The following is a 144179-nucleotide window of genomic DNA, read 5'->3' on the forward strand; positions in this document are numbered from 1 at the left end:
AAATCTGTACCACATAGACAAGAAAGTGGCCATAACATAGCACTGTTTGGTCTCTGCTTGTCCCTGTCCTTGTAGTGTGGGATACAGTCTCTGACTCAACATCTCCTCCTCAGTCTGCTCTGAGGTTTTTCATCAATCCAAGGATGGAGAGAGAATGCCAAACATTCATCTGTTTAGACCATTTCACATTTTCCCTGGTTTTTAAACAGTGTATATCCCCTTGATGTGATGTGTGTGACTGAAAATTGCGTCATACCAACTCACTGGATTCAACATCCGCTGAGAAATAAACTGCCATCTGGAAAATACTAAAAGAACACAGGATGTTGTGGGTTATAGTTCCATTAGAGCCCCATGTCCATTTGATACATAGTCAGACTCCAAGATCTAATGCAGTGTAATACATACAATATTTATTCAGAAACACAAAAGAATTAAGTTAATTGTCTGGTAATCCACAAAATTGTCGTGGTAGCGGTCTCATGGAAAACATCCAGGAACAGGTGAGTGTTCAGATTAACCGATGTGCAAAGCAAAACTAGAGTGTGATTATCAGATTAACAGATCGTAGAATAGAAAACGTTTGGATGGGGCCTTCCCTGAATTTATCAGTTCCTTTCAATTGCAATATTCATTCCATTGTACAAAATAAAAAAGATGATCAGGTGCCTAGACGAAACATTGTTGAGCCGAGAGTTCCTGAGACAGCATCACCAAATATGCTGTTTTTTTCTTATTTTTATTTTTTTTAAATCTATATTTTTTTTAATATATTTTCCCTGTTTATTATTTTCCCCTAATATGCTGATTTCCATCTTAAGCAACGACAACTATCTGTCTGCTACTTAGAGATGGTGCACAGCTGGAATATCAAGCAAGAAGTCTCACTCTGACAGAAACCTTTATCTCACTTTTCCTCTGAACACTAGTGGCTGAAAACAAAATCATACAAAAAACACTGAACCGTGATTGAAGTATAACATTCTTTAGCATTCAATGCAGACATAAGACATAAAGAGGAGCAGTTTGTAAAGTTGCTTATTAAACATAGTTGAATAGCTGGTGTTCCTTGATTGTGTGAGTGGAACAGTCAAAGTCATTACCCAATGTTTGAAAAAGCAGATCCAAGTTGGTTTCTAAGCACATTAGAATACTAGAACACATGATATTCACACACTTACACTGGTTAAAAAATAAAGAAGGATGATGTTATTTATGCAGTGCACCCCCAGTATCAAAGGCATCCAGTCCATTGGCATCACTCCAGAAAGACAAAGGAAAGATGATGACACTGTCATACACATCGGTGTGTACAACAAGAAGATCCTTCTTCGGCACTTGTCATACAAGTCCATCTTTGTCTCTGGTTTCAGATCAATAAAAAAAATGAAACATATGCCTAACTAAAATTGTCTGCAGATTTTACAATGTGGGGTCATGTGAATGTTCATCAGCTGTATGCTCATAATTCCTCCTTTCTGTCCTCAGTGCATGTCCACAACATCGCTTGGTTTTCTGCTTTCCCTTGCAGCCAATTCATTTCTCATTTTGTCAAAGAGGACTGCCCGATATTGGTTCCTCTTGTTATCGCGAGGCCCCTACAGTGCTCTCATCTCTCTGCCTCCATGGCGACACTGGCCTGTTCACTGGAGGCCTGCTGAGTGACAGCTTGGGGCCACCCACGGGGAGGCACCTGAGAGGGCAGCTGCCCAGAAGTCCACAGGCCCTGCTGGGTCTGACCTGGGGCAGAAGGGCCCATGGCCCAGTTGACCTGAGGAGGAGAGGTCGCCATGGAGGCTATGGGACTACTGCCATTGAAGCTCTCTGAGGCCTTGAGGCGGGAGAACATGGCCAGGGCATCTGGGAAGTTAGGAGGTGTTGCTGGTGTGTTGGCTGGAGTGTGCATCTGTGGAGAAAGGAGAGAACCATTAATAAGAGAACATCAATCTGTAAGCATTTATGATTGCATATTTCACTACTGACTTTTGTAATTACTGGAACATTGTCTCCAGTTCTAATTGACATGCTTGGTTTGATTTACCATCTTGACACTTATGTCCTCCCTCAACTGGTCCTAAGAAGTGCCTACATCATAATAGTTGTGGAAGTGAAAAAGGAAAAATATTTTCCATTCAAAGCCCAACTTCCTCAGACTGACCCTTTGTCTTTCCACCAAATTCCACATCCTGCCCTGAGTCTGCCCTCTCAGCTGACACTACAGAGAGCAGGCCTCAGGAGACTGCTCTGTGACTGCCAAACACAGGACCAATCAGCCAAAACAAACACCATTCCATGAGTAAGAACCTAAGAGGGTCCAAAGGAATCATGCCTTCCAGGACATAAAAGGTCAAAGCAACCAGTGTTAGGATTCACCCCAAACATCTGAAGGCTACCAGAATGTCTGTTTTCTCATTGTGTGGACAGGATATCCACCACATAATAGATTATGCAATATCTCAAACAGTCATGTGATTTGTAGTGGAACTAGAGGAAACAGATACACCCCCCCCCCCCCAAGGCACATACTTGCCTTCAGAATAAGTTTGGACTGCGGTAAACATATTTCTTTAGGAGGATTGTCAGACAATTTAACTACATTTTGTTAATGAGAGCTGAAATATGTACAAGAAGAAAAAGATCACCCCGGGCTAATAAAGAAATCCTTATTACTTGATAAGAACATTAGTGGAGTATCCCACCCACATGGATTTCTAAGGTTTCTATGGTGCAGTAAGAATGCAAGAGTGAATGAGTGAACAAACATTGGATTTCCCACAGGCATTAGCGTTGACCTGCTTCAATAGGAACGAGACATGCCTTTATTCAACGTAATCGTTTATGATGCACAGTGAAGCTAGTGTGTGCATTGCTCAGTTCAGGACAAGTATGTCTTTGTACAAAAAAACGGGTCAGCAGCAGCCATACTAGCATAAGGCTGGCTGCTTCAGAAATGTCATTTTGCAGATCACTGGTAGCCTACATTTGCTTCAGTCAATAACACTGCAATAAATTGCAGCAATAAATTGTAAGTGATCATAACAGACTTCCTGTCAATTGACACACATGGCGGCAACAAAACCGTGACCAAAGATTAGATTTTGAACTTTTTTTTTATACTGTATCGTTTACAAAACGGTTAAAACTGTTCAGCTGAAAAACAGGTATAATACAAAGGCCTTCCGTTATTTGATCACAATGACAAGACATCCTGGCCTGTGTGGGAGTTTCCACTGCTTTACATTGAAAGAGGTCAGCAGTGTATAGGGAGAAGGGTGTTGAAGGGGTTGGCTATGTGGACACACAGGGTATGGGCCTCGGTGTGTGGCAGCTGCTCAGTCAAATCAGCTGGCTCTGTACATATAAACACACAGGAGACCGACCGTGCATTTTCTCATCTGGAGCTGCAAAGTTGCTATAGAAACAGTCCTGTTTGATAGGGATGGATCCTGTAATAGCAGCTGCAGCCAGGGAAACAGTACATGAGAGCTTGTTTTAGAGAATGTGGTCTTTCTCATCCCTTTTCCTATTGTTTATTGTCAGTTTGCCATATTTGTGCCTCAGAATAAACAATGGCAAACTGTACCCTGTACTAAAGCCCTGCATCCTGCCAACCAGCATTGTCCATATTAAACACAATGTGCTATTGTACAACAGGCAGTCTACTCTGTCATTGTTCAAAGGGCTTGTAAACAGACACATTTTCCTTTCAAAATTATATCCCGCATCAGAGCACATCTAAATGTAGACACTAAACGTCTAATAGCCATCCCAAATAGTAATAACAAGGGTAGTAGTACAGTTTACAAAAGCTGTTTCTTTTGGACGATGTTATGAAGACTCTTTAACTGACTCGATTCATGACTGCCACAGTCCTCCTGGCATCCTAAACATTGACTGGGACATTGTGATAAGCCACACGTCTACAATATTGCCACCAGCCTATGCCTTATTAGCCTGCTGTGGTTAAAACCCCTATGTGCATTTAAATCATGAGGGATGTAATCATCTGTGGATGTAACATCCCATAAGCACGTTGAGTTTCAACACTGACCTCCATCGTGTGATCTACAAGATAAGATTGTTGAGGGCATCATGGGTAATCTGTCTTTTGTGAGGCTGCACCTTTTTCAGAGCTGTTTCACTAACTCACAGTCACCCTACACATTGTCTGTTTCCATGTATGTGGTCAACTGTCCAACGAGTCACGTGATACACAGCTTACATTACTGTTTTCTGTACCAACAAATCAATCTCACCAACCTTCAACACAAACAGGTCAATGAGCAACCATAGAGCGAGTCAATAATTAACCCAACGCAGTCCCTTGTTGTTATTATAAAGCCAGGGATAGATTAATATACAGATGCTGGTTTGTCATGTCAACTTGTTCAAGTGTCAGAAGTGTCATTTTAAACCAAAGTCACAGTGCTCTTCATAACAATACAACCCCTATTGAAAACAGCAACAATACCCTAAAGCACTTTCAAAAACATTACTTTTAATAGCCTTGGGTGTAACAGAGTTAGTTTCGTAACCTCACTCCCCAGCTTGAAATGTCTCCACATCATGTTACATGTGCATCGGGCCTCTCCTATGCTTGGCCTTTCTGCACTGGTCTATTTAAGGACACAGTGGGCACATACTGCACCATAGTTAACCTGTCAACCATTTGTCAATGAAAGGGGCTCAACTTAACCTTATGCCACACCTGACAGCCAACCCCTAATGTAAACAGACCACACCAGATGTATTGCCAATGTCACTTATCTAATCTAATGTCTGCCCACATCCTGTTTATTTTCATCAGTTTGAAAATGAAAATAGAAGCAGAATGAGATCACTGGGAAATGGCAGTGACAAGTTATGAGAGGTAAGGTTCTAGACCTAAATAAGATGATATATTATTGCTCATGAAGCCAGATGTTGTTTCGAAAGGAGGAAATCTATAGGCCAAATGGACAATCTATATGACAAATGGTCTAGATTAAACTGTGCTAATGTCCTGTTATACATGTGTCAAGATTTTAACACTGCCATTAAGTTTAGTAATAATTTGGAATTTAAAAGACAGTGTATATATGTTGTGTATAGTATGTACAGTATCATAAGTGCTGTAGCACTTACATTTTTTTTTTTTACTAAAACAATGTTTACTTTTGCGGCAACCACCCTCCCCCACAAGACACATTTTCAAGGCTTCAATTCAAGAAAAAGAATAGTAGCGGTACAGATCATCCATAACTCACATGACTTCATTTGACGACTATAAGTATTAGAAACATAGTAGCCTATCATGTCACCGTTCATGTGAAATAATACAGTAAGTAATATGATACAGTACATGACAAGGCACTATGAACAACGTGGCCAATGTGTGTTTATTTTTGTCAGGCGTGTGTTTCGGTACAACATGGCGGACACGGACGACAAAATGCATGAATATAAATATAATCATAGATGTTGCAATAATCATCATCATAATGTAATAATAATAATAATTATAATAATAATACATCAATCATTCATTGTTATCAATAATACTGTAGGTTTTCTATACTTACCATTTGATGATGGTGACTGTATGGAATATTGGTTTCTTGAAAAAAGGCACTTAATGCAGTCTATTGAAAGATAAAATATATGTGTCAGTAAGCACCAGTCCAGTGTGCATTGCACATATAATAGCCTATTGCAGACAGATACAACCTAAATCGATATTATACTATCTCCTGTGAAAATGTTACATTGTGCCATTAAGCTGCTGAATACCATAGTTAGCTACATTTTCATTGGCATAATAGCATTAGCCTACTGGGGTGTTGTAAAGATAACCAGATTATTTTAACAATTATTGGCATTACTGTATTAATTAGATGTATTTAATTAATGACTCCGAGAAACAGACAGATCTCTGTAACTGATCTATCTTCCATGCACCAAACTCAGACCATTGTCAAGAAAAGGTTCCCATACCTCGAACTGCCAATGTGCCGCTTGTAAAAGCTGTTTCGCTTGGTCTGCTGCGCATCCAGCAGTCAGGACGAACTGATTTATCATAACTTGGTGCTTCAGATCATCCATATTTGCAGAAGCGGGCTATTCTAAACCTTTCCCCTTGGGTTGGTGCTCAGTCCTTGAGGTTATTCTCCCTTGCATTAGCCTTTCCTCTCATCGACCATGGAGACAGCACAGTCCGCAGTGAAAACCCAAATATTTAAAAAAATATATGTCCTTAGCGACCCTTTGATCGGCAGCACAAGAGCGCAAATCAGAGCGATGGGGAGGGGCGATCAGTCGGTCGGTGACAGAGAGAACTACAAGTCCCTAACACCATGTAGTTTGACGTATCACACATCAGAGGCATTTGGCTAGAAACTTGTGTTTATTTTCTTTAGCGGACACCCTGTTATTCTTGGTTCTGTCGTTATTCTTGACAGGTACACAATTGGATATATAAGTGGCTGTGTAATACGGAAGAAAGTCTAAAACTTGTTACAAAACGGTCCCTTGGACGATAAATACACTAGCGTAGGGGCTAGCTAATTCTGTAGCTAATTAGATAGCTAGCAACAACAAGGAAAGATGGGATCGATTCTTAGCCGGAGAATCGCTGGCGTTGAGGATATTGATATCCAGGCGAATTCAGCATACAGATTTCCACCGAAATCGGGTAAATATAGCTATTAATTTGGATTGAAACGCTAAAACTCGAGCTATAGCTAACGTTATCGAAACTGATTTCATCAGCTCGCATCATTATAGGCCTAACGTTACATGTGAACGCTATAAATGGTTAATTGTATGATATTCAGTCGTGGTGAGATGTTTATTTGATGAGGCAGAGTTATGCATCGGTGCCCTGATCTTGTCCTGACTAAAGATGGGCCTTCCATCCTGATTTTATCCTGGTTCTAATCCAGTCACATACTTCTATTTTCTTTTAAGGGAATTACTTTGCCAGCCATTTTTTCATGGGAGGGGAGAAATTTGACACTCCCCATCCAGAGGGTTACCTATTTGGAGAAAACATGGATCTGAACTTCCTTGGAAATAGGCCTGTACAAGTAAGGACAAACAAGTTCGCTATACAATGGCAAAGGTTCTTAGCTATGCTGTTAGGTTTTTCATCTTGCAAGCTGCTGACAGTTAAGTAACATGTACAGCATATTAGTTGAAGTGGAAGTTCAGGAGTAGTCCTTGATTCACATCCCCCATGCTATTGATTAGGCTAAAGCATTTGAAGTTTATCTGCATAGGGCTGTGCTTTTCTTAGACTCGTTGTCGTGTCTCACCTTTGCTTAGTTTCCGTACGTGACCCCTGCACCCCATGAGCCTGTGAAGACCCTGAGAAGTCTGGTCAATATCAGAAAGGACTCCCTGCGCTTGGTCAGGTGAGGAAAAACACCGTCATATTCTACAGCAAGTAGTCTTCAGACTAACCTTTCCTCATTTATTTTTCTTAGTGGTTTTCATTGTCAAGAATCCTGGCTGATAGAGCTTAGCTTAACATCTATTCACGGTACTTGTTTAGGCCTACGTTTTGTTTGATAATGACATGCTTTCATAAAGTGTGGTGCATGAGTGATTTTTGTTGTTGTTGTTAACTTTGAAACTGAAGCTATGATTAAGTTATGTCATTTTGAAATTGGCCACTTGAAAAAGCTAGCTTAGCATTGTTTTGTCTGTCTGCTTGACTACTAGGTACAAAGATGACACTGACGCTCCAGTAGAGGAAGGAGGCAAGCCAAAGGTTCTGTATGGTGTGGAGTTCACATTTGACGCTGATGCTCGTGTGGCTATCACCCTGTATTGCCAAGCTTTTGAGGAATTCACCAATGGGATGGCAATGTATGTAAGAGCCTGATTCAGAAACCTTTTAATTTACATGATAGACTATGCTTAGCATCAATATGCTATTTAAGTCATTCATTAATTAGAAATATATATTTTCTTCCACTGTCTCTTGCTCCCAAATATCTAACTAAAGACAATCCAGCATTTTACATTTCTCATTTGAAATTAAATCCATGCCTTTTATCCGTTTCTGAAGATGTGCAGTGAAATTGATTTATTCACTTTAAAGACACATTGTATAAGAACATCTTATGATAGTGGCCAATATGGCCAATGTACAGCATAGAACGCCAGTCTCCAAAAAGCAGACTGGGAGAGATACAATGGGTCCTTAGCAACCACCTGTCTCCATGGATACGCATGTCATCTAAAGAGGGAATTAATATAATAGTTTATGCTGAGGTCATTATGTGAGTGGATGGATGTGTTTTCCAGCTTGTTTTTGCATGTTTTTTATTGAGATTTTCCATTGACAAATTTAAGAGGGAAATTTCGGAAATGGATTTTAGTTAGGCCTAATGCTGTTTTTCATTATTTGTGATCGAAGAAAGAGCTTTCAACAAGAGATCTGAAAAAGAACATCTTATATTTCCAGTATACTAAATTAACTTTGATAGTTTTGTATTGATAAGATATTGACATCACTGTTTCTGTCCTGTGTAGGTACAACCCAAAGGGCCCAGCCCTGGTTTCTGAGACTGTACACTATAAGAGGGGTGTGAGCCAACATTTCTCCCTGCCTTCTTTCAAAATCGATTTCACCGACTGGAAGGAGGAGGATGTGAGTATATCTGGGCAGCAGCACTCAATCCTGTGGAGTGATGTCACCAGCTGACAGTTGATAAACTAATCTGTTGTCACCATTTATTTTGTCTTTACAGCTGAACTTTGACCTGGACAGGGGTGTTTTCCCCGTGGTGATCCAAGCTGTGGTGGATGAAGGGGATGGTAGGTGGTCCAAACGGTTGACGCTGATGTTAATGTTCTTCACTCCATATATCACCTCAAGGCTGACCTAATAACAAACTTAGTTGGCAACTGTCTCTCCGCTGTACCACAATAGCAGTTGCTAGATTAGACATTCTGTATGCACAGAGTACAGTAATCTCTTATGAATTAGTGTTTGTCCTTTTCCAGATTGCTTGGGACATGCACATGTGCTGCTGGCAGCCTTTGAGAGAGTAAGTAACTCATTGTGATGATTCAGTAGAAGAGGACAGTGTTTGAATTTGACTCAAATTTGCATCCCGCGTCTGATGTCATGAAGTTCTGTTTTCACACATGATGAAATATGTGAAGTAAACACCATTTCTTCCTTTCAAGCATGTGGATGGCAGTTTCTCCGTCAAGCCTCTGAAGCAGAAGCAAATTGTAGGTTAACACAAGTTAATCCATGTCTTCTCTATTATATTAGTAGATTATTCAAAATACAAAATGCCTGAATAACAAAAACATGTTCATTTACCACGCTTACATTTGTTAGCGTGTATGCTTACTTCCTCCTCTTTGTCCCCTATGGGACATAAGGCTACAATGTGTTCCTCCCATCATCCTCTGTCCTTGGCCACGTGTTGTTACCATGTGTGCTCTCTGTTATAGGTGGATCGTGTCAGCTACCTGCTGCAGGAGATCTATGGAATTGAAAACAAAAACAACCAAGAGACCAAGGTTGTTATTCTAGAACTCACCAGGAACACCTTTTGTAGATGCATACAGTAGATGAATTTACAAAGGATGTTAGAAAGCAACACATTTTTTATATTATAGAGGTGTAACCACACCTGAATCTTTCAGAAATGTAAGCCAGAAATACGGCTCATTATGCTGTAGGTTTTCAGACCCTTGGTTAGTCTATTGTTTTCTACATGTTCATCACTCTAACAAATGTTTTTTGGTTCTCTGCAGCCGTCGGAGGATGAGAACAGTGACAACAGCAATGAGTGTGTTGTTTGTCTGTCAGACCTCCGAGACACCATCATCCTGCCCTGCAGACACCTGTGTCTCTGCAACTCCTGTGCTGACACCCTGCGTTACCAGGCCAACAACTGCCCTATCTGCAGACTGCGTAAGGAGCGACGCTAGTTTGTTTCCAATAGGCTTCCAACTGGGATGCCTTAGCTAATAGGAAATAGACCTGCCAGGCTGCCATGTTTCAGAGCTCAGCGAGAGAGACACCTAATAGACGTAGAGATGAATGCCCTGTGGGGACTGAGCCGATTTAAGGAAAATGCTGTAAAGTTGACATTTTAGTGAAGATGCAGTCACATTTGACAGTGTGTAGTGTAACCAGTGTTTGGTCTCTCTCTCTCCCCAGCCTTCCGAGCCTTGCTGCAGATCAGAGCTGTGAGAAAGAAGCCTGGGCCGCTGTCCCCTGTGTCTTTCAGCCCTGTATTGGCTCAGACCATGGACCATGATGAGCACTCGGTACGGCACACACGACCCAGGCATTTGTTGTTAATACACACATGGCACCATTTGTGTCAAGGATTGTTTCTTTTTCTACTTATATTTAACAAAACTGAACTCCATCACTATGCAATTACAAAGCCTTTAATAAATGACTGTGAAGGACTAGTGAAGATATGAGCAGTCTTTCTGTGTGTGCGTCTCTCCAGAGCTCAGACTCGGTTCCCCCAGGCTTTGAGCCCATCTCTCTGCTGGAGGCCCTGAACGGCCTGCACTCTGTGTCCCCCTCCATTCCCCCCGCACCCCTCTACGATGATATTAACTTCTCTGGGAGCCTGGTAGGGGAGGGTCGGCCGCTGGGCTCCCCAGAACACTCCGGGGACGGGGGCCTGCAGAAGGGCAAAGTCAGCAAGTCACCTGACAGGTAATCCTGGGACACAAGGGTAGTAATAAGCCCAGTTCCCTTTCTCCTCCATCTGAGATGGACCATCTCCCTGAAGTGTGCACTCGTACACTACCCTCCCGCTCATGGATTTAAAAGGAATGGACAGGTGTAAGGGAAAATGGTGGAACCTCCCTCCAGCGAATATTTAAACCAATCCAAAGTCTTGAAATCTTTTGAGGTAGGGTGAACCAGTGTACACTTTAGGAAGAAGGGGGAGAAACTGAAGTGGGCTAAAGTGTCCCAGTGCTGCTCTCTACAGTCCAGCTGCCTGCTACTGTAATTTTTCTCACCATTACATTATCATTTGATTTGAACAGTCTCTAACTTGGAGAATATGCAATTTTGAATGATTTAGTTTTAGTATTGAGTTAATTGCCCTGACAGATTAACTGCCCTGGATGGATTTGCTTGTTGACATTGGGTTTGACTCTGGATTGATTGCTCATCAGTTTGTGTAACAGCTGGCCCAGGGTCTGAATAAAGACTCTCCTTATGTTGTGGTGAGCTGCTGCTAGAGGTCTTCTCCTGTATCCAGCACCATGCTACAAACTGATTAGACGGCATGTCCTTGGCAATCCATCCAGTTGACATTGCTGAGCTTTGCCAACCTGCAGAAAATAAAATTACTACAGTTGAGTGCAGTCTGTTTATTATAAAGCTTCACGTCGTTTGTGTTTTTTTGTTTATCAGTGTCACCTCATTGTAAGTGTTTGACCCCCGCAGCACCCTGAGGTCGCCCTCATCACCCATCCAGGAGGAGGATGAGGAGAAGCTGTCTGAGATGTCGGACGCCCAGCCTCACACCCTGCTCTCCAGCAGCCCTGCACCCACCGAGGCCACTGCAGCCGAGGATGTACCAGAGTCCATCTCCCCAGATGATGGTGAGTTCTGTCATGCTCTGAATGCACGTAGTTGGGCAGTCCAGTCTACATCAAGTTCGGGTAGGTGACCCCTCCAAATAATCACTTGAAATACCTACCAGGGTACATTGCAAACCAGTGTAAGGACATTTAGGTCTTGTTGCATGTTGTGACCCTGTCTCTCCCTCCTGTCGTGGGTGGTACAGAGGACAGGCTGCACTCTGGAGGAGAGAGAGAGATCCTTCAGGACTACAGCAGTGAACACAGCAGCCTGACCAAAACAGAGAGTGACCCGCCAGGGGACCTGTCTCTGCGGGGTAAGCTAATAATAACACAAGGCCCAGGCCTGTGCGTATCTGTGTGCGTGTGCATGATTATGTATGTTTGTCTGGATATTAAAGATATTCTCTGGTTCTTTTGTATACTTTTTAGCCAGTAGTTCTGAAAGTAGCGCCCAGGACCCAAAAGTGGCTCCAGAAAAATTAGTACTACGTCACATATGTACAGATATGTGCACCATGTCTCTCTCTCGCTCTACTGTGTGAGTGTTGCTAGCTGTCACTCCCTTGGCAGGCTGAAGATTATTGGCTGAAACTTTAATTGCTAGGGGGCTGGCCCACGTGGGGGTAAATGTAGGGAAAATGGCACTGCACAGCTTCCAGAAAACAGGGATTTCTTGGCTAGTTCTGCTCATAGATTATGCATGAACTACACATTAACACATCAAAAACAGGAGGTTTCAAAAATACTTACTAGTTGCCAAAGTACCAGAGCATGTCTTTAATGCTCAAACCAATTGTAAACATACATTTTTGATTGCACGTATAACACCTGTTGGCTCTTTTTCTCTTTATTCTCCCAGGCTTTCAGTCCCCCAGCTTTGCATCTAACCTGTGTGCTGTTTGTTCTTCTCTGTTTCCTTACTACCTGCCCTGTCCCTTTACCTGGCCTTGCTATGGCCAGCTCTAGGTCCTGATGCCTGCTCTATTGGTATGGAGGAATAAATGTGGTATGTAGGACTTCTCTGTCCTGTCTTTACCTATCTGTTTTTCTGTCACGTTGCTTCAGAGAAACCGATCCTTCGCAATCTGTCAGATTCAGGACAGATGGTTAATAATCTGCTGCAGGTTGTAACTCTGTTTATCATGCAAATTGACAGCAAGGTTGTATTGATAAGTATGTAACTGTTTAGATTTATTTCACCGGAGTAAGAGATCCTCTTGTTTAATTGGATCATGCTCCTTGTGTCCACAGGGTCATCAGAGTCAACAGAGAGCCTAAAGAGTCAGAGTACCAACTGCTCCAGCCAGCCCCTCCTCTGTCCCCCCAGCAGCCTTCACATGGAGGATGAGCAACTTGACCCCTAACCTCTGGGCCCAACGGTTCTCCCTCTCTGGCTGAGTCCCAATTCACTTTCTTGCATGGATTTAACAATGGTGGAATCTCCCTCCAGTCAATAATTACACCAATCCAATGCTTTTAAATCCATGATGGGGAGTGTGAAAGTGCACATTTAGCCTGAAGGATGAAAAATTGGGACTTAGCCATGGTCTCCTCCCAAGCCCATCCCTCCTCCATGATCCAGTCCCCTTGGGCCTTGTAGAAGACCACTCTCCTACTTTGGTCACCGATTCATGCCATAGCTGGCATTGATTCAAAATTTGTTTGTGGTGGTCACTGCAAGGATTTACTAAAACCATACTATACCTTAACTAAAAAACAACAAGTCCTTAATTAGATTGCTTTACATACAGTTGAAGTCGGAAGTTTACATACACCTTAGCCAAATACATTTAAACTCAGTTTTTCACAATTCCTGACATTTAATCCTAGTAAAATTCCCTGTCTTAGGTCAGTTAGGATCATCACTTTATTTTAAGAATGTGAAATGTCAGAATAATAGTAGAGAGAATGATTTATTTCAGCTTTTATTTCTTTCATCACATTCCCAGTGGGTCAGAAGTTTACATGCACGCAATTAGTATTTGGTAGCATTGCCTTTAAATTGTTTAACTTGTTTAACACAAACGTTTCGGGTAGCCTTCCACAAGCTTCCCACAATAAGTTGGGTGAATTTTGGCCCATTCCTCCTGACAGAGCTGGTGTAACTGAGTCAGGTTGTAGGCCTCCTTGCTTGCACACGCTTTTTCAGTTCTGCCCACAGATTTTCTATAGGATTGAGGTCAGGGCACTGTGATGGCCATTCCAATACCTTGACTTTGTTTTCCTTAAGCCATTTTGCCACAACTGTGGAAGTATGCTTGGGGTCATTGTCCATTTGGAAGACCCATTTGCGACCAAGCTTTAACTTCCTGACTAATGTCTTGAGATGTTGCTTCAATATATCCTCATGATGCCATCTATTTTGCGAAGTGCACCAGTCCCTCTTGCAACAAAGCACCCCACAACATGATGCTGCCACCCCCGTGCTTCACGGTTGGGATGGTGTTCTTCGGCTTGCAAGCATCCCCCTTTTTCCTCCAAACATAACGATGGTCATTATGGCCAAACCAGAGGACATTTCTCCAAAAAGTATGATCTTTGTTCCCATGTGCAGTTGCAAACTGTAGTCTGGCTTTTTTATGGTGGTTTTGGAGCAGTGGCTTCTTCCTTGCTCAACGGCCTTTCAGGTTATGTCGATATAGGACTCGTTTTACTGTGGAAATAGATACTTCTGTAGCTGTTTCCTCCAGCATCTTCACAAGGTCCTTTGCTGTTGTTCTGGGATTGATTTGCACTTTTTGCACCAAAGTGCGTTCATCTCTAGGAGACAGAACGGGTCTCCTTTCTGAGCGGTATTACGGCTGGGTGGTCCCATGGTGTTTATTCTTGCGTAGTATTGTTTGTACAGATGAACATGGTACCTTCAGGCGTTTGGAAATTGCTCCCAAGGATGAACCAGACTTGTGGAGGTCTACAATTCTTTTTCTGAGGTCTTGGCTGATTTCTTTAGATTTTCCCATGATGTCAAGCAAAGAGGCACTGAGTTTGAAGGTAGGTCTTGAAATACATCCACATGTACACCTCCAATTGACTCAAATGATGTCAATTAGCCTATCAGAAGCTTCTAAAGCCATTACATCATTTTCTGGAATTTTCCAAGCTGTTTAAAGGCACAGTCAACTTAGTGTATGTACACTTCTGAGCCACTGGAATTGTGATACAGTGAATTATAAGTGAAATAATCTGTAAACAATTGTAGGAAAAATGACTTGTCATGCACAAGGTAGATGTCCTAACCGGCTTGCCAAAACTATAGTTTGTTAACAAGAAATTTGTGGAGTGGTTGAAAATCGAGTTTTAATGACCCCAACCTAAGTGTATGTAAACTTTTGACTTCAACTGTACATTTAGGAGTGTGTAATTGTTTGTCCATTCTGGATGGGGTTGTGGTGCAGTGGAGGACGTTGCATGATTCCTGTGGTTGAATATGATTACCATCATATGGTGGTACTAGAAGCACACTCACTTTCAGTTTACTCTACTCAAATTACTGCTTGACACTAATTGTTTTAGAGAGCATTAATACCATTCCTGTTGTATTCATCTAAACTAATAACTTTTTTAACATTTTATTTCTTGGTGCTTGTATGATATGAAACGTTTTGGAAAGCAAACTTCAAACATTTCGGTGGACATTTGACATGATTAAACATGACAATTTAATGGTGTCATGTTTAAAGGTTTTGAGGATTCATTCATTTTACCCTGTCATAGCAAGTCAAATTGAGGCATTTCATTTCAAGTTGTCTTCAACGGTAAATATCTACATTTGTTAGTTTTTATACTGAATTATGTGATATCTTATATATTGTACCTGTACTAGAAAATTCTGTCGATTTTTTTAATTTGCAAAATTGTATATTTGTGTATTGTTGAAGAAAATCTGGGGATTCAAAAAAGGAGATTAGTAGTTACAGCTACATGCACAATATCTCAAATTTAGCTGATCGATTATTAGTGAGTCCAGCTTTACACCTTAACAGCTGAACACAAAGAAAGTTAGAGCCTGCAACAAGCCAATACACTATGCTGACTGTATAGCACAAACTGTGTTATTTGTAGATGTGGCATATTTCTGTAGTTATATTGTGGCTTGTCATCCTGGCATAGTCATTGCCTTGCTCAAGTTCTATGACTTGCAGTGTCTGACCTCCCTGTAGATGTAGCACCATACATATAGATCTATGTGCCTTCAACTAAACAGATATGGCTGCTGCTTGTTGCATTTTTGGTGTTCTTGTGATGAAACTGTTTCAGGATATACAGCTGTATGAGCCTGTAGTCTAGGAGGTTTTTATTCCCATTGGCTGATATACAGAGCTGTAAATGTAAACAATGTAAACATTTCTTTGCATTCTCAATGGTTCGTTAAATATTTTTAAAGAAACCTAATTGTTATTAAACCATTATTAAAACCAACTGTTCAGCAATTACAATTATGTTAAATCCATATATTGATACATTTAATCTATAAAAAGTAAGTACATTATGATTACTTGGTTGTTATATGGTCTGTATTGTGTGTGTGTGTGTGTGTGTGTGTGTGTTGTTCTAATTTTTTCCCAGGAGGAATAAACAAAATGCTTCTTAACCATTTTACTTATGCAGTATCTTGAGACATTGCATCTTTAACATTAGGTTATCTTTCGCTTGTGAGTTTTGTTGTAGAGGGGTGTAAAACTATCCAAACTGCTTTGGATTAATACTGTTCATGTCATGTCTTTGACTAACGATGTGCCATGTTAACTCTGATGATACACTTGTGCCTTGTTCCTGTTTCTCACTAGTATTGACCTGGTATCTAGGACAACACCACATTTAGTGATTCATAACTCTATCAATATCTGTCTGTCCCTGTGTACAGATGTAGGATCTTCATTTGATCAATCTTCTGTTACTGAGAATATTCCTGCACAGCAGGAAATGCAAACTTGTAGTGTATTCAAGGTTTAAAAAGGCTTCTTAAGTTTGTAATTTCCACTTTAAAATATCAGACTAGATTTGCCCTAACGAAAAATGTATCAACCCCTACAAAAATGTCAATTTATTATAATCTGACACACAATTTAAATGTCCTGTTACTGCAGGATTATTTTCCTGCTGTAGCGAACTGGCTCAAATTAAGATCCTACATGTGTAGCCTACAGCCGCATGTGAATAACAATTAAATAAATGTAATGTTGAACACTTCTGTTTTTAACTGTATGTCTCATGCTTGACTTCCATTGATCTGTGATGACCATTTTAGAGTGAATTCGGAAAAAGTGGGACACTTTGCATTTCCATCTTCTGTAATCTAGTTCGACATCTATCCAACATATTAGCCCAACACATGATACATTTCTGAAATCCTCCAGATGTTTCCTAATCACACAAAAAAAACACTGTTGATTTCATATTCACAGGAGGCATGACCATATTTTCAGTTCGCATTTGGTTGACTATGACACCATTATAGTCCTAATTGTACTTACACGACGATTCAATTTTGTGTGATTAGGAAACATTTGAGGATTTCAGAAATGTATCATGTTGGGCCAATATGTTGTATAGATGTCTGAAGAGGTTACAGAAGACAAACGCAAAACGTGTCCCGCTTTCTGAATTCACTCTAATAACAGTACTACGAGACATAATTAACAGGATATAGTACTACAAGAACCAGAGCCTAACCTAAATACAGGTGGTCCCTAATGTAAACTGGTTATCTTTCCTCCATTAGAAAAGCCTACTCCATTCTGTCCTACTTTAGCTAGCTATGGTTGGTAATGCGGGACAACAACAAAAATGACAATTACAAAATTGAAAGATAATATTGGCAACTTTATGTATTTTGATGCACCAGTACATAGTGGGACATCAACATTTGGCACAGTGCATTATGTATGACAGTTTTATTACCTTAACAACAAAACAGAAAAGCTATGTCACTGATTTTACCGTGTGCTTCCCGGGGTGAGCTTCCTGATTTGAAGCTTTCTCTGCCCCTCACTGATGTCACCAATTAAGTGGTGATTTTGATCAGGCTTTTAGTAACAACAGTTTAGATGTTCTCTTGTCAGACCAAGAAATAAAGGCATCAGGATTAATCTGTCCCAATTTATATCATGTCCAACTCTTTCCCGAATTCACCCTATGCATAGTCCTACAGGTTGAAATGAAATGTACATATATTATATATACAGTACCAGTCAAAAGTTTGGACACACCTGCTCATTCAAGGGTTTTTATTTATTTCTACTATTTTCTACGTTGTAGAGACTATGAAATAACACACAGAATAATGTCGAAACCAAAAAAGTGTACAAAAAAAAATCTAAATTGGTTTTAGATTTTAGATTCTTCAAAGTAGCCACCCTTTGCCTTGATGACAGCTTTGCACACTTTTGGCATTCTCTCAACCAGCTTCACGAGGAATGCTTTTCCAACAGTCTTGAAGGAGTTCCCACATATGCTGAGCTCTTGTTGGCTGCTTTTTCTTCCCTCTGCGGTCCAACTCATCCCAAACCATCTCAATTGGGTTGAGGTCTGATGATTGTGGAGGCCAGGTCATCTAATGCAGTACTCCATCACTCTCCTTCTTGGTCAAATAGCCTTTACACAGCCTGCAGGTGTGTTAACTCATTGTCCTGTTTAAAAACAAAGGATAGTCCCACTAAGTGAAACCAGATGTGGTGGTGTATCGCTGCAGAATGCTGTGGTAGTCATGCTGGTTAAGTGTGCCTTGAATTCTAATGAAATCACTGACAGTATCACCGGCAAAGCACCATCACACCTCCTCCTCCATGCGGGAACCACACATGCGGAGATCATACGTTCACCTACTCCGCGATCTCACAAAGACACGACGGTTGGAACCAAAAATCTCAAATTTGAACTCATGAGACCAAAGGACAGATTTCCACCGGTCTAATGTCCATTGCTCGTGTTTCTTGGTCCAAGCAAGTCTCTTCTTCTTGTTGGTGTGCTTTAGTTTTGGCTTCTTTGCACTTTGCAGCAATTCGAACATGAAGGCCTGATTCACGCAGTCTCCTCTGGACAGTTGATGTTGAGATGTGTCTGTTACGTGAACTTCGTGTAGCGGCAGGTAGCCTAGTGGTTAGAGTGTTGGGCCAGTAACTAAAAGGTTGCTGGATCAAATCCCTGAGCTGACAAGGTAAAAATCTATTTTTCTGCTCCTGAACAAGGCAGTTAACCCACTGTTCCCATGTAGGCTGTAAATGTAAATAAGAATTTGTTATTTACTGACTTGCCTAGTTAATTATAAAAAACATTTATTTATGCTGCAGTTTATAAGGCTGGTAACTCTAACTTATCCTCTGCAGCAGTGGTACCTCTGGGTCTTCCTTTCCTGTGGCGGTCCTCATGAGAGCAAGTTCATCATAGCGCTTGATGGTTTTTGCGGCTGCACTTGAAGAAACTTTCAAAGTTCTTGACATTTTCCAGATTGACTGACCTTCATGTCTTAGAGTAATGATGGACTGTCATTTTTCTTTGCTTATTTGAGCTGTTCTTGCCTTAATATGGACTTGGTCTTTTACCAAATAGGGCTATATTCTGTATACCAACCCTATCTTGTCACAACAAAACTGATTGGCTCAAATGCATTAAAAAGGAAAGAAATTCCACAAATTGACTTTTAAGAAGGCACACCTGTTAATTGAAATGCATTCCAGGTGACTACCTCAGGAAGCTGGTTGAGAGAATACCAAGCGTTTGCAAAGCTGTCATCAAGGCAAAAGGTGGCTACTTTGAAGAATTTGAAATATAAAATATATTTTGATTTGTTTAACACTTTTTTGGTTACTACATGATTCCATATGTGTTATTTCTTAGTTTTTATGTCTTCACTAATATTCTAAATGTTTTTATATTTTTTATATTTCACCTTTATTTAACCAGGTAGGCAGGTTGAGAAGAAGTTCTCATTTACAACTGTGACCTGGCCAAGATAAAGCAAAGCAGTGCGACAAAAACAACCACACAGAGTTACACATGGGATAAACAAACGTACAGTCAATAACACATTAGAAAAAAAACAATAGAAACATCTATGAACAGTGTGTGCAAATGTAGTAAGATTAGGGAGGTAAGGCAATAAATAGGCCATAGTGGCGAAATAATTACAATTTAGCATTAACACTGGAGTGATTGATGTGCAAGTAGAGATACTGGGGTGCAAAAGAGCAAAAATAAATAGCAATTTGGGGAATGAGCTAGTTGAGTGGGCTATTTACAGATGGGCCGTGTACAGGTGCCGTGATCGGTAAGCTGCTCTGACAGCTGATGCTTAAAGTTGGTGAGGGAGGTATGTCTCCAGCTTCAGTGATTTTTGCAATTCGTTCCAGTCATTGGCAGTAGAGAACTGTAAGGAAAGGCGGCCAAAGGAAGTGTTGGCTTTGGGGATGACCAGTGAAATATACCTGCTTTAGCACGTGCTACAGGTGGGTGTTGCTATGGTGACCAGTGAGCTGAGATAGAGCTGGGGCTTTACCAAGCAAAGACTTATAGATGACCTGGAGCCAGTGGGTTTGGCGACGAATATGAAGCGAGGGCCAGCCAATGAGAGCATACAGGTCGCAGTGGTGGGTAGTATATGGGGCATTGGTGACAAACGGATGGCACTGTGATAGACTACATCCAATTTGCTTAGTAGAGTTTTGGTAGATATTTTGTTACTGACATCGCTGAAGTCAAGAATCTGTAGGATAGTCAGTTTTATGAGGGTATGTTTAGCAGCATGGGTGAAGGAGTCTTTGTTGTGAAAAAGGAAGCCGATTCTAGATTTCATTTTGGATTGGAGATGCTTAATGTGAGTCTGGAAGGAGAGTTTACAGTCTAACCAGACACCTAGGTATTTGTAGTTGTCCACATATTCTAAGTCAGAACCGTCCAGAGTAGTGATGCTAGGCGGGCGGGTGGGGGCAGCGATCGTTTGAAAAGCATGCATATAGTTTTACTAGCATTTTAGAGCAGTTGGAGGCCACGGAAGGAGTGTTGTATGGCATTGAAGCTTGTCTGGAGGGTAGTTAACACAGTGTCCAAAGAAGGGCCAGAAGTATACAGAATGGTGTTGTCTGTGTAGAGGTGGATCAGAGAATCACCAGCAGCAAGAGCGACATCATTGATGTATACAGAGAAAAGAGTTGGCCCGAGAAATAAACCCTGTGGCACCCCCATAGAGACTGCCAGAGGCCCGGACAACAGGCCCTCCGATTTGACATTTGACACACTGAACTCTATCTGAGAAGTAGTTGGTGAACCAGGCGAGGCAGTCATTTGAGAAACCAAGGCTGTTCGGTCTGCCGATAAGAATGCGGTGATTGACAGAGTCGAAAACCTTGGCCAGGTCGATGAAGACGGCTGCACAGTATTGTTTCTTATCGATGGCGGTTATGATATCGTTTAGGACCTTGAGCGTGGCTGAGGTGCACCCATGACCAGCTCAGAAACCAGATTGCATAGCGGAGAAGGTACCGTGGGATTCGAAATGGTCGATGATCTGTTTATTAACTTGGCTTTCGAAGACTTTAGAAAGGCAGGGCAGGATGGTTATAGGCCTATGTAGAATGTAGAAACTAGTAAAAATAAAGAAAAACCCTTGAATGAGTAGGTGTGTCCAAACTTTTGACTGGTACTGTATATACAAAAGTATCTGAACAACCCTTCAAATGAATGGATTTGGCTATTTCAGCCATACTCGTTGCTGACGGGTGTATAAAATCGAGCACACAGCCATGCAATCTCTATAGTAAACATTGGCAGTAGAATGGCCTTACTGAAGAGCTCAGTGACTTTAAATGTGGCACCGTCATAGGATTCCATCTTTCCAACAAGTCAGTTAGTCAAATATCTGCCCTGCTAGAGCTTCCCTGGTCAACTGTAAGTGTTGTTATTGTGAAGTGGAAACATCTAAGAGCAACAATGGCTCAGCCTTGAAGTGGTAGGCCACCCAAGCTCACAGAACGGGAATGCCAAGTGCTGAAGCGTGTAGCTCGTAAAAATTGTCTGTCCGAGGTTGCAACACTCACTACCGAGTTCCAAACAGCCTCTGGAAGCAACATCGGCACAAGAACTGTTCGTCCTGAGCAGCAGCCACACACAAGCCTAAGATCACCATGTGCAATGCCAAGCATCAGCTGGAGTGGTGTAAAGCTCGCTGGCATTGGACTCTGGAGCAGTGGAAACACGTTCTCTGGAGTGATGAATCACGCTTCACCATCTGGCAGTCTGACGCATGAATCTGGGTTTGGCGTATGCCGGGAGAACGCTACCTTCCCCAATGCATAGTGCCAACTGTAAAGTTTGGTGGAGGAGGAATAATGGTCTGGGCCTGTTTTTCATGGTTCGGGCTTGGCCACTTAGTTCCAGTGAAGTTAAATATTAATGCTACCGCATACAATGATATTCTAGACAATTCTATGCTTCCAACTTTGTGGCAACAGTTTGGGGAAGGCCCTTTCCTGTTTCAGAATGAAAATGCCCCTGTCCACAAAGCGAGGTCGATACAGAAATAGTTTGTTGAGATCGGTGTGTAAGAACTTGACTGGCCTGCACAGAGCCCTGACCTCAAACCCATCGAACACCTTTGGGATGAATTGGAACACCAACTGCGTGCCAGGCCTAATTTCCTAATATATGTGCCCGACCTCACTAATGCTCTTGTGGTTGAATGGAATCAAGTCCCGGCAGCAATGTTCCAACATCTAGTGGAAAGCCTTCCCAGATGAGTGGAGGCTGTTATATCAGCAAAGGGTGACCAACTCCATATTAATGCCCATGATTTTGGAATGAGATGTTTGACGAGCAGGCGTTCACATACTTTTGGTCATGTAGTGTATGTATGACTAAAACCATATAGAGACTGTAGAAACGATAATGGACCTACAGTACATTCATACAGTTTCTTGACTGTGTCCAATTCGTTAATAATCATCGAAATGAAAGATAGACAGTCAGGGAGCATATACAATTCAAAAAATGATGGATAGAGGACTATTATTGGGCAATTTTGATGGCGATGAAACATAACACATTTTAGTGCGTCCTCCGGACATCGTTGAAGACCGAATGCGGTCCGCGGGGCAAAATTAGTTTGACACCCTGAGTTAGAAAGACAGAGTTTGTGAGCCTGTGTCCCAGACTCCCAGGATCAGAGAAAGAGTGACTGTGATGGAGTTTTCTACAATGGTCATATTCATTTTAACGGAATCATAGTTTCCCTGTCAGCTGGGTATACCTACTGATTAACAAATGGGTATAGCAAATACGAGAACCTAACATCAACAATAACCAGTAGATGTCGCTAATACATCATGTCAAAGCCAGAATGACCCAATTTCATCCCAGAGCCAGTATGTTCGCAATGTCTACTACACACAATGTCATTAACTGTAACATTTATGTCTTCATTGTCTATAAAACGAGGAATTAATCAAAAGTAAATTCAAATATCGACCATGTGTAGGTAAAGTCACATCACAGTTGTAAAACATTTAACTCCAAAGGTAGCTGTTTTACAATTAACTAAGGTTGTATTCATTATCTGCAATTATTCCGGATACATTTGAAATATTATGTATCATTAACTGTCCAATAGCCTACAGAAGACCCTTAGTAACAAAACTGCACTTCCGTTTTTAAATCAAAACTCATCCTTCTTACAATTCATGAATGCACAACGTATTCATGACAGTCAGAAGCCAATTTATTTCTGATTAATTAGATAAAAAATATTACATAGAATAGTCAGTGTAATTACATTCTGTTTGTTTTCACTGATTTAACACATTTTTCCTATATATGCACTCATACAGTGAGCCGTAGAAACAAAGGTGAAACATGTAAATCACGGAGCCAATCAGCGACCTGCAATTTGTTTCGGGCTATTAAAACTCAAGGCGGTCTTTTCTGTCTTTTCTGTCTTTCCCTCAGTATGTTCTGATCTGTCTCTCCGCCGTTATGGGATTATTATCACACATCGACAGGATCTGAATGAATGTGGAAACATAAAGGCTACTTTTACAAATGAAGTCTTGGGTTTACATGTTTAGATAGCAGTTCCTCTCAAAACCATCTGTACAGACATCGCAATAACGTGTAAGAGGTTTGGGTACCATATGAGAACAGTGGAGCTGATCACTCAAACTGTACTGCGGAGTACACCGAGACCAAGGTAATTGTACTGCTTTTGCTAATACTTCTTTATGAATGAATGGCCACTGTTCTTTTATTTTTATGAGTTTATAATGCAGTTTTTCATATTGTACATTTAAAGTCAGCTGATTGAGATCACACCAGTATGTAAAGGATTCACAGGAATGACAGCCAGCTAGAAATGTAATACAGTCATCTTTTGTGGGGATTTATTAACAGGGACACTTTACAATGCCAGTACTACCAAGTCAGGAGATTGCCACCAGATTCAAGGAGAAATGGATGAAGCTTCACCCAGAAGACCAAGACAATGTGAATGGTTCAGTGCACCTGGATGACAGTCTCACCAGCCTCCAATGGCTCCAGGACTTCACTATAGTCAGTGCGAGTCTAGAAAGCCTACCGGGCTCCACTTGCCAGCCGTACCACCTGCCTCATCCCAGCCACCTGCACCCTCAGGGCTCCGACTCGCCCTCCAGTCCACCTGCTGGGGACACTGCAGCCTCCGGCATGCCTCAGAGTGCAGGCAGCCCCATCACCTCCAGTGCCTCAGCCAACAGGACCAGTTACTACTCACTTCACCCGACAGTGACCAACAACCACCAGATCCCTGTGCCAGCCAAGTCTCTGGAGGAGGTAGACTTCAAGACCAACCACGAGGTGAAGCCTCCCTACTCCTACGCCACACTGATCTGCATGGCCATGCAGGCCGGCAAGAAGAACAAGATCACACTGTCCGCTATCTATAACTGGATCACAGAGAACTTCTGCTACTACAGACGTGCTGAGACCAGCTGGCAGGTTAGTGACGCAGTCTGTCTTCTACATTATTGATCAAACCTGAGAGAGGTACACAACACGGGGGGAGAGAGATGTGTGGGCGATTGCATGCAAGTAATCCCTCAGAGATACAGTATTTATTTTGATGTTGTATGGAAAATAGGTTCTAGGCCTATCGTGGTTATATTTGTTCATCATTGATGTAATCATGGGTTATTTCTTGTTTGATTTTTGGGGTGGAAATAAGTAGAAGGTGCTCAACCAACGTGAGTAGAGGTGCAACCTAAAAATGAGTAGACATCATTGGACAGGAAAAGACGCAATGCTCGCTCACCATTAAGAATGTGTAGTTTTATTAGACAAGTTTAAATGATTGACGTTGTTTGATTTTCTTGGAATCTCTGTGATGGGGACTATATGATTCAGGAGTATAATGAACTTAAATTGTTATTACCTTGTCCTGACGATGCACATTTGACATGTTATAACCAATGATTTATATATGCACATCATTAGGTATAACATTATGACGATCCAGCAACAAATGACAGAGAATCTTTAGTAAGACTACTATCAGTTAGCTCATCTTTTCATGAACCCCATTCTATTCTCTCCTCAGAACTCTATCCGTCATAACCTGTCACTCAACAAGTGCTTCATGAAGGTTCCCAGGCAGAAGAATGAACCAGGAAAAGGGGGATTCTGGCAGATTGACCCTCAGTACGCAGACATGTTTGTCAATGGAGTCTTCAAGCGCAGGCGGATGCCAGCCATCCATTTCAACACCCAGAGACACAGAAAAACCCAAGGATCATCCCGTAACCGAAAAACCCAGGAGTACCACCAGCATTTCCCCCAGGCCCACTACACAGTGTCCCACAGAGGGGCAGGTGCTGGGAACAGACACAAACTTAGTGGCACAAAGTGGGAGACAGTCCACATGTCACCACTGTTGACACCGGATCTCATGGAACCAGAGGCACTGAAGGGTGAACTAGACTGGGCCATGGTGTTTGACGATGTTCTGAATGGGAGCAGCAATAACTTTGAGGATCTAGACATTAACCTAGCTCTGAACTCCCTGGGCTGTAAGGTGGAGCTCTCCCAGCAGGATCAAGGCCGGGGCTGGCACCTGGGGAAGTGGTGCAGCGGAGGGGCTGACCGGGACCACCAGCAGGGCTGCAGGTACATGGAGGTGACCACCATGGGCTGCTACAGCATGGAGGAGATCCAGCAGCACCTCAACCTGACTGGGCTGCAGCAGCCGCTCCCTTTGGCGGTCCACCCACAGCACTTTGAGGAGCTGACACTGTTCCCTGATGAGCAGCAGAGGCACCCTTGGGAAGAGCTGAAAGAGGAGGTGCAGGCAGTGCCTATCACCCTGGACCATAGTCTCAGCTTCTGTGAAGGCTTCTTCACTGAGATGCAGCCATGGAGGACAGCAGAGTCTTATATGTGACACCCAGCCCCAGCCCCAATACTGAACAAGCACTCCAGCAGGAGGCCAGAGGACCTATAGACTACTGTTTTGCTACATTAGCATTATGGATTCATTCAGAGAAACATACGTTCATAGATTTTTTTTTTTATCTGAGTCACATTTACTGTGTTTTTTATGTGCATTTTCTATTTGCTTTTTGATTGATTGTGTCTATGAACTAACATGCTGTTTTTATTGTAGTATTGAATGTCTGTTATAGAACAAAATAAATCTATCCTAATTAGCAACCACTTCATTCCAAAAATCTATACACTAAAATCTATACACCGGTCAAAAGTTTTAGAACACCTACTCATTCAAAGGTTTTTCTTTATTTTTTACTATTTTCTACACTGTAGAATAATAGTAAAGACATCAAAACTATGAAATAACACATATGGAATCATGTAGTGACCAAAAAAGTGTTAAACAAATAAAAATATATTTTACATTTTAAATCATTCAAATAGCCACCCTTTGCCTTGTTGACAGATTTGCACACTCTTGGCATTCTCTCAACCAGCTTCATGAGGTAGTCACCTGGAATGCATTTCAATTAACCTCTTACATCTAGACGTTCCGCTAGCGGAACACCTGCTCCAATATCCAATGACGGGCGTGGCGCGAATTACAAATTCCTCAAAAATCCCCAAACTTCAATTTTTCAAACATATGACTATTTTACTCCATTTTAAAGACAAGACTCTCCTTTATCTAACCACACTGTCCGATTTCAAAAAGGCTTTACAGCGAAAGCAAAACATTAGATTATGTCAGCAGAGTACCCAGCCAGAAATAATCAGACACCCATTTTTCAAGCTAGCATATAATGTCACAAAAAACAAAACCACAGCTAAATGCAGCACTAACCTTTGATGATCTTCATCAGATGACACGCCTAGGACATTATGTTATACAATACATGCATGTTTTGTTCAATCAAGTTCATATTTATATCAAAAACCAGCTTTTTACATTAGCATGTGACGTTCAGAACTAGCATTCCCACCGAACACTTCCGGTGAATTTACTAAATTACTCACGATAAACGTTCACAAAAAACATAACAATTATTTTAAGAATTATAGATACAGAACTCCTTTATGCACTCGCTATGTCCGATTTTAAAATAGCTTTTCGGTGAAAGCACATTTTGCAATATTCTGAGTAGATAGCCCAGCCATCACGGCTAGCTATTTTGACACCCACCAAGTTTGACCCTCATCAAACTCCGATTTACTATTAGAAAAGTTTGATTACCTTTCCTGTTCTTCGTCAGAATGCACTCCCAGGACTGCTACTTCAATAACAAATGTTGGTTTGGTTCAAAATAATCCATAGTTATATCCAAATAGCGGCGTTTTGTTCGTGCGTTCAAGACACTATCCAAGGGTGACGAAGGGTTACACGCCCGACGCGTTTCATGACAAAAAAATTCTAAATATTCCATTACCGTACTTCGAAGCATGTCAACCGCTGTTTAAAATCAATTTTTATGCTATTTTTCTCGTAAAAAAGCGATAATATTCCGACCGGGAGTCGTTGTTTACGTTCAAAGACGAAAGAATAAAAACATGGGGTCGCCTCGTGCACGCGCGCCAGTCTCTGTACTCTGATCGACCACTATCAAAATGCGCTACTGTTTTTCAGCCAGGGCCTGCAAAGCCACGATTCAGCTTTTTGCCGCCTTCTGAGAGCCTATGGGAGCCGTAGGAAGTGTCACGTAACAGCAGAGATCCCTTGTTTTGGATAGAGATGATCAAGAAGGCCAAGAAATGGTCAGACAGGGTACTTCCTGTACAGAATCTTCTCAGGTTTTGGCCTGCCAAATGAGTTCTGTTATACTCACAGACACCATTCAAACAGTTTTAGAAACTTTGGAGTGTTTTCTATCCAAAGCTAATAATTATATGCATATTCTAGTTTCTGGGCAGGAGTAATAATCAGATTAAATCGGGTCCGTTTTTTATCCGGCCGTGAAAATACTGCCCCCTATCCATAACAGGTTAACAGGTGTGCCTTCTTAAAAGTCAATTTGAGGAATTTCTTTCCTTTTTAATGCGTTTTAGCCATATCAGTTGTGTTGTGACAAGGTAGGGGTTGTATACAGAATATAGCCCTATTTGGTAAAAGACCAAGTCCATATTATGGCAAGAACAGCTCAAATAAGCAAAGACAAACGACAGTCCATCATTACTTTAACCTGTTGGGGCTAGGGGGCAGTATTTTCACGGCCGGATGAAAAACGTACCCAATTTAAACAGGTTACTACTCTGGCCCAGAAAATAGAATATGCATATTATTAGTAGATTTGGACAGAAAACACTCTGACGTTTCTAAAACTGTTTGAATGGTGTCTGTGAGTATAACAGAACTCATATGGCAGGCAAAAAACCTGAGAAAAATTGAATCAGGAAGTGGGAGAAATTAGAAATTTAGTTTTTCTTTTGAATCCCTTGAAAAACTACAGTGACATGGGATTTACGTTGCACCTCCTAACTCTTCCATTGGCTGTCAACAATCTTTAGGAACTGGTTTCATCCGTCACCAGGTACCGGGCAGAGAAATTGTGGCTCAGTCAATCACTGGCCAGTCTGAGGACAGGTGTCTTATGACGCGCGTGCACGTGACTTCGTTGTTTTTTATTTTTCTTCTGGGATGAATACCTATTGCCCGGTTGTAAAACTATCGCAATTTTACGTAAAAAAATACCCTAAAGGATTGATTGTAAACATCGTTTGACGTGTTTCTACAAACGGTAATGGAACTTTGAACATTTCGTCTATGGATTTGCGTCCACGCCACATGGCATTGTAAAGTGTTCTGGATGGGTCAACAAAACGGACGTATTTGGACATAAATGATGGACTTTGCAGAACAAATGAACATTTCTTGTGGAAGTGGGTGCCCATCCGAGTGCATTCCGCCGAAGATCAGCAAAGGTAAGTAAATATTTCGAACATATTTTTAGAGATTTGTCGACGTCGTGGTTGTAGGCTAACTGTATAGCTTAGCATTGAAGGCTAAGTTCTGTACTCAGAATATTGAACAATGTGCTTTTTCCGTAAAGTTATTTTGAAATCTGACAAAGTGGTTGCATAAAGGAGTAGATTATCTCTAATTCTTTAAATAATTGTTGTAAATTTTGTCAACGTTTATGAGTTCTTCTGTAAATTAAATGTGCCTATTCACCGTGAGTTATGGGGAGAAAACATTTTCTGAACATCACACGCCAATGTAAAAATTGGGTTTTTGGATATAAATATAAACTTGATCGAACAAAAAATGCATGTATTGTCTAACATGATGTCCTAGGAGTGTCATCTGATGAAGATTGTCAAATGTTAGTGCTTAATTTTAGCTGTATATCTGGTTTTGTGATGGCTATCCGTGCTTGGAAAATGGCTTCATTTTTTTTGTTGCTAAGGTGCTATGCTAAAATAATCTAATGTTTTGCTTTCACCGTAAAGCCTTTTTGAAATCAGACAATGTGATTGGATTAACGAGTAGAGTATCTTTAAAATGCCATATAATACTTGAATTTTAATTTTGAGATGATTTCTTTTTAAATTTCTCACTGGTTGTTGTCCAACCAATCCCGTTAACGGGATTTTATCTCGAAGGGGTCCCAAGACATGAAGATCAGTCAATCTGGAAAATGTCAAGAACTTTGAAAGTTACTTCAAGTGCAGTCGCAAAAACCATCAAGCGCTATGATGAAACTGGCTCGCATGAGGACCGCCACAGGAATGGAAGACCTAGAGTTACCTCTGCTGCAGAGGATAAGTTCATTAGAGTTACCAGCCTCAGAAATTGCAGCCCAAATAAATGCTTCACAGAGTTCAAGTAACACATCTCAACATCAACTGTTCAGAAGAGACTGTGTGAATTTTTATTTATTTTATTTATTTCACCTTTATTTAACCAGGTAGGCAAGTTGAGAACAAGTTCTCATTTACAATTGCGACCTGGCCAAGAAAAAGCAAGCAGTTTGACACATACAACAACAGAGAGTTACACATGGAGTAAAACAAACATACAATCAATAATATAGTAGAAAAATAAGTCTATATACAAAGTGAGCAAATGAGGTGAGATAAGGGAGGTAAAGGCAAAAAAGGCCATGGTGGCGAAGTAAATACAATATAGCAAGTAAAACACTGGAATGGTAGATTTGCAGTGGAAGATAGTGCAAAGAAGAAATATAAATAATGGGGTGCAAAGGAGCAAAATAAATAAATAAATACAGTAGGGGAAGCGGTAGTTGTTTGGGCTAAATTATTGATGGGCTATGTACAGGTGCAGTAATCTGTGAGCTGCTCTGACAGCTGGTGCTTAAAGCTAGTGAGGGAGATAAGTGTTTCCAGTTTTAGAGATTTTTGTAGTTCGTTCCAGTCATTGGCAGCAGAGAACTGGAAGGAGAGGCGGCCGAAGGAGGAATTGGCTTTGGGGGTGACCAGAGAGATATACCTGCTGGAGCGCGTGCTACAGGTGGGTGCTGCTATGGTGACCAGCGAACTGAGATAAGGGGGAACTTTACCTAGCAGGGTCTTGTAGATGACCTGGAGCCAGTGGGTATGGCGACGAGTATGAAGCGAGGGCCAGCCAACGAGAGCTTACAGGTCGCAGTGGTGGGTAGTATATGGGGGCTTTGGTGACAAAACGGATGGCACTGTGATAGACTGCATCCAATTTATTGAGTAGGGTATTGGAGGCTATTTTGTAAATGACTTCGCCGAAGTCGAGGATGGTTAGTTTTACGAGGGTATGTTTGGCAGCATGAGTGAAAGATGCTTTGTTGCGAAATATGAATCCGATTCTAGATTTAACTTTGGATTGGAGATGTTTGATCTGAGTCTGGAAGGAGAGTTTACTGTCTAACCAGACACCTAGGTATTTGTAGTTGTCCACATATTCTAAGTCAGAACCGTCCAGAGTAGTGATGCTGGACGGGCGGGCAGGTGCAGGCAGCGATCGGTTGAAGAGCATGCATTTAGTTTTACTTGTATTTAAGAGCAGTTGTAGGCCACGGAAGGAGAGTTGTATGGCATTGAAGCTCGTCTGGAGGGTAGTTAACACAGTGTCCAAAGAAGGGCCAGAAGTATACAGAATGGTGTCGTCTGCGTAGAGGTGGATCAGAAACTCACCAGCAGCAAGAGCAACATCATTGATGTATACAGAGAAAAGAGTCAGCTCAAGAATTGAACCCTGTGGCACCCCCATAGAGACTGCCAGAGGCCCGGACAACAGGCCCTCCGATTTGACACACTGAACTGTATCTGAGAAGTAGTTGGTGAACCAGGCGAGGTAATCATTTGAGACACCAAGGCTGTTGAGTCTGTCGATGAGGATGTGGTGATTGACAGAGTCGAATGCCTTGGCCAGGTCAATGAATACGGCTGCACAGTATTGTTTCTTATCGATGGCGGTTAAGATATCGTTTAGGACCTTGAGCGTGGCTGAGGTGCACCCATGACCAGCTCTGAAACCAGATTACATAGCGGAGAAGGTGCGGTGGATTCGAAATGGTCGGTAATCTGTTTGTTGACTTGGCTTTCGAAGACTAGAGAAGCAGGGTAGGATAGATATAGGTCTGTAGCAGTTTGGGTCAAGAGTGTCCACCCCTTTGAAGAAGGGGATGACCGCAGCTGCTTTCCAATTTTTGGGAATCTCAGACGACATGAAAGAGAGGTTGAACAGGCTAGTAATAGGGGTTGCAACAATTTTGGCAGATCATTTTAGAAAGAAAGGGTCCAGATTGTCTAGCCCGGCTGATTTGTAGGGGTCCAGATTTTGCAGCTTTTTCAGAACATCAGCTCACTGGATTTGGGAGAAGGAGAAATGGGGAAGAGTTGCTGTGGGGGGTGCAGTGCTGTTGACTGGGGTAGGGGTGGCCAGGTGGAAAGCATGGCCAGCCGTAGAAAAATGCTTATTGAAATTCTCAATTATAGTGAATTTATCGGTGGTGACAGAGATTCCTATCCTCAGTGCAGTGGGCAGCTGGGAGGAGGTGCTCTTATTCTCCAAGGACTTTACAGTGTCCCAGAACTTTTTTGAGTTTGTGTTGCAGGAAGCAAATTTCTGCTTGAAAAAGCTAGCCTTGGCTTTTCTAACTGCCTGTGTATATTGGTTTCTAACTTCCCTGAAAAGTTGCATATCATGGGGGCTGTTCGATGCTAATGCAGAACGCCACAGGATATTTTTGTGTTGGTTAAGGGCAGTCAGGTCTGGAGAGAACCAAGGGCTATATCTGTTCCTGGTTCTACATTTCTTGAATGGGGCATGCTTATTTAAGATGGTGAGGAAGGCATTTAAAAAAATAACCAGGCATCCTCTACTGAAGGGATGAGGTCAATATTCTTCCAGGATACCTGGGCCAGGTTGATTAGAAAGGCCTGCTCGCTGAAGTGTTTCAGGGAGCGTTTGTCAGTGATGAGTGGAGGTCGTTTGACCGCTGACCCATTACGGATGCAGACAATGAGGCAGTGATCGCTGAGATCTTGGTTGAAAACAGCAGAGGTGTATTTAGAGGGCAAGTTGGTTAGGATGATATCTATGAGGGTGCCCGTGTTTACGGCTTTGGGGTGGTACCTGGAAGGTTCATTGATAATTTGTGTGAGATTGAGGGCATCAAGCTTAGATTGTGGGATGGCTGGGGTGTTAAGCATGTCCCAGTTTAGGTCACCTAGCAGCACGAGCTCTGAAGATAGACGGGGGCAATCAGTTCACATATGGTGTCCAGAGCACAGCTGGGGGCAGAGGGTGGTCTATAGCAGGCGGCAACGGTGAGAGACTTGTTTTTAGAGAGGTGGATTTTTAAAAGAAGAAGTTCAAATTGTTTGGGTACAGACCTGGATAGTAGGACAGAACTCTGCAGGCTCTCTCTGCAGTAGATTGCAACACCGCTCCCTTTGGCCGTTCTATCTTGTCTGAAAATGTTGTAGTTAGGGATGGAGATTTTAGAGTTTTTGGTGGTCTTCCTAAGCCAGGATTCAGACACGGCTAGGACATCCGGGTTGGCAGAGTGTGCTAAAGCAGTGAATAAAACAAACTTAGGGAGGAGGCTTCGAATGTTAACATGCATGAAACCAAGGCTATTACGGTTACAGAAGTCATCAAAAGAGAGCGCCTGGGGAATAGGAGTGGAGCTTGGCACTGCAGGGCCTGGATTCACCTCTACATTGCCAGAGGAACAGAGGAGGAGTAGGATAAGGGTACGGCTAAAAGCTATGAGAATTGGTCGTCTAGGACGTCCGGAACAGAGAGTAAAAGGAGCAGGTTTCGGGGCGTTAAAATAGCTTCAAGGTATAATGTACAGACAAAGGTATATTAGGATGTGAATACAGTGGAGGTAAACCTAGGCATTGAGTGATGATGAGAGAGATATTGTCTCTAGAAACATCATTGACACCAGGTGATGTCATCGCATGTGTGGGTGGTGGAACTGAGAGGTTGGATAAGGTATAGTGAGCAGGGCTAGAGGCTCTACAGTGAAATAAGCCAATAAACACTAACCAGAACAGCAATGGACAAGGCATATTGACATTAAGGAGAGGCATGCTTAGCCAAGTGATCAAAAGGGTCCAGTGAGAAGTGAGGTCGGTTGCGGTCACGGCGATTCAGACAGCTAGGCAAGTCAGGCCTTCATGCACGAATTGCTGCAAAGAAACCACTACTAAAGGACACCAATAAGAACCAACTTGCTTGGGCCAAGAAACATGAGCAATGGACATTAGACAAGTGGAAATGTGATATTTTACACACACATGAAGGATAAGCAATAATTTCAGATGAAAAAACAAATGTGAAAAATGTGTGTATATAGCGTTTTGGAACTCTTCACATATTAATCTAATATAATTTCATAATCAGTATTGTGTGGGCAATCAGATCAGACATAATGCAAGAGAGAGTTGTGCCGTGACAGTTTTCTGGCTGTCCAGCCGGCTGCATTATGCTCTGACAGTCTTCAACTGTAAAACTTTATGATGATTTTTTTATATTCTTTCCATTAGTAGATATTCTAAAAAGGCACAGGATTACCTAACATTAGTGTAGCCATGGTTGTAAGGGTATGTTATGTACATGATGTTTTATGTATGATTCAAGTAATACAGTTAAAATATGAAAATACTGAATAACTTTTTCAGCATAGATGGACATTTCTTTGGCAGTAAGTTTATCTAAATGTACATGTGATGAATGGGGTGATGAATTATTGAATTATTAATTAAAAGGCTGTAAATAATGCATTAATTAAATAAATACAGTGGACTTAAAAATAAATGCTTTCGTGATGTAGTTTCTATGATCTTCCTAAGGATAGGAAAAAGATGGAACAGAGTTAATAGGTGTTAACTTGTGGAATAGACGCCGGCTGGAATAGGTTTTAACCAATCAGCATTCAGGATTAGACCCACCCATTGTATAAATCTCATTATAAACTGGGTGGTTCGAGCCCTGAATGCTGATTGGCTGACAGCGCTGGTATATCACAGGTAGGACAAAACTAATATTTTTATTGCTCTAATTATGTTGGTTACCAGTTTATAATAGCAATAAGGCACCTCGGGGGTTTGTGGTATATGGCCAATATAGCACGGCTAAGGGCTTTATCCAGGCACTCCACGTTGTGTCACACATAAGAACAGCCCTTAGCCGTGGTATATTGGCCATATACCACACCCCCTCGTGCCTTATTGCTTAACTATACTGTATTACCTATTGTTAATGTATGTAGACAGATAGGACAAGTACATTTACAACTCTTCTACTCTACCAGGAATGAACTGTCCTATCTCTATCCCCTACCTACACCCTCTCACCATACACCACTGAACCTTCGTCTTATGAGGACCAGCCTGCCTAAGCCCAGGTCACTCAGTGCATTCTGAAATGGATGGTACAAAACAAAACACTTCACTCAGCAGGGCAGATGAACACACTTCCATCTCTGCAAGATGAAATGTTGCTTTCAGTTCCCTCAAGGAGTTGTTTTTTTATCAGCCTTTCCCAACAAATCCAAATTCCATTTCCAGAGGATCCATTAGCAATAGAGCGTGACGAGGTATTGTAGCAGTGCTCATTCAATTCCACTCATGGTGGAGAAGTTCTTCCAGGATAAAAATAATCATTTGGTGTGTGTGTGTGTGTGTGTGTGTGTGTGTGTGTGTGTGTGTGTGTGTGTGTGTGTGTGTGTGTGTGTGTGTGTGTGTGTGTGTGTGTGTGTGTGTGTGTGTGTGTGTGTGTGTGTGTGTGTGTGTGTGTGTGTGTGTGTGTGTGTGTGTGTGTGTGTGTGACCCGTTCTGAACACTTCCCTCCTTCTCTTGCCCCATGTTATAATGAAGATAACCTCTTTATCTTTAATAACAGAAAAAAAGTACATATTTCCCTCAGGCAAGTCTGAGCTTGTTGAATCTTTATAAGATGGCCAGACCCACTGGACTAATAACCATGGTGCAACTTGGTCTGTCTGTGTAAGTCTAATGTTTATGTAATCGTCACCTTGAACATGAGCAGCCCAGAGGCAGGTGTTAAGGAAGAGTGTCAGGTCAGGTGGAGGTAGAGGAGCAGGTCTGGGCATGCAGGTGCCATTGTGTTATTATGCAATTCTGAGTAAACATAAACCAGTTGGATGTGTAGGTAGATTAGGTCATTGTGAGGTCCATGGCCAATCTGCACATCACTTAAACTCAAACTGAACCACAGCACAGCTTGTGGGCCTTAGGACAGTTCACTTTCTAGACAATCTAATGGAAGGTACAGCTGGGTGGTGAGCTCAAATCTAACATTCCCCTTGGACAAACTTCTTGTCTGGTGTTGAAGCCAACCCTCCTGAGCTGCCCTGATAGACTTATCTCCCAGCAGGCAGAACCATGGGGCTCTATTCAAACAAGGGGCTGTGGCACACTGTCGGCCCAACATGCAGGTCTGTCAGGGTGAACAAGCAGGGCGGTCAATGCACCCTGACCCTGGCTGCTTTATGTCCTCCTGGTACTGCTGATTACAGGAACTGACTGCTGGGAGGCACAGGACAGCCAAGGAGGAGCTGAAACAAAGGGTAAACTGATACTGATGGGTTCACTCACGTATACAATACATGAACAAAACAAATCAGTTAGGTTTTTATTAGTCTTTCCAGTGATATACAGTAGAAAGCACAGCACAGAGTGGGGACGGCCTGAAAGCTCTATGGATTCTGTGTGTATGTTTCTATTACATCTGTGCAAACAGTCCCGACCTGACAAACATATTATTAAACACGTGGTCCCCAATCCCCAGAGTCCATTCACTCTGAGAATGACTGCTTCTCATTGTTCCCTGCATCTTCATCCAAACCAAGTGGAAGTCTTTGTGTGGTGGAGAGACGTCTGGGGATCCATCTCCTTCAGATGTGTGTGAAGCCAGAGCAGAGAAGGGGACGAAGAGCTGCATCCGATAGCGCCTTGCATTAGTCAAGTAAACCTCTGTCCTAATGCACAGCTCTGCTGAGTTTAAAACATCCTTCTGAATATATTTCTATACTCTTGAGCATGGTTATAGATATGTCTTCAATTATCACTGTTGTAGACATTATGATAGGAAAAACCTGACATGTTTCAACATTTACATTCTCGGCTATACTTCAAAATCTTTTGGGAGACCAAATGTCACGGTTGATATTCAGACACACAAAAGAGATTCGTTTTCATCAAGTGGGGTGACTGTTTCGTATCTGTCACATTAGGGGTTAATACAGACTTATCTCATTTTCTCACATGGTCATTTCATTTCCACGGTCCATTCCCAATTCTGACTTGGGCTGACTGATCAATGACATCCTCCAGAAAGAAAGACAATCTAAACGTAGAAGAAAATTGTATCGTTTTTACCATGCTATTTGAACGACCAGGTTGCAGACCAAGTTGCCTACTGTTTGTGACTGGAATCTTCACAGGAACTTAAGACATTTTTATTTTTCTCTCAAAGATAAAGCATGGGGGAATAATGGTTTAATATCCAATGGTCTTTCATTAACTTCCTCTATGAAGGTATGTGGTCTCCCACATGAATAAATACTGTAGTATAGATGGTGTTAGGAGGTCAACGTAGACCGTGAGGGATAGAAGGAAGCTGGATTGGGGCAAATTAAACACATTTTATTTTTTTTAAAGTGGATATTCATCAAATCCGTCATGATTGATGCATTGTAAGAGACCCAGAAGCATTTCGCTACACTCGCAATAACATCTGCCAAATATATGTATGTGACCAATACAATTTCATTTAATGTGGTTACTAAAGTCCAATTTGGATACATTTGGCTGTTTTCACTGTATAACATTTAGAAGTTGTCCCTGTTCAGGTTTAGAAGAAGTGACTGCTAAATGCTAACTCCCATAAATGTAAGCTGGTATCATAGCTAGAATACAGAAATCGATGCTGGTAGTCAAAGTTGTTTTGAACTGTAATGCAGTTGATTGATGACGATAAAATGAACATATATTGGGGTTGACATCCATACAAAAATTATACTCTGATTTTTACCTCAATATAGTGTAAAATACACATACATGTATAAACAATAGACTAAATGTAGGCTAATTTTGCTGGGGGGCAATGAGGAGATTCAGGCTTTTTCCCCCATCTTTCCGCTACGCGTTTACATGGCATTTCCATTGTTTTGGTCGAGTTCCATTGACCTCTTTACTGTATCTATACCGCATAGTTTCTAAACATGCTGTTCTGTCTTTGTCTATATTATGGTATAAATACTATAGTATTCACTGAAGTATTTTGCCGACTTTACTGTAGTATTCACTGTAGTGTTTTGTGCAAAAACACTACAGTGAATTCTATGGTATTTACAGTTAACTATAGTATAAATATGGTAGTAAAAAGAAAACTGTAGTATATACTATAGTAATTCTTTTTTTCTTCACTCAAATCGTGAGTGTAATGAGAACAGAGGCAGGTTTAAACTTTTCAAGTACATTTAGGGAGAAGGTAGAAGGGTGCATGTGTGTGAAAGGAACAATACAATAAATGAACTTTGAATGCTGGAATGATAACCCCCATGAATAAACCACTTAATTCCCAAACAGCATCTCTGTATTGTGAGGGGAACTAAATAGGCCCAATGAGTGATAATCCAATCTGTTGTGGTAAAGTATTATCGGAAGTGGCATTCCGGTTCTATTATTCACCCAGGACCATGGAAGTGCCTCTGTGGTGTCCTGCAGTGGGGGTTCACAAGTTCAGAAAGCAGTTGATTCTTTATATGAAACGGTAGCGGGAGCATGTCTCACCCCTGAGGACTCCGGACATAAATAAAACCACAGCATGGGCTTAATGCCATTTTTAATAAAGCTATGTTCTAGATCTCTCTGTGAATACACCAACACAAAGCTGGGGTCATGCAGTGTGCCCTCTGGCTTTGATGGGCAGCAGGGTAAAGGTCAGAGGTCACAGATCTGTCAGATAGTTCTAATGTTGAGGCTGTAATTAACTTGGGCCCCTCTGAGAAAGGGGGTGAAAGGATTGTCTCCTTTAGATTTGTTCTGACTAGATTTGGTCTCATCCTTGGCCCTATAGATAGTCCAGTTTGAACATCTCCCAATCTCAGTGAATCAGCAGGATAACTGACCATTGATGTCAAAACAAAAGAGGGGTCCAATTAGAGCAGCATCGTGTCAGAGAATCCTGAGGTGACAGGCTGGGGGCGAAACATCTTCACTGCTGTTTGAGAACCTCTGTTCACATCTGTTTGAGAACCTCTGATCAGGTGATCCTTAGTCATCATCATTTATGTCACATTTTACTAATTTAGCAGATGCTCTTATCCAGAGCGACTTACAGGAGCAATTAGGGTTAAGTGCCCCACCTCTACCTGCTGTGGGTCTGCTCTATCCCTATGGGGAATGTGGATTATCATCAATAATGAATATCAAACAACAACCTCCATTCCAGACCGAGGAAAGAAGGGAATGCCCTGTAACACAGCATGTTGAATAATTATTATGAATTGTTATTTAACCTTTATTTAACTAGGCAAGTCAGTTAAGAACAAATTCTTATTTACAATGACGGCCTACACAAGCCAAACCCGGAAGAGGCTGGGCCAATTGTGCGCCGTCCTACGGGACTCCCAATCACAGCCGGTTGTGATACAGCCTGGATTCGAACCAGGGTGTCTGTAGTGACGCCTCTAGCACTGAGATGCAGTGCCTTAGACCGCTGCGCCACTCAGGAATTAGCTCTTGCAAATCTCTCGATCGTTATAAGAAAGTATTTTCTGCCACATCATTGTAGTCACCAATAAATTAATGTGTTCATTTGAGTTGTGTGCTGTGTGTGTGTGTGTGTGTAAGCGCAGATGCTCAGTCCTCTTTTCTATTTCCCTCACCTCACAGCTCTCCTGATGAATAAGAAGGTGGGTTTACATTGCAGGCATTGTCTGGGTCTTGAAGAGAGTCTTATTTGATTAGCTGCTCCCTGCTTTATGAAGCCTGGCATCTGGCTCCCTGGGCCAGCTAACTGGTTAATACAGGGTAACACTACACCTTCCTTCCCAAGGCCTGGGGCCAGGTGACCGCACTGGGAGCTCCCCTAATCAGCTGTCTGGATGGAGGGATGTGTGTATGAATGCTGGAGGTAGATTTGATGGGAGCAGAATCTCTCTCACCTGCTCTCCTCTTAGGACATCATCATACTCAACACAATAATCTCTCTTTTACTAATCAGACTAACAATCAGTAGTCAATATTGACCAATCAAAAGAACAAGTGCCTACCATGGATCAGCCAGTAAAAGCAGACCTGTTTAAAGATTAGAATTACTTCCTAGAAGGACTATTCTGCTTTTGAAAACGTTTTATGGAACTGGCATTCACAAAAACATTATTAACCAGACTATACTGTATATATACTGAATAACAAAGCTCATATTGTGGAACACTTCTCAACCACTAACAACAACATTCTAAATGTAAAATCACGCAGATTTTAATACATTGCAGAAATGATAGATGCAAGCAAAAGATGTAAAAAGCCACACACCAGTCCGTAACACCATTGATCAAGATAGTGCCAACGGTGGCCTCTCTTGCAGAAGAGATCAGTGGGATTCATTAAAAGCGATGTAATTACTGTAGCTGGGACTACACCTGTCCCCGGCAGACTGTTGATCTTACATACAGTACATCTGCCTGCCTATTGTGATTGGCCAAGAGGCACAGCAGGGAAGTGTGTGCTGTGTGTGCAGCTCCCAGAAGCCTCAGTTCCTCTAGGAGAGAGAAGGGTACCCTCTCCTCTCCATCAGCGCTACTTTAAATATTCATGCTGGATCAACAGTGGAACACAATCCTTCTCCTATGGTGGCAGACCCATTATGGGCCGTTATCTCGCACATACACACAAGCAGAGCACACACAGTAAGCCCTCATCATACATAATACCTAATGAAAGCAGGCATATTGCAAGTGTTAAAGTGCATTAATCAGACAAATGTCAATTTTCACAGAAAAACTGAAAAATGGATATACACCTTATCCTGTTGGACAGCAATGTTATAAAAAGCTATCGTTGATCACTCTTGACGAATTACTGCACTGTCAAATATTACAGTCAGGAGGCTCTTTTTCATCTAAAACCAGACGACGGCGTGAGACCTCAGAGAGAAGAAGCTACACTGTGGGTAGGAGCATGGTTGTAATCTCAGGAAGGGGTATCAGGTACCGGGGGACCCTGGGAGTCCCTAGGGGCCAGAGCTCATTAGGCAGCTGTTTAATGAGAGAGCTGAGGGAGAGATGGGATAACTTGTGGCTCTCGTTAATGCTGTACTATGTGGTAACAATGGGAAAGAGAGGGAGAGATACCTGGAGACCATTCTGACCTAAATAGACAGGGTAAAGAACATTGTGTGCAAATATTGGTGATGTAACAAGCCCATTTACATCAGCCAAGATCTCCCTCATCACCACAGATTGGCAGTCATTTTGAAGTAGTTGTGCTTGGTGAAAGTATGTGTAAAGCCTAGTATGAATGCCTTATTCCAATAGACTTTCATTTTTGACATTTTGATATTGTCTTCTAGAGAGCACAAACAGATTTCAGTCACAAGGGCATATATTACACTACACAATCAAGCACACAATTTGGCCAAATGATTCAGTGCACTTACTAAGAAATGTGTCCTCGGCCAATCCTAATTATGGGGCTTGGATACTTGATGAGAATGCAGACCTCTGCGTCATTCAGAGCATTGTTTCTGGGTATTGTTCAATACCCCTTTTCTGATCATATGAATACTTAATTGAGTAACTCTTTAGCATTTGAATCTGTCCATCCCATGGCTGAGAGAGGAGTCTTTGTGTAGTGGTAATCATGGGGGCTTGCTCTGGCATTAGGGTCAGGACCTGTCCACACTCAAGATGCCCCCCTTTTTTATGTCACAGCACCAATTATCCTGGACCACAGGGACACGCATTAGCCAGCTTCTGTCAGGAGGAGAGAGAGAGACCAAATACTGTTGTAACCGTTGGGAATAGGACAACCCGTATTAGGCCATCTAAGGTTACAGCAGTATTTGGTCTCTCTCTCTCTCTCTCTCTCCCTCCCTCCCTGACATCAGACACAGTGGGCTCAGCAGGGGGTGGCATTCCAAAAGGACCATGCTAACCTCCCATTGGTCAACCGCAAGCTCAAGTAAACAGCTCATATGAACACCAACTGGCTATTTGAAGAGGAGAAAGTGTGCACTTATGTGGAGGGTAACAATAAAGACAGTCACACTAATAATAAATCATAAAATAAGTATAGACATGGTGGGTTGGCTTTTTGGAGAACAGACAAAAAATGATTTGGGTCCATCCATCTGTAACGTGTTTACTTGGATCTGACTGAATCTGTGTACAGAATTGGAATGGACAAAAAGGAGAACACTGAAACAAGAATGTCGAGCCCCATGTCAGATCATAATCAATGAACAGTACTGTCAATAAGATCTTGCTTTTCTGCTCCAAAGTTATATTGGCCCTAGAGTAACTGAAGCTATTTGTTATGCACCTGTGTTAGACTAATCATGTACAAGAGGGACTGATTGAGACATTGCCGGGTCATGCAGGTTTCACAGTGCCCCCTGCTGATGGTCTCCATAAAACTGGCCTTCTGGTTCTCATGGTTGCAGGTAGGTGACATAAGCCTGTGTGTGTTCACTTCAATTATACTTCCTCTTCTGCACATCAATCACACAATAAACCTACACAACCACTTACCTGAAATATTCTAATAGAATTCACAGAGTGTGGTCTGTCTGTTATACTCTTCCCCTCATCTCATCTTCATTTGACTATCTCTTTATTGCTGTCCAGTTTCCTGAGAGCCATTTTACCATGACAACAGGAGCGTGCCTATATAACCCTCCTCTCCTCCCTGTCTGGTCAAGGTCACTATCGTCTACAAAATTACCCTGTATGTCCTTAACATGATGTCTAATGTCCGGTCCTTCATTTTAGACTATGACGCTTTTATAGTCAACATGTAAAACATATGTGCACGAAAAAGTGTAAAAAACACTTACAGCATGTTTAAGAAATAGGTCTTGATAATACTAATGTTGTTATAGAAATACTGCACGGTACGAATTCATTTGATAGTTTACACCAGAATATGTGTCTGTTGAAAGAAGAGACAGGCCAGGACTGACGTGGATACTGTGAAATGTTTGGTGCTGTCTTGTATGGCAATATACCAAAAATAATCAGAGGGGTAATATGATAGGTCTGGAATGTATAGTTACTTGGACAAGTGACACTGTTCGCCAATATTGCAAGTCTGGGCTTGAGGTGGTGGCGGCCCTGGGTCAACACTGGTGGCCTTTCAACTGATAATAAAAGATTGGATCATGAACAACCTTGACAGTTCTTGACAAGCCGTTTAACATGAACTATTGTTCTTCAAAGTTTGTATTCTTTTATGATTCCTAAATATTGTGAATATAGCATGTATCATTTTTAGAATATCCCTGTACATATAATTCTCAACACTTAAAATCTATACCCTCCGAGGCGCCCTCTAGTGGGGAAACTGCAGTATAACCAACGGCAGACCAGTAAATATGGTCCTTGCATTAAAAACCTTAACAAAATGCATTGTAAACAACGGGCTGTCAATAAATAACACACGGACACATTTACTGAGAACCGATGATGCACATCAGAACTGCAGCCGGCTTCCAAGAACAGGCGTCATGTTTGAGTGGACCAGTATGTTAGGCAAGAACCCGCAGAGACACATAATTGTGCACCCTGTATAAGGACTAATAACTACTTGTCTCACTGTCCATTATGTGTTGATGTGAATGACCTATACCTCTGAACCACACCTGCTACCACAGCAAGCCCGTACATGCTCTGACTGAGTGTTGATTACTGATTAGACAGTTCAGGCACATACATTCCAAACAGGAACTAGTGAAACACCTGTAATAATAATACGCTGCAATTGTTCTTGAGTCAATAGATTGGTCACGTTAGGTATTATTTTGCCCATATCATGTGTGCAAGGGGTGATACAAATCTTTATCAACATTATATGATTTTTTTGAGTATCTGCCTACTGGGCGAAAACTGGTTTAATCAACGTTGTTTCCACGTCATTTCAACCCAAAATTCAATGCGATGACATTGAATCAACGTGGAAAATTGATTGGATTTGAAAAAAGTTAACGTAAGATTTCTTTTTTTTTCACCCAACTTTTAACCAAAATCCAATGAAAAGCTGTCCTTTTTTGTTGATTTCAAATTTAATTCACGTTAGTTAAAAACTCAACCAAATGTAAAACTAGACATTGAACTGAAGTCTGTGTGGACACAGTCCAGTGGGCACAATTTCTCCAATCTCAGAGTAAGATCAATGTTCAGCTATGATTCACCTCTGCATCCTCTAACTTTTTTCAAATCCAATCAATATTCCACGTTGATTCAATGTCATCGCATTGAATTTTGGGTTGAAATGACGTGGAAACAACGTTGATTAAACCAGTTTTCGCCCAGTAGGCAGATACTCAAAAAAATCATATAATGTTGATAAAGATCTGTATCACCCCTTTTCAGTCCTTACTCATAATATCTGTATACACTGAGTGTACGAAACATTAAGAAGACCTTCCTAATATTGAGTTGCACCCTTTTCCCTCAGAACAGCCTCAGTTAGTTGGGGAACGGACTCTACATGGTGTCGAAAGCATTCCACAGGCCCATGTTGACTCCAATGCTTCCCACAGTTGTGTCAAATTGGTTGGATGTCCTTTGGGTGGTGGACAATTCTTAATACACACGGGACACTGTTGAGCATGAAAAACCCATCAGCATTGCCGTTCTAGGCAGACTCAAACCTGTGGGCCTGGCACCTACTACCATACCCTGTTCAAAGACGCATCTTTTGTCTTGCCCATTCACCATCTAAATAGCACACATACACAATCCATGTCTCAATTGTTAAAAATCCTTCTTTAACCTGTCTCCTCCCCTTCATCTACACTGATTGAAGTGGATTTTGTGACATCAATAAGGAATCATAGCCTGGATTCACCTAGTCAGTCTGTCATGGAAAGAGCAGGTGTTCTTTATGTTTTTTACACTCACTGTATATGTATTTTCAAGCCCTCATACTTCCTCCCTTCATTAGTCCAAGTATGACATTGTGTGGTTTCTGTTATGCAACAAACTGGATACTGGATAAGTGTCTCTAAGCACAAAGAGGACTGGACACTCACTGGACACTTGCCGGGCTTGGCTACGGTCTGCGTCAAGTTACAAGGTCAGTCAGTCAGCAAGTGCAAGGCCAGGTCCCTCCCCAAGACAATCAACTAACCCTAACCTCAACCCTAACTCTAACCCTAGCTTCATGTCCACACTCCGTCTCAACCCTAACCCTAACGTTTGCCGTATGCTTCCCAGTCAAAACAGTTTGTGCATATATTATATATTTTTTGTTCGTTTTGGTCTTTGGCAGTTTTTTTTCTCGTCTATTCGTGCAGACAAAAACATTTCTTGAGGCAAATCGAAGTTCGGTAACCGAAGTCTACGCCCCTTAGTCTGTTATTGGTCAACAGTACTACTCCTGGAGTGGGAACATGAAGAGTTTGTTCTCATTCAACGAGAGACGACTAGGTTCATGCATTTTTTTTCACTTGAGAAATACTGCACCAAACATCTTAGTTAAATGTAAAATTGCGTGACAAAGATCACCTCACCAAAAAGTGTCAACATTAATGACCAATTTCTTGAGATATCTTAGATTAATTCGGACTATTTTGAGGAAGTATTTCTGGCTATGTTGTTGCTATGGTGACTCAGGATGGACAAATGCTTTTTTCTTGTTTTTCAAGCGAAGGTCTTTAGCGAGTATGAGAGCACAGACGGTCGTTTCGCCTTGCCAAGTTCTGTTAGGAGCAAACCAAATCTACATTATGTATGCGGATTCCTTAACCCTAGCTTCATGTCCACACCCTGGCTCAACCCTAACCCGAACTTCATTTAGGAGGACTCAGACCCTATTTACCCCTGGATTTCAGCCATCCATCCTCCCTTTTCCCATTGGTGTTGACCTGTATCCCAGTCTCTGTGTCATTTGTTAGGCCAAGTAGAGCTACTAGCCTCATAACCAGCTAGCGTAATCTCCCAGCACAGAAGGGTAGAAGAGTTATGAGACTACGTTGTCAGAGGATGGTTGATCCTCTGGATGTGCCTGAGCAGGCAGCAGGTCTGGACAGATTAAAACAGTCTTGCACACCGTGCCAACCTCACCCACTAACCTCATTAAGCTGAACTGCCAGTACAGCTCAAGAACCAATTCCATTTGCACACACACTGATGCACATGCAGGCACGCATGTGTACACACACACTACCGTTCAAAAGTTTGGGTCACTTAGAAATATCCTTGTATTTGAAAGAAAAGCAATTTTTTTGTCCTTTAAAATAACATCAAATTAATCAGAAATACAGTGCAGACATTGTTAATGTTATAAATGACTATTGTAGCTGGAAACGGCAGATTTTTTATGGAATATCTACATAGGCGTGCAACCATCACTCCTGTGTTCAAATGGCACGTTGTCTTAGCAAATCCAAGTTTATCATTTTAAAAGGCTAATTGATCATTAGAAAACCCTTTTGCAATTATGTTAGCACAGCTGAAAACTGTGGTGCTGATTAAAGAAGCAATAAAACTGGCCTTCTTTAGACTAGTTTTAGTATCTGGAGCATCAGCATTTTTGGCCTCGATTACAGACATAAAATGACCTTTCTTCTGAAACTCGTCAGTCTATTCTTGTTCTGAGAAATGAAGGCTATTCCATGCGAGAAATTGCCAAGAAACTGAAGATCTCGTACAACGCTGTGTACTACTCCCTTCACAGAACAAAAAAAAAAAACATTTCTAAGTGACCCCAAACTTTTAAACGGTAGTGTACACACACAAATTCACACACACACACACACACACACACACACACACACACACACACACACACACACACACACACACACACACACACACACACACACACACACACACACACACACACACACACACACACACACACACACACACACACACACACACACAACATTCTGTAACACTACATTATAGTGCTCTTATTATTCTGTCATTATTATAAGTATTGTCACATCCTGATCCAGTGATCCATGATTTTAGGTTATCAAAGTATTTAGAAATATAATGATATTCGTCAACAACTTTGTAAGATGGAGTCTTATATATCTGAGTGTAAAACATTGAACACTAACAAACAAGGACATGATGTCACATGGAAAACATTTAGGGAGTGAGAACCTGAGAACCCCCCCAAACCACCATTGCACGTCACCACAGCATAATTTCCTCCTCAACTCTCATTTAAAGTGGCTAGAAGCTGCAGCTCCTAGGTTTGAGTGCTCCTTGAGATAATTACCTTCCTGACAACAACAGTGAGACCCTACTCTCCTCTCCAAGCAAACTAGTGAGATTAGGAAGACAAGAGCTTTAGGTGGATCCCCAAAAAATCACGCCATCATAAAAAAAACAGAATCCATGCATACGCTTTAGGCCTAATATCCAGTGAGCCCAACAAGTGGGGATTTTCTCATTGTGATTGTCTTGGAAATACACAACTGTTGGCTGGAAACAGAGATTTCACCATCCGTTTCTAAAGTAATCCTACAGACAATGTGTTTTGGTAGAATAGTGGTCTACAGAGCCTAGTTACTCCACATTCAGTGGTGTTAAAGCTATTATGGCTTTGCTAAGCCTGTGTGGATAAGGCTATGGGGGGTTATCTTTAAAAAAAGTAATGTTGACGTGGGCAAAGTTGTCTTAGTTGTCTACAATATCATCTTAATGTAAACATTATGACAAGTAATGGAAGGCTATACTAATAACTGATAAGGAATGGGCGGCATGACATTATTTAGCTCTCTCTTCATAATCTTATTGGCTTTCTGTAAACTACTCAAGCAATATTGTTTTGGGGATTAATGTCCATTTCAGTCACTATGTGAAGAAATGCTGCCATCTAACAATTAATCTGGCAATCTCAATATTTAGAAACTAACAGACAAAGCTGCACCTTACAGATGGCCCTGGTAGAAATGTAACAGTAAAATGATCAATTACTCCATAAAAAGAAAATATAATATTCTAAATGTGGACTAGCTGCATGCAGCACAAAATAAATATCACATAAATGATCACCATAAATAACTAGCACGGTGCTACATAAATGATCACCATAAATAACTAGCATAGCGCTACATAAATGATCACCATAACTAACTAGCATAGCGCTACATAAATGATCACCATAAATGACTAGCATAGTGCTACATAAATGATCACCAGAAATAACTAGCACAGTGCTACATAAATGATCACCATAAATAACTAGCATAGTGCTACATAAATGATCACCATAACTAACTAGCATAGCGCTACATAAATGATCACCATAAATAACTAGCATAAGCGCTACATAAATGATCACCATAAATAACTAGCACAGTGCTACATAAATGATCACCATAAATAACTAGCATAGTGCTACATAAATGATCACCATAACTAACTAGCATAGCGCTACATAAATGATCACCATAAATAACTAGCATAGCGCTACATAAATGATCACCATAAATAACTAGCACAGTGCTACATAAATGATCACCATAAATAACTAGCATAGTGCTTCATAAATGATCACCATAAATAACTAGCATAGTGCTACATAAATGATCACCATAAATAACTAGCATAGTACTACATAAATGATCACCATAAATAACTAGCACAGTACTACATAAATGATCACCATAAATAACTAGCACAGTGCTACATAAATGATCACCATAAATAACTAGCACAGTGCTACATAAATGTTCACCATAAATAACTAGCATAGTGCTACATAAATTATCACCATAAATAACTAGCATAGTGCTACATAAATGACATCATATATGATCATACTACTTTATTTGACTACAAATCTGTTCATCTGTCTGGTGACATCAAGAGTAGTCATTCTGTAACATACTCATCCTACCCCGTTCCTCCAGGCCCATTAGATATAAACAGGTTTACTCTCCTCCAGGCAGCCCAGCAAACAGGCTGCTTTCATTCTCATTAATTAGCAGCTGAGCTAAACCTCTAAGCCATGAAATCAGCCTTACAGCAATCCACCCAAATCTCCCTCTCTCTTTCTCTCTGGGTTTGTTACAGTGAAAGCCCACATGTCCTTGGAACTGCACACACATGCCTATCACGCCGGTAAGCCAGAAGCCACGCTACATCTCTTTCCATGGGGCCCATGGGGGTGTCTCCAAAACACACCCCCAAGGGCCCCACGTGTCAAGACAATGTGAGCTACAGTATATCGGCTACGTTTGCTACATGCACATACCCTGGACCAGATCCACGACATACAAACGTGGGAATACTGTAGCACGAGGCCGGCACATGAGAGCCGTCCAGAAAAGGCGACGTGGGCGCTGACGTTAGCATGCCAAAATGACATCATCGATGTGAGAGAGAAAAAAACCTTGGTGATCTTGGTCACACTTTGAGCTTTAACTTCTAAAGTTTAATGAAGGCTTCACAACTCTTTAAGCCTACACAGACGTTTCACTAATCATGTTTTAGTATATCATATAATGGGGATATAAGGAGCCCTTACACACAGTATGGTGCTTTAAAGTGTGAACTATGAACTTGGTGGATTTCTTTATGGATGGATTTAATAAAAGTACAATGAAAGGGAGAATATATTAAAACTGGCCATCAATTGAGTTTTGAGAAAACCCTGAACAAAATGAAGACTGAAGAGAATCAATCACAAACATAATGTATATCACAGAGCTCAATGGTTTCCTTTAACCCAGACACTGCGCTGCATAAACATGCTTGTCACCAGATTTGGTGAATTTTCCACCTCACGTGCCCAGACAGTGATCCCCTCTTTGGAATGACCACTTTGACAGATCAGGGGATGGGCCAATAAGAGAGAGAGTGCATGAAAGAGGGGGATAATGAAAGAGAGAGATAGCAGGAGAAGGAGATAAGGGAGGGTAAGAGCTTGCAGTGGAGGTGATGAGACAAAAGGACAGGTACTATTCTACTAGTGAGGAGAAAGACTAGTCAGTTGACAGAGAGAGACAGGCAGATAGAAAGCACAGAGCAAGATAACCTCAGGTGTGTTTTTAGTGTTGGATTCAAAGACTATTATCATCATCAAACCACTCTGGAACAAAAAAACGGTCAAGAGGAAACCAATATCTAACCAAGAAAATATCTACAGTATTCTCCACAACAGAAGACTGGAAAGAGAGCTGCGATACTTGTAAAGACAGTACAGAGACTGTTTCATCGTTTTTATTCGTCAGCCCAGTAACTGACCATCATGACACATCAGGTCAGCCGTTCTCCGTTCCTCAAGCCCTTCTACACGAGGACCCCGGTTGGTGGGGTCATTCCGCGAACACAGAGACGCCACACGCTTCCCGCCAGCGAGTTCAGGAACCTGACCCCACAGGACGCCATCAGCGTGTTCGAGATCGAGAGAGAAGGTAAAAGTGTCTCCAGATTCTACTGGTTACTCAGAAAATGTTGATTGTATAGGATTTGTTGGATTAGAGAGACTTTTGGGTCTTATGTTCAACAAAATGCACATTTATCTTATAATTTCTAACACCTAATGACAATAGCTGTCAGTCTCCACAATATAAATAGCTCAGGAAACTAAACAATGCCATAACCACCAAATGTGTGTTTCTCACAGATTATTGTCCCAAAAAATGGATTGTGAATCACATCAATTAACTGTGATAAGAGAGGAAGCAGCCTGTAATCCCTGGTTTGTTTGCTAATCTTCCAAGATGCTTCATCTGCTCACTGACTGACTGACTGACTGTGTGTCTTGTCTTTCCTCCCACCAGCATTCGTCTCTGTCTCTGGTGAGTGTCCACTCACTCTTGACGAGGTGCTGAACTTCCTAAGTCAGTGTCCTGAGCTCTCCCTGGGCTGGTTTGAAGAGGGCCAGCTGGTGGCGTTCATCATCGGCTCAGGCTGGGGCAAAGAGAGACTGGAGCAGGTGAGAAAAACACCACAATTTACAGTAGCTACCTCCATTGCATATTTGGAATTGTTTTGCCCCCAAAAAACAGATACTTGTTTTTCATAATCTAAAAGGTAACCATCAATAAAATACATGTTTTTTACTCTGATCATACCTGGTCATTAACCTTACCTTTGCCTTTCCCTATCCCAGGAGGCCATGACCCAGCATATCCCAGAAACCTCGGCAGTGCACATCCATGTGCTGTCTGTGCACCGCCACGCTCGCCAGCAGGGTAAAGGTTCCATCCTGCTGTGGCGCTACCTGCAGTACCTGCGATGTGTGCCAGGCCTCCGGAGGGCCCTGCTGGCCTGTGAGGAGTTCCTGGTTCCCTTCTACCAGAAGGCAGGCTTCAAGGAGAAGGGGCCTTCTGCCATCACTGTGCCCAACCTCACTTTCCAGGAGATGGAGTACCACATCGGCGGAGCAGCCTACGCACGGCGGAACAGCGGCTGCTAGTCACTGCCGGCCGTTACCACCCCATTCATAATCACATCAACCCTAGCACTGGAACTCATCCGCCATGTTAACATAGACTCTGGTCATCACAGTTGACCGTCCAGACCACACTATAGCAGACAGACAGATCCAAGCACCAACCTGGTCTCAGAGCATTTCATAATATTCTGCACGTAAATTCGAGACACTCCATTTAGTATGATAGTTTACATTTGGTATGGTTACATAAGACAGATGGTTACTTAAGAAGGGTGGTTGGTCAGGATGGGTGGGTGGGCGTATAACACGAACATCTAGCAAAGGTTGCGTGTTCAAATCTCACCACAGACAACTTTTCACTACTTACTACTTTTTTTTAAACTACTTAGCATGTAATCCAAAACTTCCCCTAAGCCTAACCTTAACCCTTCTAGCTAATCTTCCCCTAAACCTAACCCTAACCTTAACCCTTTAACTTAACTCATAAACTTAACCCTAACCCTAACCCCTAGCCTAGCTAATGTTAGCGAGCCAACTAACGTTAGGCACCTAGCTAGAATTCGCAACATATCATAGGTTTTGTAAAATCCCAATATATTGTATGTTTTGCAAATTCTGAACATATAATATGAATTGTAATTTGTAACATATCATATACGAAATGGGTGATGGACGTCTACCAATCAACACATACCATACCAAACGTAACATATCATACTAAATGGATTGTCCCAGATATACATACAGAATAATATGAAATGCTCTGAGACCAGGTTGCAACCATAGGTGCTCCATGAGAGAAGGCACTGCCCATCAATCTCAGCTGCAGCACCAGCAGGCTCCGAGACACCATCTTTCAGTGCCTCACAGACAGCATCCCGACCCCCTGCAACATAGAGAGGGGACATGCACCATCACATGAAGGGGACAAGAATGGGTTTTCTTAGAAAACAGCAACAGAAAGCAAAAAAATGCCTGTTAGCGATAGAAGACAGAATCAGAATATGTTTGAGATGCAATGTCGAGTTTCAGCATACTTTGTGTATACGTCATTGAATTATCAAAGTTCTAATTTTGCAGTCCCAACATTCTTCATTTTTATTATGCTTAATTTTGAGAGTATTTAAATTAAATGTTCCTTGCCACAAATCATACTTTGTAGTACTATTCTTGTTTGAGGTCTTTATTATTACTAATACCACTATTGTTATTGAGATACTAATACTACTATTGTTATTGAGATACTAATACTACTATTGTTATTGAGATACTAATACTACTATTGTTATTGAGATACTGTTACTGAGATACTACTATTATTGAGTTCTCTGAGTGTGATGTAAATACCATTTTATTTTTGTAAACCCTATTAGTCCTCTGGTGTGTTGAACTCTTAAGCTGTTGCTTATCTTTTCGTATTAACACTATGATGTACTAAGGCAATAAAGGGAAACAATGCCACTGATTTTATAGCTCCTCATACTCCCTTTAACATTGACATACATCATGAAAACAGTGGTGCCTTCAACAAAGCTGATTGTTAGCGAACGGTAACTAATGTTCATGTCTGAAAGTAAAGGGCAGCATCAATCACCATAGAAAATCAGACAGACTTCACTGACGGATTTCTTTTCAATTTTTTTTACTGTTCTATTCAGTTACATATGAGTAGATAGGTAGCTAAAACACTACCTTGTTTCAGTCAATCATTACTTCTTAAGAAGCAATAAACAAATAAAAGGATAGCATTCGAGTGCTCAACGTATTGTAACAAAAATATGGCAGTAGTTGGTACATTTATCAGCAAGGCACCAAAGGTATTAATGTCTGATTTGTTTGTCCCTGGTTGTTTTGAGAGGTTGCCTGAATAATTACAAAACCTACTCCTGGATTGTGAGTGTTAAAAACATGAAAATAAAATAAACAAATGACAAATTGAAAAAATACAGAAATATTTCCTTCTGTCTATTGTACCAGTGATGACTCCTCCAAACCCTGCCTTATATGTGAAGAGAGAGAGAAATGTGGGAGGGGCTTAGATAAGGGGTTAGACCATACCCTTCTCTCATTGGTCAGTGGAGGAGAGAAAATGGTGTGTGGGGGGGTGAAAAGAATGTGATGAATGCAAGTCCTCATGATGAGTGCAGTGGCATTCCTACTTATTCATACAGACAGACCGAGTAAAAAACACAAGCATATTGTCATCAGAGTTCAGTTCACAGAGCCAGAGGAGAGGGAGCTCCACACAGGACCCTTCCCTCCTCTTTAGCCACACTATAGAGACAAGGATTGGTTGATAACACCTGCCAATCGATGCCTCTTGACCTGACGCCTCTCCTCCTTCCCGCTCCTCAGTGGAGGTGGGCGTTGAGGTCATACTTCTCACAGAACTTGTCTGTAAAGGGGATGCAGGTGAGCAGCTCACACCAGTCACACTTGATGGGGTAGACATAAAAAAGCACCACGAGGCCGGCGAACAGCCCCAAGAACACCACCAGGAAGACGATGATCTGCAGCCGCTTGCGGTACATGTCCATGCGTCCGAAGCTGATGTAGGGCAGGAAGGCGAAGGACAGGAAGAAGCCAGAGATGAAGCCAAAGATGTGGGCAAAGTTGTCGATCCAGGGCAGCAGGCCGAAGGCGAAGAGGAAGAGCACCACACACAGCAGCTTGATGAAGGCCCGCCACGGCTGGGCCAGGATCTGCCAGCTCTGGAACAGCTCCACAAACAGGCAGGCCAGGATGCCAAACTGGGAGCCTGCCGGACCCACCTGACGGAGGGAGGGGGAGAGAGAGGGACCGGTCAGTCAGTGGAAAAGGTCAACATAGAAATACTCAGCACCTAGAGTGGACACATTATATTAGACACATTCTATTAGACACATTCTATGAGCTGCACAAAATGAAAAATCACCCCCAGTCTGAACCATACATCTTGTCTGTCTCATCTGACACTATTACCAGTCATGTGTTCTGAGCTGTCCAAATTGAACCCTACATATTGAGGTGTGTGTGTGTGTTAGTGTGTGTTATGGGGTTTATTGAGACCTCTGCTCTGTAGGGCAGGAAGATGGCGCTGGCTAGGTTTCCGGTGATGCCAGATAGGATGTATATGATGGAGATCCTCAGCCAGCCTGCCAGCTTCTCCAGGTCTCTCAGGATGGTCATCTGGAAGCACACTGACACCATGCAGTGAAGGATCCTAAAGGGGGACAGAAAGACACGTTACACCATGCAGTGAAGGATCCTACAGGGGGACAGAAAGACACGTTACACCATGATGTGAAGGATCCTACAGGGGGACAGAAAGACACGTTACACCATGATGTGAAGGATCCTACAGGGGGACAGAAAGACACGTTACACCATGCAGTGAAGGATCCTACAGGGGTACCGAAAGACACGTTACACCATGATGTGAAGGATCCTACAGGGGGACAGAAAGACATGTTACACCATGATGTGAAGGATCCAACAGGGGGACAGAAAGACACGTTACACCATGATGTGAAGGATCCTACAGGGGGACGTACAGGGGGACGTACAGGGGGACAGAAAGATACGTTACACCATGATGTGAAGGATCCTACAGGGGGACGTACAGGGGGACGTACAGGGGGACAGAAAGACACGTTACACCATGCAGTGAAGGATCCTACAGGGTGTATGCGCGTGAATGTAAGAGTATGTCCTCTGCATGTGACGGAGGGATCCAGCTAATCCAGCTGCTATGAGAAGACACCTCCACAGCCAGCTAACCAGGGATCTATAGCTTATCCAGCATCAACATTTCTCTGCTGCCTGTCTATCTCCTCAAGCCCAATGAGGGCTGCTGCCTGCAGAGAGGACACTTCCTTTAATTACCCCAGAGAGGAAATAGAGGAGAGCAGAGGAGACAGATAAGAGGCAGCAGAGAGATGAAGGAGGACTGCTACTCTGCTCCCTCCTCTTCCTCAGAGTGGTACGTTAGTGTACACTCAGCTCCTTCTACTAATAGGCTCATGACATCTGCGCTGTGCAACCACTGACAGTCTGACTGAAGATGTCAAAGACAATAACGAGGGGCTTGAAGAAGGAGTTATTGGAGAAAGTGTACATGAAACATAACGAATCAGTGAGAGGACACATAATTGGTCACCCAACGGAACGAATCGTAGGCCACCCTTCTGCATCATTATAATACAGCTGCTCCAGGGATGGCTAACAGTACAGTACCGGTCAAATGTATTAAAAGCTGCTAAGATGGACAGAGGATTTGTGATGAAATGGCAGAGGCAGGCAGCCACTTACCCAGCGTGCAGGAAGAGAGAGAGCCACAGTCTGTAGAACTGGTCTGGGATCTCTGGGTTGAGGAAAGGCAGCAGGCCACACACATCATCCATGCAGTGGACCTGGGGGAGGAGGTAGAATACATCACCTACAGGACACCATCTCTCTCTTTGTCTCTGTTGGCACACACGCCAAACCGCACACACAATAGCATAACCGATACCCACTGGGTTTACAATAACTTTATTTTACTGTCAAGCTATTCTAAGATAAGGATGTTACTGCAAGTACTATTAGTAGAGGATGCATTTTCATTTGACACATATTGTGGAATGAATACTTCATATTTATAATGAAGGACCTTATGTGTGAATATATTTACTTGTGCCCTGGATATTCTGTACCTCAGAGCAGAGGGGATTACAGTGAGGACAATTTTCCTACTCAGTAGGGAATTGTATGGCACCCTTTACGGTGATTAAACACTATCCACTCTCACAGCTTATATCTTCCTCTGCTCCTCAACGGCTGCCTCCGACTCAGCCTGTCTCATTAACTTAGTTGGAACAGGGCCGGGGTTATGGTCTGGGTTATGTCTTTGTAGGACTGGGGCTATCGTTTCCATCATACTAGCTAGCCACTAAAGATGACTCGGCGATATCCTAATGCAACGTAATCGTCAGATATTCATGGGGTAGAGAGATGCTTACTTACTTGGGAGCAGAGAGTAGCCTCCTCGTGGAAGTAGCCCTTCATGAAGTCACAATACTCCCTGGATGTGATCTCACACCTGAGGAACGGGAGAACCAGAGCATGACCTCATGACCACACACTCCCTTGACTCCTCCCCTTCATGTGCACTGATAGGTCATGAATAGACACATGGTGACCACTACACTGCTTACATACTGCTGCTTTACCACATCAGTGAAAATGAAGGCAAGAGGGGAGAGGAAGTCCATATAGATTATTGAGATGCAGCCCCTGCCTTGTTTAAACATCCATCTACCAACTACATGTACCACAGACATAGGCAAATCAACACCACAGTGTCAATAGTAAATAGACTCACAGGAATGTGTGTGTTGTGTCTGGCGTGAATGTTTGAATGTTTGGTTTTGTATGTAGGCTCTCCTCACCTCCCTTTTGTGCCGATGCAGCAGGGCCGGCCTGTGATGGTGCAGTCTATGTGAGGCAGGTTGGTGTGGTTCCCTGTGTTGTACCTGGTGCAAACCTAAAAACACAGCCAGAGGAAACAGTGAGACACTGACTGATTGACAGGTCCTCTGACCTCTCACCCTCTCATCATGACCAATGGGGTTCCACAGTACTCACTGGCCACTTGGTGATGTCATCAGGCCATTCATGCGGTGCCACCGATGCTGGCTCTAGACAAATCCTGTTGTGGGGTGAAAAATACGAATGAAATATTAGTATGGATATACAGTTCAATCAGTGGTCCCAATAAACACACAGTGTAACTACAGTAGCATGAGGAGTGTGACGGCGTACTGCTGAATGTAAGAGTGGTTCTCTCACCGGGGGTCCTGATGGCACACTGAGCCGTACTGCCTGCCTTTGCCCTCCAGCTGAGGAGTGCTGAGATGCCGCGGCCACTTCACCCACACGGCCAGAGTACTCTGAGACAAAACAAAGATGGAAAGGAAAACATATTGACCCCTGAATAGATCTCTCATGTAGGTAGAGTACAAAAGAGTGAGGTAGAGCGAGTGAGGTAGGGAGACAGAGAGGGACTCACGACTCACCGAACACTCCTCCTCTGAGGTCTGTAGACAGCCGGAGCGGTCGTTGCGTACACAGCAGGCAGAGTCTCTCTCTATGTCTCGCTTGTCCCGGATCAGGTCGTGCACCTGCCGGTCCTGACGCATGCAGGGAGAGAACTTGGCCCCCAGGTGGATCAGAGCCTCCTAACGAGGGAGACAGATGGCATGCAGACAGTCAGGAATAGACACATAGAACACCATCACTGTATCAGGCCTAGTTAAAGCGCTCACATAAGTACCTCCCAAACTGAAAGGAAAGGACATATCTGGTCATGGAACAGAATGTTTGAATGAAAAAAAGGGGAGCAATGTGAATGTGCTTACTGAACTGGGCCCGACCCAGAAGTTCTCTTGTTGTACAAACTTGACATTTTCATATACACCTTTGTTTCTTAGAACCTGGGGAGGAAAACATGTCATATTTCAAGTTGATCCTGGAAGGACGGAATAGAAGGTCATAACGACTGTAAGACCGTTGTAAAGCTGTAATGATTCGTTCAGACGTTTCTTGATTTTAGTTTTGGATTATTTGATTGAAATTTTACTGCACGGTTAGGAGATAGTAACACAAGCATTTCACTGCACTGTTAGGAGCTAGTAACACAAGCATTTCACTGCACTGTTAGGAGCTAGTAACACAAGCATTTCACTGCACTGTTAGGAGCTAGTAACACAAGCATTTCACTGCACTGTTAGGAGCTAGTAACACAAGCATTTCACTGCACTGTTAGGAGATAGTAACACAAGCATTTCACTGCACTGTTAGGAGATAGTAACACAAGCATTTCACTGCACGGTTAGGAGCTAGTAACACAAGCATTTCACTGCACTGTTAGGAGATAGTAACACAAGCATTTCACTGCACGGTTAGGAGCTAGTAACACAAGCATTTCACTGCACTGTTAGGAGCTAGTAACACAAGCATTTCACTGCACTGTTAGGAACTAGTAACACAAGCATTTCACTGCACTGTTAGGAGCTAGTAACACAAGCATTTCACTGCACTGTTAGGAGATAGTAACACAAGCATTTCACTGCACTGTTAGGAGCTAGTAACACAAGCATTTCACTGCACGGTTAGGAACTAGTAACACAAGCATTTCACTGCACTGTTAGGAGATAGTAACACAAGCATTTCACTGCACTGTTAGGAGATAGTAACACAAGCATTTCACTGCACTGTTAGGAACTAGTAACACAAGCATTTCACTGCACCTGCAATAACACCTGCTAAACTGTGTACGCGACCAATAAACTTTGATTTGATTTGACCAGGGAAGTGAGGTGGTACTCACAGAATCAACCGTCTCGTGCTGGGAGAAGCCCACGGGGGCGATGCCATAGATGCAGACAGCCAGGATGGTGATCAGCAAGTGGACAACAGTGATCCAGTACGTAAAGAAAGGCCTGATGGAAACACAATGTCCACATTAGAAAACAACGGTTTTAACACTAGAAGTGCTCTACTCTACACCAACGGTCTCATATATTGGACACGCTGAGCCTCAGCATGGTCTTAGAGACCATTACCTATGGTCATCCATGTCCTCTATCTGCCTCTTCACATAGCTGTCGATGCGCTTGCGGTAGGTCCGGTTGGTGAGCTTCCCCACCATGCCCAGCCCGTAGGGCCTCTTCTCCCGAGCAAACAGCTTCTTGACGGGCACAACGATGCGCTGCCCCCGTCGCTGTCCGTTCACACTCACCACCTCCTGCCGCAAGGGCACCTTGGGCGGTCCTGGGGTCCCCTCTTTGGCCTTACGCCACCCTCGCTCCAGAGGCCTGGGAGGGGAGACAGAGGAGGAGGGGTAAAGTCAGTTTAAAGAGGAACCCACCACAGAACCACCCGTGGGGAGAGTGTGGGTTCTCTTTAAACCAAACACTGTGTCAACACAACTGAATGGTTCACTGAGATGCTCTGGTAGTGTATTGGATATTGGCAACAACCAAAGATACTGTAGTCATTTCAGATGTATCTGTGTACTTGTTGTTATGATGAGCGTGCCTGACTCACAGCATGAGATGGCTCCTCTCCAGTTCACTCTTGTCCAGAGCGCTGCCGGTCAGCTCTGTCTCGTCCAGCTTACTGCCCTCCTCCTGCACCACATCCATCACAGCCGCCTCCGATGGAGACTCAAACACCTCGTCAGCGTATGTGGACAACTCCTCCTGCATCAGACAGTCCTGGGGGAGGGATTGGGAGGGGGTAGGCCATGTCTGAGAACAGTAGTGGGTGGGAACTAGGCACAGGAGATTTCCCTGGTCAGCTCACACATGGTTTAGGTAAAACTCCTGGCCGTAATGAAAACACACACTAACTTGGTCGGCCAATCACAGGCCTTTAGACTATATCCCAGGCTGCAACTCTGTTAGAGACCTCCAGGGGTTGCTGTATGTTCTCTTTTAGATGGAGGCTTGAGATGAGTTTCTAACTACAGAGTAGATGAGGACATGTCCTTACTCTGGCGAAGAAGGATGTGTCCAGCTCATCTGGTAAGTCCACCACGTCCTCCTCCATGAAGCTGGCAGGGGTGAAGCTGCGTCTCTGCATCCGCCGCAGGGTGGCGTTTTCCCGCAGGGAGCGCCCCTGAGACGCACACACACACACATAACAACACAAAACACACTATAAGCTGTCACCTAGCACAGCAGGCTGTAGTGTTTTGTCTAGTGCCATACAGCAAACAAACGGTGCAGACACACAAACACACACACACACACACACTAACATTGATTTGAGTGTATTTTTGCATGTCAGAATTGTTGGAGACAGTACCTCATAATTATAACACATGCAAAGTAGGCATATCAGAGCTTGAGTACCCATGTTCGTTCATTCCTCCATGTCACTCTTGCACTTCCAAAACGGTAAGCTCTTTCATAACAGTAGCCCTAAGCACAGCATTGCTGCTCTTGAACATGCAGCACAGCACATAGTGGTCTCCCTCAACACTGAATGGCACAACACAACACAGAGATAATGTCTCCTTTTGAAAATAAATGTATCCGCCCTGATGGAACTCAGTGTTGTTCTAGAACGCTGGAGGCTGACTGATTCCACACAACTGATCAGGCCATGCTGTTTCACTGAGGGTACCTTATCGATTAAGGGAAGAGTTTGGTCATAGTGGTACTGGGTGGGTATGGTTTGGATCTGTGTGTACAGTACAGTAGAGGGCTTTAGAAGCTCACAGTCTCTAAAATAATAAATCACTTCCTTCAATAGAATGTCTCGTCACACAGCAAGCTCACCTTAACCAGAGCTGCTGCTGCCCTGAAGCTCATCTTGGCGACAGACTCCCTCTTGCGTCGCCGCGGCAGCCGGTTGAGGCCTGAGCGGGAGGAGGTGAAGGAGCAGAGGGAGGCGGCGCCGGGGGTGACGGGGGTCTGGGGCACGCTGTAACCATCCACCTCCTCCACCATACGGAACGCACGCCCCCTTGCCAACGGGTCCACGATCTGAAGATGACAGACACAGGCAGCGCGGTTAAGAACAGGCTATCTAGGACTGAGTTTATATTGTGCAACTGGATTATGTTCGAATAATCAACCTAGATTCTAATTGAAAGAAATACTGTGGATACCACAGGAGATGAAAGATAAATATTGATACATCCAAAAATATGTTATCAAGATCCACAATGAAACCCTCACTGAGGTACTATATGTATAATGACCCAAATATATAGATGACAGAGGTATCATACCTTCTGCATGCCAAAGGCATGTGCTGAGGAGGGTACGTAGAGGGGCGGGGGCGTCTCGGTGCTGGTCAGAGAGATGTTGTCCTGACTGGACAGGTCCATCTCCCGGATCACCTGGGGCTTCAGACGGCCATAGCGCATGCTGCAGTGGCGCAGACTCTTCCTCTGCCATTTCTGGGTGGCATCGCCGTCCTTACTGACCCCGAACCAGTCCGCTGTGCCCCTGACACCACAAACACCAGCCACTCAGTCCGCGGGAAGCACACATCTCATCTCACAAATTCCAACCTATCCACAGAACTCTCTCTGATCACCTAGTTCCGCAGTACTTCTCTTGTAGAGGGAGTCTGCTAACTCCAGCTATCTATTATTGGCCTGAGAGATATAGAGCTGTTATTATATGTCCCTCTTCAAAGCCCTGTTTGGAAGACTGGGTGGGCAAACATGCAATGGACTGATAACGCCACACTTCCCAAGAATGGAAAAAATGACTAATTGTTCTTGACTGCACTAGTAATAGACCATCAGCCAGAGAGAGGGAATAAGCCCGGACATGTTCCAGTCCAGGCACACACGCACGCACGCACACACGCACCCACACACACGCACCCACACACACGCCCACACACACACACACACACACACACACCACACACACCCTCTCTCTCATGGGCCTGGTGTATAATGTATTACTTTGTCTGCCTCTGCAGCATTACAGCACAGTAATAAAGTCATAAACATTTGAATCAATGTTAAGACTGGACTTTCTCCACTCTCAAAGCATGCTGGAGGCATTCTGTTGCTGGAAACCACAAAAAAAAATCTGTCAATTTCCTCCAGATCACTACCTTTAGAATAAAGAGATTTTTGGAATGGACTATTCTATTACAATTTGACCCCATTAAAGGAGTAGTTCACTATTTTACAACATGGTTCCTTGCGCTGAAAGTAGTCTATGGGCCAGGAGAAACTGTAATCTACAGTTCAGTTCTCTTTAAACATCCACTACAAACTTCAGCTAACTTTAGCCACTACAGACTTTTTTCCGATGAGCCCAACGTGAATGATATACTGCTCTCCCGGGAACAGACCCAGATTCTTCTTAGAATTTGTAGGCGATCGAATAAACCCCCACTTCTGCTAGCAAACGTGCAATCTTTTTAAAATAAAATTGACGGCCTACGCGGAAGATTAAACTACCAACGGGACATCAAACCTGTAATATCGTATGCTTCATGGAGTCGTGGCTGAACGATGACATTATAAACATACAGCTGGCTATACACTGTACCATCAAGAACAGCGGTGTCTGGTAAGACCAGGGGCGGCGGACTATGTATTTTTGTAAACAACAGCTGGTGCACGATATCTAAGGAAGTCTCGAGGTTTTGCTCGCCTGAGGTAGAGTATCTCATGATAAGCTGTAGACCACACTATCTACCTAGAGAGTTTTCATCTGTATTTTTCGTAGCTGTCTACCTACCACCACAGACTGATGCTGGCACTTAGACCACACTCAATGAGCTGCATTTCGCCATAAGCAAACAGGAAAACGCTCACCCAGAGGCGGCGCACCTTGTAGCCGGGGACTTTAATACAGGGAAACATAAATCCGTCTTGCCAAATTTCTATCAGCATGTTAAATGTGCAACCAGAGGGAAAATAACTCTGGACCACCTTTACTCCACACAGAGAGATGCATACAAAGCTCTCCCTCGCCCTCCATTTGGCAAATCTGACCATAATTCTATCCTCCTGATTCGTGCTTACAAGCAAAAATTAAAGCAGGAAGCACCAGTTACTCGATCAATAAAAAAGTGGTCAGATGAAGCAGATGCTAAGCTACAGGACTGTTTTGCTAACACAGACTGGAATATGTTCCGGGATTCCTCCAATGGCATTGAGGAGTACACCACATCAGTCATTGGCTTCATCAATAAGTGCATTGATGACGTCGTCCCCACAGCGACTGTACGTACATACCCCAACAAGAAGCCATGGATTGATTACAGGCAACATCCGCACTGAGCTAAAGGCTAAAGCTGCCGTTTTGAAGGAGTGGGACTCTAACCCGGAAGCTTATAAGAAATCCCGCTATGCTCTCTGACGATCCATCAAACAGGCAAAGCGTCAATACAGGACTAAGATCGAATCGTACTACACCGGCCCTGACACTCATCGGATGTGGCAGGGCTTGCAAACCATTACAGACTACAAAGGGAAGCACAGCCGAGAGCTGCCCAGTGACACAAGCCTATCAGACTAGCTAAACTACCTCTATGCTCGCTTCGAGGCAAATAACACTGAAACATGCATGAGAGCACCAGCTGTTCCGGAAGACTGTGTGATCACGCACTCCGCAGCCGATGTGAGTAAAACCTTTAAACAGGTCAACATTCACAAGGCCAGACGGATTACCAGGACGTGTACTGCGAGCATGCACTGACCAACTGGCAAGTGTCTTCACTGATATTTTCAACCTCTCCCTGTCCGAGTCTGTAATACCAACATGTTTGAAGCAGACCACCATAGTCCCTGTGCCCAAGAACACCAAGGTAACGTGCCTAAATGACTACAGACCTGTAGCACTTACGTCTGTAGCCATGAAGTGCTTTGAAAGGCTGGTCATGGCTCACATCAACACTATTATCCCAGAAACCATAGACCCACTCCAATTTGCATACCGCTGTAACAGGTCCACAGATGATGCGATCGCTATTGCACTCCACACTGCCCTTTCCCACATGGACAAAAGGAACACCTATGTGAGAATGCTATTCATTGACTACAGCTCAGCGTTCAACACCATAGTGCCCTCAAAGCAAACCCTGGGACTAAACACCTCCCTCTGCAACTGGATCCTGGACTTCCTGAAGGTCCGCCCCCAGGTGGTAAGGGTAGGTAACAACACATCCGCCACGCTGATCCTCAACACAGGGGCCCCTCAGGGGTGCGTGCTCAGTCCCCTCCTGTACTCCCTGTTCACTCATGACTGCACAGCCAAGCACGACTCCAACACCATCATTAAGTTTGCCGATGACACAACAGTGATAGGCCTGATCACCGACTAAGACGAGACAGCCTATAGGGAGGAGGTCAGAGACCTGGCCGTGTGGTGGCAGGACAACAACCTCTCCCTCAACGTGATCAAAACAAAGGAGATGATTGTGGACTATGGGAAAAAGAGGACCGAACACACCCCCATTCTCATTGATGGGGTTGTAGTGGAGCAGGTTGAGAGCTTCAAGTTCCTTGGTGTCCACATCACCAACAAACTAACATGGTCCAAGCACACCAGGACAGTCATGAAGAGGGCACAACAAAACTTATTCCCCCTCAGGAGACTGAAAATATTTGGCATGGGTCCTCGGATCCTCAAAAGGTTCTACAGCTGCACCATCGAGAGTATCCTGACTGGGGGCATCACTGCCTGGTTTGGTAACTGCTCGGCCTCCGAACGAAAGGCACTACAGAGGGTAGTACGTACGGCCCAGTCCATCACTGGGGCCAAGCTTCCTGCCATCCAGGACCTCTATACCAGGTGGTGTCAGAGGAAGGCCCTAAAAATTGTCTCCAGCCACCTTAGTCATAGACTGTTCTCTCTTCTACCGCACGGCAAGCGGTACCAAGTATAGGTCCAAGAGGGTTCTAAACAGCTTCTACCCCCAAGCCATAAGACTCCTGAACATCTAATCAAATGGCCACCCAGACTATTTGCTTTGCCCCCCCCCCCCCCCTCTTTTACACCGCTGCTATTCTGTGGAAAAAAACAGAATGTCGTCATTCCAGCCCCAGGCTGAAACACATTATCGCCTTTCTCAAGTGGCCGATCAAGGGACACTGGGCTTATGCGCGTGACCCGACCGCCCCCGCCTTTGGGATTTTTTCCTCTGTTTGCCGAAAAGGAGATTCCCTGTCGGAATATTATCGCTTTTCTACGACAAAAATGGCGTAAAAATTGATTTTAAACAGCGATTGACATGCTTCGAAGTACGGTAATGGTATATTTAGAATTTTATTGTCACGAATTGCGCCATGCGCGCGACACTTCTTTACTATTTCGGATAGTGTCTGGAACGCACGAACAAAACGCCGCTATTCGGATATAACGATGGATTATTTTGGACCAAACCAACATTTGTTATTGAAGTAGCAGTCCTGGGTGTGCATTCTGACGAAGACAACAAAAGGTAATCAAACTTTTATAATAGTAAATATGATTATGGTGAGTGCTAAACTTGCCGGGTGTCTAAATAGCGAGCCAGTGATGCCTGGGCTATGTACTTAGAATATTGCAAAATGTGCTTTCACCAAAAAGCTATTTTAAAATCGGACATATCGAGTGCATAGAGGAGGTCTGTATCTATAATTCTTAAAATAATTGTTATGCTTTTTGTGAACGTTTATCGTGAGTAATTTAGTAAAATGTTAGCGAATTCCCCGGAAGTTTGCGGGGGGTATGCTAGTTCTGAACGTCACATGCTAATGTAAAAGCTGGTTTTTGATATAAATATGAACTTGATTGAACAAAACATGCATGTATTGTATAACATAATGTCCTAGGGTTGTCATCTGATGAAGATCATCAAAGGTGAGTGCTGCATTTAGCTGTCTTCTGGGTTTTGGTGACATTATATGCTGGCTTGAAAAATGGGTGTCTGATTATTTCTGGCTTGGTACTCTGCTGACATAATCTAATGTTTTGCTTTCGTTGTAAAGCCTTTTTGAAATCGGACAGTGTGGTTAGATTAACGAGAGTCTTGTCTTTAAATAGCTGTAAAATAGTCATATGTTTGAGAAATTGAAGTAATAGGATTTTTAAGGTTTTGAAAATCGCGCCACAGGCTGCCAGTGGCTGTTACGTAGGTGGGACGCAAGCGTCCCACCTAGCCCATAGAGGTTAACTCTATACCAGTACCCCCCTGTATATAGTCTCACTATTGTGATTTTACTGCTGCTCTTTAATTACTTGTTACTTTGATTTCTTATTCAGATTTTTTTTTTTAACTGCATTGTTGGTTAAGGGCTTGTAAGTAAGCATTTCACTGTAAGGGCTACACCTCTTGTATTTGGCACATGTGACTAATACAATTTGATTTGATTTGACAAGCTAACAATCAATGTAAGTCATGTTTTTTTAAATGGACAAATCTCCTTTAAGTAACATCAAACCAAATATGGAGTTGATTTGATTTGATTGTGTTTCGATGTTCCAAACATATTGCTCACCAATATGCAGAGGGACAAGAGAGAGCCAAGAGAAAACGAGTTATGATCAGTCATGGAAATAAAAGTGCTGAAAACAAAAAGTCTCTCTACTTAAAAAGAAGAAGCTATGAAGGAAAAGTACTTGGAACTTTGGTGTAAAGTAATATTGCGATAGTTGATACGCTATATCGTCAAAAAAGATAATCCGATATGTAACTATCGATTTCCTCCCTCATCACTACTACCCACTGAACTCGTTTTCTCATGGCTCTCTCTTGTCCCTCTGCAGAAGACATATGGTGACCAATATGTATGGAGCATCGAAACACAATAAAATCACAGTATCAAATTGCAATACATATATAATCGTGAGAATCATGATAATATCGTATCATGGGGTCCCTGGCAATTCCAAGCCCTACTCCCGAGCAACAGTTATTATAGCCCACTAAACTCATACCTGTTGCATGTAAAGGATTATTCTGGGTAATATGGACAGATCATTTGAAATACTGTGTCCTGTGTTCCTCTGGGTTGTGGATGGATGTACTATCTCTATCAGTCTGTTAGTGACATGATTGAATTTCTGGCATTCCAGACCAGCTGCTCTGTCCTCCAGGTCGTGGCGTGTCATCAGTGTGTCAGCCTGCCATCGGTGACCTCTGAGGCTATAAATAGACCTCTGCCTGATGAAACATCTGGAGCGCCTCTCTCCCTCTCCCTCTGGCTCTCTCGCTCTCTCTACCTCTCTGCCTCTCTTGCTCTCTACCTCTCCCTCTGGCTCTCTCGCTCTCTCTACCTCTCTCCCTCTCCCTCTGGCTCTCTCGCTCTCTCTACCTCTCTGCCTCTCTTGCTCTCTACCTCTCCCTCTGGCTCTCTCGCTCTCTCTACCTCTCTGCCTCTCTTGCTCTCTACCTCTGCCCCTCTCTCTCGCTCTCTACCTCTGCTCCTCTCTCTCGCTCTCTACCTCTGCCCCCCTCTCTCGCTCTCTACCTCTGCCCCCCTCTCTCGCCTTCTACCTCTGCCTCGCTCTACCTCTGCCTCGCTCTACCTTGGTCTCTCTCTCTCTCTTTTTAGTGGCATGGGAAACATATGTTTATCAAATTAGATTTGTTTTTAAATTCTTTGTGGGTCTGTGTAATCTGAGGGAAATATGTGTCTCTAATATGGTCATACATTTGGCAGGAGTTAGGAAGTGAAGCTCAGTTTCCACCTCATTTTGTGGGCATTGTGCACATAGCCTGTCTTCTCTTAAGAGCCAGGTCTGCCTTTGGCGGCCTTTCTCAATAGCAAGCTCTCTCTCTCTGCCTCTCTCTCTCTGCCCCTCTCTCTCTCTGCCTCTCTCTCTCTCTCTGCCCCTCTCTCTCTCTGCCCCTCTCTCTCTCTGCCCCTCTCTCTCTCTGCCCCTCTCTCTCTCTGCCTCTCTCTCTCTCTGCCCCTCTCTCTCTCTGCCCCTCTCTCTCTCTGCCCCTCTCAGCCTTTGCCTCTTTTTTTCCGTGAGCTGTTGTTTTCTATTGAATCATATAATCTGTACATTCAATAAGGATCACAATACAATGTTCTCTGCCTCTGCCAGTCTAATCTAATCAGGTGCTGCAGAAGGCCACGCTAACCCAACCCTGCCGCTATACATAAACTAACCAGAATGGCTTAGTTTAAAGAGCAGCTCAGGTTATTTTAAGACTCAGTCAAACACAATTATGGTATTTTAGTGACTGTAACATCAAATCAGTGGACATGTATTCTATGGTCCCTAACTCACACAGAGATTCATAAAGTCTGAGGCGACATTATTGCTGCTTAGTCTTTGGTCTGACCACAATGGAATGCGTTGGTTGTTGTGTATTCCAGGAAAATGGCAGGTTCCTGTGTTAGGCCCCTTTATTATGACCAATTCAGTGTGAGTAAGATGTGTCAATGAGGTGAGTCATATAACAACACCAGTCAGAGCACAGAGAGAAAACAACAGCTCCCCTGAAGAGAGGCTTATAGCCATAGGCAATGAAAGACAGTTCATTCAGTTCATTCAAGCTGTGTCTTTATGCCTGATGCAGTATTCTATCTTATGGAGACCCTGCACTCTCTTGATAATTCTCTCTGTTCTGAACTTCATAGTCTTTGTACTCCCTAGATCTGAGCCACCACCAGCATGACCTAGGACACAAACATTGGTGGGGTAAACACTTAGCTAAACCTGTGTCAGTATGTTATCCATCACAAGATGTTCTGGCTCCCCATGGTTGCATACTGTATGTTACTGTAATCAGACAGGAAGTGCTGTCCTCATTGGCCAGTGTACTGTAGGCCCAGTCTGACCTCTGACCCCTGACCTCTGGCCTGCAGTACCTGAGCAGGGTTCTGGAGAGAGAGTGATGCTTCCTGGGACCGCGGCGAGATGCCCGCTGACCCTTAACGGGCACTGTGTTAATCCGATCAAAGTGCACCCTCCTGCTGCTGGAGACGGGCAGGGGGAGAAGATAGGAAGGTGAGAGGAGGAGGGTGGGAGGAGGACAGGGCAGGGGGGGAGAGGGTAGGAAGGTGAGAGGAGGAGGAGGACAGGGCAGGGGGGAGAAGATAGGAAGGTGAGAGGAGGAGGAGGACAGGGCAGGGCAGGGGGGGAGAGGGTAGGAAGGTGAGAGGAGGAGGAGGACAGGGCAGGCAGGGGGGAGAGATAGGAAGGTGAGAGGAGGAGGAGGACAGGGCAGGGGGGGAGAGGGTAGGAAGGTGAGAGGAGGAGGAGGACAGGGCAGGAGGGGAGGGTAGGAAGGTGAGAGGAGGAGGACAGGGCAGGGGGGGAGGGTAGGAAGGTGAGAGGAGGAGGAGGAGGACAGGGCAAGGGGGGAGGGTAGGAGGGTGAGAGGAGGAGGAGGACAGGGCAGGGGGGAGAGGGTAGGAAGGTGAGAGGAGGAGGAGGACAGGGCAGGGGGGGGAGAGAGTAGGAAGGTGAGAGGAGGAGGAGGACAGGGCGGGGGGGAGAGGGTAGGAAGGTGAGAGGAGGAGGAGGACAGGGCAGGGGGGGGAGAGGGTAGGAGGTGAGAGGAGGAGGAGGACAGGGCAGGGGGGGGAGAGGGTAGGAAGGTGAGAGGAGGAGGAGGACAGGGCAGGGGGGGAGGGTAGGAAGGTGAGAGGAGGAGGAGGACAGGGCAGGGGGGGAGAGGGTAGGAAGGTGAGAGGAGGAGGAGGACAGGGCAGGGGGGAGGGTAGGAAGGTGAGAGGAGGAGGAGGACAGGGCAGGGGGGAGAGGGTAGGAAGGTGAGAGGAGGAGGAGGACAGGGCAGGGGGGGAGAGGGTAGGAAGGTGAGAGGAGGAGGAGGACAGGGCAGGGGGCAAGAAAGAGAAGGAAATAGAAGGAGAGAAGAAAAGAAGAGGTGGTGAGCAAGAAACAGCATCTAGAAAAGCGATAAAGACAGAAATAGTGCAAAAGGAGTAAAGCTTTTCAAGCATTGAAATTGTGAAGGGAAATAAAGTTTGAACATGCATTAGAATCATACACACTGACCAGACAAAGAACCAGGCATGCAGAGGGTTTCCCAACTCATTCAGACTGTTGAAGAATCAATGCACACAATCACAGCCACAGTTATTTCAAGTTCTAAACACTGTAATATGAGCCCATCTGCAGACCCAGACAGCCACTATGATAAAACACACCGCAAACAAACACCTACAAATACCAGTCTGTCCTGTCAAATATCCACTGTCCTCAGTTCAACCAGACAAATTGCAAGCAAATACAGAAGTCTGGTAAAAATCAATATGCAATCAAACCGCCAAACTGAAGTGGGTGGGGGCAATCAGGCAGAGAAACGGACATCATGGTCTCATGCCTTGATACTGGCATCACACAAGTAGCCTACAGTAACAAACTGGTCAAAAACATGCCATCCATGACTTACAGATCTGGATAAAACATGCTTATTTCACACCATCATGACAAGTTCATAATCAAATATTTTCAGTGGGCCCACTACTCAACACCAAAGATAACCAAATCCCATGGAGGTCGTACGATTCCGTGTCACAACCATGATCTAACAAATCAAGGTGTCCTTCAGTAGCTCCAGAGGGTTGATATGCTCCCCTTACCTCTTGATGGTCTGTGTGATGGAGGACTGGCGTAGCAGGGGCGGCCGGCGGGGGTCAAAGAGGTCGCGAGGCGGGGACCGGAGGTGGGAGGGCTCCACTGGCATGCTGATACTGCGGAGGAAACCCTGGCGCTTCACCGGCTGCAGCGGGGGGGGGACAGAGAAAGAGACAGAGATGAAGTACACACAATGAGAGCCATATTGCATGCAGAGATTCAGTTACAACAGACCACAACACAACTCTGTGGGAGAGACAATGAGAAAGCAGGGAGCAGAATGAAGACAGAGACCCAGAGAAGAAGTGTGGGATACAAGGAAAGGCACGCAGAGAGAGAGAGAGGGAGAGAGGAGGGGGAGAGAGAAAGAGTGAGTGAGTGAGTGAGTGAGTGAGTGAGTGAGTGAGTGAGTGAGTGAGTGAGTGAGTGAGTGAGTGAGTGAGTGAGTGAGTGAGTGAGAGAGAGAGAGAGAGAGAGAGAGAGAGAAAGAGAGAGGAAAAGAAAGAGTGAACAATAGGGATAAAGAGAGAGATAGAGACAGGGAGAGAGAGAGAGAGAGAGAGAGAGAGAGAGAGAGAGAGAGAGAGAGAGAGAGTGCTGTACCTGAACGAAGGTGGGGGGCTCATCCAGGGACACCTGAGCAGTGGGAATGTCCAGTCTGAGCCATGGAGGCTTCTTCCTCTGCAGGCTGCTGGTGCTCTCACGGCGTGGTTCAGCCATGCTCCCAACCCCACCCCACGCCTCCCACCTACAGGGAGAGAGAGAGAGAGAGATGAAGGGAAAGATGAGATTGATACATATCCATCCTACAAGTATAATCACATCCTCTTTGTCCCTCAGGAGTTTCATTTAAAAGTCTAATCAACAATTTGTAAATGAAAGCCTGAGAGCATCCCAGTAATAGCTTGTGTTGCAGTCATTACACAAGATGGTGCTGATGAGCCTTGAGTCACCCCATGTAACAGGGTCTGTACTGCTATCATAAAACCAGTTAGAAAAGCAGAGAGCGCCAAATGGAGAGATTACCAGACCACAGCTGTTTACTCTTACGCAGAAAGAAGCACACGGAACCATTTAACAAAGCAATAAATATTTGTGCAGCGGGAGTGGGGAAGTTTATGATCTAAGGACTAATCCCGAAATGCCAGAGATGAAATGTAATTTAATCCCACCTTGTTGTTATATATGAATCTATTCTAGGCCTATCCCCCTCCAGGCATTTGTGGGAGAGTGTAAATTGCTAGGTCTTTTCCCTGTGCATTCCCATGACGCAGCCTAGAGACCACAGGAGGTGCAATGAACCTCGCCGGCCTCCGTCAGAGAAACCTCCTCATCCCTAGAGCATTGTTATCAACAATCCTTTACTTCAGCTTGGGTTCTCTCTCCCTGTTATTTGGTCAAATAATACTGTGACCTTCAAACACAAGGGTGGCACTCTTAAAGTGCTCTGCGACATTTTCCCCAGGGGCATCATAGGACAACTGAAACAATTATTCCCGCGGTGAGATACATGAATGCGTAAATAAAGACTATTTCCCCAGAGAAAAACACTCAAGCGTGCGCCATTGGTTAGTTCCTCACCAGAGAAGCTGTTATTAAACCCTTTGAATGTGAGGAAAAACACTCTCCTCACGTGTCACATGATATTTGTCTTTCACAGACTCTCATTTTGTTCAAATGCCCCACAAGGCGAGGGATGAGGGCCCTAATCTGGTCTTGTGCTTTCACTTCAGCAGCATCAGAGGGCTATGAGTGGGCTGGCAGCAGTCATACAGGGTCACGCATTCCCTTCTATGGTTACAGAGCTTTAGGTCCTTGGAAAGTCCATGGCAATGTCAAGCACATCTGCTTTGCGTTGCATTTTAACACACTGCAGGCTCCTGTTTTAGCCCAAGTGATGATGGGAGCGTTCATGTGAAACATAAATCCTGCCAGCGAGGCTGACAATGGAGGGCAGGCAGGAGTGAAACCCCAGGCCGGAGGCGCTGGCCACGGATAGAGAGGAGAGGAGAGAAGGTGAGGTCAACCACACTGTGCTAGTAACAGCAGCCTGGTCCCTGGTCCCAGTCAGCCAAGTCATCATTGATGGCTGGTGTTCACGAGCCATCGGTTCACAGGAGGACACACATGCAGTCAGTCCCATCCTGACCTGTCCTATCATGTGTGAAAAGGGTCTACTACACACAACTGGGTTCAAGTAGTATTTGCTTTATGTAAAATACTTTAACTGAGTTTGATTGAGCTTGCCTGGTGCAATGGAACCAAGGGAATAGAACCAAAAGTGCAAACCAAGCCAATATTGCACTCTATGTATGCTCAATCAAATTCAGCAGTCATTTGAAAGAAAACACATACTATTTGAACCCAGGTCTGACACAGAGAAGGCATACTGAACAAGTCCATTAGCGTGTGGTAAATAGCTAGCTACTGTGAAGACAGAGCCAACAAGAGGTCGGTCACTTCACCCATGGACACCATGCTGAGACATTCTGCCCCACTGCACAGAGTTGAGAGAGGGCTCTGTGGTGGAATGCTGTCCGACCTCACCAGCCTTTATGCCTGGTCAGGAGCTCTGGGTTGTGATGACTGGCCAGGATTAGCTGTTAGCTGAGCCAGAGGGGAACTAAGCAGGCCAGCCTAGGGTGTGAGAGAGGGAGGTGTGAGGGAGGAAAGAGGGGGAGACCGCCCTCACTGACTCGCAACCAGGTTTTTCTGTGCAGAGGAAGATGAGCAGAGAAAATATCACAAGATTACACATTTCAAAGCACGGTCACTCAGCTCCATATGAGCTCAGACTTCTAGTGACTTTACAGGTCATGACTGTAGGTTTTCTGACCGGGGGTATAAGGCGTAGTGACAGCCTCCCCTGGTCTCCTACTGGGGTGAGTCATGGACCAGGTGAAGCTCTGTTAGACCAGCTGGCAACCAACGCCTGGAGGAGGGAAACTTCAGCCTGTCTGGCTTCAGCCTTTGCACTTGTATTAAACCCTCACTACAACATTGCTGCCAGAACCACACACACAAACCCTCTCTTCTATAGCCCAGACAGCCCTGAAGCTACAGCTCCCATAATTTGCTTTTAACTACAAACTCCAGGGATCTTAGTGCTTAGTGATCCAACACAGCAGAGGCATATGCCCTGGTTCTGCAGATTGTATCTAGGGATGAGAGCCTAATTGTCTTCCACACTCAGTCTCATTTGATTCCAGGCCCTGGAGCCGTGACTGTAGTGTGTTTGAACCGGGCCTCAGCCTCTGTCTACTGCTGAATCTACGCTCCACTATCTCCTGCATTTGTAGCTAACACTGGAGGCTGGGGGCTGGGGGCTTTGGCGCCTCCGATTCTCCCCACGGTTTTCCTACGGCCAACCCACTTAAATCCTCCTTCCTGCTGCCTGGCTTTCTTCTCATCCTTACTACCCTGTGTACACACTCTGAGTGTAACTCTGAGAGAAGCAAGGTGGTTGAAGCGTCTGGCACACTGAGACCTATGAAAATCTGAAACCGTAGACAGACCTACTTACAGACTGACAGACACAGAACTGCAGACAGACAGACCTACAGTCAGCTGTGTGCTTCGGAAGCCGGTCTCCTTCTCTCTTGTCCTTCAGTCCAGTCCAAAGTCAACATGGCAGCTGACTTGGCAGAGTTCTGAGGCTTGTGTCTGGGGAGGAGGATGGGAGGATGGCAGCCACCAGCCGGATACTAGGTCTGCAGGCTCCAGGACACCCAGCATGGACACAGGCTGTGGTTATGGCGGTGTTCGGGCTGCCTGCTACCACGTGGGAGTCTATAACATGGCAGTCATCTCCTCTCACCAGGATAATGAATGAGTACAGTACATTAAGCCTGCATGAAGGCCAAGGGCCTAGCTAGGATTCAGGGTCATCCATCCCAGTCTGAGAGGCACATTGACTGGACTTCATAGAGAGGAAGTCCTTGAGCAATGGAGATGTCCTTGAGGAGAAATTATGTTGATTGAATTCTACATTTTGGACCCCATCCAAGGACACAGGATTATAATTTCCCCTGACTCCTGACTCCTTATAGTTTCAATTCACATTCAAGTTCCATAAGGGTTGAAAACGCCATCTTACTGTAACGCAAGTGCCTCAACCATTTATTTGATACTATCACATTAATGCTTATTACTGCTTAATATTATTAATTGAGTTGAAGGGACAATGAAGCCAATTCTATGTGCATGGAATACTATATGTCTTATCTAAAGGTTAAAGGTTAAAACAACGTTGCGTGGCAACAATTCCATGCCTGGAGATAGCAACAGTTTTCCCACCATGATAACTACTCTCTCTCTGTCTGTCGGTCTGCACTCAGCATTCTTAAGGTTAACCATAGCCGCGGGAAGTAGTTTGGGGGTGTGGCTGGACAAATCTTTTTCCCTGCTCTGGCGCTGCAGATGGATATATTTTTTATTGATACTTTTTAAATTCAGATTTTTCAGGGGGTGCTGCAGCACCGTCAGCACCCCTACTTCCCACGACTATGAGGTTAACGTGATTTAATCTGTGGGCCCTTTAAAGAGATTTGCTTTAACTTCCAGATCCACATCTGAAAAAGGAAAACACCCACTCCCATCCTTGCAACATGCACACTGCAAGATTAGCTTCCTGCTGATGCTTCAACTCCAGGCTAATGCATGTGAGAAACGAACACTTCCTACTCAACCATGAAATGCATTTACAACAAACTCGATTGACTGTGTTTTTACGTTCTGGTGTTGCTGTTGCTCTACAAGGCTATTGCTCTCCATTAGCGGGTGGGCGGGGAAGACTGACAGGCAGACTAAACCCAGAGGACAGACCCGGGTCTCTCCAGGTGCAGGGTAGGACAGAGACGTCCATGAGGCTTTCAGGTTATCAAACTGACAGCCGGGCTCAACCACAGTGATTTACCTCCCTGGGGAGTCATGTAGATCTATTGTTGGTGTGTGTGCTCTCTCTCTCTCTCTCTCTCTCTCTCTCTCTCTCTCTCTCTTTCTCTTGATGTGGTTTGGTTTTTAGGCCATCTATTAATGTAATGACTTGGTAAATGGGTGCCAGTCATGCATAGAGAGGCAGTGAGTTGTGACAATGGAGGCCCCAGCTGTAACAGGTCAAGCTTGAAGACAAACAGTGGTGAGGAGGGCTGTGGGCTGCAAGGAGCTTTGTAGATGTGACTGCCTTCCTTCACTGCCTCTTTCAGCTGCCTGTCTGAAAGGGCTTTGGTTGTTGAGTGCAGGGGTTAATTCTCATTGTTCACTTTTCAACAGGACCTAGTTCTCTTGCTGCTATCTCACAACAATGTTTCCTTAATTGACACATCCTGTCTCACGTTAACCACATTCTAAATATAGCCCTTTTTTGATGCCTGCTAAGCAGAAACAAATGTTCCACTGAAAAATCTTCCTTTTATCTGTTTAAACTGGTAGCCCTAACTTCCAGATAGGAAACACCCCTCGACATAAGATCTAATCGATATAAAATGATAACATGATCCATCCATTTCATTTTCCATGTATACAGGAATGCATTTGTCAGCAGCCTCTCTCATCTAATGCCAGCCCAGATTTGGAAATAGAAGTGATACATTATACAGTTGAAGTCGGAAGTTTACATACACCTTAGACAAATACATTTAAACTTAGGTTTTTCACAATTCCTGACATTTAACCATAGTAAAAATTCCCTGTCTTAGGTCAGTTAAGATAACCACTTTATTTTAAGAATGTGAAATGTCAGAATAATAGAAGAGAGAATGATTTATTTCAGCTTTTATTTCTTTCATCGCATGCCCAGTGGGTCAGAAGTTTACATATACTCAATTAGTATTTGGTAGCATTGCCTTTAAATTGTTTAACTTGGGTCAAACGTTTCGGGTAGCCTTCCACAAGCTTCCCACAATAAATTGGGTGAATTTTGGCCCATTCCTGACAGAGCTGGTGCAACTGAGTCAGGTTTGTAGGCCTCCTTGCTCGCACATGCTTTTTCAGTTCTGCCCACAAATGTTCTATTGGACTGAGGTCAGGGCTTTGTGATGGCCACTCCAATACCTTGACTTTGTTGTCTTTAAGCCATTTTGCCATAACTTTAGAAGTATGCTTGGGGTCATTGTTCATTTGGAAGACCCATTTGCGACCAAGCTTTAACTTCCTGACTGATGTCTTGAGATGTTGCTTCAATATATCCAAATAATTTTTCTCCCTCATGATGCCATCTATTTTGTGAAGTGCACCAGTCCCTCCTGCAGCAAAGCACCCCCACAACATGATGCTGCCACCCCTGTGCTTCACAGTTGGGATGGTGTTCTTCGGCTTGCAAGCCTCCCCCTTTTTCCTCCAAACATAACGATGGTCATTATGGCCAAACAGTTCTATTTTTGTTTCATCAGACCAGAGGACATTTCTCCAAAAAGTACGATCTTTGTCCCCATGTGCAGTTGCAAACCGTAGTCTGGCTTTTTTATGGCGGTTTTGGAGCAGTGGCTTCTTCCTTGCTGAGGACCTTTCAGGTTATGTCGATATAGGACTCGTTTTACTGTGGATATAGATACTTTTGAACCTGTTTCCTCCAGCATCTTCACAATGTCTTTTGCTGTTGTTCTGGGATTGATTTGCACTTTTCGCACCAAAGTGCGTTCATCTCTAGGAGACAGAACGCGTCTCCTTCCTGAGCGGTATGACAGCTGCATGGTCCCATGGTGTTTATACTTGCGTACTATTGTTTGTACAGATGAACGTGGTACCTTGGCTGATTTCTTTTGATTTTCCCATGATGTCAAGCCAAGAGGCACTGAGTTTGAAGATAGGCCTTGAAATACATCCACAGGTACACCTCCAATTGACTCAAATTATGTCAATTAGCCTATCAGAAGCTTCCAAAGCCATGACATAATTTTCTGGAAATTTCCAAGCTGTTAAAAGGCACAGTCAACTTACTGTATGTAAACTTCTGAGCCACTGGAATTGTGATACAGTGAATTATAAGTGAAATAATCTGTCTGTAAACAATTGTTGGAAAGATTACTTGTGTCATGCACAAAGTAGACGGCCTAACTGACTTGCCAAAACTATAGTTTGTTAACAAGAAATTTGTGGAGTGGTTGAAGAACTAGTTTTAATGATTACAACCTAAGTGTATGTAAACTTCCGACTTCAACTGTACATTTCTTAAATGGGTCTTGTACACTATGTTTCATAAGCCCTCCATCCAGGGACATAACCTGAATTCATAATAAGCTGTCACTGGAACATTCCATAGCAACATTCCATATGATCTTCAGTTGAACAGCCCCCCACCATCTCTCCCCTTGAGATTGCTGGCTCAGCTGTTAGCAGGGCTGAATCATTCAAATTCCTGGGGAACATCATCTCCCACAACCTCAAGTGGGAGGACATGATCACAGCGGTCACCAAGAAGACACAACAGTGGATGTACTACCTGCGGCAGCTGAAAAAAAACTCAAAATCACACAGGCAATCCTGATCCGGTTTTACGCATCAATCGTTGAATCCATAATCACCTCCTCCATCACCGTCTGGTATGGGTCTGCCCACTGCAAGGGCAAACTGCAACGCATTGTCCGTTCTGCATAGCGGGTCATAGGCTGCCACCTGCCCTCCAGGACAAGGAAGCATGCAGGAAAGATCATCACCGACTCCTCCCACCCCGGTCCCCCCCCACTCCAAAAATTCACCTCTGGCAGGCGGTTCAGGTCACTCTTGACCAAAACCTCCCGCCACAAAGTTTCTTCCCCCAGGCTATGGCCCTCACCAACCAGCCATCTGGCGCAAAGAGACTAAAGGACTATGGATACTAAAGGACACTCTATACTGCACACCGCATCAAGCCATCTCTGAACTGTACATAAAATAACTGCATTATACTGCATTGCACTCTGTCCATCTCTCTGCATTTAGATATATTCATACTGATACTGTAAATTTGTACATCCACTGTATATCAACCACATACCCACTGTATATCAACCGTATACCCACTGTATATCAACCGCATACCCACTGTATATCAACCGTATACCCACTGTATATCAACCGCATACCCACTGTATATCAACCGCATACCCACTGTATATCAACCGCATACCCACTGTATATCAACCGTATACCCACTGTATATCAACCGCATACCCACTATATATCAACCGTATACCGACTGTATATCAACCGTATACCCACTGTATATCAACCGTATACCCACTGTATATCAACCGTATACCCACTGTATATCAACCGCATACCCACTGTATATCAACCGTATACCCACTGTATATCAACCGTATACCCACTGTATATCAACCGTATACCCACTGTATATCAACTGCATACCCACTGTATATCAACCGCATACCCACTGTATATCAACTGCATACCCACTGTATATCAACCGTATACCCACTATATATTAATATATCTGCTCATTCTCTTATAGCGCTATGCTCACTCTACCTAGTTGTATATAATGTATGTATAAACTCGGTTGCCTGTATTCTGTCTCTAAATGTTGTCTATCACTAGTATCACCATATCACCATGTAAAAGTCTGAGTATGTGGAAATGTACCTGGTGAATAAAGGTGATTCTGAAAGTGAGCAGCATTGCTGGAGAAAGCACATCAAGTCTAACCAGTCTGGTCAGCCAGTATCTGGGCTGGGCGAGGGATTTCCTCCCTGCTGCTTCTGTGTGCTCTGCTGCTCACTCCCTGCTCCTTTTCCCTTACTTTTGGTCATTTCAGTAGGCCCTGTGTGTGGACAGTCACTGGAAAGTTATCTGTCTTATTGTAAGTGACAAAGCTCCAGACAGTGCAGCTGGCTGCGGGGCAGAGCTAAGGCTGAGGAGGCAGGCTGGGTAGATGAGGGCGGCTGGGCAGAGGGAGCTAGGCTGGGCAGAGGGAGGCAGGCTTGGCAGAGGGAGACAGGCATGGCAGAGGGAGACAGGCTTGGCAGAGGGAGACAGGCTTGGCAGAGGGAGACAGGCTTGGCAGAGGGAGACAGGCTTGGCAGAGGGAGGCAGGCTTGGCAGAGGGAGGCAGGCAGGCTGGGTAGATGAGGCAGGCTTGGCTGATGGAGGCAGGCTGGGTAGATGAGGCAGGCTGGGTAGATGAGGCAGGCTGGGCAGAGGGAGACAGGCTGGGTAGATGAGGCAGGCTGGGTAGATGAGGCAGGCTGGGCAGAGGGAGGCAGGCTGGGCGTAGGGGGAAGAGGAAGAGTAACAGAAGAGGCATGCTGGCGTGCAGGCTGAGGCAGGCGCCATGATGGATGATCTCATTAATCTGGGTACGGAGAAGGCTGGGCACTTCCTTCCTGAGAAACTGAACTTCCTGACCCCAGGCTCTGGTTCCTCGCTCTCTCATTCTCTATTTATCTTTCTCTCGTCCTGCTGAACCTCAATCACTTTATTTTGGTTTTCTCTAAATGTCTTTGGGTATAATTGTATTCTTCCTTATTTTCTCTTGATGAGTGATACACTTGCTTACTCATGACCCAAGATACACTATAGAAAACTATAAGACAATGACTTAGCTGTAGTACCGCATATCATGTTCCAGAACAGAATATGCACCATAAATACTGTAAACTTGGATAAAAACAGAGATTCTCTCTGGTAATGTTGACCTTCACCATGCTGGAGTCACTAACAACAATGCAGCCTATCCATCATGGCTGCAGTCAGCCTGCCTCACTACATGTTGAAAGCAATGCAAAGCCTGATATTAAGGAAACAATGGGAGGAAAATATGCCATTGAGCAGCTCACTCTCTTATCCAAACACTGACCTCACTCCTCATATGACTCTATAGGCCTACTATGCTGCAATCTGCATGCACCGTAGGCAACAACACTCCCACAAAGTCATTGCTGCCAAGGAGCCCAACAAGACCTCATCCTTCAAGTGTGTTTGGATGGATAAGGAACGTGCTAAGCAATTAGAACACACATCTGATCAAGCAATGGACCTAGATGGGAGATCTAGAGACCGTGAATCAATTGCACTTAATAACAACGGCCTCAGTGTTGTGTAACACCTGGTCCATCTGAGGCCCATCTGGGCATTTATTACAGCATGGTGCTGCTTATGGTCTTTAAATAGCACACACACGCATGTGCACACACACGCATGCGCACATACACGCACACACATACCACTGCCAAGCGAGACCAATTAAGAAGCTGACAGAACCTGCAGTGTCTTAGTTTGGGAGCCTATGGATGACTTCTGAAACAGACGCAGATTAAAGGACTAAGAATATCAACACAACGTTCATGTTGGAGGAGAGACAGCAAGACCAGATGACCACGCTGATTGTGGAAGTTTGGATGAAGACTAGAGTTGCCTCTGTGATATAACCAAGGGTGTAAACGCAACTCTCTGTTTCTCTTTCCCTCTTTCCCTCCTTCACACCTTCTCCCTGATGACTAACAGAGCAGTGTGACTCTAAACCATGTGGTTTCCATGAACATGGCGCCGGGATGACAAGGGGATTTTCACCAGGGTTTTTTAAGGGGAAAAGGAAGGAGGGTTCAGCTCTGGTTCCTCTCCTCAGTCTGGGCATATGGCCTGGCGGTATGCTCCTCTTACATGGAAGGAAATACTCCACATAGCTGCAGACCAGACCAGGCCTGGGTAGCGGAGGCCAAGGAGCCGCCCTGTGTCCGGCCCGCTCCGCACCATTAAGATTCAGTGTGTGTCTAGCCTGAGGCAAACTGACACAGTGACATGTGACAGGCTGTCACCCCGAAACATCCCCGTCTGACATTAAAACACAAACACAACAGGAATACCCTCTGCAGCTGACCCAGGGATCCAGTGTCATGGCTGGGGAGGGGCCAGAGGGGAGGGGGAACTGGCATGAAAGGCCTGTCTGGTGGAACCTCATTCCATTCCCCATGTTTGCTCACTCAGACACCCGGGTCGTCTCACCCTACCGTCCGGGAAAACACACGCACGCACGCACGCTCATACACACACACACACACACACACACACACACACACACACACACACACACACACACACACACACACACACACACACACACACACACACACACACACCACAGGGGGATTTTACAGTGCAAAGTCAACACTTGGAAGTGAGTGACTTTCAATCCAAAGTGAGTATGAACGTGCTAAAAAAAAACATGGGAAAAACCTCTGCTACTGCTGTCCAAACAGTATTGACTGTATGCTAAGATCTTGTGCCAGAGGTACTGTGTATGGATAAGTAGGTCTCTGATGCTGTTCTGTATGCATACAGTCTATTTATAGAACTTAAATGGCCAACGTCCTGCTGGAGACTATAGAGAAGCTTACATAATGACAGACATGCTAGATATCAAGGCAGTAGAAAGTACTGTAGGATGATATAATGGCAAATGCTACTACTGTAACTGGCAAAATGATGGCTGCATCCTCTTAACATCTCACTAGTGACTTCACAGTACGATGTGCACTGTACTGTACAGTGACAGTGTTATGCAGTTCAACACTCTCATAACACCCTCCTGCAGATAGCCTCATATACAGCATATTTAACCGCCAGTGTGGGAACTCTAAAATGAAACAAAGTTGAGCAGGCAACATCCCAATGAATACATTGAGAAAACAGTGCATATATCTTCCTCTGGAAATCAATGTGAAAAAAGGGTGAGATGTGTTTTATATCAGGGAGAGGAATTAGCCCTGAATTGCCACGTCTACTGATTCAGTTCACTTGAAGTTGAGTAAGTTCTGCCCAGGCAAAACGGTTTCCCACTTTTCTTTAGGGGGTGAAATATTATTGCAAGGGTGGATAATTCAACAGATAAATTATTAATCCATCCTATACTTGTAAATAATTCACTGTGTATTTCCCATTGGAGCTGGCATGGCACACACACACACACACACACACACACACACACACACACACACACACACACACACACACACACACAGAGCAACAGAGAAAGAGAGACAGAGACAGAGAGAGAGAGAGAGAGAGAGAGAGAGAGAGAGAGAGAGAGAGAGAGAGAGAGAACCACTTGGCCAATAGCACTCTGTGACTACAGTAGTACACTTACTGTCTCTTTTCTCAAAACTCTTAGCGTGCCCCTCTTTTTTAAATGTATTTTTACATGTATTTTATTTCACCTTTATTTAACCAGGTAGGCTAGTTGAGAACAAGTTCTCATTTGCAACTGCGACCTGGCCAAGATAAAGCATAGCAATTCAACACATACAACAACACAGAGTTACACATGGAATAAACAAAACACACAGTCAATAATACAGTAGAACAAATGAAAACAAAAAGTCTATATACAGTGAGTGCAAATGAGGTAAGTTAAGGCAATAAATAGGCCATGGTGGCGAGGTAATTACAATATAGCAATTAAACACTGGAATGGTAGATGTGCAGAAGATGAATGTGCAAGTAGAGATACTGGGTTCCAGTCGTTAACTGCAGCGAACTGAAAAGAGGAGCGACCCAGGGATGTGTGTGCTTTGGGGACCTTTAACAGAATGTGACTGGCAGAACGGGTGTTGTATGTGGAGGATGAGGGCTGCAGTAGATATCTCAGATAGGGGGGAGTGAGGCTTAAAAGGGTTTTATAAGAAGGTTTTATATGGCCAGCTGAGTATAAGACTGTAACATCTGCATATAAATGGATGAGAGAGCTTCCTACTGCCTGAGCTATGTTGTTGATGTAAACTGAGAAGAACGAGGGGCCTAGGATCAAGCCTTGGGGTACTCCCTTGGTGACAGGCAATGGCTGAGACAGCAGATTTTCTGACTTCATACACTGCACTCTTTGAGAGGGGCAGTTAGCAAACCAGGCCAAAGACCCCACAGAGACACCAATACTCCTTAGCCGGCCCACAAGAATGGAATGGTCTACCGTATCAAAAGCTTTGGCCAAGTCAATAAAAATAGCAAACTCTTTAATAGCTCTTTAGCATGCCCCTCTTAGCGCAACACTTTAGCGTGTCCCTCTTAGCGCAACTCTATAGCGTGCCCCTCTTAGCACAACTCTTTAGCGTGCCCCTCTTAGCACAACTCTTTAGCGTGCCCCTCTTAGCACAACTCTATAGCGTGCCCCTCTTAGCGCAACTCTTTAGCGTGCCCCTCTTAGCGCAACTCTTTAGCGTGCCCCTCTTAGCACAACTCTTTAGCGTGCCCCTCTTAGCACAACTCTTTAGCGTGCCCCTCTTATCACAACTCTTTAGCGTGCCCCTCTTAGCACAACTCTATAGCGTGCCCCTCTTAGCTCAACTCTTTAGCGTGCCCCTCTTAGCACAACTCTATAGCGTGCCCCTCTTAGCTCAACTCTATAGCGTGCCCCTCTTAGCGCAACTCTTTAGCGTGCCCCTCTTAGCGCAACTCTTTAGCGTGCTCTTCTTAGCGCAACTCTTTAGCGTGCCCCTCTTAGCTCAACTCTTTAGCGTGCCCCTCTTAGCACAACTCTTTAGCGTGCCCCTCTTAGCACAACTCTTTAGCGTGCCCCTCTTAGCACAACTCTTTAGCGTGCCCCTCTTAGCACAACTCTTTAGCGTGCCCCTCTTAGCGCAACTCTTTTGCGTGCCCCTCTTAGCTCAACTCTCTACTGTGCCCCCCTTTTCTCAACTCTCTAATGTGCCCATTTTACTGAAGCTCCACTCCGAACCCACAGCAGCACTTGAGATGGTTGGTGCATATCTTTACTCTGGTGGAAAAAACAGCCTCACTGTAAATCTGTATCTTGTATGGACACATGCCAGTGTTTGTACATCTCATTTAAAGAGAGAGGACTCTAAACTTGCCTCGTGGGCCAGATACCTTATACTATTCTAAGACAAGTAAATGTAATTTGATTTAACACAATCAAATACTGTGTCTTCTTGTGCATGGACAGTGATTACATCAGCTGATTCTTAGGGCACACACACACACGCACACGCGCACGTGCACACGCACACACACACACACCCTCCTCAACTCCGAGATGTGGTGGGAATAGAGAGGGTGTTTTAGCCTAGCTTGAAGTCCCTGAGACTGCTGCTATCATACCAGACGGTACTTTTTCGCATGGAAACTCTTCTTATCTCCTCCAGCAGACAACCCAGTGTGCCCACGCAGAAAGGCCTGTCACCTGGGGAGAGAGTGGGAGTAGAGATCCACCTAGACCCAGGGCCCCTCTGACATCCACCCCCCAGACCACTGCAGCCTGGAGGACAGACTGTGACCATGACAACAGCTTCTCCATGTAGCCTGTATAATAGCCTTGATACAGGTATATGTATGAGTAGACATTATTTAACAGCCTGGAGATGGGTAGGAATGCTGTGGGGACAAAGAGCAGAGTAAAGACTGGAGATAATAAAATGAACATGAGCATGACACTCACAAGGATGTGACCTCATCTTACATGACCTCTTTTTAAGGAGAACTTGGAGATCTGGGTCAAAGGTTAAAAACGTGTGATTGGACTAATTCAACCATGACCATTTATCAACATGAACCTTTTAAGCTGGGTTGGTTTAACTGAGGTTGAGTGCTTTAACAAGATAACGTCTACAGTAGAACAATGCTGACACCATCTTCTGTCAAACTAAATGTTAGCCTACATAACGACAATAACATAACTTGTTACTCAAAATGCCAAAAGGGTTATCCAAATAATAACATTACTCAATATTTCATGATAGATTAACATGACACTTTTACACTCCATAATAAATCACAGTAATTACATGTGTATAAATAAAATACTGTCTCTCCACTCTCTGCACTGACAGTTGACAGCCAAGAGATAAGATAATTGTTTCCATTACTTAATCACAAATTCAAAACACTGCTGTAAAACCGGCCTGACTGGGCAAGGGAAACCACTGAGTGAGCCACAGCATGCAAATCTGAAACAGCCCTCTTTCTCTCTCCATAATCAGTCAATCAATAACGTTAGCATTTGACTTAGTGACTGGATTTTAGCGTGTTTGACCTCTTGACCTCTCACCGTTGGACATAGAAGTGACTGTATGGATTTACATCCTCTTGAGAGACTGGGCAGCTTTAACAAAACAAAGGAAAACAAACTCAAAGCAGAATGTCTCTCCTCCACTACTATCCCCCGTAGAGAGGCTCCCAGATGCATCCCCAAACTAGCTAAACAAGCTCCTTATTGTCTGTAGAAAGCAGTCAGAAGCTGCCCTTCCTGTTAGCCAAGTGAGCTAAGAGGGGACTCAGCAGCAGCATAACCAAACAACATGTGATCCTCATCTAAATAGTTTCCAGCATGATATCAGCCTGAATCGCTCCCGCCAACAAAAGGCTGCATTGTGTGCTGGGCATCAGGCTGATGATGCGCATGGGGCTGAAGGAGGGTCATTGTTGTGGAGACTGATCCAAAATTCCTCCTCAACATGAGAGAAGGAAGGGGAAAACCAGGCTGACTGAAGGATTCATTCCTTTATCGATCAAAACTGGGGTGTCAGCAAGTTCTGTGTTTAGCTAATGACTTTCTGTGTGCATGGAGTTCGTTAACCCCATCATGGTTAGGAGGGCATAAATGTGGACAGACTCAAGCTGTATCGGACAGATAGCATATCTTGTTATGAAGTCCTTCAGACAGTGTATTCTGGAGGTGATATGGTCTGTCACCACCATATTACTCACTGTGGGCCCTTATAGGTTTATTTCCACGCTCTGGCCAATCAACACGAGTAAAAATACTTCACAAAGAGACGCCATCAACTGTGTGACCTCACATCCTCCCTGAAAGACCACCAGCATGGAGAGGTCAGATGACTGCTTATTTAAGATGTGCTGGTAGGAAGTGGGGAGGAGAGGAGGAGCTGAAGAGACCTCCGAATGGGAAAGCAGGAAACACACTGCTCTCTGGGAGGCTTCTCCACAACGTCCACTGCGCACAGCCACAACAGACACACTAATCCATTTCATCCCATCACCGGCCATGAGGCATCCCTCCCCTCCAAATACCACAGTAGAGAACAATAGCCACCCCTCCCTCCTCCCTCTGTCCTGTCCCGTCAGCCCCCTCTGGCATCTCCATGCAGTGTGAAATCTAAGCTGTTGTCTCTATTGAGGAGAGCAGACGAAGCGTGGCCTGTTGCTCTGGGACAAAGGAATTAGCCAGACTACACACGGATTTAGCCAGGGGAGAGAATGGCCATTTGGTCTGTCCAAATCAGCCCTCTGATCTCCAATCAAAGCCAATGAGGTCAAACCTCCTGATAAACTGGCCAGGGAGGGACTGGCAGGAACACAATTTAAACAATTTAAACAATTTAACGACATTCATAATCCAGGGATTCATTCATTTATCCATTTACTATTAAAACTTTCATTCATATATTATATAAAAACGTTCACTACTTGGTAATTTGTTTTATTCCGAAGGGAATTCTACAGTGATTGTAATATGATTCAAAGCCTCTTTAAATCCCTTCATACAGATTTGCTTGACCTTTATGGTTAATTAACAATTCTCTATCTTTCATTCGTTTTGGGTTTGGAGTGAGTCAAATATGTATTGGGTTTGGAGTGAGTCAAATATATATTGGGCTTGGAGTGAGTCAAATATGTATTGAAGAATACCGTACTCTTCACGGTATCACTTCCCTAAACCAAGAACATTATTGCATGGAAGGAAGTGACCTCAACTGGTTTAGTAGACGGGCGGTTTCTGGTGAAACGTGTACACAAATGAGAAATAACACACAGAATACACACAAGCAGATCGAAGGAATTGATTTCCTGACCAGCATCACAACAAACAGGGTCTGAGGCCTAATACCTGCTTTGACCAGTCGTAATATTAAGACTGGGGGCTTCCTCTGGGATGTTACAGCTAGTGATAGGGGCAGAGCACTCACTGTTAGTGCTTGAGCAGAGGACAGGCAGGCAGGGCATGGGATGGTGGTCTTAAAGCCAAGTGACAGGGGATGGAATGTCCCAGAGCATGTGACACATGCCATCTTTCAGCTGTAACCCCCATCACAGCAGGGACCATAGATGAACCACAGACTACTACAGCATTTTTACATTTACATTTTAGTCATTAAGCAGACGCTCTTATCAAGAGCGACTTACAGTAGTGAATGCATACATTTCCTAAAAAAAATTCTCCGTACTGGTCCCCCGTGGGAATCGAACCCACAACCCTGGCGTTGCAAACACCATGCTCTACCAACTGAGCCACACGGGACTAAGAAGGCACACCTGCACCGCTCCTGCTGTGTTGTACCTGTCTCCATATGGCAACAAGGCAATTCAACAATGGGGGCAACAATCTAAGGTCTCAATGTAATCAACACATATACAGTCACTTACACATTAGCTGTTGAGGATGTGTACTATGGATCTTTAATCTTCTACACAGAGTGACTCCAACCAGACAAACCCATTTACCTTTGACATATACACTACCGGTCAAAAGTTTTAGAACACCTACTCATTCAAGGGTTTTTCTTTATTTTTACTATTTTCTACATTGTAGAATAATAGTGAAGACATCAAAACCATGAAATAACACATATGGAATTATGTAGTAACCGAAAAAGTGTTAAACAAATCAAAATATATTTTATATTTGAGATTCTTCAAATAGCTACCTTGATGCCTTGATGACAGCTTTGCACACTCTTGGCATTCTCTTAACCAGCTTCATGAGGTAGACACCTGGAATGCATTTCAATTAACAGGTGTGCCTTGTTAAAAGTTAATTTTGTGGAAATTCTTCATGTGTTTGAGCCAATCAGTTGTGTTGTGACAAGGTAGGGGTTGTATACAGAAGATAGCCCTATTTGGTAAAAGACCAAGTCCATATTATGGCAAGAACAGCTCAAATAAGCAAAGAGAACTGACAGTCCACCATTACTTTAAGACATGAAGGTACATCATTTGTGCAGCCGCAAAAACCATCAAGCGCTATGATGAAACTGGCTCTCATGAGGAACGCCAAAGGAATGGATGACCCAGAGTTACCTCTGCTGCAGAGGATACGTTCATTAGAGTTAACTGCACCTCAGAAATTGCAGCCCAAATAAATGCTTCACAGAGTTCAAGTAACAAACACATCTCAACATCAACTGTTCAGAGGAGACTGTGTGAATCAGGCCTTCATGGTCGAATTGCTGCAAAGAAACCACTACTAAAGGACACCAATAATAAGAAGAGACTTGCTTGGGCCAAGAAACACGAGCAATGGACATTAGACCGGTGAAAATGTGTCCTTTGGTCTGGAGTCCAAATTGGAGATTTTTGGTTCCAACCGCCGTGTCTTGGTGAGATGAGTATGGGTGAAAATTTGATCTCCGCATGTGTATTCATGCAGGAGGAGGTGTTATGGTGTGGGGGTGCTTTGCTGGTGGCAATGTCTGTGATTTATTTAGAATTCAAGGCACACTTAACCAGCATGGCTACCACAGCATTCTGCAGCGTTACTCCATCCCATCTGGTTTGGGCTTAGTGGGACTATCATTTTTTTTTCAACAGGACAATGACCTAACACACCTCCAGGCTCTGTAAGGGCTATTTGAACAAGAAGGAGAGTGATGGAGTGCTTCATCAGATGACCTGGCCTCCACAATCCCCCGACCTCAACCAAATTGAGATGGTTTGGATGAGTCGGACCGTAGAGTGAAGGAAAAGCAGCCAACAAGACTGTTGGAAAAGCATTCCAGGTGAAGCTGGTTGAAAGAATGCCAAGAGTGTGCAAAGCTGTCATCAAGGCAAAGGGTGGCTATTTGGAGAATCTCAAATATAAAATATATTTTGATTTGTTTAACATTTTTTGGGCTACTACATGATTCCATTATTCTACAATGTAGAAAATAGTAAAAATAAAGAACAACCCTTGAATGAGGTGTTCTAAAACTTGTGACCGGTAGTGTATATATATACATATATATATATATATATATATATATATATATATATATATACCCTCCGGTGTTATGTCTGTCTGTCTGTCCCAGACACAACAGGGTGATTTTCATAACCCTCCAATGTTTAAATCCCTTTCATTTCTAATACATCTCAGATATCCAGGGAGATAAGAGGATAAAAGCGGAACAGGTGAGACTCATCAATATGGTCAAACCCAAAGGTAGAAAGAGGAAGTGATTTTCTTCCTGTGGTTGAGTTTTCAAGGTGTATCGCTGTTGCCATGCGGTGTACTAAGACAGGTGCTCCACTTCCACCTTGAACATGTGCTCTGATTCCCACAGCCAGCCAGCCACCCAGACTGCCTGTTTACAAGTTCCCACATTCCCACATTCATCAACGTGTACGCTCTGCCCAAACTAGTTGCTGTGTGTGAAAAAAGCAGCACTCTCAACTATACTGCTGCTATACTGATATGATCTCTTTCTCTGAACTTCCAACCCTTATAGAGTAAACCTCTAGGCCTGGAGTTCATGAGGGTTTCTTATTAAAGCCTCTACTAAAATAAGGAACATTATTGTGGTCCTATGTAACTTTGTATAAATAGAGATAAATAGCACACGTGAGTATTTTTGTGCTTGATACACTGCATCATAGTCTCCTGAGCACCATCAACAGACCGGGAAAATAAGATAAAAACGTTACAATGACAATGTCGATGCGGTTTAGACGCTATCTCTGTATTTCATATCACTCAATATTTAATATGTGCACCGTACTAGATGAAGAGGAGAAAAATAAAAGTGAATCATCTCTGTTTTAGTGTTAAAAAATGTAGCTACATTTGGCCATTCTCTCAGCTCTCCCATGCCCTGGAATCTCCCCCACTCCCACTCCCACAACCTTTGATTGATCTGTTTCAGACAAGTCCCTCACCTGTATCTTTACATGTTATTCCCTAATCTAACAAGGTGCCATAGGATTCTCTATCATCAAGTCATCTCTGAGGAAGTGAAGCTGGCCCTGGGGGATCATCAGAAGGGAGGCCAGCCAGGGTTCAGGTCTGAGGGGTCGGGGAGAAAGAGCAGGGGCGGACGGGCCTGCTGCAGCCAATTGTGTTGCACAGAGAGTCGTGGAAACTCCCAAACACAGGAAGGCTGGGGCTAGGGCTGGGGCAGACCCCATGGGAGATACAGTAGGCTGGGGGAGGCCTCCTCAGTCCTCACCCTGTAGATTGGGCTGAGGAAAACTGTAGATTGGGCTGACTCCTCCACAAAGATGAGCTCAATGTTTTGACAGGGGAAAGAAGGGGGGACAAGGGATGACACATATCCCAGCTTCCCGGGTGTGCTCGTCATTGTGAGATAATCCAAATAAACCCACAACAGTCAGGTAACAGGTTATGGTGTGACTGAGTGACTAGGAGAGATACTGTAGAGTGGTGGTGATGAGTGTGCATTAGTCAACCCCTACAGCAGCAGAACCAACTTGACTCACTGTATCTGGGCTACGTCCCCAGACTGAAGAACCTGACAGACTCTATTCATTGATTTATTTTTCTGTTGAATCGTTGTTCTACGTGCAAATGTCCTTCACTACTGTGCTCCCAACCAGAACAATCCAGAAGACGGCTTCATTATTGCAGTGCGTGATGTGATCAACTGGGTGGCAACACTGGCGTCACTGGTAGGCTTTACATCCTCTTCCTGGCACAAGGCAATGCCAAGCACAACCACTGACAACTGGCCAATGGATGGAAGAGTTGGCATGGATCTGAAGTGTAGGACAGGCAGCAGACAAGAACAGGAGAGCAAACTAACGGAAAGGACAAGCAGAATTACAGGATGACGTCATCAGCAATTTCAGTCATTGTGACACAAAGATCTTAAAACACAACCGAACAGTTCAACTACAGAACCTTTCCAAGTTGTCTCCCTGTCAGTTATCATTAGTCATTCCTGGATCCACCTCCTCCCATAGGGCCAGGCAAGGCCAAGTCACAGAGCTGTTCCAAAAGCACACCCTCATTTCTTGGAAACTCCATTACAGAGTGAGTTGGGCCCAAGGTATGTGATGGAGGTGGTAGTGGGGACTGTTGGTTGAGACTGTCCAGATATTACTGTGTATGACTCTGTGTGCTCTTCCATTCAGGGGAACAGTTTTCATGAGTTTACCGCTGTGATGCACTATGAGGATCCGCAGTCCCTAGGGCAGGGTTTCCCAACTGGCGGCCCATGGACCGAATTTGGGCCTTGGGTGATTTTATTTGACCCCCCCAAGTTTACTAAGCAAAAAAGTAGTTTTTGCTGTTGGACATAAAACACTGTAAAAACACCAGCAAATCAGCTCCAAGTGATCTTCATTATGTAAATCTGTTCCAAAGTATTCCCACACACAATAGAGTAATACAGTCCCCTCTGAAATGATTGGACAGTGAAGCATTTTTTCTTCTTTTGAATCTGTACTCCAGCACTTTGGATTTGAAATGATACAATGACTATAAGGTTAAAGTGCAGACTGTCAGCTTTAATTTGAGGGTATTTTTATCCATATCAGTGAACAGTTATAATAGCACTTTTTGTACACAGTCCCTCCATTTTAGGGGACCAAAAGTATTGGGACAAATTCACTTATATGTGTATTAAGGTAGTCAAAAGTGTAGTATTTGGTCCCATATTCCTAGCACGCAATGACAACATCAAGCTTGTGACTCTACAAACTTGTTGGATGCATTTGCAGTTCGTTTTGTTTGTGTTTCAGATTATTTTGCATCCAATAGAAATGAATGGTAAATAATGTATTGTGTCATTTTGTAGTCACTTTTATTGTAAATAAGAATAGAATATGTTTCTAAACACTTCTACATTAATGTTGTAGCTACCATGATTACGGATAGTCCTGAATGTATTGTGAAAAATGATGAGTGAGAAAGTTACAGATGCACAAATATCATACCCCTGCAAAAATGCTAACCTCCCCTGTTATTGTAATGGTGAGAGGTTAGCATGTCTTAGGGGTATGATATTTCTGCGTCTGGAACTTTCTCACTCAACTTATTCGCGATAGTGAAACTCATTGTCATTGTATCATTTTTGTTTGGGCTTCTTGCGGTCAATTTGCAGTCTACAAATTATTTGTAATTATGTTCCAGCCCCCTGACCATCCGCTCAAGAAAAAATTGTCCCGTGACTGAACCTAGTTGATGATCCCTGCACTAGGGGCTGAAGGCTTGCTGGGCCAAAGATAGCGTCGGAGAAGGCAGGCCGCTCTATTTAAAAATGTGCTCTCAACTGTAACAGTCCTGGGATAGTAACTATAATTGTCCCTCTCCAATCCTTGTGTCTGTCTGGCCATTCAGTCTTTTAAAGCGATAGTGAGTGTAGTAAGCTAACACTATGGACAGTCTGACAGTAGAGACCTGTGCTAATGGGCTCTAACTGAAAACTGAAGAACAAAGATTTCTCTTGAGGATTTTGCAATAATGGAATGGACTTCGTTGGTGCACATTAGAACGCTCACTTCCTAGCAAAAAAGCGAGGAAAAGTGCTGAATGTGGTATATGTTATTTTTAGTCCTGCACTCAAGATTCCTGTCGAAAAAGAACAAGACTGACAATAGTTCCACTAACTGTCCACTTGACAACCATTTAAAAAATGAAGCCTATTTTTCATCTGTTTTGAGTGGCAGGATCTGAATTGGACTAGAGATTCTGACTTGTTGTGTAAACTCTGTGTTATGAGATATTACACAGGTAAGGATCTGCACTATACACATGCCAACTGCTATGAAACAATACGTTCATATGGACCCCATTTTTTTATCTGTGAAAAAGAAAAACACCCTTACAGTTACTGTCTCCAGACACAGAGCCAGAAGATCAAAATACACAGAGCAGTTCCTCCTCCTTGGAGCTCTAGTCTGCTTGGTGGGAGCACCCACAACATTCCCATAGTCCTGAGAATGACGAGTGCCGCCCGGGTTAACCAGTCTCAGAGCAGACGCCACCCCATTGAGAACAACAACCAATGGAATCCATAAAAACCCCAGCAGCAAGGATCATGCCCTGAATTTCATCTCATCAGACTAAAATCAGCTTTAAACAAATAATAACATAAAACAATCTATATTAATCCCTATATTCAGTTAAAGAAAGTTCACATTCTGCCCTGTAGTCATAACAGGAAACATGGGTATTTGAGTTTCTTGGGATTCCTGACTGTGGATCCCAACATAGGACATGGCTGAGTTTTGATAGATGAGGTGCTAACATGGGGACTAAGAGAGAGAGAGGAGCAGGCAGAATGGCTTGCTGGCAGACAGAGCCTTGGAGACCAGAGGTAGACCTGAAATAGCACTACAGCATTACATCACATCTGACTGAGTTTGTAGTCCTGTCTGTTGGCCGGGCCCAGCTTCTGCAGCACTGGCCCTACATGCCACCTCCAAGATGTAATGGAAGGGTTACAGTTAGCTGCTTCACGGCTGCTTTCCTGGGACTCACATAATCAAGGCCTGAACACTGACAGGAAACTCACAGACCAAAGCAATGTTCCATTTATTCACACACGGCCAAACTCAAGACACCCGAGGCAGGACGATTGTGAATACAAACAAGTAGCTTCCATGACCACACCAACTCCGCACTCAACACAAAATGGTGGGGGATTGGTTTTGATGAGGCTTTTTCATTGTGACTGTTGGGAGCTAATGTGAAGGTTTGTGTTTTCGCTTGCATGTATAGAAAGGCTTTCAGTGTCTGACAGCATGAGGAAAACATCTTCCTGTTCACAAGTATTCCACATAAAGCGTAATCACCACGCCATATTCGCCACGGTTCATAGATTGGCAGATTGACGTGACAAATCATTTTTGCAACGTCTGAAAAGAGTGGTCTGTTTTTGCTTATCAACCATTCCTGAAGCCTTGACACAATCTGACACAAACTCCAGACCGACTACAAGCACATCAAAGTTATTGTCGGTAGTGGTTGAGCAAGCATCAATGGGGCCCAGATCAAAGAGAGCGCATAGGCAGTAAATTGTTCTTCTCTCACCATTATTCTTCAGTGAAACTATACCTGCCATGCTTGTAAAGCACCGTCTATCTGTCTGCCGTAGTGGGAACACTCTTAACTGATCTGCTTTGAACACCCTGCTTATTGTTACTAAAGCTGCTGACCAAGTTGGTTGACATGTTTAACTGCAAGACAAGAGATACTGTTGCTTTGCCCTATATTTTACAACTACAAGCATGCTTCCACAAACAGAGGAATCCTCATTTGAGATATGGATACACATACATAACTCAGAGTGTTGGGTGTCCGTGTTAGGATTTAGCCCACACTAATGCTACAATTAACCCAAAAGGGTAAAGCATTTTCAACCACAGATATGCCTGTGGTTGAAAATGTCTTCTCTTCAACAACTGATATTAATTTGATTAATACTAACACTATAATTACTAATAAGAGAGCAATAATAATCAGCTATTACATCAATCCTATGACATTATAACACGCCATAGTCACCACTACATGATTATAATCTCTGGGTCTCACATGATATAGCAAGGCCTTTTGAAGCCGCAGCAGGCAGCCTGGGGTGATTTAGAGAAGCATGTGCTCAGCACACACACACACACACACAGACACAGACACACAGACACACACACACACACACAAGAAGAGAACAAGAGAGAGAGAGAGACAGAGGGAGAGAGAGAGAGAGAGAGAGAGAGAGAGAGAGAGAGAGAGAGAGAGAGAGAGAGAGAGAGAGAGAGAGAGAGAGAGAGAGAGAGAGAGAGAGAGAGAGAGAGAACGAGACAGAGAGAGAGAGAGAGAGAGAGAGAGAGAGAGAGAGAGAGGGTGAACTGTACAGAGACTAGGGTAAATACCTGAAGGCCATGAGAGAGAACAATGTAGTTTCATAACAAGACAGACTGGTCTTATAGACTACTTAAGGCAAAAATGAAAAGAGGGTGGTTGGTCGGCGGTGGGTAGGTGGGCCCAATGGTTGCGTGTTGGTAACAAATTTGTAACATATTGTATGTTTTGCAAATTCATAAAATATTATACAAAATGGATGATGGACATCCACAAATGAAAACATACCATACAAAACGTAACATATCATACTAGATAGTGTCTTGGGTTTACGTACAGAATCATACGAAATGCTCTGAGACCACGTTAAACAAGAAGATCCCTCCAGGAAATATGCAATTGCTTAAGGGGCTGCATCATCTCATTGACTGGACGGAGCAGCAGAGGATCTGCCATGACACATCCACATCTGAAGACTGGTCAGCTTTTCAATGAATCATCATGAGGTGATTAGAACAAACACCTACACAGAACACAACCTCTTGGCTGCCTTAGAAGGCCTTAAATATAATAGAGATGCATGCTACCATGCTAGTGTCCTTCCCCTAAATATATAAAAAACAAGACTGAAACAAGTCTGGCAACGTCTGGTGGGTTCAAAACAGGACTCCTGAGGGTGAGACAGGTTCAACCCAGTAACCCAAGTGAAAACAACACCACATGGAGAGAGAGAGTGAGTGAGTGTTGCACACTTAGCAAGAGTGACTGATAGATAGACAGATACTGCACCATGACTCATGTGGGCATGACTACAGTCCAGTGTGCCCCCTCAGCAGCGCCCTGCTACACCCACATACCAACCAACCAACCAACACAGGCCTGGCTAGCCCATTCCCACCTGCTCCCTTCAATGCCAGCTCCAGAACCCCTCGGTTTTCCCAAGGAATACGCTCTCTCGACTGTACGGCACACAAATGCCACACACCTTCTTCCACACATGCCTCACACTGTACACACACAGACAACACTCCCCCTCCCCACACAGTCTCTTTCTCAGAGAAACATTCTCTGTACCTCCGGTCCAGTTGGAACGGTAAGTGAGGATGAACATGAGCCTCACTATCACACATCATGGCCCTGCCTGCTGTATCTGTGTCATGACATCAGTCCTCATGATGATCCTCTGGATGAGATCATGTTTCAGCAGGCCATGTGCTGCCTGCCTGGCCTGCTGCTCCTCTCACTTTGCCAAAATAACTCAGCACGTTTGAATACATCTCTCATTCCTGTTGCAGACAGGGGGCTATAGTACAGTGTCCATTGATCAGGTAGCACAGTGGGGTCTAAACAGTGGCATTGCATTCATGACATGTATGAAAATGTTAACAAGCAATCAACTACCTAATAATTACTATCAATAGTTCATAACAGAATATTGACAACGGTCGTCATGAACAATCGTTGGAGTACAAGCTGAAAGAGTACAGCCATAATAATTGTATTCCAATGATTTTGCTTAGAAAACACCTGAAACCACTTATTCCAGGAGAAACATTATCAGATGAGAACTGTTACATTCATCACCTGACAAAATACCTAAGGTGTAAGCCTGCGTAATAGCAGTCATATTATGTACTAATACCTTGCTATGTGCTCCTTTACAGACCAGGCGTATTACTATGCTACAAATGAACGTGCCGGACTGTCGTGAAGCCTATAGGCGCTCGCGGAAATGACAAACATTTATAGAATAGAAGCACTGGTGTTGAAGTGATGACAAACTGTCATTCACAATCACAAATATGCAAAACGAAAGAAAGGTCTTATATTGTATAGCGATACACGTAGATCTTTGCAACCTACAGCACAAATGCATGTGAACCAGAAAATTCAAAACAGGTTCCAATATCAAATAGTACAATTCGTTCGATACATTCCCTTTGGATCGTGTGAGTAGGCTATCGATCCCGGTGTAGGCGATCGATCATACAACTGTGCGCACACGAGACAGAGGGACAGATCGCTTATTCAGGATCGTCTTCTTCTATTTCTGATGTTTTACATCCTATATAGCCTAGCACTCTAAACCCAGCCTATTCAGGTAGAATAAAATAAACTTACCCTTATCAAAATCAAATCCTATGTTTTCCGGTGTGGAGAAAAAATCTGGTTGTAAAGATGTCAGATCCCAGTTAGTGAAATGTGATGTGGTGTCACTTCATTCTGAGAAGGAAAAATTATAATTTATTTCGAGTCAAACAAGAGTCCTATTCTATATCCTGGAACTAGCCACAAAACGTTAAGACATTCTCAGATATGTCTATTGGGCTCCTATTTTCACAGGCAGTGTCCAGCGCATTCCCACACCGCAAGGCTCAACAAGGGTAAGTTTTCATCCGCCGGTAATTCAGTTTCACCGACCGAGAACCCCGCCCTTGACCATAGGACAAGACTGTCAAACCCACCAGCCAATCCGTTAGCATGGGCAGCCACTGCCGCGCTCGGCGTTAACCGGCTGACGTGCGTGACTAAGCAAGAAGAGATCAGGTTTAAAAATATTAAAGAGACAGGATCATAACAAATAATGTATGCTCTCATTTGGCACTTCCCAGACATTGGCCTATCCAGGGAAATCATATGACATGACATCATAGGACATACCTGACCAGCCGTGATCAATAAATAGTTGATCATGTGTCTGTAATTGAAGGTTATTAGCCTACTATGTTATTACACCCCTCTTCATACTTTTGTAGGTTACTGATTTTGTAGTTAAAGTAAGGGCATGATCATTTCAACAGATCTGTTCAATATCTGTTCTTTATATCCCAGTCATAACAACTTTATTTGTAAAGCATGTTTCAAGCCTTAATCAAACTGAAACAAACAATGGTCCTAACATGTTAATGAATAACAGATGTGGACAGAATGACTCTGCATAGACATGCATGGTCCCGTGTCTCAAGGGTCTCTGTTGTGAGAGCAGTCATGTGATATTGTTCCACATCACATCCTTTTAGATAACTGAACCTAGAAGCTGACGTCACTCAAACCCCATCCTGTTTGTGTTTGTTAAATTCCATGGACAAGTGGCTAGACACCTCTAAAAATAGATACATAAATGACTATCTTAGGCAGCCTATCCTAAAATAAACTACTGTAGCCTAATGAATTCCCAAGATAATTGTATAGAATAACATCTGTACTGTCTACTGTGTAAGGTTCTAAAGTATTCTATCACTTGAGTTTTAGTTAGGCATTGATGGGCATATGAGCAGGGTGTCTGCTGTGAGATAGGTTCCCATCACAGTTAGTTGAAATGAAGATAGAAGAAATTAACTCCACTGCAGGCATTTGATAGCTAAGACAAAGATATCACGATGACGTGTGACATTCCATTATTGTCACCTCAGGTACCCGAGATTCCTCCCATATCTGCCCTCTGGGACTTTCCAGCCATGTCTTTATGATTACTCACTCTACTCTCCAAGCCTCATGTGCCTTCCTTTCCCAACCCACTGTCACGCCCTGACCTGAGAGAGCCTTTTTATGTCTCTATTTAGGTTTGGTCAGGTTGTGATTTGGGTGGGCATTCTATGTCCTTTTTTCTATGTTTTTGTATTTCTTTGTTTTTGGCCTGGTATGGCTCTCAATCAGGGACAGCTGTACGTCGTTGTCGCTGATTGGGAGTCATACTTAGGCAGCCTGTTTTCCTTTGGGGTTTTGTGGGTAGTTGTTTTCTGTCTTGTGTGTGTTCACCTGGCAGAACTGTTGGCTTTCGTTTTCTTGTTTGTTTTAAAGTGTTTAATTAAATATAATTATGACCACTTACCACGCTGCATCTTGGTCCCCTCTTCCAGATGATCGTTATACCCACGGACCCTGTTCCCATACGCCAGCCATTTCCTCCTGAGAGAGACACACGAAAAGCAGAAAAACACACAAGTTTGTTAGACTAAATTGGTCTTGTTCTTTCATATTTTTACAGCCCTGATTCAAATCAAATCGTATTTGTCAGATGCTCCGAATACAACAGGTGTAGACCTTACAGTGAAATGCTTACTTACAAGCCCTTAACCAACAAAGTAGTTTTAGGAAAAATAAGAGTTAAAAAAATATTTCCTAAATAAACTAAAGTAGAAAAAATAAAAGAGCAACAATAAAATAACAATAACGAGGCTTTATACAGGGGGTACCGAGTCAATGTGCGGGGGTACAGGTTAGTCCAGGTAATTGGGGTAATATCTACATAGGTAGGGGTAAAGTGACTATGCATAGATAATAAACAGCAAGTAGCAGCATCGTAAACAAGGGTGGGGGGGGCGTCAATGCAAATAATCCTGGTAGCCATTTGATTAACTGTTCAGCAGTCTTATGGCTTTGTGGTAGAATCTGTTACGAAGCCTTTTGGACCTAGACTTGGCGGTCTGGAACCGCTTGCCACGTGGAAGCAGAGAGAACAGTCTATGACTATGGTGGCTGGAGTCTTGCCGATTTTTAGGGCCTTCCTCCGACACCGCCTGGTGTAGAGGTCCTGGATGGCAGGAGGCTTGGCCCCAGTGATGTACTGGGCCGTACGCACTACCCTCTGTAGCGCCTTGAGGTCGAAGGCTGAGCAGTTGCCATACCAGGCGGTGATGCAACCAGTCAGGGTGCTCTCGATGGTGCAGCTGTATAACCTTTTGAGGATCTGCTGACCCATGCCAAATATTTTCAGTCTCCTGAGGGAGAATAGGTTTTGTCATACCCTCTTCACGAATGTCTTGGTGTGTTTGGACCATGATAGTTTGTTGTTGATGTGGACACCAAGGAACTTGAAGCTCTCAACCTGCTCCACTACAGCCCCGGCGGTGAGAATGGGGGCGTGCTCGGCCCTCCTTTTCCTGTAGTCCATGATCATCTCCTTTGTCTTGATGACGTTGAGGGAGAGGTTGTTGCGCTGGCACCACACTGCCATGTCTTTGACCTCCTCCCTATAGGCTGTCTCGTGAATGCATTTGTTTATAGAGATACTTCCATTTTCCTCCAAGAGTGGCTGAAACTCTTATGTAGACCCAAACTCTTTTAAGCAGCCATGTGTTTTCCCTGTTTCCAGGTCGGATTTGTTTTTCATGTCAGCTATGAACAACCTGAAGCAGACGATCACCTACAAATACAGTGTGGCTCAAATTAACAATTTGTTATTCAAAGTACTCTCTGTTCTTTAATTCAATCCAAGTGAGGTTTTTGTCCAGGAATAGTTGTTTGGAGCTTGTAAGGGCTCCTCAGAGAACAAAGTCTGTTGGTTCTAATGTAAAGACCATTCAATTCCATGTTTTCAGTGAAAGCTCATATCCACTCTGGGCCTTCAGAGTGGGGAGTCTGATACGGGGGCAGGAGGTTCCAGAGATAATGACAGCCCTAGTGGGTTTCTCTAGATTGAGACTGCTGGGTACAGTAGCCCCAGGTTCCTCTCCTTGCAGGGGTTACCTCAACCTGGGATCCCCTCCCTCAAGGCTTCCTGGCTCCACTTCTCCATCCAAACACTCTCTCTTGACCAGAGAGTCTGGAAGCCCTGAGGCTGTCCCTGGCTGAAGTCGACACTTATTCATGAAAAGCAACAGGCTGCCTAGCAGTGTTTTTCCTCCCCTGTAAAACACTGACTCACTGCTCCCAGAACTGACCACAAGACACACATGGCTGGCGTCACGTCAGGAGAGTGGCAATGAAACCTTGCAACACCTCGAAAGTGGCACGACTATTGAAAAGTACTGCCATTTTCTACCTATCAAGTAAAATGATGTTAAGTTCTGAAGAAAATGACAGAAACATTTGCAAACATACTGTATGCTTCTGAGCTTCTATTAGCATTGGGGCGGCAGGTAGCCTAGCGGTTAAGAGCGTTGGGCCAGACACCGAAAGGTCGCTGGTTTGAATCCCTGGTAAAATCTGCTGTTCTGCCCTTGAGCAAGGAAGTTAACCCCCAACAACACATCAACAACTACTTCCTTGGAGGCGGATGACGTGGACGTCAATTAAGACAGCCCACCACACCTCTCTAATTCAGAGCGTAGGGAGTCTCTGATTGATATACCATGAAGTAGGTGTGATTAACGGTGAACTCTCACCGGGGTCGAGGAGAGGGGGAAGTGCGAAAGAGGTGAGGCCAGGCCAGGGCATAGGCAACTAGCGATTAGACAGCCGACGCCAGACCTCTAAGAGCACTCCAGCTCCGCTGAAGCTCCATCAATCACACACAGATAAAAAGGTTGAGCTGCAAAGGCCATGTTTAAGGAAAGGAACACTGTCAGACGGATAACACAACTATTTCCTCCTGTGTCAGCCAACCACAGATGTGGGGGAAGGACCATCATTTCTGAGGCTAAGCTAAAGCAGTGAGAGAGACAATAATTCCTGGGCTACGCAAGCAGTATAGTGAGGATATTGGTCATGCATGGGTTAAAGCCATTCTCATTCAGGTGGGGAAAACAGATACATACAGCAGGCTGGGGGAGTGGAGGCATTGGAGAGACAGGCAGGCTGGCAGTCTTCAAAGCGGCATTGAGATATCATCCAGACAGCAGACTGATAGTTCCATCAGGGATCTGAAGCTTAACAAATAGACTGGGGGAAAACAACAGCGAGTGAGACCATGTAATGCTTCAATGCATTAACATCAGCAGACTGACTGCATAATCTTATAGTGTACAGCTTTGAGATAATGAGGCTTTTTTTTCTACATTTCTTTAGGGTTTTGGGTGACTCAATGCAGTGCATTTTATACTCTATTTTAGAATAACTTCATTGTAAGGTTCACAAAGTTTTTTCTATAAGAGTGAATGGATCTGGAAAGGGTATAATGTAAACTGACATATAAGAGCAGCTAGCATGAAAAGAGACTCAGGTAGAGCCTGTCAGAATGACTTATTTACAATCCTTGAGTAGCCTATTCTCAGTAGCTGTGATGTTCAATGTAAAGCCACAACCTCTGCTCCATCAAGATTCAAAGGCAGCTCACTTGTCAAATGTTTCACCCTCCATACGCCCTGTAACCCATACACCAGCTGCCACTGAGACATCTCAACAACTACCCTATACAGTGATACTCTGCAAAGTTGACTTTTGTATATACAGTACCGGTCAAACGCTTGGACACGCCTACTCATTCCAGGGTTTTTCTTTATTTTACTATTTTCTACATTGTAGAATAATAGCGAAGACATCAAAACTATGAAATGACACATATGGAATCATGTAGTAACCAAAAAAGTGTTAAACAAATCAAAATATATTTTATATTTGAGATTCTTCAAAATAGCCACCGTTTGCCTTGATGACAGCTTTGCACACTCTTGGCATTCTCTCAACTAGCTCCATGAGGTTGTCACCTGGAATGCATTTCAATTAACAGGTGTGCCTTGTTAAAAGTTAATTTGTGGAATTTATTTCTTTCTTAATGCATTTGAGCCAATCAAATGTGTTGTGACAAGGTAGGGGTGGCATTTAGAAGTTAGCCCTATTTGGTAAAAGACCAAGTCCATATTATGGCAAGAACAGCTCAAATAAGCAAAGAGAAATGACAGTCCATCATTACTTTAAGACATGGTCAGTCAATACGGAAAATTTCAACAACTTTGAAAGTTTCTTCAAGTGCAGTCGCAAAAACAATCAAGCGTTATGATGAAACTGTCTCTCATGAGGGCCGCCACAGGAAAGAAGACCCAGAGTTACCTCTGCTGCAGAGTATTAGATCATTAGAGTTAACTGCACCTGAGATTGCAGCCCAAATAAATGCTTCACAGAGTTCAAATAACAGACACATCTTAACATCAACTGTTCAGAGGAGACTGCGTGAATCACTACTAAATGACACCAATAAGAAGAAGAGACTTGCTTGGGCCAAGAAACATGAGCAATGGACAAATCTGTCCTTCGGTCTCATGAGTCCAAATTTGAGATTTTTGGTTCTAACCGCCTTATCTTTGTGAGACGCAGAATAGGTGAACGGATGATCTCTGCATGTGTGGTCCCACCTTGAAGCATGGAGGAGGTGTGATGGTGCTTTTCTGGTGACACTGTCAGTGATTTATTTAGAATTCAAGGCACACTTAACCAGCATAGCTACCACAGAATTCTGCAGCGATATGCCAGTCCATCTGGTTTGTGCTTAATGGGACTATCATTTGTTTTTCAACAAGACAATGACCCCAAAACACTCCTCCAGGCTGTGTAAGGGCTATTTGACCAAGGAGCGGATGGAGTCCTGCATCAGAGGACCTGGCCTCCACAATCACCCGACCTCAACCCAATTGAGATGGTTTGGGATGAGTTGGACCGCAGAGTGAAGGAAAAGCAGCCAAGAAGTGCTCAGCATATGTGGGAACTCCTTCAAGTCTATTGGAAAAGCATTCCTCATGAAGCTAGTTGAGAGAATGCCAAGGGTGCGCAAAGCTGTCATCAAGGCAATGGGTGGCAACTTTGAAGAATCTAAAATCTAAAATATATTTTGATTTGTTTAACAATTTTTTGTTTACTACATGATTCCATATGTGTTATTTCATAGATTTGATGTCTTCGCTATTATACTACAATGTAGAAAATAGTAAAAATAAAGAAAAACCCTTGAATGAGTAGGTGTGTCCAAACTTTTGACTGGTACTTTATACTGTATATTGAATTCCAACCCAATGAAATCTCACTTTCACAGTTTATAATACATTAATAATAGACATGAAGAATACAAACGAAGCAGCCGCAGGTTGCATTCAGATCAAACAACCAAACAAGGAGAAAACCATCCATCCCATTCTCACATTGAGCAGCTGGATAAGTAGAGCAGAGTGAGGCCTCCAAAAGAGTCATTGGGGTAAAATAAAGAACAAACAAAAAACAGTTTTCGCTGCAGGCACACAGAATGTGATTCCCTAGCTATGATCAGAGCATTAGCAGCAGACTGGGGGCTGCAGACAGCCTTGATTCTACCACCTGCCTGCCTGGCCTAATGGCTGTTGTTTAACAGGAGGGCTGCAGGTGTGACTGGAGACAAGGACGCTGTTATCAGGCTACACCAAGAAACTCAATGGTCAAGGGGAGAGGCCCCTTTGTGTGAAAACATCCTCCTTCTAAAACTATGGTCTCACTCGCTCAATCAATGAAGCATACAATTGCTATTATCTGTGAGCAACAGATGCTTGTGTGTTTTGCTTATAATATTGTTTGAGAAGCTTGCGAGGTGATGTTAATATTTTGATGTTATTGAGCACGGTAGGCCAACAAACCTGATTTAAGCCATATCTGCACATACAGTTAAGTTGTAAAACCACAACCACATGTTAAACAGTGACTAAGGATCAGTACTATGCAGCTACAGTGACAGCATAGGGTCTTTGGTCATTTCATTTGTCTTTTTCTCCTCTTTCATTATAGCTCTTTCAACTCTTTTCAGAATTCTCTTTCAACCTCTCGATTCCCACTCAGCCTCTTGACCGACTGAAAATATCTCCCACGTCCCAGTTTCTGTATCTCTAGTTTGATCAGAATAGGTTGCTTTCTTGAGAACCACACAAAGTTGAGTGACTAAATGTGAACAGGTTGGACAGATGTTTCTGATCAAGCGTGTCTCTGACAGTTAGGCGGGGCCAGCCAGGGGCCTCTCGGAGACTCTTGGAGCCCAATTCCAGCGGATGTTGAGCAGTAATCCTGCCTCTCCCTCCCACTGAGGATCTGTGCCCACCTGACACCTCTGTTGCGCCACACAAGAAAGGAGTCGCGTGAAACATTCATGATCATCTATTAAATATTAATCCCATCAAACAGAAAGGAGGCAGATGAAGATTAGGCTCTGCCTTCATGCAAAGGCCTCACATATGGCTTCTTCTCATCAATTAGTAACAAGAGACCTCAGTGACTGTTTTTCATTAACAGGTGAAAGATCAACTCAAGACTGGATTGCTGATAAAGGTGATTGAGAGCTGTAGAGAACACCTGGGCTAGAATCCATGGAATGTTCTGAAGAAGAAGTCTGATGCCAACTGAAACAAACAGGTAGCTGTAGATAAGATTATGTGCCAAAATCACTTGGATAGCCACAACTGCTTCTGTAGATTAATAACAGTATGGAGAACCATTTCAAACACAGAAAACAGACTATGATCCTAAGCAAACAGCATTTGTGAAAGACATCCAAAGTTTTTAGGCAGTATGTCAACTATAGTTTAATACAGTAAAGCATGACACCGCCCTTTCAATGTAGAATCAATGTACCAATTTAATGGAGAGAAACCTAAATACATTACTGCTCAAGTGCTTGAGCACAGGGAAGAGAATATTAAAGAATTCAATGAAATGTTTCTAGCATTTCTCTCTGTGAAGGACTGATTCACCCAGCTGCAGTCCCTTTTGTCCTCTGAAAAATGCAAGTCTATCCAACCAAGAAGAAGCAGCAAGCATGCCATTGACCTGCCACTGTAGCAAAATCAACATTTTAAGCCACTACTAACTGAATGAAACCACCAATACTCTGTGGTTTACAATATTCAGAGAGAGCGAGAAAGTGCGCGCGCGAGAGAGAGGGAGAGAGGAGGGAAAACTAGAGTACAGGACTATGGAGCCTCTGATTAGTAACGCTTGGATCTGCTTGTCAGCTGACAGAGATATCAGGTTAAATTTAGCAAAAGTTCAGTGAGGCGAACAGAAGAGGCAGTGTCAGAAAACACTGTGTTCTAAAGTTGTAGCTACTTGCCTTAAAACTTCATGTTATGGTTTAGTTATGATTTATTTACATTGTGTGGTACTGCAGCAGCTATTTTCATCATAGTTCCTTTGAGTCTAACGTTGGCTTCAGGCCTGTGTACTGTTAGTTGTTGGCTCTCTGCTCTTCTAAATGGGTTATGGCCGTGCTTAATTCATGGTGTTTGTCCTTAAGGAGTAATGTGAGGGATGATGAGCTGCTGTGGAGAGAGTTAATACATTGAAAAAAAATATAAATGCAACAATTTAAAATATTTCATATCAGGAAATCAGTCAATTCAAATAAATTCATTAGGCCCTAATCTTTGGATTTCACATGAATGGGAATAGAGATATGTATCTGTTGGTCACAGATACCATTTAAAAAAAGGTAGGGGAGTGCATCAGAAAACCACCATGTAGCCACTAGCCTCGTATAGCCACTAGCCTCTGCGTAAAAACAAAAACAAAAGAGTTAATCTCCTTCGCATAGAGTTGATCAGGCTATTGATTGGGGCCTGTGGAATGTTGTAACAGTCCTATTCAATGGCTGTGCGAAGTTGCTGGATATTGGCGGGAACTGGAACACACATCGATCCAGAGCATCCCAAACAGGCTTAATGTGTGAGTATGCAGGCCATGGAAGAACTGGGAGATTTTCAGCTTCGAGGAATTGTGTACAGATCCTTGTTACATGGGGCCATGCATTATCATGTTGAAACATGAGGTGATGGCGACGGGTGAATGGCACGACAATGGTCCTCAGGATCTCGTCACGGTATCTCTGTGAAGAGCACACTTCTCCAGCTGTCTTGGTGGCTGGACTCAGACGATCCTGCAGGTGAAGAAACTGGATGTGGAGGACCTGGGCTGGAGTGGTTACATGTGGTCTGCAGTTGTGAGGCCGGTTGGACGTACTGCTAAAATCTCTAAAATGACATTGGAGGTGGCTTATGGAAGAGAAATTGACATTACATTTTCTGGAAACAGCTCTGGTGGACATTTCTGCAGTCACCATGCCAATTGCACACTACCTCAAATCTTGAGACATCTGTGGCATTGTGTTGTGTGACAAAACTGCACATTTTAGTGGCCTTTCATTGTCCCCAGCACAAGTTGCACCTGTGTAATGATCATGCTGTTTAATCAACTTTTTGATATCCCACACCTGTCAGGTGGATATATTATCTTGGCAAAGGAGAAATGCTCACTAACAGGGATGTAAACAAGTTTCTGCACAAAATTTGAGATAAATAAGCTTTTTGTGCATATGGAAATGTCTGAGCTCATGAAACAACCCTTTACATATTGTATTTATATTTTTGTTCAGTGTAGTTTGAAGATAATATACATTTGGCATGAGGGGAAGCATAATGAAAAGCATGCAGGATTTAATACTCCCAAACAGTATGGCTTTGCTCACTCTCCTTGGTGCGGTACACTGACCACACTAAGCCAAGCAGGTGCTCCACTGAAACATGAGAGGGTTGCCATCTGTCTGTTTAAAACATTTAATAGGTAAATCATTACATATCGCACCATGTGAAAGCACAGTTAATATGTTGTCTTACAGAGATGCCTGCACTGACAGCTTCAGGGGATTTCTATGAGAGCAATACATCTTCCAAACACCTTTTACAAACAGCAAGCAAATTATTTCCTAAATGCTGTGTCAGAAGTCCCTGGTGGGTCAGAGTGAATTCCTCCTGGGTCATGTTCAGTAGGGCACACCGCAGCAAAACCTTTTTCAATGGAAAACAGAAATGTATTTGTATTCTGTATTCTTAATGGACTACAATACAACCCTCATGTTATGGCTTTATGACTGGTTAGTGGCTTCAAATATGCTTGAGTAAATTAAAAGTATACTGAACAAAATTATAAATGCAACATGTAAAGTGTTGGTCTCATGTTTCATGAGCTGAAATAAAAGATCCCAGAAATGTTCCATACGCACAAAAAGCTTATTTCTCTCAAATGTTGTGTTTACATCCCTGTTAGTGAGCATTTCTCCTTTGCCAAGATAATCCATCCACGTGACAGGTGTGGCATATCTAGAAGCTAATTAAACATTATGATCATTACACAGGTGCACCTTGTGCTGGGGACAATTTTTGTGCATACAGTATGGAACATTTCTGGGATCTTATATTTCAGCTCATGAAACATGGGACCAACACTTTACATGTTGCATTTATATTTTTGTTCAGTGCAATTAGGGGGCTATGAGTCACAGTTCTATAAGATATTTAGACAGCCTGTGCTGCTTTGCGCTGGCTGATGCATTCTGGTTGTTGTACAGAGACCAACCATCTGTGCATCACAGACAGGTCATTGGCGTCCCTGCAAATAAGCATCGTCATAGCTATGTTCACCTCAGAGATGAAAGAAGGCCAGAATTCAAAAGGACAGCCAAGTTCTACCCACCACTACCCACCCAGCCCATTTAACTCATCAGTGGCACTGCCAAGCTGCCAGGCCCAGCCCAGAGCCCATCCACACTGCTGACAGTCACAGAAAACACAGATAACCGAGCCAACAGATAGAGCCAGAGCATGGCAACGATGGCCTCAGCCAGACCATCAGATCAGATATATGACAGAGTCATCCAACCATCCCTGGCCTCTACTACCAGAGCTGCCCTGGAGGTTTGCGTCTGGCTTCCACCTAGGCTCACCATCAGTCAGTCACAGACTTGTCGCCAATAGGAATTAAAGGACACCTGGTTTCCACATTGGCCACACATGATCTTCCAATAACTTCAACATGCTGCCCTCAAGGCATAGAAGTGTTTGATGTGCAATGTTGATGTACTCAAAGTACTAAAGTAAGGCAAGGAATTGACGTACTCAAAAATGGTTGAGCTCTCTGTTATTTTGGGATAATGACCAGCTACCCTTTTCTCTATCGCCACATAGAAAAGTAGGGCATTTCCATGTAAAAGAAACTAACTATGAGCACTAACATGTGAAGTTCATATGAGCATATCACATTTGGTGTCAAATGAAAGCTAAGAGTCTGTGTTTTAGAAATTAAGGCATACAGTGCATTCGGAAAGTATTCAGACCCCTTCCCTATTTCCACATTTTGTTACGTTACAACCTTATTCTAAAATTGATTAAATAAGAAATGTTCCTCATCAATATACACACAATACCCCATAATGACAAAGCGAAACAGGTTTTTAGAATTTTTTGCAAATATATTAAAAATAAAAAACAGAAATACCTTATTTACATACATATTCAGATCCTTTGCTATGAGACTCGAAATTGAGCTCAGGTGCATCCTGTTTCCAATGATCATCCTTGAGATGTTTCTAGAACTTGATTGGAGTCCACCTGTGATAAATTCAATTGATTGGACATGATTTGCACACACCTGTCTATATAAGGTCCCACAGTTGACAGTGCATGTCAGAGCAAAAACCAAGTCATGAGGTTGAAGGAATTGTCTGTAGAACTCCGAGACAGGCTTGTGTCGAGGTACAGATCTGGGGTAGGGTACCAAAAAATGTCTGCAGCATTGAAGATCCCCCAAGAACACAGTGGCCTCCATCATTCTTAAATGGAAGAAGTTTAGAACCACCAAAACTCTTTCTAGAGCTGTCCGCCCGGCCAAACTGAGCGATTGGGGGAGAAGGGCCTTGGTCAGGGAGGTGACGAAACAACCCGATGGTCACTCTGACAGAGCTCCAGAGCTCCTCTGTGGAGATGGGAGAACCTTCCAGAAGGACAACCATCTCTGCAGCATTCCACCAATCAGGCCTTTATGGTTGAGTGGCCAGACGGAAGCCATTCCTCAGTAAAAGGCACATGACAGCACACTTGGAGTTTGCCAAAGGGCACCTAAAGGACTCTCAGACCATGAGAAACAAGAACCTTCTGGTCTGATGAAACCAAGATTGAACTCTTTGACCTGAATGCCAAATGTCACATCTGGAGGAAACCTGGCACCATCCCTACAGTGAAGCATGGTGGTGGAGCGTCATGCTGTGGGGCTGTTTTTCAGCGGCAGGGACTGGGAGACTAGTCAGGATCGAGGGAAAGATGAACAGAGCAAAGTACAGAGAGATCCTTGATGAAAACCTGCTCCAGAGTGCTCAGAACCTCAGACTGGGGAGAAGGTTCACCTTCCAACAGGACAACGACCCTAAGCACACAGCCAAGACAACGCAGTAGTGGCTCCGGGACAAGTCTCTGAATGTCCTTAAGTGGTCCAGCCAGAGCCCGGACTTGAACCTGATCGAACATCTCTGGAGAGACCTGAAAATAGCTATACAGCAACGCTCCCCATCCAACCTGGCAGAGCTTGACAGGATCTGCAGAGAAGAATGGGTGTGCAAAGCTTGTAGAGTCATACCCAAGAAGACTTGAGGCTGTAATCGCTGCCAAAGGTGCTTCAACAAACTACTGAGTAAATGGTCTGAAAACTTATGTAAATGTGATATTTCAGTTTTTATTTTTAATATATTTGCAGAAATGTCTAAAAACCTGTTTTTGCTTTGTCATTACGAGGTATTGTGTGTAGATTGATGAGGGGAAAAACTATTTAATCCATTTTAGAATAAGGCTGTAATGTAACAAAAATTGAAAAACGTCAAGGGGTTTCAATACTTTTTGAATGCACTGTATATACATTTTTCAACCATTTTCATTCTAAAAATTAGGAAGAGGGCATGTGAAGAGGGCACGACAAAGAGGGCACGACAAAGCCTATTCCCCCTCAGGAAACTAAAAAGATTTGGCATGGGTCCTGAGATCCTCAAAAGGTTCTACAGCTGCAACATTGAGAGCATCCTGACCAGTTGCATCACTGCCTGGTACGGCAATTGCTCGGCCTCCGACCGCAAGGCACTTCAGGGGGTAGTGCGTATGGCCCACTACATCACTGGGGCAAAGCTGCCTGCCATCTAGGACCTCTACACCAGGCGGTGTCAGAGGAAGGCCCAAAAAAATTGTCAAAGACCCCAGCCACCCCAGTCATAGACTGTTCTCTCTACTACCGCATGGCAAGCGGTACCGGAGTGCCAAGTCTAGGACAAAAAGGCTTCTCAACAGTTTTTACCCCCAAGTCATAAGACTCCTGAACAGGTAATCAAATGGTTACCTGGACTATTTGCATTGTGTGCCCCCACACCCCCCCCCCAACCCCTCTTTTACGCTGCTGCTACTCTCTGTTTATCATATATGCATAGTCACTTTAACTATACATTCATGTACATACTACCTCAATTGGCCTGACCAACCAGTGCTCCCGCACATTGGCTAAACGGGCTATCTGCATTGTGTCCCACCACCCGCCAACGCCTCTTTTTACACTACTGCTACTCTCTGTTCATCATATACAGTGAGGGAAAAAAGTATTTGATCCCCTGCTGATTTTGTACGTTTGACAACTGACAAAGAAATGATCAGTCTATAGTTTTAATGGTAGGTTTATTTGAACAGTGAGAGACAGAATAACAACAAAAAAATCCAGAAAAACGCATGTCAAAAATGTTATAAATTGATTTGCATTTTAATGAGGGAAATAAGTATTTGACCCCCTCTCAATCAGAAAGATTTCTGGCTCCCAGGTGTCTTTTATACAGGTAACAAACTGAGATTAGGCGCACACTCTTAAAGGGAGTACTCCTAATCTCAGTTTGTTACCTGTATAAAAGACACCTGTCCACAGAAGCAATCATTCAATCAGATTCCAAACTCTCCACCATGGCCAAGACCAAAGAGCTCTCCAAGGATGTCAGGGACAAGATTGTAGACCTACACAAGGCTGGATTGGGCTACAAGACCATCGCCAAGCAGCTTGGTGAGAAGGTGACAACAGTCGGTGCGATTATTCACAAATGGAAGAAACACATAAAAACTGTCAATCTCCCTCGGCCTGGGGCTCCATGCAAGATCTCACCTCGTGGAGTTGCAATGATCATAAGAACGGTGAGGAATCAGCCCAGAACTACACGGGAGGATCTTGTCAATGATCTCAAGACAGCTGGGACCATAGTCACCAAGAAAACAATTGGTAACACACTACGCCGTGAAGGACTGAAATCCTGCAGCGCCCACAAGGTCCCCCTGCTCAAGAAAGCACATATACATGCCCGTCTGAAGTTTGCCAATGAACATCTGAATGATTCAGAGGACAACTGGGTGAAAGTGTTGTGGTCAGATGAGACCAAAATGGAGCTCTTTGGCATCAACTCAACTCGCCGTGTTTGGAGGAGGAGGAATGCTGCCTATGACCCCAAGAAAACCATCCCCACCGTCAAACATGGAGGTGGAAACATTATGCTTTGGGGGTGTTTTTCTGCTAAGGGGACAGGACAACTTCACCGCATCAAAGGGACGATGGACGGGGTCAAATCTTCGGTGAGAACCTCCTTCCCTCAGCCAGGGCATTGAAAATGGGTCGTGGATGGGTATTCAAGCATGACAATGACCCAAAACACACGGCCAAGGCAACAAAGGAGTGGCTCAAGAAGAAGCACATTAAGGTCCTGGAGTGGCCTAGCCAGTCTCCAGACCTTAATCTCATAGAAAATCTGTGGAGGGAGCTGAAAGTTCAAGTTGCCAAACATCAGCCTCGAAACCTTAATGACTTGGAGAAGATCTGCAAAGAGGACTGGGACAAAATCCCTCCTGAGATGTGTGCAAACCTGGTGGCCAACTACAAGAAACGTCTGACCTCTGTGATTGCCAACAAGGGTTTTGCCACCAAGTACTAAGTCATGTTTTGCAGAGGGGTCAAATACTTATTTCCCTCATTAAAATGCAAATCAATTTATAACATTTTTGACATACATTTTTCTGGATTCTTTTGTTGTTATTCTCTCTCTCACTGTTCAAATAAACCTACCATTAAAATTATAGACTGATCATTTCTTTGTCAGTGGGCAAACGTACAAAATCAGCAGGGGATCAAATACTTTTTTCCCTCACTGTATGCATAGTCACTTTAACCATACCTACATGTACATACTACCTCAATAAGCCTGACTAACCGGTGTCTGTATATAGCCTTGCTACTGTTATTTTCAAACGTCTTTTTACTCTTGTTTTATTTCTTTACTTACGTACACACACACACACACACACACACACACACACACACACACACACACACACACACACACACACACACACACACACACACACACACACACACACCTTTTTTTCGCACTATTGGTTAGAGCCTGTAAGTAAGCATTTCACTGTAAGGTGAAATGCTGTTGTATTCAGCGCACGTGACAAATAAACTGTGATTTGATTTCTGGTCAAACAGATTGAAAAGGGGTCTTAGGAAACATCTGGCAGAACAAGTCTTAAAAGGTATCAGAAGTACATTAAAACACAATAATGTTGAAGTAAAGACCCCTGCCAACTAATAAACACATATATAGTTTAGGATATTTTTTCTGCCTTCTGTAAGTTTAAGAAACATTGCCTTGTGCCTTGAAATTTCGTTACCAAAAACCCACATATCTTTAAGATATTTGTTTATTTCGCTCCCTCATGAGGAGGGAGAATAATGAACATTTACAGAAGTAACAAGTAAAGGTATACCTACCACTTAGTTGTTTATGATGTATTAAGTAATTAAAATGCATCATTCTGTTTCCAAATCAGTAACAGAATGACCCAAACATTTTTACCAGAATGAATGCAACTGAATTGGCTACAATGGGTATTCATAGTAGTCACAAACCACAATTGGGCCACCTGCTACTGTCCTCCCTTCCACTGGCTACTGTTATGTTCAGCTCATAACTGTTTATTATTTCTGCCTCGTGGTGGTTAAAGCAAGTGTGAAACCATTCTGGCCAACCCCTGCTTCTCTCGCTCTTCTCTCTCTCTCCAGTTAATGTCAGCTCTCCCAGCTCTTACTGACACCTATCCATGAGCCCTGTCTATTTTCATTTACTGTAACCAGCCCTCTCACCCACTGACCATCGACCGACACTGAACGTCCATGGAAGTTGAAAAGTAGTTGAAATTTGGTCAGTCCAAATCTGAACCAATCATAGGTTTCTGTTTCACAAGTTTGAACAGCACAGTACAGTATAACACCCTAGAGTAGAGTACAGTATGATTTACTGTATTGCACTGTACTTTACTGTAATGAACTCTAATCTACTCTACTGATCTGTACTGAACTTTACTCTAGTCTACTGTACTATACTGTTCTCTACTGTGCTGTACTTTGACGTCCAAACTTGTGAAACATAGACATCTATGATTGGTTCAGATTTGGTCAAACCAAATTTGGTCTTGTTTGGGGGCGGAGCTCATTCGAATAATAGCCAGTGTGTAGAATAATACCCAAACATACAAAGGAGGTTATTCAATTTTTCTACTTAATCAGGATACATCACCATATTGAGAATGACATTCATAATTAAGCCTTTCTGTATAGTATTGATCAGGGACCCATGATGTCATTCTGTTACCATCGTTCTCTAACCAGATGTTAATCAACTTAATTTACTGTAGTTCAATAACCAAAAGGTGTTTTATCATAGCTGACACCATATTCTTTCTGCAGACATCTTTGAATCTTAATTCAGGGTAGACATTTAACAGGGAGTTTGAAAAACTTCACATAAACTGAGGGAAATTTTACCATCATTCTGTTACCAAACTTTACATCTGAACTGTTTGAGTAAGTCTGTTTTTATACAATTTTCAGTGGAAATTGTTAAAACTAGTCCTTGTGCATGGAGCTGTATGGTTTGTTTAACTTTGCAGTCAATGGTTTTTGTTTGGCATACTATTAAAGTGAATAATCAAAGTCTCATTCTGTTATTCCATGACCGTGGAATTGTCCAGTATACATTCCCAAATTATTGAGAGATAATAAAATCAAAGTTCTTGATAACGATGATATCTTCAATAAAACCAATCATATCTCCACATATCTTCTAACTCTGGACCATTAGATCACTTGGTCACACAAGTGCAAGTGATAAAAGTACTACAGGACAGCTGCCATGACATCATAAAAACGAGCCATGCAAATATTAGATCTGGGAATGTTTATGCCATCCTTAAGTTACTGATATCAACTTACCCCCACTGGCAACTTCCTGCGTGCCCTTCACCTATTTCTGCCATGCTTACATATAAGACCACCACTCCACAAGCACACTGCTGTCTCTGGCAGGCCTCCAAAACTTTGACTGACTGACTGATCCACACAGGGAGGCACTGCTGGGGTGCAGAGATCAGCAGTTAGTACATCACCACCCAAGCATGCATTGGATTTCTCTGATTGAAATATACAGTATCACCTTTTCTCAGGAGTGGCAACAGACCAAAACTAGAGAGAAAGGCCAGCCTTAATATGAGGAAAGATATAATAAAGAACATACACTGCTCGTCCAAGATCACTTATCTCCCATAATTTGATCAGCTACGATATGGGCTAGCATAAATAAACCTAGTCCTTAAGGCCACACATCTCCACATCTCCCAGTCTATCAGCCTCACAACAGATGAGAGGCATGACAGTTGACTGACAGCTGCTTTAAATGGACTTGTTTTGTAGGAGGTGCAGTAACCGCCTTCAGCTCTGGATCTTCTCTCCCTCTTCTCCAGCTTTATCCTAGCAGCCTGTTGCTCGGTAACAGACTGCGACCACTTCCTTAAGTGCAAGAGGCCTGCCTTGGAAAGGCTTCAGAGGGGCCTGTCACTGAACCATGGGACACAGGCTCCACCATGTTCCCCTCTACTCCTGTGTTCCTGTGCTGGTTCAGAGCAGCTGAGCAGGCTGTGTTTGGGGAGCAGGAGGAGAAGGCGGTAGACCTGGCGGGTGGGAGCACGTCTGGCTGGTGCTGATGACAGAACCGTACAGCGGGGAGAGGCAAGGGGGACCAAGCTAGAAACCACAAAGCCTGTCAATCCCATCAGTTAAGTCCTAGAATAATGTGAAATCCAAAACTGGAGTGGAAAGTGATCCTGCATCATAATACTGAAGCACAACATCTTTCTCAAATCATCTGCTGTTTCTATTTTCTAGAATTGTTGTTATTGCAGGCAGTTTCAGTGAGTAATACTGAAAGTGGGAGGTAAAGTCAAATTAATTTATTCCCTGTACTGGAACTCATAGGCCTGCACCAAACATTTTATGGGGCTAATCATAGAATTGCATACAGAATCCCTATTAATTCAATAGGATCTCTGTGGGCCTATTTATAAAGATTAATAATTTAAAATGTATTACCTTTTATTGTGGCATAAACACAACCAGTCATGGTGTTTTCATCTGATTGTCAAATAATCACTTCAAAGGGCTCCTTTACTAGGCTAACAGCGCACGTTCATTCACTTGCAACATATTTCCAGCCTCCAAACAGTGTGAAAGGATAGAGACATCTGTTACATAAAACACCAAAAAGTGTAATGACATTTGGTGATTGTCATTAGGCCAGAATTTATGCGTCCACTGCTGTCCGTGCGTGTCTCAGTGTCGGCCACTCATCTCTGCCTTGTCAAAATGTCAGCGTTCTCGTCGAACCACATCGCATTTTGGAGCGTAGGCCATAGGCTACCTCACGTTTTCAAGTCCATTCCCTCATTTTTCATGCCTCTGACTTCCGTGATAAAAAAAGGGGTGTAATAGTATACAGTTTAGTTGACATTTTGTTTTACTTATGTGATAGGCTCATGTTTAGCAGTATGGTGTACCCCCACTATTTATTTTGCTGGGACGCCGTACCGGACTGTACCGCCTGACTATGAAACACCATGGCACATCACATCACTACCTCCTAAACTATTGTGTCACAAAAACATTTTAAACACAAGGATAATGGACAGACTGCTGTACTGTACTTTATTCCCAGTGTGCCATGCTGTGTTCACGCTCGTGTCACATTCTGTTATAGACGGCCAGACTGGCACATGGGTCAACACAGCCTGGGGCAGACAGCCCTCTTCCTGGGCATGGGCGGGCAGGCACGAGGACATCAGAACTATTTATATCCACTTATTAGACCAGCACTGTTTTCCTAATGAAGCTGTGTCAAATGATAAGGTGGAAAGAGTGGACCCAGATCTACTTTATGCAGTACGATATGCCCCTTGGAGATTGTACATTTATTCCAACCTTTAGGGAACCACTCTAGCATTCCTCCATCTATATTGATGGAGGAATGCCAGAGGAGCAAAGTGATTATTCAATCTACTTTGTAGAATGTTTGTTGCTGTACTTAGTTGTTTTTTTAGTTAAAAAAAATACCTATTGAGATGACCCAGTTGAGTGAATTATGCCATTCTTTGCAGCAAAGCATGTAATTGTATAAATATATCTGATTTAGAGTATACACTGACTGTACAAAACATTAAGAACACTTGCTCTTTCCATGAGATAAACTGACCAGGTGAATTTGAGATGAAAACTATTATCCCTTATTGATGTCACTTGTTAAATCCAATTCAAATCAGTGTAGATGAAGGGGAGGAGACAGGTTAAAGAAGGACGTTTAAGCCTTGAGACAATTGAAACATGGATTGTGTGTGTGTGCCATTCAGAGGGTGAATGGGCAAGACAAAACAATTAAGTGCTTTTGAACGGATATGGTAGTAGGTGCCACTGGTTTGTGTCAAGAACTGAACATGGGCCAACAGCCGTGTGGATGGGGGGGGGAGATAACTCAATATTAGGAAGGTTTTCTTAATGTTTTGTAATGTTTAGATTGAGATAATACAAAAAACTCAAATTGAGAGTAGCAAAGTGAAATGCCATCTCCAGTGAACCATCCAGATGCTCTAAATATGTGCACTGTGAAGTGATATCCATGGAATTTGTTTAACAAACCACAAAAAAAATTGAAATAACTTTGGCATGGGTCAATAACTATGAATGTTATAAACGTAACCAGACAAAGGCCATTACCTTATCAGGATCAGCTAACAGACATATTCTCAGTCAGCCATGGCCAAGACAAAATATTCATAAAATAACATGAAGCTGACACAATCTGATGTCACTGTGAATCCATCCCCCCAGTCACCTTCTTTGAGTCTCGCTGGCAGTCCAAGCAACACAGCTGGAAATTATGCAATGTGAACAAAGAGAAATTGTGAAGGGAAACTCAACAATCATCCTAGGTTTACACAAAGGTCAAGTCACTAATTTGAAACAACCCCTTAGGTCCCCTGTAAGTGACTATGATCTGCTGTGCCTGTAAGCATAGATTTACAATGTATAATTTCCCAACCACTTGTTAATGTAGCTAGGTTAGCCTAAATAGTTATTTTCTTTTGTGAGTTGCTGTTAGAAAAAAAATAGAAAATAAAGAAGTAGAATGAGAAAAATTTGAAATTAAAATATATTTTCCCCCACCATTCAATCATATAATTTACTTCACATAAATTAAATTCTCTATATAAGAGAGCACATTTTATAAGTACATTTTTGGATTGAATGTGTTCATCTGATGTGTGTGGTCCCTTTAAGAGGAGTCAAAAGAAAATGCTGCATTTATAACCAAGTGGGCAGCTGGTATTTACCACACTGGTAAAAATCCATTGAAAGAACCTCCAACTGGTAATTACTAGTGGTAAACTCGTGTACCATCTCCGAGCTCCGATTTCTCACACATGCTGAACTCTGACGTCACATATTAAGGAAATGGTCTCAATAAACAGCATTTTCGGCAGTAAAATGAAACAACAAAACAGTATTTATAGAAAACAATCTATTCATGTGTTTTTCTAACACTATAATTTGTTTGCGAGCATGATAGCTGTACTTTTTGTCGATGGTTGACATGAGCCAATCGGCGTTTCTCAACAAGTTCAAAGCACGTGAATGCACCCAACTCGTATTGACGACTTCACAACTGGTAATTACCACCTTCCCACTTAGTTATCAACGCAGCAGAAGTCCCAGCATCCCAAGCGATACAGCTAGCTAACTAGTAAGCCAAACCGGCTTTTGACAAATATTTCTTATAACAAATAATTTGTGGGTGCAAAACCAATTTCAGATTAATACATAGGAAACGGACATTATTGATGTTGCATACTGAATAGGTATGTATGTTCTGGCTAACTTAAATGTGCCTCAACAACCCTACATCGTTGCAACAAAACAAAAAGACTAACTTAGCTAGCTAATGCTTTTAGCCTTAGTATAGGCAACAACAAAAAACATGTCTAGTTAACAAGCTATGTCACAGATGAAAGGGTTAGTTATAAGTATCTCTGTCTAGGTAGATATTTTTACTCGATTACAAGCTCGGGTACATCAAGCAATGTAGCATGTCAGGGCGAAAGAGGACGCAAATATCCGTACCGGAGACCGAGGACCAAGTAAAAAGGGGCGTGTCACTGAGACAGGTGAGGTCTACCGTCCATGACCATGAGTGCGGTGTTGTTAAACCAGGGACAGTGAAGAGTCAGTACTTCTCCAAGGAGGGGGACCCTCAAAGGCTTGGAGAAGAGTTCTTCAACCAGCCCTGTATAAGTTTGGCTAAAGCATTCCTGGGCAAGGTACGTTCCCTAGAATCAAACATCATTGTAACCCAAACTGCTGTTGAACAACCCTTGATCAGATATGGATGATATGATTATAACACAGTAGATAGGCCTATAACTAGGGCAGCCCTCGTGATGGGAAGGGTGCTCCTTGTGGACTAATGTCTACCTCTGATATAGCTACAGATTGATTGAACTTTCTTTGCTCCCTGAAGTAATCCAACAATGTGTACGCCACCATCTTGTCTATTTCAAGTCTTTTCTCATTGATCGAGACTGGTGGGTGTCCACCCCAAGGTGCTCATGTCATGAAGGACAGACACCAGTCTCGATCAATGAGAGAAGACTTGAAATAGACAAGATGGTAGCGTACATACTGTTGGATTACTTCATGGAACAATAATGAAAATGGAAAAACAAAAATTATCTGGTGTAACAATCTTTAGTCACCTCTAAGGATTATTGTTGCAACTAAGAGTTGGAAAGGTCATCTATTTTAATCCTGAACAGAAACACTGTGCTTGCATTCAAACGACCAGCAAATTTCAAAGCCAGGAAGTGCTTGTGTATGCAGAGTTACTATTAATAATCATGACTCCTTTCCACATTGCTTCTTTTTAAGCCCTGTGCATGTTTGTGTTTAATTAAGCTATGTCTGGACCAGTTTACAGGAAGGCTGTAATAAAAAGTATAAAAGCCATTATCATGTGGCAAGGCCTCCGGGCTGGTTGTTAATTGTCAGAGAAGCTTGGTCGCCCCCCCCCCCGGTGTGATCATGCATTCCAGCACACACTGCCTCAGAACACTGTGTGGTTTGTGAACAGTCCTTTGCTCAATGCTGAAATAATTGCTCTCCTCAATGGTGACTTCTTTCAACGGCACTGAAAGAAACCCTCTGACTCTGAGTAGTTGGTGCTGACTGAGATCCAAACAACTGATGGGAGAGGACTTATTTCTTTCCTTCTCACATTAACCTCATTTTATACTACTTTGTCCCCCCCAGCTCCATCTATACTAAATGCCTTCTCAATGGAATCTCATGGCCTCTGTTGATTTTGTATTTGTATTTATTATGGATCCCCATTAGCTGCTGCCAAAGCAGCAGCTACTCTTCCTGGGGTCCAGCAAAATTAAGGCAGTTTATACAATTTGAAAACATTGCAATACATTCACAGATTTTACAACACGCTGTGTGTCCTCAGGCCCCTACTCCACCACTACCACATATAGTACTAAATCTGTGTGTATGTTATCATGTGTATGCATTTGTCTGTGCCAATGTTTGTGTTGCTTCACAGTCAGTAGTTTAGACAGACAGTGTGATGCATTCAACATGTCAATACCTCTCAAAAATAAAAGTAGTGAAGTCAATCTCTCCTCCACTTTCAGCCAGGAGAGATTGACATGCATATTATTAATATTAGCGCTCTGTGTACATCCAAGGGCCAGCCGTGCTGTCCTGTTCTGAGCCAATTGCAATTTTTTGTGGCACCTGACCACTCGACTGAACAGTAGTCAAGGTGCGACAAAACTTGGGCCTGTAGGACCTGCCTTGTTGATAGTGTTACAGTTTTTCTCAGTCGCTTTGGTGCATGTTTCACATCATCCCTAACATGTGCAAAATAATAAGTGCATTTCTCAGAACAATTTGTACAAACTGCAATATACAATAGATGTGTTTCTAAAGCTAGTCAGTCACTAAAAATCCTTAGTACATCTCTCAAAAGTAAATATTCATGCCAATGATCATGTCAGTGTCATCAGAATGATAAGTCATTGAGTCATTGTTCACGAACAAGGTCGTCAAAATGTTTAGGCATGTTGTCAATGGAACTGTGTACTTTGACAGTATTACCTGATGTAAACTTAGGCTACAGTTTGGATGACAGTTACTGTATTGAAAATGCACAAGGCTGCACTTCTATGGCATATATCAATTTCAACAGTACTATTTACATATTACTGTATGTGGGTTATTGATTGAAAGAGACTGGACAACCCAAGGGGCACAAAGGAAAAAAAACGAAATTAGAAAGAAACACAGGAACCCCCCCTAAGGCACAACTTTGCCCGCAGCACTGTTCTAGTGCTGTCTCCTCACATCCAGACGTTCCTGTCTGTCGGCCCACATATTCTCATCCACATCACACCGGATATTTTCCCTTCCAATGCAACGTGGAAAGAATCTTTTGGAATGCCTTATCCATCCTCTGCAGGCGTCTACTGTGATGTCCTCACATGCTGCATCCATTGCAGCCAGCAGGGTCATCTGTGTGTGTGGCTGACGATCATACACCTTCCACCTCCATGCTGAAAAGAACTCCTCCATTGGGTTAAGGAATGGTGAATAAGGTGGGAGGAATTCTATGAGCATCCTCGGGTGGGTCACAAACCATTGCCTTATGATGTTTGATCGATGGAAACTCACATTATCACAAATGACCACATACTTTGGCAAATCCTCTCTAAACAGACCCCTCTCATCATCAGGGATGAGAGCCCTGCAGAGAGTCTCTAAAAAGTTGAGTAGATGCTGGGTGTTGTATGGCCCTATAAGAGGGATATGGGTTAGGACACCATGCTCCGAAATAGCAGCACACATGGTGATATTTCCTCGCCGTTGGCCTGGCAAATCCACAGTAGCTCTGTGACCGATGATATTCCGACCCCGCCTTCTGCATTTGGTCAGGTTGAAGCCAGCCTCATCCACGTATCCAAAGTTGTGAGAGGGTTCACTTGATTCCAACTCCATTATACGCTATATCCCAGAACACACAGTTGAATTTGTTTTGGTAAGGAAGAGTGACATAAAATGTACATATATTGCATGTTCCTTCCACAGCAATGGAAATGTGTGCAGTTTATGCTTACTGTACTATGTATCACTATAAAAATGTTGCTGTAAAGTAGTTACATAGATATGTTTTACCTGTACATACTGGTACCGTAGCTCCTCATTCCTTTGGAATGGTACACGGTACAGCTGTTTCATACTCTTCTGGTTTCTATGCAGCACCTTGTCGATGGTTGAGATGCTAACCGTATGGATGTTTTCAAAGACATCGTTGTCTTCTATAATGGTCCTTTGTATTTCCTTGAGTCTCATGGCATTGTTTGCTCGGACCATGGTGCAAATAGCCTCCTCCTGTTGAGGTGTGAAAAGGCGTCCTCTGCCACCGGTTTGAGGTAATCTTGCAGTCCTATGTGGGGAAAAATGCAGTGATGCATCGCACACTTTCACATAGACAAAAACTATGAGAACACACATTTTACTGTAAAACATACAGGTGGGTGCATGTAAGGTGCAGTATGTATCTGTATAGAGTATATTTCTGTATGCTGTGAAATACAAGTGGACTACTGTAATATGAAGCATTGTAGGAAGTATACAGTATACTGCTTATATACAGTAACTGTGCACTGTACATTGGTGGACATACCTGTTCTCTCTTCGAAACGTTTGAACTATTGAGGACACGGTTGATCTCCCAATATTCGGCTGCACCCTTCGACCCGCCTCAGCCATTGTAAGGCCATGATTGACAACATGGTCTACAATAGTGGCCATTATGTCATCAGATATGCGCCTATGTCCTCTTCTGCCTCTTCCTCTGTTTTGCCTTCCACCACGCATCCTTGCTCCTCTTCTTCCTCCTCCTCTTGGCTGTTGACCCTGTTCGTTTCCTGGTCCATCCATTATTGTAAAATTGCAACTCAGTGTTGTGGTCTGTCTATATATGCTTGCCAATTGATTCTTCATGCACCTTTGAGCAATTTAGACAACTGGTTGATTGTTGGTTGAACTAACACTTTACATTACTTCATGAGTGAGGGTCAATTTCACCTGCACCAATCATCAATTCACGTTTTTGTACAAAAGGTCAAATAGAAATGTGTAAAACTATGCTTGACAGTTTATGACAAATAGTTCAACAATTTTGCATGTAATGGCTTATGCAAGGAACTAATGCCTAGATGTTTTGAGGGGTAAGACTATTCAACAGAGAACCATCTACTATATTTTGATCAACGTGACATGAGCAATTGAAAATGTGGAAAAAAGCTGACACTTGTACATTATCAATTGCAATATGTACAAAAGCAATTGCAATTTGTTCAAAGGAATAAGAAATTGCTTTAATGATGTGCACAAGTGACTAGATGATTTGGAATTTGTACAAGTAGTATCAAGAATGGCACTTCTGATCTAAGAAATGCACCAAAGTGACTGAAGAAAAACTGTAAGGCAGAGCATCGCTTTATTATAGACAGACTTCTCCCCATCTTAGCTACTACTGCATCAATATGTTTTAACCATGACATTTTACAATCTAGTGTTACTGCAAGCAGTTTAGTCACCTCAACTTGCTCAATTTCCACATTATTTATTACAAGATTTAGTTGAGGTTTAGGGTTTAGTGAGTGTTTTGTTCCAAATACAATGCTTTTAGTTTTAGAAATATTTAGGGCTAACTTATTCCTTGCCACCCACTCTGAAACTAACTGCAGCTCTTTGCTAAGTGTTGCAGTCATTTCAGTCGCTGTAGTAGCTGACGTGTAAAGTGTTGAGTCATCCACATACATAGACACTCTGGCTTTATTCAGTCAGTGGCATGTTGTTATTAAAACGTCCTGATTCTAACTGGATTATATTTGATAGGCTTCCATTAAGACAAGTAACTCTTTATCCACATTATAGCAGGGGGTGTAAAGCCATAACACATACGTTTTTCCAGCAGCAGACTATGATCGATAATGTCAAAAGCTGCACTAAAGTCTACAAGACAGCCCCCACAATCATTTTATCATCAATTTCTCTCAGCCAATCATCAGTCATTTGTGTAAGTGCTGTGCTTGTTGAGTGTCCTTCCCTATAAGCATGCTGAAAATCTGTTGTCAATTTACTGTAAAATAGCATTGTATCTGGTCAAACACCATTTTTTCCAGAAGTTTCCTAAGGGTTGGTAACAGGCTGATTGGTTGGCTATTTGAGCCAGTAGAGGGGGCTTTACTATTCTTGGGTAGTGGAATGACTTTAGCTTCCCTCCAGGCCTGAGGGCACACACTCTCTAGTAGGCTTAAATTGAAGATGTGGCAATATTGTCTGCTATTATCCTCAGTAATGTTCCATCTAGGTTGTCAGACCCTGGTGGCTTGTCATTGTTGATAGACAACTTTTTCACCTCTTGAGTTGATGAGTTGAATGATCTAGCTGAACATGGTGGGAAAATGTGTGTTGTTCCTGTATCAACATTGGAGTCCAGCTAGCGGTTGCACAGCCATTGGCACACATACACCATCACCAGGGCTTATTGTGACCCCACACATGTAGTCTAGTTCTCTTCAGAGACAACAATAGATCAAGTTCCTACTGAAGACTTACCCACTGAGGACACACATGAAAGAAAGTCTTTATTTAGGCCATCCCTTGTTTGTGCTGCAAGGTATTGGTCCGTCGGAGTGCGGACGGCACTGAGCTGAGAGGGAGGGTGGTGGAGACTGAGGCCTACCTGGGAGGAGAGGACAAAGCCTCTCACTCTGCTGGGGGAAAATGCACTGAGAGGAACACAGCAATGTTTATGAAACCTGGCACCATCTATGTATACCCCATCTACGGCATCTACCTCTGTATGAATGTTTCCAGTCAAGGTAAGACCATACAACCAAACAGTACAACAGCCAGGCTTAACCTGAAGGCAGTGGAACAAACCACCATTAATAAACCAAACTGCCATTAAAACCACATGCAGTAAAGTTCAGTGTGTTGGCCTTATCTGTAGGAAAATCACCTCATTAGAGACTAAGTAGTGCTGTATCTCCCAGACTCCCCCATGTTACTTTCATTAGGCGATAGTTCTCTTTTTTCAACTGTTTCTCATTATTGAAGACGTTATATTATATGTTGCACCACGTTATTATCCACTCATTCACACTGGAGAAAGGGCAAAGGAAGGAGACAGTATGGCTCCCCTCTATCATGCCCTGTGTGTGTTCTCTCTAGGGGAGGGTGCTGCCGTGCTTCTGCGGGCTCTGGAGCCTCTACATGGCCTGCCTCTTATGAGGCAGCTGCGGACAGCCAGGCGGAGGGAGGGGGCCCGGCCCCTGAAGGACAAGGAGCTATGCAATGGTCCCTCAAAGCTGTGCCAGGCCCTGGACATACCACGCTGCTTCGACCGGAGAGACCTAGCCTCAGAGCCAGAGGTGTGGCTGGAGAGGGACCCCCAGATAGGACCGCAGGAGCCAGACCTCAAGGAGGTGGTCTCAGCAAGCCGGATCGGCATTGACTCTCATGGGGAATGGGCCACCAAACCCCTTCGCTTCTATCTGCGTGGTCACCACTGTGTGAGTGTAGTGGACAAACAGGCAGAGGCAGAGAGTTGAAACTGGGAATATTTTTGGAATTGTATCAAACCATGATGAGTACATACTTAACGTTTTTTTTCTTAACTATAACCAGGTTTTTACAGACATAATGCTAGAGCAAGTGAAAACATGTCAGCTATGAGCTATTTCAGTCATTTGGTCTAGCTATGGGGAAATCATTGCAAAAGACCCAAAGCCAAAATGTTTGCTCCGAGGGGAATCCAGACTCAATATATCATTATTTCTACTTAGATACACACATTGTTGCCCAAACACAAATCCCACAGATATGGAATATGCCATATTTCTATGCTACAAATGATTAAACTACATTCCAAACATCTGTAAAATATTTGATCTAGCCTCCCCTCCCTGCTATCAAAGCAACTAGAATTTCCATTCCAGTCATTCTCAATCTTCCACCTGTTTTTTAATAAAAGTCCTTGCTTGAAAAGTTCTCTTGGAATCATTGATTTCACAGATGTTTGAAACGTCGTGCTCCTCAAAGCAGAAACATCATGTCTGATGTTTGGCATCTTTTCATTCTTTCCCTCCCACTGAGACTCCTGGGGGAGGCAGCCTTGCCTGCAGCCTGGAATTAGCATTGGGGTTGTTTTCCTACATTGTGTTTGTTGGAGATGAATTAGCATTGGGGTTGTTTTCCTACATTGTGTTTGTTGGAGATGAATTAGCATTGGGGTTGTTTTCCTACATTGTGTTTGTTGGAGATGAATTAGCATTGGGGTTGTTTTCCTACATTGTGTTTGTTGGAGATGAATTAGCATTGGGGTTGTTTTCCTACATTGTGTTTGTTGGAGATGAATTAGCATTGGGGTTGTTTTCCTACATTGTGTTTGTTGGAGATGAATTAGCATTGGGGTTGTTTTCCTACATTGTGTTTGTTGGAGATGAATTAGCATTGGGGTTGTTTTCCTACATTGTGTTTGTTGGAGATGAATTAGCATTGGGGTTGTTTTCCTACATTGTGTTTGTTGGAGATGAATTAGCATTGGGGTTGTTTTCCTACATTGTGTTTGTTGGAGATGAATTAGCATTGGGGTTGTTTTCCTACATTGTGTTTGTTGGAGATGAATTAGCATTGGGGTTGTTTTCCTACATTGTGTTTGTTGGAGATGAATTAGCATTGGGGTTGTTTTCCTACATTGTGTTTGTTGGAGATGAATTAGCATTGGGGTTGTTTTCCTACATTGTGTTTGTTGGAGATGAATTAGCATTGGGGTTGTTTTCCTACATTGTGTTTGTTGGAGATGATTTATCACTTTTGGGAACCCCCCAAATCCTCTAATTGGAAAGGCTCAAGTGGGTGGGGTACAGTGTTTAAACTGCCCAATTTATAGGTATCAGTAAAGCTCTTCACACACTGTTATTCAATCATGTAGTATTGAAAACAAGGCATTGAACGTAAAACATCTAAGAGACAAAGGGAAAAATGATATCACCTAAAAGCTATATACATTGCTCACATTCCCTCAAGCGGAGCAGAACGTTGTGCTTTTTTAAATCAGTATTTTTTCCAGTGCATTGATAGATGAGTACAGTATATTAGTTACCTCAAATTGCAATATTATCCAGTTGGCTGAAAGCAGCAAGCACCATAATAAGGCCTTTGTACAGCAGCAGTCCGTATCATTCTGTCCGTCTGGTATTTCAGAAAGGGTCCTTCATCTCATGACAGACCTCTCTACTCCAGAGGAGACTGGAAGAGGTAGATGACAGACCTCTCTACTCCAGAGGAGACTGGAAGAGGGAGATGACAGACCTCTCTACTCCAGAGGAGACTGGAAGAGGGAGATGACAGACCTCTCTACTCCAGAGGAGACTGGAAGAGGGAGATGACAGACCTCTCTACTCCAGAGGAGACTGGAAGAGGGAGATGACAGACCTCTCTACTCCAGAGGAGACTGGAAGAGGGAGATGACAGACCTCTCTACTCCAGAGGAGACTGGAAGAGGGAGATGACAGACCTCTACTCCAGAGGAGACTGGAAGAGGGAGATGACAGACCTCTCTACTCTCTCTACTCCAGAGGAGACTGGAAGAGGGAGATGACAGGGTCCTCATGGTTGGTGACCACCAGAACACTTCTGAATTTGTCAAAGAGGGTCTTCAGCTGAGAGCGCCTCATGTTCTCATTATACATGATCTCTTCCAGGTGATGGTGCCCTCGGAAGTAGTGCAGCAGCCTGGAAGGAACATCACACAACAGGCAGAGAAATGAGACTAAAGCAAATTCTCCACCAAATCATTAGCTGAGTAAATCTAGCATGAAGCAGCACTTGTTAGAGCCAGTAATCACATTAGTGCATCCTGCACACTATGCAGTCACACGATTGATTCACTGCTTAGGGCTTTGGCATTTTTCTTCAAGCTTTTTCTCACTTCTGCAACTCAATAATTTGTTACACCTCCGGAAAATAACATTCTCTTTCCCATATATTCTTACATGACGACAGGATGAGAAAATATTTTTTCAACGCCTTGAACAAAAATCCTTTAATTCTCCACAAGACCAAGCTGACAGATGTATGTTTGTTCTGAAGATATACGAGTCACAAGAGCCTCCAGCCCAGGTCCTTCAAAACGACCCAGCCCACCTCTCATACTGGCTGTTACACAATAGAGGGCGCCATTACGCCACTGTCCACAGCCACCGAAATACAGTAGCCCACCTTGGTGCCAACTAGTAAAGGGCAGGAGACATACTGTACCTGGCAAACATGCGCAGGTCTTCAGGGCTCTGTGCAGCCGGAATGTTGAGGATGACCTGACGCTCATGCTCTGTCAGGCTGGCCAGTAACGTCTCGGTCATCCTCCTGTTTAGCGGAGAGTCTCCACCAGGAAGCAGTTCTGCACTGGAGTTATCCATACTGGGACTGGTCAGGGTCATGTCATCACTGCTGGCTACAGAGAGAGAGAGAGAGAGAGAGAGGGGGGTGGAGAGAATGAGGAGAAGGAATAACAGACAGGGGTTGATGATTAGCTGACTAGAGGCACAATTGTAGCAGATAACCCTATTGAACAGGTTAACCAGGTACGGTAGTACATTAAAACATCCTCTATCATAAAGATAGAGCGTACTTCATCAACACTTCACCCCCAGAGTGCAAGACAGTTGGTTGAAGGGGAAGTTCACATACTTGGGGATCCGAAGCTGAGGGCACTGGGTGTGCTGAGGCTGCGGCCCCCCACCCGGGCCACCAGGGGGAGCTCCTCATCCCGCAGCAGACCTGGCTCCTCCTCACTGGGGGGCACCAGCAGACATACGTAGGTATGGAGCTGGATCAGCAGGCGCCGCTGGAGCATCCACACCACCATCTGGATCAGCTGGGCCTGGCCAGAGGGGGAAGGGGGTGGAGGGGAAAGGAGAAGGGACAAACTGGGTCAGAGACACCACTCAAAGAAAAAAACTGAACAAGTGGAACTGGAAGAAGTGTCTCCCTGTAACTGGGCGCATCTGTTTCAGACAGACAGGTTCCAACCTGGCCCAAAATAGAGCCAAGAAATATCTGCGTGTTCTGGTCCTGTTCTCATGAAAAATAGATGTTGAGAAGGATGGAGTTGATGTGATGTCTTTTATAATTTATCATCTTCGCTTAGAGAGCTCAGCCAAACCAGGATGGGTCTGGGAGAGAGCCCAGACGTTCTTTCTGCTTCAGATATCAGCATTTCTGATTATATGCTGAGTAGCTTTCTGGAAGCTATCCTTTAGTCAAAACGAGCGTGTGTACCGTAATTTCCGGACTATTAAGCGCACCTGAATATAAGCCGCACCCACTGAATTAAAAAAATATATTATTTTGAACATAAATAAGCCGTACATGTCTATAAGCCGCAGGTGCCTACCGGTACATTGAAACAAATGAACTTTACACAGGCTTTAACGAAACACGGCTTGTAACAAAAATAAATAGGCTTTAACGAAACACGGCTTGTAACAAAAAATAAGCAGTAAACAGTAGCCTACCAAGAAAGTCATTGGTCACCATCTTCCTCCTCCTGTGCACTGAAACCACTGAAGTCATCTCCTTCGGTGTCGGAGTTGAATAGCCTCAGAATTGCTTCATCCGATATTGGATCGTTTTCATTGTCGCTCTCGTCACTTTCATCCGGAGACAAATCCCCCGCTGAGCACTCTTCAACACGCAGCAGTCCAGCCTTTCGAAACCCGTTGATGATAGTGGATTTTTTGACAATGCTCCACTCTCAGGACCCACTGGCAGACTTGACCATAAGTTGCTCTTCGCATGCGGCCCGTTTTAGTGAAGGATTTCTCCCCACTTGTCATCCAAGCCTCCCACTGAACACGGCGCGCCACCTTAAATGCACGATTTACACTGATGTCGAGTGGCTGCAAATACTTTGTGCCCCCAGGAATCAGGGTGACAAAATGACTACCGTAATCAGAATGATGGGAAGTTTGAGAGCACTCGATTTAATCTAAACAGAAAACAAAAAAGTTGTTTGACCTTAACCCGTTCTGCAATTTCATTGGTCTAATGAAAGCTTCATGCCGCCAAAAAACTGAGCACGTCACAGAATGTGTTTTTTTGGAGAAAAAAAAATTGCAAGCGGGAAAAATCCATATATTAGCCGCACCATTGTTTAAGCCGCGAGGTTCAAAGCGTGGGAAAAAAGTTGCGGCTTATAGTCCGGAAATTACGGTATTTCCTAATAGACCTACCTCCTGCACAGAAGCATCCAGTGGGTTCCTAAACTCAGACAGTGAGAGGGGAAGGGAGAACTTGGCCAGCATGGAAGGCAGGTCATGACCTGGGAACTGCTGGCCAAACGCCTCAGCCAATGGAGAGTACCTATGCAAGAAGAAGGAGATGGTGATTTCTTACTTCTTCATATTGTACCCGGTACAAATGTTCAAGCAGGAGAGAATCCTTTCAGTCTACAGTACAAAACACAGACAGACACAGTGGCCCAAAGAAAATCTAATTCAGTCAACAAAAATAATGGGTTAACATAATATGACATCACATTTTGTTATAGATTCACCATCCAATCATTAGGTCATAATTCAACATTAGCACCCTGATGCTCATGATGACAGCGTATTATGTTGGTATAAAATGGATGTACAGATTAGTGTCTGGTTCATTAGTTTAGCCACCTCTCAGTACACACCCTGTTAATGAGGCATGGCAGGAATGAGAGAAGGAGAGAAAGGGAGCACGAGGCTGTTCAAACACTCACACACACAGATACTCACAGGCTGATGTTGGCGTGTGGGGACAGCATGTAGACATTGTTCTCACACAGAGGGTACACTATGATGGCTTTTCCCCAGTACACCAGGTGAGCAGCAATCTGGAAGATCTGCACACACAACGAACAGAAACAAAAATGTAACTGTGAAAATGAATTATTGGGCATGGACAGAACCTGTCTATTGAAATGAAATATTACTGAAGAGAAAGAAGATTCCTAATTTACTCCACTAGATGGCAGTATGAGAACAGCAACATGACACCAACGCTATGGTGTGACATTGAGGACAGTTTGTAATGACTTGCTATTCTTTATATTGACAATTCTTTATATTGCAGCATGTTAGTGTTCAGCAACTTACAGTTAAATATAGTCCCCTGTTAAAGTGGGCCGATGTCAACTAAACCTGGCTTCAAATACTATTTAGGGTATTTCAATTGCTTTCAAATACATTTGGAAGTAAGTATTTATATTTCATTTTTAAAGACAAGTAGTTGAATATTGGAACGTATTTGGAAATACACTTTAGAAAGTATTTAAAAATACTAAAATACACTTGACTCCAATTCACTCCTATGCATTTAACCCAGGCATTTGAAAATAGTATTTGAAATTAGTATTTGAAAATGCTTTCAAATAGTAGGCTATTTATTGGAAATTATTTGAAATACATTTACATACTTCCAATAAGTATTTTATTCAGCCACATTGTATTAAAATAATCAAATCAAATACCCATGGCTGGTGTCACTGATACAAGGTGCTCCTACCAACCTGTAGCAGGTTCAGGTCTGCATCCTGTGCCAGCTGCTGCAGGTTCTTGACTGCAGAGCAGGTCTTAATGAGGCGCACCAGAGCAGGAGAGCAGTCCAAAGGCAGCTGGGCCAGCAGAGCCTTCTCACTGTCCAGCAACAGCAGAGCATGATACGGCCTGGGGGACAACAACACATACATTTAACACAGAGCCTATGTTAATGACTAATTATCACTAGTTACATTCTATATAGTCCATGAAGTGTATGGAAATACACTTAGTGCCCCTTCATTGCTAGAAATGTACTTTTTTCTTTTGGAAAATACTCATAATATATAGCTATCATTATGGCTTATATTTAAGTTTCATTGCATGTTTTACTAAGGGACAAATTGGAGTTGTAGTATTTTGAGATGAAGACGCTGTAACATTGGTTTGACTAAACATAAGCATGTGAAAGGCAGAAAAAGTAAATAAAGAATACCATTAGGTGGCGCTGTGGCCTACAGGAAATCATTGGTAAAGCTGCTCACCAGATGCAGTTAATAGTTCCACATAAAGAAGCAGGCCACAAGAGCTAACTGTTACCACAAAGAGTTCTCTCTCACAGCCTCTGTATATTATTACTGGAAAACTTTCCAGAATACAGATCAACCAAATGTCCACATACAATGAAAGCCTACAAAGTTCTACCTTCAGTTACAACTTGTAACCCACACGTCACAAACAGTGTTCAGTAGCTCACACCTTATGGCCTTGAGGCTACGCTCCAGAGCCTCTGGGGGTACGTGGTTGCCCCCTACCCGGTGGATCTTGTGAGGTAAACAGAAGCTCACCTCCAGCCAGTTGTTGATGTGGAGCCTCACCACCCCTGTTGTACACAGGCTAGAAACACAACACAGACTCTATTATTACACCTGCACTGTAAGAACAAAGAAACTATCCACAAATACATGATTTTGTAGGGTGTTTTTACAAACCTGTCATATGCCTCCTTCAAGTCCCTGGCAAGCTTGCATTTAGGAAGGATTTGTCTGAACGGTGACTGAGGGCTGCCATCAGCTAAGAGCGAAAACACCGAAAATCAAGTCACATACATTGACCTCTCCATGACATTGTAAATCCATGTCGCGTGAAGACTTTGACAAAGACACCTCTCATCCCCATCTTCTTTGGAACAATATGGAGAGGAAAATATCTGCATTGTTCTGTAAAATGCTATCAGTAAAGTGGGTACTTCATGGTATACGGTCCTTAATGGCGGGTACTTTTTGGTACTAGACTCAAGCACTGAGTGGTGTGTTTTGGGTAATGTAGTATGTGACTCACTCTCGGTCATGTTGGTGACCTCGTCCTGCACGGCCAGCATCAGCTTGGCCTCTCTGGTGAGGTACTGGCAGCGGCGCTCCTCGTGCTGCAGGGCGATGGCGATGCGCCGGGACAGGTTGTGCATGCAGCTGATGACTGACGGGTCGGCGTTGGCCTGTAAGGGGCGCAGGGACAGAGAGACGGCATTATGAGACACTGGTGCAAAGCAGCTGGAACACTGATCACACTTCAACACTTGGTTAAAGGGACACTTCGAGATTGTGGCAATTAAGGCCCTTTATCTAATTCCCCATAGTCAGATGAACTCGTCAATACAATTTTTATGTCTCTGCGTCCAGTATGAAGGAAGTGAAAGGTTGTTTCGTGAGCCAATGCTTACTAGCGTTAGGACTGGAAGTTCACAGTTAGCAATTGCGCTTGACATACAAATGGTATCCACAAGTTCATCTGACTCTGGGGAAGTAGATAAAGGGTCTTAATTGACAAAATCGCAAAATATCCCTTGAATTTTTTACTACTAAAATGTACTTTATTATCAGTTTGTAGATGATTATAAATCTTTAATAGTTATAACACATTGGTTGAAATTGTGAGCATCTACTAAATTATTACATTGCAATTGTAACAGATAGGGAATCTATGGTCCGGCAAGTCAGTAACTCAAGATATCGGTTTGTTTACATCACTAGACCTGAGTATTAGCAGCATTGCTGACTGCAAAACATATTGTGATCTCTAAGTAACTTCAAAACAGCAATATTAGCAACATAAACCATTTAGAGGTTCAATAATAACTTTTTTATTGAGTGGTAAAATAGCCCTAGTTCCAAACTGCTAATTTAAAACATGTGCATACTATACAAAAATAATATCAGATATTTTATCAATACATGCATGTCAAATTTTATTTTTGCAGTTAAATAATTTTGTGTGAACCGACATTGAGTGACATTACTGGCACTCAATTACAAAAAATATGAATCAATAGTGTATTTAAACAAATTACTCATATTTCAAAATAAAAACCAAACAAGTCAAAAGGGCAGGACATAATTTTCTGCATGGTCATGTTAGGCGCAGAGCCGTAGAAAATGCCAGTGAGTGACAGGCTGGGTGGGTTGCTGGGCAGATATGAGGTTAGAACATGACTGTGCACATTCCACCCAGTCTCAGCTGTGCAGGGTTAGGCAGCCTCCAGTGAATCAGCAGTCTGCCAGGCTGAGTCATGCCCAAGGGAGGGTAGTGCCATGCTGGGTAGAGTGATTAAACAGAGGCCACTGCCCCCGCCCAGCTCTCACCCTTCTTTCCACCACAGATAGGTCCAATGCTGGAATGTTATCACCCCAAGAGACCCATCCCTTTCTGAGAAAGCACTCTCCCTGACCTGGCCTCACCCACCCAAATTACCAGCTGATTTATTTTATTTATTTAGAGAACATGTATTTATCACCAATGAATGTGGTGTTTGTAAAATATGCACATAATGTGGAAAACATTTAGCTAATCCAAACCTGAGTATTAGCACTTATTCATCAAATTAAGAGGAATATTATTGACATGACAATAATTATATTCAAGAGGAATGAGAAAGCTATTTGTGGAAAATAAAATAAAAATGACGTTCTTACCCTCAGAGCAAACACAACACTGAACAGGATCATGGTGGGCATCTCCCTCTTAGGTGAGGGGTCTGTCTTGGACACCTGGACAGAAAGAAATAAGATCAGAAATATAATAGATGTTCTAAATCATTCTGACTATGATCAATGGCTTTGCACATCACTATTTAAATCATAATACTTGCTATTGTATGTATTGAAATGTATAAAACAACACAGTGAAAACAATCATGTTTGTCCCGTGACAAAGTTCTCTAGACAAGAATAAACAGCTGTAAATGTCTCCTTTTATTCATGGCTTTTATACTGGTATTTTCAACATCTTATTTACAAAAATACATAAATATATAATAACTTTTTAAAGCTTGGTTTATTACAGTAGGTATTCAATTAAGCTTTTAAATAACATTCTATGAGAGCCATAGCTCATGAATTGTTGGTATAATTTCTGAAAAGGGCCATGTTGTAAGGATTCTAACATACAGCTCAGGCTAGGTTTTTAGGGGATCACACTGATGAGAAATTGCCATTTGGATACAATCAACAGTATACAAATCACATGGATTAAATACATGTCTTTATGGAAAGCAAATGATTCACTGCACCAGTTGAGTAATTTGTTATCAGGTTCATTAGGACACTAATTTCAACCCACCAATAGGCCACATGTAGTCCAGTGAATGGAATAGTACCTATCATCAACCTACTTAGGTTAGATACGTTTTAGTTACGTTACAAACCATTTCAATATTTGTCTAGAATTTCACTCCAAATGATTTCTCCAACCCTTATATTCAACCATTCTATCTTACTTCTGTGAATTGTCAAATAATGATTGTGAAACACTGAGATGTAAGGCACTTCTTCCACTAGATGGAGCGAGGGACCTGAATTCACAGGGTCAGAGTGGAATTAGAAGTCAAATGAGAATTGCCGTTTCAGATCGAGGGGAGAAGAACTGCCCCCTCTCATTGAAGCCACGAAGTTCAAAGCCGACTGCAGGAATTGTTTGCAGAAAATAGTGATTGAGAAAATGTAGGGATTGGGAAAATGTCAATCTTCATGTAAATAAATGAAAATATTCTAAGACAAGCATGGTACCAATAATTGCTTCTATTACACCAGATGTATGTCCTTGAACTGATTATTTTAAAACCAAAAGGTTGCTGGTTCCAATCCCTGAGCCAACTAGGTAAAAAAATCTGTCAATGTGCCTTTGAGCAAGGCACTTAACCCTAGCTGCTCCTGTAAATCGCTCTGCAGAAGAGCATCTACTGAATGACTAATGGAAGCCTGCAGTACCCCAGTAGGCCTTCAACTTGATATAATCATTGAGAGGGGGCAGCACTGAGCTAGCCTGCAACGTCACTTTCTGGAGTAGCTCAAACTAAGCATGTTATGTATCCATGAGACGCCATATTAACCGACTTCCTTGGCTTCAAATGCGCTATTGAGTCTTCACAAAGGGATGAATTGTGTCACGTGACTGATGGCTTTGTCCATCCATTCATATACAGTCATTGTTCAGATCTCATGGTACTGCTGGACTGACTGACAGAGAATCTCTGCGGGTGAATGTGTATTTATGCTCAGGCCATCACAAATTCACAAAAAATTATCTTACCTGAATGGTGTGAGGATGCTGGAGGAGAGTGGGGTGCCCAACGAAACGCACATTGTCTATCTTCAGCTCAAACTTCTTCCCACACATATCAGACTTAGTGGCCAAGATAGTGGCGAGGATGATGTCTGAGAACCTTATTGGAGAAAGAGAGGAGAAAAAGACCTAAGTAAACCAGCTGAGAGTAGAGCAGGAAGGGAGGAGAGCAACAAGATATCTGAGAAAGTGGCAATTATATCTAATTCGGTTTCATTGTCTTTGTTTTATTATTTAGTCCATTGACCTATAATGGTAGCCATAGTGTGACTATGGATAGGAGGGTTAGGTTAATCACATAGATCAGCCTGCAACCTGATTGATGGATCACAGTTTGAAAGGAGCTGGTGTAAATAGTACTTGGAGAGGAGAGACGACAGTGAATAAGCCCCCTCTGGCAGAGAATGTGAGGGCTTTGTAAAAGGGAGGTGACAGACTCATGCTGGTTTACATAGCTCATGCTGCAGGCCGGCCCCATCATCAAATAAAAATTATATCATCGTTATTTGGTGGTATTACTCACCAGAAAACCGAAAAGGGACAGATTCTAATCCAATCTTAATCATGGCTATGTTTTTGTTCTGAGAAATAAGTCAGGATATTATTATGGCTCTGATTGGTTTATCCATGTAGAAGAAGTCTATGTATCTATTCAGAATTGATTTCCCAACAATCAAATATCATCAGATGAAGTGGATTCCAATGCTAAATGAACTGAAGAATCTACGTTGCTGGAGCAATCATTTAACAGGGCTGAATTGAAATGCAGGATTTACCAAGATAGACCAGTGAATCATTCCATCTGTAATAATTCAACAGGAATTTCAGAGATTAAGGTTGGCGTAGGCATGTACATACACACACACACACACACACACACACACACACACACACACACACACACACACACACACACACACAGGATATATATTTATATATGCAAGACAAAACAGGAAGGAAGGAGTGAATAAAGACAAGGGTGTTCTAAACAAAGGAAAGGTGGTTTTAGAATGATTTGGTCTTACCCTGCTACCAACTGTTCATCAGTTAGTGGAGTTTGTTCTCTGAAATGGGAATAGGGCCATAAAAAAAGAAAGAAAACGCAAACAAAAGAAAAAATGCAGCAGACAATTGGACAGAATGCATAACAGAAGGACATCACAAACGAAGCTAAACAAGATTACCACTTGAGAGTGACTTGAATAAATATTTAAAAGCAAATTGATCTCATTTTTGTACCAAAGACTTGATTACAGAAAATGTTGTAACGCTTCACGATGCATTGCTCTTGTCCTGGAGTACAAATGCTATAATTAACCCAGTAACAATTATGAACATGTTATTACAAAGTAATTTAGCATTTGCTTTGTAATTGCATAGTAGTCAACATTAGATGTTGTGGTTAGTGGACTCAACCCCATTAAAACGCAACAACAAAGCAATAACTAAGTAACAACAAGTTACTAGAGAAATGACCATGTTAATATCATAGATGGGTTGAAATAGGTAAAGAGTAAGCCTAACTTGATGTAAATAGGCCTGTAGCTTTTATTTGAGTAACTATCAATTGTAGGCCTGTGTATTTTTGTTAAATTCTAGCTTTTAAATTAAATGAGTCACTGAAATTTTCATTAAAAAAAATGCTGTATCTTGTGGCCACTATTTTGCATGCCAGCCATTTCTTATTACAGCCATTTCTTGTCACTTGAAAATTAAAACGCAAACATTTTAAAAGCCCACATGTTAAACAAAAGGCACTTATTTAACAAGGCTAAAAAGCTCATGTAACCTATCCATTTATTTTACATACATATAGAGTGACTTTCATAATCACATATTCCAAATAACAGATATGGGGTGTATTGCCATGAACCCATGCTGTAAAATCACAGACAAATTTGCAAGAGGGCACAAATACAACCCTAGCCGTCTTGGGTGAACGCGAGCCAATAGGACCCTAGCCAACACACATGCTGCAATTAATCAAATGTTGACAAATTTTGTTCTGATATGAACATATCCAAAACTTGACTGGTTAACAAAATGTATGATGAATATGCTGAATTGGCTATCTAGCGTGCTCCTAACACCTGTGTGTAAGCTAACTGAGGAGGAAGTGTAGTTCATAAACTGGGGGCACACAATGTGTATGGATCTGTGTAAAACTACTAAAGTATGTATCTTTTTTATTTGAAAGATTATTTCTAGCTTGCATGAAAGATAGGGGGCATATAACCATACGTTTCGAAAACCGCTTCGAAAGCGATGATTATTGACGTTTTTAAACCTTAAAACACAGCATCGGAATTGTAGTTTACACCGAGCCACATGCGGGCGGATGTAATGGCTGAAAATCCTACACAAGGATAAGGGTTTTCGAAAGCTAACAGTCTCCATTCAAAGGGATGTTGTTTATTTCCCGTCGTAATATAGGCCTAAACATGGAAACATTGTGTAGGTGACATAATATGATGACCAATACCTTGAATCTCCATCTGGGTCTTCAAGAACATCTCCTGTAGTGTTCAATGCATATGGACTTCGCTGTTTTGCTATTGGGCAAAGACATCAGATTAGACGATTGTTTACCAAATCTTACATATCACCCCACATAGCAAGCTAACGTCACACTGTTAAGGACTACTTACTCGTGAGTGATGATGTGCAATCTGCAACCCGTTGAAATGGGTACCTAAAGAGCAATTTGTTCCCTCGGCTACCCGAAGTAACCAAAATTACACTGATAGGGCTTGTCTTTTCACCACATTTGAAGAACCTATTTTCAGACTGTTTATACATAGATTTTCGCTCGCCTTGTAAATCAAATGAAGATGAATGTATGTACATATTTTAACGTCGAGTTAGCTAATTGTTTGTCAATTAATATTTAACATTACTGTGGCTAGTCACATGGTTATAAGAAACCTAGCTACCAGTTGCCAGACTTTCCAACAATTATTAAATATAGCTAGCTCCGAGCTAACTAGCTTATGCTAGCTAAGAAATGCTGAGGGTTAATGTTAGCTATCGCAGCACCATTAGCTACATTGACTAACTACTTAACAACACTCGGTAATATACCGGTGACAATATATTTGAATACTTATATAATTCCGTTATCTGCTGGATGTGTTGTTGTTTCTCTACTCCAGCTCAGCGCTGCCTGCCAATGTTGTGTGTTACACTGATATGTGATGTAGACCGTAAAAATAGTTCCGCTAGTGCGGGTGGGAGATTACAGTGATTATGTCTGATTAGCGGTCGATTCTAAAACAAATACCCTGTTGTAAAACTCGCATATCATCACTGTTATTTTTCACATTCAATAGCAATGCAACTGTACTGTAGCTTCGCGAGCCAGCATGATCACGTGGGGCTAATACAACTGGAAAGCATAGAGCAGGGGTTCTTAAACGTTATCACCTCGAGACCCAAATAAAACATAAAATCAAATGAAATGTATTGGTCACATACACATATTTTGCAGATGTTATTGCGGGTGCAGCGAAATGCTTGTGTTCCTAGCTCCAACAGTCCATTGGTATCTAACAATTCACAACAATACACAAATCTAAAATAGAATGGAATGGAATGGAATTAAGAAATACATAAATATTAGGATGAGCAATGTTGAGCAATTTGTGGCATTGACTAAAATACAGTAGAATAGAATACAGTATATACATATGAGATGAGTAAAGCAGTATGTAAACATTATTAAAGTGACTAGTGTTCCATTATTAAAGTGGCCAGTTATTCCATGTCTATGTATATAGGGTAAAAGCCTCTAAGGTGCAGGGTTCAGTAACCGGGTGGTAGCCAGCTAGTGATGGCTATTTAACAGTCTGATGGTCTTGAGATAGAAGCTGTTTTTCAGTCTCTCGGTCCCAGCTTTGATGCACCTGTACTGACCTCGCCTTCTGGATGATAGCGGGGTGAACAGGCCGTGGCTCGGGTGGTTGATGTCCTTGATCTTTTTGGCCTTCCTGTGACATCGGGTGCAGTAGGTGTCCTGGAGGGCAGGCAGTGTGCCTCCAGTGATGCGTTGGGCAGACTTCACTATCCTCTGGAGAGCCCTGCGGTTGCGGGCAGTGCGGTTGCGGGAGGTGCAGTTGCCGTACCAGGCGGTGATACAGCCTGACAGTTTGCTCTCAATTGTGCATCTGCAAAAGTTTCTGAGGGTATTAGGAGCCAAGCCACATTTCTTCAGCCTGTTGAGGTTGAAGAGGTGCTGTTGCGCCTTCTTCACCAAACTGTCTGTATGGGAGGACCATTTCAGATTGTCAGTGATGTATACGCTGAGGAACTTGAAGCTTTCCACCTTCACCACTGCGGTCCCATCGATGTGGATAGGGGCGTGCTTCCTCTGCTGTTTCCTGAAGTCCACAATCAGCTCCTTCGTTTTGTTGACGTTGAGGTTATTTTCCTGACACCACACTGCCAGGGCCCTCACCCCCTCCCTTTCATCATTGTTGGTAATCTGTTGTATCGTCTGCAAACTTGATGATTGCGTTGGAAGCATGCGTGGCCATGCAGTCATGAGTGAACAGGGAGTACAGGAGGGGTCTGAGCACGCACCCTTGTGGTGCCCTTGTGTTGAGGATCAGCAAAGTGGAGGTGTTATTTCCTACCTTCACCACCTGGAGGCGGCCCGTCAGGAAGTCCAGCACCCAGTTGCACAGGACGGGGTTCAGACCCAGGGCCCTGAGCTTAATGATGAGCTTGGAGGGTACTATGGTGTTGAGCTATAGTCAATGAACAGCATTCTGACGTAGGCATTCCTCTTGTCCAGATGGGATAGGGCAGTGGCAGTGTGCAGTGCGATGGCGATTTCATCGTCTGTGGATCTATTGGGCCGGTAAGCAAATTGAAGTGGGTCTAGGGTGTCAGGTAAGGTAGAGGTCATATGATCCTTATCTAATCTCTCAAAGCACTTCATGTGAGTGCTAAACGGCGATAGTCATTTAGTTCAGTTACCTTTGCTTTCTTGGGTACAGGAACAATGGTGGACATCTTGAAGCAAGTGGGGCCAGCAGACTGGGATAGGGAGAGATTGAATATGTCCGTAAACACTCCATCCAGCTGGTCTGCTCATGCTCTGAGGACATGTCTAGGGATGCCGTCTGGGCCGGCAGTCTTGCGCGATTTAACACGCTTAAATGTCTTACTCACGTCGGCCACGGAGAAGGAGAGCCCACAGTCCTTGGTAGCGGGCCGCGTCGGTGGCACTGTGTTATCCTCAAAGCGGACAAAGAAGGTGTTTAGCTTGTCCAGAAGCAGGACGTCTGTGTCCGCGACATGGCTGGTTTTCCCTTTGTAGTCCGTGATTGTCTGTAGACCCTGCCATATATGTCTCGTGTCTGAGCCATTGAATTACGACTCCACTTTGTCTCTATACTGACGTTTTGCCTGTTTAATTGCCTTATGGAGGGAATAACTACACTGTTCGTATTCGGCCATATTCCCAGTCACCTTGCCATGGTTAAATGGGAATGGTTCGCACTTTCAGTTTAGCACGAATGCTGCCATCTATCCACGGTTTCTGGTTTGAGCAGGTTTTAATAGTCACAGTGGGTACAACATCTCCTATACACTTCCTGTCAACTCAGTCACCGTATCAGTGTATTCGTCTATGTTGTTCTTGGAGGCTAATCGGAACATACCCCAGACCGCGTGATCAAAACAATCTTGAAGCGTGGATTCCGATTTGTCAGACCAGCGTTGAATAGTCCTTAGCACAGGTACTTCCTGTTTGAGTTTCTGCCTATAAAAAGGGAGGAGCAAAATGGAGTCATGATCAGATGTGCCGAAGGGAGGGCGGGGGAGGGCCTTGTAGGCATCCCGGAAGTTGGAGTAGCAGTGGTCGAGTGTTTTAGCAGCGCGAGTACCACAGTCAATGTGTTGATAGAACTTTGGTAAAGTTTTTCTCAAATTTGCTTTGTTAAAATCCCCTGCTACGATAAATGCGGCCTCAGGATATGTGGTTTCCAGTTTGCATAAAGTCCAGTGAAGTTCTTTGAGGGCCATCGTGGTATTGGCTTGAGGGGGACTATACACGGCTATGACTATAACCGAAGAGAATTCTCTTGGGAGGTAATACGGTCTGCATTTGATTGTGAGGTATTCTAGGTCGGGTGAACTAAAGGACTTGAGTTCCTGTATGTTATCACAATCATGCCATGAGTAGTTAATCATGAAACATACACCCCCGCCCTTCTTCCCAGAGATATATTTATTCCATTTCAAAATTCCACTCACACAGCACTCCAGAACTGAGCATTTTTTTGTTCATTTTTTTATTTAACTATTCAAGTCAGTTAAGAACAAATTCTTATTTACAATGATGGCCTAAGAACAGTGGGTTAACTGCCTTGTTCAGGGGCAGAACGACAGATTTTTACTTTGTCAGCTCGGGGATTCAATCTAACAACCTTTCGGTTACTGGCACAACGCTCTAACCACTAGGCTACCTGCCGCCCAGCATGAGTAAAACTCTTTGCTTGATACTGTTATTCATAATAAAAGTCGACATTAGAATCCAGTTTACCTTTAACCACCTCTGAGCGAATTTATCATAAAGAGCTCTAATGCGCCTAAAGTCATTTTCCATTGCTTTGTTGCCATTATATGAGTTCTAGCATGTCTCAATATTGACTAATCTACGCTGAACAAAAATATAAACGCAACACGTAAAGTGTTGGTCCTATGTTTCATGAGCTGAAATAAAAAATCTCAGAAATGTTCCATTCGCACAAAAATCTAATTTCTCTCAAATGTTGTGCACAAATTTGTTTATATCCCTGTTAGTGAGCATTTCTCCTTTGCCAAGATAATCCATCCACCTGACAGGTGTGGCATATCAAGAAGCTAATTAAACAGCATGATCATTGCACAGGTGCACCTTGTGCTGGGGGACAATAAAAGGACACTTTAAAATGTGCAGTTTTGTCACACAACACAATGCCACAGATGTCTCATGTTTTGAGGGAGCATGCAATTTGCACGATGACTACCGGAATGTCCACCAGAGCTGTTGCTAGAGAACTGAATGTTCCTTTCTCTACCATAAACTGCCTCCAATGTCATTTTAGAGAATTTGGCAGTATGTCCAACCTGCCTCACAACAGCAGACCATGTGTAACCACGCCATCCCAGGACCTCCAGATCTGTCTTCTTCACCTGTGGGATCATCTGAGAGGGGGTGGAGGGGGGTGCTGAGGAGTATTTCTGTCTGAAATAAAGCCCTTTTGTGGGGAAAAACGCATTCTGATTGGCTAGGCCTCGCTCCCCAGTCGGTGGGCCTGGCTCCCCAGTCGGTGGGCCTGGCTGCCAAGTGGGTGGGCCTATGCCCTTCCATTGGTGCACCTGTGCCTAGTCATGTGAAATCCATAGATTACGGCCTAATGAATTTCTTTCAATTGACTAATTTCCTTATATGAACTGTAACTCAGTAAAATCTTTGAAATTATTGCATGTTGCGTTCAGTATAAATAGCCTACCTACAACTGGTAAAAAGTTGCTGCTCTGTCTCTGTGCAGCACTCTCCCAACCAGTGCTCTCAACGCACGCACACCCCTCTGGCCCTCCCCATCTCCACCATTCAGTAACAGCCTGCTCACTGCCTGATAGTCAGCATCAGGCCACAGTGAAATATATATATATATATATATATATATGGCGGCTGCGATGCAATTTAGAAGTTGCCCAAAAACCTGCCACCCGCGACCAGTACATTTTCACCTGCGACATCGTTTTCAAAGTTGGCCAATTATCAGGAAAACTGAAAACACGTCTGCAGTGCATCACAAACATACGGTTCATAATTGCCAATCACAACACTGGACTGGCCAATGGCAGGAATTTGTTAGTTCGTCCATCACTCCAGTAAAAGTGACCAATTTAAGGTTTATAGACATGCAACCGCCTGTTAGCCCACACCCCATCAGCCTAGAATCCAAACCCAAAGGTGCCAAAACTTGAGAGAGAGCAATTTGAGAAATTGAAAGTGAGTGACTATTGCTGGTGGACGATTTAATGCGCTCAAATACTTTTTTACACGTTTGAATCACGTGTTCTTACAGTTCTATATGTACTGTTTAAGACATTTTTCTTTTTGATCTACGACGAGTTTCTGCTCGCTCAAAGTCACACTTGCAAGCTCTCAAGTTTAATTTGCGCTCTTGACTGGCCTATACACTCGCGCATACTCGCGGG

The 144179-nt window shown here is 43.2% G+C and overlaps 7 protein-coding genes across 14 annotated transcripts; 4 read left to right on the forward strand and 3 right to left on the reverse strand.

Annotated features, from left to right (window-relative positions):
• Positions 1–391: 391 nt before the first annotated feature.
• On the reverse strand, positions 392–6278 carry LOC106601087 (UBA-like domain-containing protein 1). The gene is made up of 3 exons (XM_014192998.2): positions 5974–6278; positions 5562–5621; positions 392–1906 (listed from the first exon to the last, which is right to left on the reverse strand). The coding sequence occupies exons 1-3, from the start codon at positions 6079–6081 to the stop codon at positions 1610–1612; spliced, it is 465 nt and encodes a 154-aa protein (XP_014048473.1). The 5' UTR covers positions 6082–6278; the 3' UTR covers positions 392–1609.
• A 38-nt stretch (positions 6279–6316) lies between these two features.
• Positions 6317–13529, forward strand: LOC106601086 (E3 ubiquitin-protein ligase MGRN1). Of its 2 annotated transcripts, XM_014192996.2 has the most exons (16): positions 6317–6670; positions 6946–7064; positions 7303–7391; positions 7702–7848; positions 8518–8635; positions 8736–8802; positions 8992–9035; positions 9178–9225; positions 9454–9522; positions 9760–9919; positions 10169–10278; positions 10470–10684; positions 11429–11586; positions 11772–11882; positions 12529–12574; positions 12820–13529. In XM_014192996.2, the coding sequence occupies exons 1-15, from the start codon at positions 6583–6585 to the stop codon at positions 12567–12569; spliced, it is 1584 nt and encodes a 527-aa protein (XP_014048471.2). In that variant the 5' UTR covers positions 6317–6582; the 3' UTR covers positions 12570–12574; positions 12820–13529. The 2 variants fall into 2 exon arrangements, with proteins under 2 accessions (XP_014048471.2, XP_014048470.2); XM_014192995.2 differs by lacking the exon at positions 12529–12574 and having other exon boundaries at positions 12820–13528.
• A 9974-nt stretch (positions 13530–23503) lies between these two features.
• On the forward strand, positions 23504–26287 carry LOC106601143 (forkhead box protein J1-B). The gene is made up of 3 exons (XM_014193106.2): positions 23504–23743; positions 23944–24525; positions 25124–26287. Exons 2-3 carry the CDS (start codon positions 23956–23958, stop codon positions 25961–25963), a joined length of 1410 nt encoding a protein of 469 aa, XP_014048581.2. The 5' UTR covers positions 23504–23743; positions 23944–23955; the 3' UTR covers positions 25964–26287.
• Positions 26288–49353: 23066 nt separating this feature from the next.
• On the forward strand, positions 49354–52991 carry LOC106601142 (serotonin N-acetyltransferase-like). The gene is made up of 3 exons (XM_014193105.2): positions 49354–50083; positions 50453–50607; positions 50785–52991. Exons 1-3 carry the CDS (start codon positions 49918–49920, stop codon positions 51088–51090), a joined length of 627 nt encoding a protein of 208 aa, XP_014048580.1. The 5' UTR covers positions 49354–49917; the 3' UTR covers positions 51091–52991.
• Positions 52695–97335, reverse strand: LOC123723674 (inactive rhomboid protein 1). Of its 3 annotated transcripts, XM_045715079.1 has the most exons (19): positions 96940–97331; positions 70719–70863; positions 70121–70260; positions 68381–68488; positions 60830–61049; positions 60375–60581; positions 59584–59709; positions 59137–59306; positions 58653–58904; positions 58418–58529; positions 57447–57521; positions 57105–57266; positions 56878–56978; positions 56674–56737; positions 56478–56572; positions 56053–56128; positions 55360–55460; positions 54118–54271; positions 52695–53840 (listed from the first exon to the last, which is right to left on the reverse strand). In XM_045715079.1, exons 2-19 carry the CDS (start codon positions 70833–70835, stop codon positions 53421–53423), a joined length of 2700 nt encoding a protein of 899 aa, XP_045571035.1. In that variant the 5' UTR covers positions 70836–70863; positions 96940–97331; the 3' UTR covers positions 52695–53420. The 3 variants fall into 3 exon arrangements, with proteins under 3 accessions (XP_045571035.1, XP_045571036.1, XP_045571037.1); XM_045715080.1 differs by lacking the exon at positions 68381–68488 and having other exon boundaries at positions 96940–97328; XM_045715081.1 differs by lacking the exons at positions 52695–53840; positions 54118–54271 and adding an exon at positions 54686–54724 and having other exon boundaries at positions 96940–97335.
• Positions 97336–118391: 21056 nt separating this feature from the next.
• Positions 118392–125823, forward strand: mpg (N-methylpurine DNA glycosylase). 2 transcript variants are annotated; one of them, XM_014192991.2, is made up of 3 exons: positions 118392–118868; positions 124451–124655; positions 125008–125823. In XM_014192991.2, the coding sequence occupies exons 1-3, from the start codon at positions 118791–118793 to the stop codon at positions 125385–125387; spliced, it is 663 nt and encodes a 220-aa protein (XP_014048466.1). In that variant the 5' UTR covers positions 118392–118790; the 3' UTR covers positions 125388–125823. The 2 variants fall into 2 exon arrangements, with proteins under 2 accessions (XP_014048466.1, XP_014048465.1); XM_014192990.2 differs by having other exon boundaries at positions 118393–119021.
• Positions 125824–126753: 930 nt separating this feature from the next.
• On the reverse strand, positions 126754–139163 carry LOC106601082 (GATOR complex protein NPRL3). Of its 4 annotated transcripts, none has more exons than XR_006769186.1 (15): positions 138614–139163; positions 138448–138517; positions 136991–137029; positions 135933–136065; positions 134318–134392; positions 132690–132843; positions 132341–132422; positions 132108–132245; positions 131381–131537; positions 130608–130714; positions 130071–130200; positions 128527–128719; positions 128098–128290; positions 127355–127572; positions 126754–127313 (listed from the first exon to the last, which is right to left on the reverse strand). XR_006769186.1 is itself a non-coding variant. In XM_014192986.2 (14 exons), the coding sequence occupies exons 1-14, from the start codon at positions 138810–138812 to the stop codon at positions 127407–127409; spliced, it is 1836 nt and encodes a 611-aa protein (XP_014048461.1). In that variant the 5' UTR covers positions 138813–139163; the 3' UTR covers positions 126754–127406. The 4 variants fall into 4 exon arrangements, 2 of the variants coding, with proteins under 2 accessions (XP_014048461.1, XP_014048462.1); XR_001327943.2 differs by having other exon boundaries at positions 126754–127067; positions 127109–127572; XM_014192986.2 differs by having other exon boundaries at positions 126754–127572.
• Between the last annotated feature and the right edge of the window lie 5016 nt (positions 139164–144179).

The sequence above is a fragment of the Salmo salar genome, chromosome ssa03, assembly GCF_905237065.1.
Source record: "Salmo salar chromosome ssa03, Ssal_v3.1, whole genome shotgun sequence".
NCBI classification, from domain to species: domain Eukaryota; kingdom Metazoa; phylum Chordata; class Actinopteri; order Salmoniformes; family Salmonidae; genus Salmo; species Salmo salar.

Excerpts from the sequence above, each read along its gene's own strand:
- LOC123723674 (XM_045715079.1), bottom strand. The coding sequence starts at position 70,835 with ATGGCTGAACCACGCCGTGAGAGCACCAGCAGCCTGCAGAGGAAGAAG. Across the intron at positions 59,710-60,374 it reads CAGCAGCAGCTCTGGTTAAG|GGGCGCTCCCTGCGGGAAAA; the intron begins GTGAGCTTGCTG and ends TGTGCGTCTCAG. Across the intron at positions 56,979-57,104 it reads CCTCAGAGGAGGAGTGTTCG|AGTACTCTGGCCGTGTGGGT; the intron begins GTGAGTCGTGAG and ends GTTTTGTCTCAG.
- LOC106601082 (XM_014192986.2), bottom strand. The coding sequence starts at position 138,812 with ATGTACATACATTCATCTTCATTTGATTTACAAGGCGAGCGAAAATCT. Across the intron at positions 134,393-135,932 it reads AGCATCCTCACACCATTCAG|GTGTCCAAGACAGACCCCTC; the intron begins GTAAGATAATTT and ends CTTTCTGTCCAG. Across the intron at positions 132,844-134,317 it reads GTGTTGTGTTTGCTCTGAGG|GCCAACGCCGACCCGTCAGT; the intron begins GTAAGAACGTCA and ends CGCCCCTTACAG.
- mpg (XM_014192990.2), top strand. The coding sequence starts at position 118,791 with ATGTCAGGGCGAAAGAGGACGCAAATATCCGTACCGGAGACCGAGGAC. Across the intron at positions 119,022-124,450 it reads CTAAAGCATTCCTGGGCAAG|GTATTGGTCCGTCGGAGTGC; the intron begins GTACGTTCCCTA and ends TTGTGCTGCAAG. Across the intron at positions 124,656-125,007 it reads TATGAATGTTTCCAGTCAAG|GGGAGGGTGCTGCCGTGCTT; the intron begins GTAAGACCATAC and ends TGTTCTCTCTAG.
- LOC106601142 (XM_014193105.2), top strand. The coding sequence starts at position 49,918 with ATGACACATCAGGTCAGCCGTTCTCCGTTCCTCAAGCCCTTCTACACG. Across the intron at positions 50,084-50,452 it reads GTTCGAGATCGAGAGAGAAG|CATTCGTCTCTGTCTCTGGT; the intron begins GTAAAAGTGTCT and ends TCCTCCCACCAG. Across the intron at positions 50,608-50,784 it reads GCAAAGAGAGACTGGAGCAG|GAGGCCATGACCCAGCATAT; the intron begins GTGAGAAAAACA and ends TCCCTATCCCAG.
- LOC106601143 (XM_014193106.2), top strand. The coding sequence starts at position 23,956 with ATGCCAGTACTACCAAGTCAGGAGATTGCCACCAGATTCAAGGAGAAA. Across the intron at positions 24,526-25,123 it reads GTGCTGAGACCAGCTGGCAG|AACTCTATCCGTCATAACCT; the intron begins GTTAGTGACGCA and ends TTCTCTCCTCAG.
- LOC106601087 (XM_014192998.2), bottom strand. The coding sequence starts at position 6,081 with ATGGATGATCTGAAGCACCAAGTTATGATAAATCAGTTCGTCCTGACT. Across the intron at positions 5,622-5,973 it reads CGGCACATTGGCAGTTCGAG|ACTGCATTAAGTGCCTTTTT; the intron begins GTATGGGAACCT and ends ATCTTTCAATAG. Across the intron at positions 1,907-5,561 it reads ACAGTCACCATCATCAAATG|ATGCACACTCCAGCCAACAC; the intron begins GTAAGTATAGAA and ends CTTTCTCCACAG.
- LOC106601086 (XM_014192995.2), top strand. The coding sequence starts at position 6,583 with ATGGGATCGATTCTTAGCCGGAGAATCGCTGGCGTTGAGGATATTGAT. Across the intron at positions 8,636-8,735 it reads CCGACTGGAAGGAGGAGGAT|CTGAACTTTGACCTGGACAG; the intron begins GTGAGTATATCT and ends TTGTCTTTACAG. Across the intron at positions 10,685-11,428 it reads GTCAGCAAGTCACCTGACAG|CACCCTGAGGTCGCCCTCAT; the intron begins GTAATCCTGGGA and ends TGACCCCCGCAG.